The sequence below is a fragment of the Rosa chinensis genome, chromosome 3, assembly GCF_002994745.2.
Source record: "Rosa chinensis cultivar Old Blush chromosome 3, RchiOBHm-V2, whole genome shotgun sequence".
NCBI classification, from domain to species: domain Eukaryota; kingdom Viridiplantae; phylum Streptophyta; class Magnoliopsida; order Rosales; family Rosaceae; genus Rosa; species Rosa chinensis.
Window position 1 is genome coordinate 43,196,366 of NC_037090.1, and position 144,179 is coordinate 43,340,544.

General features: G+C 38.2%; 7 protein-coding genes across 28 annotated transcripts; 1 reads left to right on the top strand and 6 right to left on the bottom strand.

Moving 5' to 3' along the window:
* Positions 1–3,744: 3,744 nt before the first annotated feature.
* Positions 3,745–15,021, bottom strand: LOC112192249 (copper-transporting ATPase PAA2, chloroplastic). 18 transcript variants are annotated; one of them, XR_005808137.1, is made up of 14 exons: positions 14,705–15,021; positions 14,139–14,377; positions 13,491–13,582; positions 12,327–12,373; positions 8,590–11,998; positions 8,351–8,481; positions 8,062–8,128; positions 6,269–6,314; positions 5,902–6,141; positions 5,653–5,763; positions 5,220–5,288; positions 4,879–4,988; positions 4,369–4,679; positions 3,745–4,042 (listed from the first exon to the last, which is right to left on the bottom strand). XR_005808137.1 is itself a non-coding variant. In XM_024331898.2 (7 exons), exons 2-6 carry the CDS (start codon positions 5,902–5,904, stop codon positions 4,553–4,555), a joined length of 447 nt encoding a protein of 148 aa, XP_024187666.1. In that variant the 5' UTR covers positions 5,905–6,141; positions 6,269–6,301; the 3' UTR covers positions 3,745–4,042; positions 4,369–4,552. The 18 variants fall into 18 exon arrangements, 2 of the variants coding, with proteins under 2 accessions (XP_024187666.1, XP_024187667.1); XR_005808139.1 differs by having other exon boundaries at positions 5,902–6,178; XR_005808140.1 differs by lacking the exon at positions 8,351–8,481 and having other exon boundaries at positions 11,907–11,998.
* A 2,841-nt stretch (positions 15,022–17,862) lies between these two features.
* Positions 17,863–23,072, bottom strand: LOC112192455 (histone-lysine N-methyltransferase, H3 lysine-9 specific SUVH1). 3 transcript variants are annotated; one of them, XM_024332209.2, is made up of 4 exons: positions 22,922–23,050; positions 22,665–22,751; positions 20,083–22,457; positions 17,863–18,209 (listed from the first exon to the last, which is right to left on the bottom strand). In XM_024332209.2, exon 3 carries the CDS (start codon positions 22,347–22,349, stop codon positions 20,145–20,147), a length of 2,205 nt encoding a protein of 734 aa, XP_024187977.1. In that variant the 5' UTR covers positions 22,350–22,457; positions 22,665–22,751; positions 22,922–23,050; the 3' UTR covers positions 17,863–18,209; positions 20,083–20,144. The 3 variants fall into 3 exon arrangements, with proteins under 3 accessions (XP_024187977.1, XP_024187978.1, XP_024187976.1); XM_024332210.2 differs by having other exon boundaries at positions 22,665–22,757; positions 22,922–23,040; XM_024332208.2 differs by lacking the exon at positions 22,665–22,751 and having other exon boundaries at positions 22,922–23,072.
* A 2,043-nt stretch (positions 23,073–25,115) lies between these two features.
* On the bottom strand, positions 25,116–30,132 carry LOC112193266 (RNA polymerase sigma factor sigB). The gene is made up of 7 exons (XM_024333340.2): positions 29,772–30,132; positions 29,342–29,535; positions 28,071–28,676; positions 26,875–27,105; positions 26,284–26,424; positions 25,779–25,979; positions 25,116–25,670 (listed from the first exon to the last, which is right to left on the bottom strand). The coding sequence occupies exons 1-7, from the start codon at positions 29,986–29,988 to the stop codon at positions 25,389–25,391; spliced, it is 1,872 nt and encodes a 623-aa protein (XP_024189108.1). The 5' UTR covers positions 29,989–30,132; the 3' UTR covers positions 25,116–25,388.
* A 9,029-nt stretch (positions 30,133–39,161) lies between these two features.
* LOC121052326 lies at positions 39,162–40,800 on the top strand. Its single transcript, XM_040517063.1, has 4 exons — positions 39,162–39,270; positions 39,352–40,154; positions 40,259–40,336; positions 40,425–40,800. Exons 1-4 carry the CDS (start codon positions 39,162–39,164, stop codon positions 40,659–40,661), a joined length of 1,227 nt encoding a protein of 408 aa, XP_040372997.1. The 3' UTR covers positions 40,662–40,800.
* A 19,761-nt stretch (positions 40,801–60,561) lies between these two features.
* LOC112191725 (putative receptor-like protein kinase At4g00960) lies at positions 60,562–65,060 on the bottom strand. Of its 3 annotated transcripts, XR_005808003.1 has the most exons (8): positions 63,610–65,060; positions 63,248–63,379; positions 62,941–63,059; positions 62,632–62,842; positions 62,279–62,516; positions 61,976–62,126; positions 61,164–61,567; positions 60,562–61,026 (listed from the first exon to the last, which is right to left on the bottom strand). XR_005808003.1 is itself a non-coding variant. In XM_024331126.2 (7 exons), exons 1-7 carry the CDS (start codon positions 64,427–64,429, stop codon positions 61,223–61,225), a joined length of 2,016 nt encoding a protein of 671 aa, XP_024186894.1. In that variant the 5' UTR covers positions 64,430–65,060; the 3' UTR covers positions 61,154–61,222. The 3 variants fall into 3 exon arrangements, 2 of the variants coding, with proteins under 2 accessions (XP_024186894.1, XP_024186895.1); XM_024331126.2 differs by lacking the exon at positions 60,562–61,026 and having other exon boundaries at positions 61,154–61,567; XM_024331127.2 differs by lacking the exon at positions 60,562–61,026 and having other exon boundaries at positions 61,154–61,567; positions 62,941–63,053; positions 63,610–65,058.
* A 9,967-nt stretch (positions 65,061–75,027) lies between these two features.
* Positions 75,028–84,557, bottom strand: LOC112192485 (ubiquitin carboxyl-terminal hydrolase 5). The gene is made up of 12 exons (XM_024332241.2): positions 84,235–84,557; positions 83,923–84,138; positions 83,641–83,845; positions 83,433–83,528; positions 81,933–82,349; positions 79,491–79,631; positions 79,247–79,417; positions 77,466–77,723; positions 77,225–77,373; positions 76,350–76,925; positions 75,447–75,720; positions 75,028–75,356 (listed from the first exon to the last, which is right to left on the bottom strand). Exons 1-12 carry the CDS (start codon positions 84,363–84,365, stop codon positions 75,174–75,176), a joined length of 2,817 nt encoding a protein of 938 aa, XP_024188009.1. The 5' UTR covers positions 84,366–84,557; the 3' UTR covers positions 75,028–75,173.
* Positions 84,558–116,996: 32,439 nt separating this feature from the next.
* On the bottom strand, positions 116,997–124,211 carry LOC112195188 (probable protein S-acyltransferase 1). The gene is made up of 6 exons (XM_024335559.2): positions 123,786–124,211; positions 123,513–123,692; positions 123,118–123,426; positions 120,735–120,956; positions 118,872–119,374; positions 116,997–117,447 (listed from the first exon to the last, which is right to left on the bottom strand). Exons 1-5 carry the CDS (start codon positions 123,894–123,896, stop codon positions 118,913–118,915), a joined length of 1,284 nt encoding a protein of 427 aa, XP_024191327.1. The 5' UTR covers positions 123,897–124,211; the 3' UTR covers positions 116,997–117,447; positions 118,872–118,912.
* Between the last annotated feature and the right edge of the window lie 19,968 nt (positions 124,212–144,179).

The window sequence follows — 144,179 nt, forward strand, 5'->3', positions numbered from 1 at the left end:
ACAACACCTTGGCTGCTTGCCCCACTTTAACAGTTTTATCTTTCTTTAACTTCCAACGAGACACACCACACTTGGGACAAGTGGTTTCATCAGAGAACTCTTTCCTATACAATATGCAGTCGTTCGGACATGCATGTATTTTCTCATATTGCATGTTGGAACAGCTATGGCTTAGCTGTTATTCTGAACGTTCGAGTTTGTTTTAGTTATTGCAGTAAATAAACCCAATTTATTTGGGCAGTACGTTAACCCTACTTATGAGGGCAGTACGTTAGATATTAAATCCTACTTATTGATGACAGTACGTTAGGTTTGAATGTTTCCTCTCCATGATCTACGTTGCTAGTGCTATTTGTTTCTATCTATTTCTTTGTAAGGCTATATAAGCCAACATTCAGTATTGGAATAAAAAGAGGAAGTCTCCCACTTATTGTATTGTGTGTGCTAGGTTTATACAACAAGTGGTATCAGAGCCCCTCACAGGGCCTGATCGGGAGTCTGAGAGTTTGAGAGCTAAGAAACCGCAGTTTTCTTAGAAGGATAAGGGGTTGAGTGTGAGAGAAACACAGAGAATTAAAGTGTGAGGAAAACACTTGGAGTTAGAGGGTGAGTTTGAGATGGCGACAGAGAACAATTATGTTCAGCCTGCCATACCTAGATTCGATGGTCATTATGACCATTGGTCTATGCTTATGGAAAACTTCTTGCGATCAAAGGAGTATTGGGGCTTGGTAGAAAATGGGATTCCGGTAGTAGCAGATGGAATTGAACCCACTGAGGCACAGCGCAAGGCCATTGAAGACGCAAGATTGAAAGACCTAAAGGTGAAAAATTACCTTTTCCAAGCCATTGATAGAACAATTATGGAGACGATTCTCATCAAAGAGACAGCCAAAAACATTTGGGACTCAATGAGGCAGAAGTACCAAGGTTCTACAAAGGTAAAGAGAGCTCAGCTGCAGGCACTTCGAAGGGAGTTTGAGGTGCTCCAAATGAAAGATGGAGAGACGGTAGATGAATACTTTGCTCGGACATTAACCATTGTCAACAAGATGAAAGCTCATGGTGAAAGAATGGAGCAGCTTGTGATTGTGGAGAAAATTCTAAGGTCGATGCCTGTCAAATTTAATTACGTGGTGTGCTCCATAGAAGAATCCAACAATCTCACCACAATGTCTATTGATGAACTACAAAGCAGTCTGCTTGTTCATGAGCAAAGAATGCGTATCCATACCGGAGAGGAGCAAGCCTTGAAGGTGTCCTATGAAGACGGAGTTGGAGAAAGAGGACGAGGCTTTAGAGGAGGCTTTAGAGGCAGAGGTAGAGGAAGGGGCAGGCAACAGTTCAACAAGGCACTGGTGGAGTGCTATAAATGCCACAAATTAGGGCATTTCCAATACGAATGCCCTGATTGGGAGAAAGGTGCACATTATGTAGAGTTAGATGAAGGTGAAGAGATGCTGTTGATGGCACATGTTGAGCTCAACAATGCCACAAGGGAAGAAGTTTGGTTTATGGACTCAGGGTGTAGCAATCACATGAGTGGTGACAAGCGGTGGTTCACAAGTATGGATGAGCAGTTTTGACAACATGTGAAGCTTGGTAACAACTCCAAGATGGTAGTGATGGGGAAGGGAAATGTTAGACTACACATCAATGGAATCACACATGTGATCACTGATGTCTATTATATACCGGAGTTGAAGAACAATTTGCTTAGCATCGGTCAGCTACAAGAAAAAGGGGTTGCAATCTTGATTCAAGATGGGAAGTGCCGTGTTTATCATCCGAAGAAAGGTTTGATTATGGAAACCAATATGACCGCCAATAGAATGTTTGTGCTCCTTGCAGTCATGTCTAAGACCTTAACCTGCTTCCAAACTACGTCTGAAGATAGTACTCTATTATGGCATTGTCGTTACGGCCACCTTGGCTATAAGGGATTAAGAACTCTGCAATATAAGAAGCTTGTGAAGGGTTTGTAGGAAATAAAGACACCAACCAAGTTGTGCACACACTGTATGATAGGCAAGCAGCACAGGGAGTCCATACCAAAGAAAAGCTTATGGAGAGCATCACACAAACTTCAGCTAGTGCACTCGGATATTTTTGGACCGATCACACCTCTGTCAAGTAGTGGAAAAGGGTACTTGATCACTTTTATAGATGATTATAGTTGAAAAATTTAGGTGTCTTTCTTATTTGAAAAGTCTCAAGCTTTTGCTTCATTTAAGAACTTCAAGAGTTTAGTTGAGAAAGAATCAGGGGCTTCAATTAAATGTCTTCGAACAGATAGGGGAGGAGAATTTACTTCTCAGGAGTTTAATGCTTTCTGTAGTTCACATGGTATAAGCAGGCAATTGACAACTGCCTTCACCCCTCAACAAAACGGGGTTGCTAAAAGAAAGAATCGAACCATTATGAATATGGTTCGAAGCATGTGTTGTCAGAAAAACAAGTTCCAAAGTTTTTTTGGCCTGAAGCAGTCAACTGGACTGTATACATTCTCAATTGAAGCCCCACCTTGGTAGTGAAGGAATTGACTCCAGAAGAAGCTTGGAGTGGCATCAAACCATCGGTTCACCACTTCAGGGTCTTTGGTTGCATTGCACATGTCCATGTTCCAGAAGCTAGAAGGAAGAAATTGGATGATAAAAGCTTCAAGTGTGTGATGTTGGGGATTAGTGAAGAAAGCAAAGCCTACAGGCTCTATGATCCTACCTCTAAGCGCATTGTGATTAGCAGAGATGTCATTTCTGAAGAAGATGCAAGTTGGGACTGGAAAAGAAGTGCTGAAGAAGTGAAGCTTGATGTGTTAGACTGGAATAATAGTGAAGAAGAGAGAAATGAGTCTGGGGAACACTACTAGAATTGTGGCCCCAGACATCGGCCAAAAACCGATGAGAAACAAAAACCCAACCGATGTCTTTGTGGGTGATGAGAAAGATCCGGAAAATGCAGACATCGGTTTTTAGCCGATGTCTAGTATTCGTGTAGACAGCGGTTTCTTATTATAAACCGATGTAAATAGGTTTAAATGATAACAAACTTGCATGCTTTACTATTGTTAAACCCACATTTTATTGTATTTAAAGCTTAAAGAAATATAGATTATAAAACGCAAGTTTGCATTTTAACATCGTTATTGATTTAAGAACCGATGAGTAATACTGTTACAGACATCGGTTCCCATAAACATTTCTTGTTCTTCATGATTTTGAAGCGTAATCTACCACATATACCGATATATTTACTTATATTAACCTCAGTGTGTAACGAAAAAACGATGTTAATAGTTTCTATTTAAAAATCGATGTCTGCATAGTTTAGTAACATCGATTTTCATTTTGGAACTGATGTCTGGCACTCGGTAGTATATCGTTTTTGACAAAAAATCGATGTCTAGATATTTTAGTAACATCGATTTTCATTTCGGAACTGATGTCTGGCACTCGGTAGTATATCGTTTTTGACAAAAAATCGATGTCTGGATATTTTAGAGTAGTATATCATTTTTGACAATGAACCGATGTCTGGATATTTTAGTAACATCGATTTTCATTTTGGAACTGATGTTTGGCACTCGGTAGTATATCATTTTTGACAAAAAATCGATGTCTGAATATTTTAGTTACATCGATTTTCATTTTGGAACTGATGTATCTGTATTACTGGACATCAGTTTTTATGGCTAAAACTGATTTCAACTTTATATCTAGACATCACATTCTATAAAGAGGATGATGTCCACAAAATAGAACTGTGATTATAAATTGCAAATTGGGGTATTATATCCGACATTCATCATCCTTAATAGTTTACAAAATGGGCAAAATAAAACCCCAATTCATGCACCTATATACTACAAGGCTAGCCTAGCAATTAGTATTCATGTTTGTTCATAATTGCTTCAAAAAAGTTAATTAAAAGCTAGCCTAACTCAAAATCAAGAAATTGGTCAGAACCTATAGCAGAGTCTGTAAGTAGTCGGCTACTTCAATGCGGACCTCGTCAAGTTGTTGTTGGGTATGCCATCACCAACCTGCGAAAAAAAACAATTGTCACAGAAGAGGTATAGCAAAACTTACGATTTATATGATCATGTCATGAGAATGAATTAATGAACAACCACCTTGATGCAAAGAGGAACTCTAAAAGAGCTGTTTGATTGCATGCATGGTCATATGGTTTAAACTATTGGCTATTTACCAAAACCACCAGTTAATCCCATTGCTGAAATGTAGAGTATAAAATAGATACAGTGGAGTGAGGCAGCCACTACACTTGGATTTCAATGTTACAACAGCTTTGGCATAGCTAAAAACATATGAAAAAGCAAAATTCACAGAACAAATTGGAGATGGTTACCATTGCAACATGATGCCCTGCAGCTTTAAGACTAGAAATAGCTCCAGATTTTCCCTGTGGAGTCAATGATGACTTGATAAATTCCTTTTCTATTCCAACTGATTTTGCTATAGTTGCAACTTCCTCTTCCCTGTCCTTAGAAAACAGGACAGTTCTGATACCCTTCTGGACAGTATCTTTATATTCATTTGTTCACCATACACACCAAGACATCCACAGCTAGTTTCAAGCTCAATAGCAATGAATCTCCATCTGGCCCAGCAATATCATTGAGCAAAACATCAGGAAAAATATGAGTTCCAATGTAGTACCTGAAATGAATTCAAAGCATAAGCATGCCTAGTTGAAAAGAACCACAAAGCATTTTCTTAAGTAAAAAGAAAGCACACATTGCCCTTTAAGTTGATTAGATTTATAACCAATTACAACTATCTAAAACTTCAGGTTCATTTCAGTCTATAATGACATTTTCATAAACATGTATTATGTGAAAGAAAAATCACCACCTACCAAAAAGCAAATGTTGTAGCTGAGAGAGTCATTATAGTGTATACAAAAGGTCCAGCTATTGAATCAGCAAGCCTTTGAATTGGTGCTTCATGGCCTTGAGCATCCTCAACCTCACAAATATGAAATGCATGCACTGTCTAATGAGTAAAAGGTGCTAACTGATTAAGATATCAAACAGAAAACTTCCCTGCATTGCAACCCCCTTCCCATGGAAAATAAACAAAAGAAAGAGATATTCCTTGAACAAGTATATAAATATCCTTAATGAATTAGTGTTTCTGCACAAACGCAAGGTTGCTCAAAACAATTGTCTATGTCATGAGTAAAAGTAGTTCACTAACCATGCGAACAATCTTGGAAATCATTGAATTGGAGCCAGTTGAAGTTGCTTCAATTCTCAGAGGACCATCCTGAAATATATAAACAATTCCCTTCTGTTTTAACTATGCAAAAACTATATATCAAATGAAATTGTCTTCTTCTTTTCATAATAAAGTCTTCTTTTCTTTTCTTTTCTCTTCTTTTTTTAAGTAAAGAAAAAAAAAAAAAAATATATATATATATATATATATATCTACTGAAGGTAACTATATGAAGGAAGTAATAGCTGGAGCTCTTAATCTCATCACTATATTCCCTGTTGATCATGATAATATGGGAACTTTGTCCAACATTAAATGTAATAAATGACTGAGAAAGCTCTCAAACTTGAGAAACTGCCAAAAATAAGTGATACATGTGACAACATATCACTCTCCAGTTTAACAATCATACCCAATTTATTGTTCCAGCTGAGACGGTAAGTTCTTTTTCCTTAAATACAGGAAGCGATTCTCCTGTGAGCATGGACTCATCCACAACACTTCTTCCAGTCAAAACTCTTCCCTGTGGAAGCAGTTTATATTCAGCAAACATTCATGAAAAAATAAAAGTATAACAGTTATATATCTAAGACACCAATACGAGCCTTTGGTCTAAAACAAAGACAACAACAAACTAATTAAGACATCCAAGGATTCACACCATTTCAGCAGAAACTTTCTAGTTTTTGCTCAAATCTTAATGGGCCATGTCAATCTGATTGAGCAGTGCTCAAATCTTAATACTCAACTCCAATGATTTGGCTTTATTTAAGATAGCATCAGCAATTGGATGTGATGCTGTACTCTCTACAGCAGCAGCTATTTGAAGAATTTCCAAGTCTTTATACTTGAAAGAAGCAATGCTAGAAACGGCAGGTTTTCCTTTAGTGAGGGTTCCTGTCTGAAGGTTGAAGCTTCGAGTGAGATTGCAGAGATAACTTCACATATGAGCAAGAGTAAAATGATTCATCTCTTCAGAGCCAGTACAATGTGTATGAGTGAGAATGATTGTGTAAATGCAAATCTACCTTGTCTAAAGCAAAATGATCTATACTGGCCAACCTAGCCTTGCTCCTGCTCATTTTCCAGTGCAACAAAAGTAATATTAGAACTCTCCAGAAATACCTTGGTGTTATAACTAGAAAGAATATTAAGATGCTTGAATATAGGCCTGGCAACGTGCGGGTATAGTGCGGGTATGGGCCGGGTTTTTAACGGGCCGACCCGGTAAAAACCCGTTAAGTTAACGGGTTTCGCGGGCTAAACCCGACGGGTTTGCGGGTTTTCCGTTGGAACCCGTTAACAAATTTTTTTTTTTTTAATTTAAAAAAATTTTTAATCTAAATTTTTTTTTTTGTAATCTAAAAACTGATGATAGACAATGAAAGAAGTGTTTTTGGAGCACTAAATTATGTGATCTGGCAACTCCCAGTAGAAAAACAAACCAAAATAGCAAACAGCAACACTAAAAAGAATCTAAAGTTGCAGACCAAATAGCAATCCCTAAAAACTGATGATCATCCAGTAACATTCAAGACAGAGACCCATAATAACTTGCAAGATATCGATCAAACCCACTTGTCAAACCCCATCATAATCGGCCAAAAAGGAAAATAACTTTCCAGGTAGCCGGAGTTAATTGAATAGAAACGCAGAGCCTGGTGAGCAGCTTGAGGGAGATATGGTACCCAGACTAGTTGAGAAGGCAACATCTGTCCCAACTTGGAACAACAGTAGTATTCCATCGGCATCATACTTTTATTTATTTATTAATTTTTTTTAAAGATCTTTTCCATACACAGATAAATTCCTGTCCTAAGATTTTCATAAAGCAATCCAAAAATAACCAAACCCAGCACTCTGAAACAAGTTTCTTCAGACCAGCCTCCCTCTAAAGCAATATATGGTATAAGGAAGAAACCCACAAAATATAAATCAAAGAAAAGGTCCAAAACAAAACAAGACAGAAAAATGGCATTTTGCAATTTGCAATCTGGAGTCCACACAAACCCACACATTCAGGTCAACTTGGAGTCCACACAAACCAAAATCAATACTCTAAATCCAAGATAAACGAAGCAAAATCTCAAGCTAGGCCAGTATACAAAAATCACACAGAAAATGCATTATCAACAGCAACCCATAAAACCCAACATTCGATCAAGAACAACAAAGCTTCAGAACACTCAGATCTTTAAAGAACTAGTACAACCCCACAACCAAACAAACACCATATTACAGAATGGAAGAAACAGAAGAAGGGTGAGAGTAGTGCAGCAGAGTAGTGTAGCTGAACCAAGGGCTTCTGGGGGTCTCTGGGTTTCAGATCTGGAAGAGAGAGAGAGAGAGAGAGAGAGAGAGAGAGGGAGGGAGTGGCGTGAGTGTGCGTCTACCTCAGTGCAGCAAACCCAGATTGGGTTGAGTTCCAGAGAGAGAGAGTTGCGTTTTGGTGAATGACGGAAAGGGTCGAAGACTCGAAGTGGGTTTGTTTAGAAGTAAACGGGTTCCATGGGTTCCAGTGGGTTTAGCACGCAAGACCCGTTAATTTGCGGGCTTTTTGTGTGCGGGCTTTTTTAGCACGAATTTAATAAATGGACGGGTTCGTGCGGGCTTTTACCGTGCGGGTTTCGGGCGGGTTTGCGGGTCACGGGCTCAGATGCCAGGCCTACTTGAATATATGATTGAACCTCTCAAACACCAAATTAACAATATTAAGTAAGGTTGATAGAAGTATGACAATTATATATCCAATACCCAGCACGAGTTTCTCACAGATATACAAAATCAAAGTGAATATAAATGAAGATGGTAGATGGTGTACCAAGAGAAGTGCCAACTAGGATTGCTGTGGGTGTTGCAAAACCCAGTGCACAAGGGCAAGAAACTACCTGCAATAGAACACGAATACTTCATGTTTTGACATGTATGCCTTATATGAGATTTCAATACAAGATCTAATTTTATTATACTTTTCCTTTTGTAATAGTTTGACATGTATGCCTTATAATGAAGAACTATTTATGGTATTTACATCATTACATAAAAATAATTCATCCCTAAATTAAAACTCTTGCGAATAATTAATGTTTAACTATCATAACAAGACTCACAGAGCTTGCAGAAACAGAGAATCCAAAACCCAAAAATCGAGCTTGAAGAATCACCACTTGAACCCAGAAATCGAGCGTGAAGAATGAAGAATCACCAAGCTTCGAGGTTGAAGAATCACCAAGCTTGAAGCCTTGAACCCAGAAATCCAACCCAAAATCAAACCCAGAAAACCCTGAAAAGTGTGAACCCAGAAATTCGATTGAGAGTAAAACCCAGAAAGATTGAGAATAGAGTTTACCTGCGAGCTGGAGAGCTAGAGAGCTGGCCGGAGAGAGACTGAGAATCGAGTCAATCGACTGATCGAGAGAGAGCCTGTCAGATAGAGAGAGAGTGACTGGCCGACGGCCGACGGAGCGTGCAGAAAAGAGAGAGAGAGAGAGAGCGACGGAGCGTTTTAGAACCCTGGATAAGGGTAAGCTGCTGCTCAGAGGCGGAGGAGGAAGACAAGGAGGTTGGGTGAAAATGAGTTAGGGTTAGGGAATGACTCAAAGTCAATGCAAGTGGTGTGGGAAAAAAAACTAAGTATGGGGGGAATGAAATTTTTAGTCCCCGCGTTTCTCAAATTTTTCAACTTAGTCCCTCCGCGTTTTTGTAAATTTTTCGTACGAAACTTTTCTCATCGGTTTCTTTGGTGACTGATGTCCATAATAACAATAGAAATCGGTTTCTTCACAAACTGATGTTAACATGATTTTTAACATCAGGTGCAATCCTGACCGATTTAATAGTGGTGATGTCTAATGACATTGTTCTAGTAGTGGAAAGTGACCAAGAAGAAGGAGCTGAAGGAGAAGGAGCAACTAGCTCTTCCTCAAATCAGTCGGAAGAAGAAGCTCAAGAAGAAGGGAGGACAAGGAGATTACCGGTGTGGATGCAAGACTATGAAAGTGGAGAAGGGCTGTCAGAAGAAGAAGAATTGCACAATCTTGTGATGTTCGCCTCTACGTCCGATCCAACTACGTTTGAAGAGGCGCACAAAAGTGAAAAATGGCAGGCCGCAATGGTTCAAGAAATAGAGGCAATCGAGAAAAATGGTACTTGGGAATTGACCAAGTTGCCAAAAGGAGCAAAAACTATCGGAGTAAAATGGATATTCAAAACTAAGTTGAATGAAAGTGGAGAAGTGGATAAATGCAAAGCACGGCTTGTTGTTAAGGGGTATGCTCAATAGTATGGGATCGATTATACTGAGGTGTTTGCACCTGTGGCTAGGTGGGACACCATACGCATGATAATTGCTCTTGCTGCTAAAAAGGGATGGTGTATGTATCAAATGGACGTAAAGAGTGCATTTCTGCATGGTGAGTTAAATGAAACCGTTTTCGTTGATCAGCCACAAGGGTTTGTGAAGAAGGGTGATGAGTTGAAAGTGTATAAATTGAAGAAAGCCTTGTATGGCCTCAAACAAGCTCCACGTGCGTGGTACAGTCGTATCGAAGCCTACTTCATCAGGGAAGGATTTGAACGGTGCCCACATGAGCATACCTTGTTCGTGAAGTTAGGAGAAAAAGGTACCATTCTCATTGTTAGTATTTACATTGATGACCTTAAATTTACTGGCAATGATGAATACATGTTTGAGGAGTTTAAGAAGTCTATGAAACAAGAGTTTGACATGACGGATCTCGGTAAGATGCGTTATTTCCTTGGAGTCGAGGTTGTTCAGAATGAGGATGGGATTTACATTTGCCAAAGAAAGTATGCAAAGGAGGTGTTGGAGAGATTAAGAATGGAGAAGAGCAACTCGTCTAGGAACCCTATTGTCCCTAGATTCAAGTTGATGAAAGATGAAAGTGGTGTGAAGGTGGACGCCACTATGTATAAGCAGGTTGTTGGCTGTTTGATGTACTTGGCAGCTACTAGGCCAGATCTCATGTATGTGATAAGTTTAATCAGCAGGTTTATGGGAAGTCCGACTGAGCTACACATGCAAGCAGTTAAAAGAGTCCTCAGGTATCTCAAAGGCACTGTTGATTTGGGGATTCTGTACAAACGAAATGGGAACGAGAAGCTTGAGGCATACAAGGATAGTGACCACGCAGGTGATCTAGATGACCGGAGGAGCACATCCGGATACGTGTTTCTACTTAGCACCGGTGCAGTTTCATGGTCTTCTAAAAAGCAACCTGTAGTTACCTTATCTACCACCGAAGCTGAGTTTATAGCTGCAGCCTCCTGTGCTTGTCAAGGAATTTGGATGCGCAGAGTTCTTGAAAAGCTTGGCCATGCTCAGCATGGAAGCACAACCGTGTATTGTGATAACAGCTCCACTATAAAACTTTCGAAGAACCCGGTGCTGCATGGAAGAAGCAAACATATTGATGTACGTTTCCATTTCCTTCGTGACCTTACCAAAGATGGAACAGTGGAGCTGGTCCATTGCAACTCACAGAATCAAATAGCAGACATCATGACGAAGCCACTGAAGCTTGAAGTGTTTGAGAAGCTTCGTGAGCTACTTGGGATGTGCACGGTACCAGGTATAAACTGATTGCACAAGTGCAAACAGTTTAAGGGGGGATATGTTGGAACAGCTATGGCTTAACTGTTATTCTGAACGTTCGAGTTTGTTTTAGTTATTGCAGTAAATAAACCCAATTTATTTGGGCAATACGTTAACCCTACTTATGAGGGCAGTACGTTAGATATTAAATCCTACTTATTGATGACAGTACGTTAGGTTTGAATGTTTCCTCCCCATGATCTACGTTGCTAGTGCTATTTGTTTCTATCTATTTCTTTGTAAGGCTATATAAGCCAACATTCAGTATTGGAATAAAAAGAGGAAGTCTCCCACTTATTGTATTGTGTGTGATAGGTTTATACAACATTGCAGCCCCAAATTGGTGAGGGTTTTTTTGCCTCATATAAGGTTTGAGGTAGTACATTATCTTTTGGAAGCAAAGACCCAACAGTGGCAAGTAACTCAGAAAAACAAGTATCACTCGTACCAAACCTAGCTTTCAAATTGTGAAGTTGCACCAATGCATCTAACTTGGTGTGTTCACTATCCTCAAATAATGGTTTTTCTGCTTCCTCAACAAACTTATTGAACTCATAGGACTCCTCATCATAATCACCTTCATTAAAGGCTGCTTGACACATATCAATGGTTTCAGAACCAAAATGAGGGTTTTGAGGTACACCTAAAGGACTAGGTGCACTAGCATAGGAGGACAAAGTAGGTTCTCCATGCCAAATCCAGTTTGTGTAGCTCAAACTAAAGCCATAAGCATACAAATGTCCCCTTATGACTTTAATCGACTTCTCTTTGAAGTTTACACATTTTGAGCAAGGACATCGAATTTTATTAGGGTTACTAGCATTCTCTTCAGCAAAAAGCAAGAAGTTTTCAACACCCAATTCATACTTTAAAGTATCCCTATCTTCGTTAATCCAAGATTTATCCATTGCTGAAATTTAAAAAAAAATGAGAATTGTTGAAGACAAGACATCAAACAACAAACAACATACTGGAAATCAAGAATTCATCATAATTCATGAAAACCATGCAAAAGCAAATGAGAAAGTAGGGAGAGATAAATGATAACTAACCTGACTTAGAGTTGCATCAACAAGGAATGGCCCCTTACTTCTACTTTGTACAAATAATCCTTTGATGCCTTTTTTCTTGACCAAACCCGCACCTGAATCACATTGATGATGCAAGGTAAAGAAAGGTGTTTAAAGTTTGATCTATGAGTACAATGAAAAAAAAAATCAGATTTACTCTTTAAGAAGCTTTCTTTGCTGATTTAGAATAACAGACAACTATTAAGACATAAATAAACATTATCAACAGAGCTCAAACAAAAACAAAAATTGGAAAAAAAAAAAAGGTTCCCTGCTAGTATTAATACTACAATTCTAAGCAATTGAACAAGTTGTCACATTACTATGTACAAGCATAATCATTTGGGGCCATCAAACAAAAGGCTTTTTTTGCCTTTGCCTGGTTTGATAAAAGATACACACCTCTTTGCTCTAGCCTTTGTCTTTAACTCCTCTGACTGTTTGCAACTCTGCCACAAGATCAACCAATATGTTCAGAAACAAAGATAGAAAAGAAAGTAACATCAAGTCAAATCCTCATGAAATTTCAAATAAACTATTCATCCTTAGCCCACTGCCAATATCAACCATGCCATTCCAAACACAAAATGCATAAAAAAATTTAAGACCTAAATGCTAAATAATCAGCCTTTTGCTATCACGAGTCCTCATCATACAGTGAGACTTCATACCGATTCAAAATAGTTTACATAAAGAATCTCAAGAACATGGAAATCCACAATTAGTTCAAAATAGAAGCATAATTGTAAACATATGTAACTATTTGCAACCATTAACAAAATCACAATCTGAGATTACTATTATTCACATGGCTTATGCTTATTTCTATGAATTAACCTACCTCCAATTCCACCTAATAACCTCCTTTCTAACCAGAGGGATATCAAACATTAACCCAAAGATATTGAAAACAATTGAAAGCAAATGTTGAAAGATGATCTAGACATGACAGAAGCTAACCATAATAATTGTAATGCTACTTCCTCATGAGATAACAAATTTTGAAATAACAAAGTTGCTAGCATTCCACTTGTTTGGTTGGTTGGAATGTCTGTAGGATTGTATCATCTCAAATAAATTGAAATTTGCTTGGGCAATCCGATTATTTATATGATCATTTTGTTGCATATATACATGGCTGGGAATCAGAACTTGGAAACTCATGCAAAAAGAAAATGTTGAGGCTCCCATACAACTAAGATTTAGACATGACAAAAGCTAACCATAATAACAAGGTTCCAGAATGACCAGTTCACCACTAACCACCGCATTCTTAATGTGAAGCCACAATCTTTCTACCAAATGATAGTTTCACAATGAGTAACTGCTGCTACTAAAACCCAATAATTAAACACCACTCTTCTAATGAATTTTTTTTTTTGGTAACGTCTCTAGTTTTTATATAATTATTTTTCTTCTTTTGATAGAGTTGTTACATGATCTAATGACCGAGCTCCATCTACCCATATTAAAAGTTTAGATCTTGGATCCCGCCTTGATTTCATTTCCCTTTAAGAAAGGCTCAAGAAATTAAATAAACACAATCCTACCAAAAGTGCGTGTTACCTGGCTGTGGTTGATTAATGGTGTTGGTGTTGCCTGAAGCCAAAAGGACTACTCTGAAGAGGTTGAGATGTCTGGAAAGTAGGAAAAGCAGGCTATAAAAAAAATAACAGAAAGAGTTAATCCAATAGCATGGCATGCAACTAAATACACAAGATTATGACCAAGCATTAATATCATCTAAATGAAAGATAGAAATTGCAAAGACACATTGCTCAAAGTATAGAAGATATCTCGTTTAAAAAAAGAAGGGTATACAACCAGTAAGATCCCTTGGTCATGAAGTGTCTTAAATAAAATTTAATATTGCTTTCACTACGAATTTCAAAAACACATAAATAAACTTCTTCTTCTTCTTCTTTTTTTTTATAATATATTTATTTATTTATATATATATATATATATATATATATATATATTCTTTTTTGCAAAATCGACTTCTTCAGGTAGCAAATGGCTCGGCAGGTTGACCCCCCATAACAGAACAAGGATATATATGAACCTAGCAACCCTATCAATCCGAGCTTAGGGAAATACAATTGAGCATCTCATGTAAGCAATATTAACAAATCTAAGCATCTTCGACACAACCTTATGTTTTACTCTGGTAACAAACAAATGGTAGAGAGAGAGAGAGAGAGAGAGACTTACAAATGGTTGAGTAATACCCAGTTGGTTGCATGTAGTACCCAATGAACTGCTCTGCATACTGGGAGTATGCAAAGGATGAGGGTTTTTGGGCAAATAAACCAGATGAGATTGAGGTATTAAAAGGACTTGAAAATGTTTGAGAAAATGATTTTTCTGTACAGTTGCAGGATTAGGATTCAAAGGATTTTTCTGTACAGTTGATATGCTAAAGCTACCTACACCAGCAGGAGACAGTTCACCTGAAAGTTCAATTTTAAGTTAAATTATAATCTACACAACCGTAAAAGAGGATTGCAGAAAACAATAAGAAGATAACATACACAAAACTAAAATACACAGACTATGCAAGTACCAGGAGATCAATAATTGGTTCCATGTTCATAGGTTTGTGTCAATAACTGAACCCATGTTCGTCAGACATGATTCATTGCAATGAAACCAAGTAATACTCCTAAATATCGCATATCGTAAAAGACATTTAGTAAAAGAGATTCTTGACCAAGTGTTTTCTAGTATCCCATATCGATGTCCCAAAACCAAAATCGAATTAACCCAAACCAAAATACCTGAATCGAATGCGTCTTGACCTTTACGGTCTCGTCTTCCTTGGCTCGACGAGGGAACAAGGCGAGCCCTGGCGTTGTTGGCGGATTCGGTGAATCTGAGAAAAGAGATGAGAGAAGAGATGCGCCGAAATCAAAATGGATGAGAGAAGTGGTGCTTCGACATTGGGTGGAGAACGATCGGAGGTGGAGAAGGAGGAGGAGAGCCGTCAAGTGCTGGTCGGAGGCGAGGATGAGGAAGAGGAGGTCGGCTATCTTAGTGGTTAGGGTTTGACTCTAAAAATGTCGTGCTAGTCAATATGAGTTGTGTGAGAAACTGACTAAGTGTTGGAGGGAATAGAAATTTTGTTCTCCCGCACTACAAATTTTTAACTTAGTCGTTTTCCGCGTTTTTCAAAATTTTGGTGAAAAAGTTTGGACATCGGTCAAATATAGTAAACGATGTGAATTGTACAAATAGAAATCAGATTTTCAAGAATCGATGTTAGAAATTTTTTTTTACATCGCGCGAAATCCTAACCGATTTCTATGATATGATGTCTATTAGCATTATTCTAGTAGTGAATTTAGGTGCTTTCACTTAGATTAAATATTCAAGGAAAGTAAAATATGGGAAATCATTTGCTTACTAACGTCTCACATGGTCAACTTCTTTCTCATGACATAGAAAATCAACTGTAGGAATTGTAATTGGATTTCATTCATATGATTGTGGTTTTGATCTTTGTTCCTTGCATTTCACTCTTGTATATGTGTTTTTACATTTTATTTATTTTATAATCCTAAAACCCCCTTATTTGTGTTAACTTGTATATATTTCTATTCTTTGTTTTATTTTTGTAAATAATACTTTATATTTATATTAATTCTTTATTTATTAATGCAATTATAGATGTACCCTCAATCCCCGGCTTGAACAATCCCTACTTATTCTACACTAACAACTACATTTTGCAGGGTTAAATTACGCGCTTACTTTCAGCACGTCATTAGGATGCGTGACTTGTTTTATAAACTCACAAACGTACGAATCGTGTCAAGTAAGGAAAGTATTTACACCTTAATCATTATACCTTGGGATTAGGTCCAACACCTAACCAAGGTAATCGGCTATAGGACAACTATAAATACACAATAAAAATACAAAATAAAATAAAAACTATATACAATCAAGGCACTAAGTTTTGGCAATGCTCGGCTTAGCTCACACCAAACATATTCAAAGCCACTAATTTGTAGCCTCAAGGTGGAGACAGAAATGAGTCAAAGATATTAATTTGTTGGGAGTTGATTACTGCTCCGAATTTTAGAGGTAAAGTCACTTCAGTCCCTACTCTTATAATTTCATCAGAAACATCCCTGCATTTCCAATTTTGATCCAATAGGTCCAATCCGTTAGCAAAGCTTTTGAAACTTTGGATTTGAATTTTCTGTTAAAAGTCCTTCAATCTTTCAGTTTCAACTACCTTTTATTGCTTGGATTCATGTGGTACTCAAATCAACAAGGCTTTCTATCTTGGTAACGGGGCAATCTGTGGCTTCTTTGAATGTTCACATAGCGTCAGGCAAGGAGATTCTATATCACCATTATTATTTTGTTTGGCTAAGGAGGTGTTAATTAGTCGATGATTGAATTGCCTACTTGTTTCAAAAAAAAAAAAATAAATAAATAAATAAATCTCTTGCGGTGCACCTAAAATATTTCATTCTCTCCGTCGCTTGTTTTATTTCTTGATGATGTAATGGTGTTTATGCAAAGTAGTTCTCGTGATCAATGTTTATGCAAAGTAGTTCTCGTGATCAAGAGATTCATGGATGAATATTCTTGCAACTCAGAGCAAGTAGACAATAAGCTCAGATCCTCTATTTTTCTTGTAAGGTATGTTGTTCAGATGCGGAGTATTATTAATGGCACACTCAGCATTCATCAAGGATCACTTCCCTTCACATACATGGGAGCACCCATATTCCAAGGCTGCCCCAAACCGAAATATTTTCAAGCCCTAGCTGACAAGGTAGGGTGCAAGCTATCATCTTGGAAATGTCTACAGTAATCTCAAGCCTCTAGATTACAGTTTTTTTGTTTTTTATTGAAAAGAGGATCAAAGGGTTTCACTCCTGCTCCCATGGTGACTCGAACTCATGACTTCGTACATAGGTAGTGGGTGCTCTAACCACTGAGCTAACACCACTTCGCCAACCTCTAGATTATAGTTAATATCTTCTATGGTTCAAAACTTCCTCATCTATAACTTCCAAGTTTATGAATGGTCTTCGTCCTCTCTTAAAACTAGTTCAAACTTGGACTATAATTTTTTTTTTGGTCTGGCGATCTCTGAGGAAAGGTAGCCATAGGACTGGGCACGGGGCGGGCAGTCTGTGAAATTTGAAGGGCCGGAACCTGGATCAAAATATTGTGTTTCAATGTCTAGGCAGTTTTTTCTGTTCTTTTTTTCAAGCCGGGTTTTGATGCCCAAACAGGCTCAAAAAAAAAAAAAAAAAAACTGAAAGACTGTCATCGATTTTTGGCCATGGATTTGTGGGGGCCGCGGACGCAAAGGCAAAGGTTGTCTTTGTGCTGGGATGGTTGAAATTTGCCCACAATTCCAAGATCGCCGCCATAATTTGAAGATCGACCTTCTCTGCCGCCCTTCCTCGCCAGAAACCTACACATTCATGGTCGGCTATCACGAAGTGATCGGGATGAAACTTGGACTGCCACCAGAACATTTCCGTTAAATGACGAGTTGCAAACGAACAACCCAGAATGAAAAAGAAGAATTGCTAGAGACGAAGACGAAATCTGGGATTGAGAAATTGCAATTGAAGACGAAGATCTGGAAGCGCGACGGCAATCAGTGTGCCAACACATCATGGACCAGGTTCAACAGCCTGAAGATCTAGTGTGCCGATTAGAGCTTCCTCTTCCTCGGCAATGGCAACTAGACTCACGACCAAGTTAAAACAAGTTATTGTAAATCTTGTTGAGAACATGGCTAGCACTCAAGTACTGGTGCCCCCAATCGGTGCAAAGGTAGAATTGTTGAGAACATGGTAGTCCGCAAGGCATTTTAGAATTTAGAGTAAGAATTTAACTCAATCCAAAGCAGGACATGGCTAATATTTGCATGAATTTGAATACCTAAAGCAGAACACCATACTTTCTGCCAAAACAGCTACCCAATTAAAGGACAAGTTAATCCTTCCAAGCCGGAGAGTCAATTCGCCAGGATGAGAAATGTACTTTTTGCAAACACATACAAGCAAGTAAAACAACTCCATAAGAAATCTCCTAATAACATCTATGTTACAGCATAGATTGACAATGACGAAAGAGGATCTTGCATGTGCCCAATACTAAAGTCATTAATGGGGAACGCGTGATTTTCTGGAATACCTTGAATATTTGTGAAACCTGATGCTTCCAAGGTAAGGAAACTCTAAAAATAGATGCTCTCCTAGGCAGACATACTACATGAGTTCTTTCCCACAGTCGACAGCATACCAACTGCAAAAGGCACATGGTAATATGGAATGAGTAAGAAGTTGAGTTGAATAAAAAAAAAATTCATTATCATTCTGATAAGCGATAGAAGTGTTTATAAGTAATAAAACTATAGTAAACTACATGGAAAGTAAAAAATCTATGGTAAACAGATAGCAATAAACTTGTATTAACACACAAACTTTGATACAAGCTTTCCAAATCTGATACATATAAGTAGGGAAATAGCAACTGTCATGAGTCATGACATTCACTATTGGGGTTCATTTTGTTATTGTATTTCTGTTTCCAGATAAAACTGTTTTTATAGCTCAAGGCCGTTGCAGCCTTTGTGTAGTACTTCACACTCGCTTTCAGATACGACTGATTAATCCAAAAATAGAAAACAGTATCACTTTTCAAAAGTTTCTCGCTGATAACATCTCTTAATTTCATAGAAATAACCGACATCAGAAAAAGGTTTAAAACTTCAAGTTAAAGAGGCAAAAAAACTATTGAGTTAACATTTCAATTGTTGGAAACTCGAGGACCAGATCAAAACACTTTATGAGACCTTAGGGTACAAAAAATAGATTTCAATTTCATATATAAGCATCAAAGGCGGAGATCAGGGGGAAAAACACCATGCAGTATGAGTAAATAGGCTGAAATACCACATTATTATAGAAATCCTATCTTGGAATATTATTATATTACAACAGCTAATTGAAATATAAGATGGTACCAAACTTCAACCTTAGATGTTAGAAAATGTTGGTTTACAGGGCATGGAAACTCGAGCACTAATAGACACTTCATTAACTTAGGGTATGTAAATACCCAACATTATATAATCAAAGCACTAGAGGCACCTGATTCAAATGGAAGAAATTGCCAAAAAAAAAAGGAAAAACGAGGAAATATTACAAGGACGATATGACATGCCGCACAGGTCAGTCAGATAAAACACAATGATGATAGAAATCATTTCTAAGAATATAGTACATATAACCCATATATATTAAGCCAAAACCAATTGTGGTTAGAATTTTAGATTACCCAATACCCATTGTTAACTGACAATTTGACACGCCGCACGTGTCAGTCAGATAAAACACAAAATCATGATAGAAATCATTTCTAGGAATATAGTACATATAACCCATATATATCAAGCCAAAACCAATTGTGGTTAGAATTTTAGAATAGCCAATACCCTTTGTTAACTGATACCCTATAATTGTCTACTAAAGTTTAATATAGGGTCCTCATTGGTCACAACTTAATACAATCAGAAGCTACTCAACCTTAGACATGCTATAGGTGATGCTTCTGAAATCTCTATGAAAAATCGACATGACTATCTTTACGGTCCTTGTTTTTTTTCCCCTCCTCCTATAAGGCTGTCTGCACAACCAGCATTAGCTGTTTATGAAATTTGCTCTTCATGACCTTGCGATAAACAGGACCCAAGTAAGCCAAATACTCTATTGGTCTTTATGACAAAATTTTAATGTAAAATTTTCAACCAAAACTCACCACATTCAATGCATTATCTTAATAAAATTTCAAGGAACTTATCCGTTTCTCCTATAATATAATGTCTTACAAGTTCAAACAGGTGAAGCATCTAGACAAAATCAACAGATCTCATGCTAATACATTACAGGTTTTATAATAGAAGGGAAGACATAACCTTCTGAGTCCTGGACATAAACTATCAGATACTTATGAACACTGTGATACATGCTTTTTTCCCAGAATTTATTTATGCTTTTCAGCCAATCTGTCCACTTACGTTAGCAAGAATTTTGCAAGAATAAACAAGAAAAAGCATAGTGAACATAAGGAGTTTCAGTCAGTAACAAACTCAATTAGGAAATCAAAGACCTCTAACCTTTTTCAGCCAGTTGAAATTATCAACATCCTTCATCATCAGATAAACCCATTAACAAGCCATTAGTAAAAGAAGCTTCTACACTTTATTGACCGACAAAGGCATATTTTCTTCCTCTGGTATCCTTTCTCATAAGGGATCATCCCATAATCATAAGTCAACTCTGTCATAGGAGGAATGTGTCCAACCGCATAAAATGCAACATGTAAATCAGATTCATTTTTATTTTCACGTAAAATTGGTTGCCAGAACACATTTGGAGAACAGCTGTGATTCATAAAGCGAGCAACATTTCCGGCAGTATTTGCACTTATAAGTAGAGGAAAAGGGACATGTGGAGTCTCATTAGAATCACCAGGCAGAACTCCCAGTGGCTGACAAGTACGATTAGCATCAAAACTGTAATCATCTGCACGGTCATCCCCAAGCTTTTCTATACCAGAAACATTTAGAGCTTCCCCTGCATACTCGCATAAGAAAGCACCAGCACGGATGGGATCCCAGGACCTCAAACCCCAACCTTTATCCTTAGTCTTAAACACTTCCAAACGAATTTTCAAGCCACCTTGGGACACACGATTACGACAATTAGGAGGGCATTTGCAGGAAGGACCACATTCATGTAATAAGGATTTTTGGTTCACAAGAAGCCCATTTGCAGTATATGGGAGATAACCTCCATTTTTCTGAATGCAAGTGCAGTTGGAATTACCAGGGAGACATCCACCGGTACAATTACACCCAGCAGTAGGTTCTGTAAGATTAACAGGTTTTGAATACTTAAGACTAGGAATATATGTGAAGTGTGCAGGGCCTTTCTCTCCATCTACATCATTTACAAGAGAAACGGGAAAAGTTTCTGCCCCTGAAGTAAGATCTGGCAATATCAATCCAACCCTTGTAGTATTTGTTTCTTTCCATTGCTCAATTGATTTCCATACTGTAAACGCTTCAGGCTGTCCAGGTAATCTTACCAATCTGTACTTGAATACATTGGCACCACTCTTTCCTTTATCTACCCATGATTCATGGATTTTGTATAGACCGTCATAGACATATACCTTCCCAGTTGGATTAGAAACATCCTTAACACCCCGAATTACTCTTACATCATTACCCCGATGCAAACTTTTCTCCAAAGCTAGATTACCCCTTTCAAGCTTCTGATCCTTTGTTTCCTTATCTTTCCTGTTATCGTTGCCGGCATTGCCACCTTGGCCACTATATATCAACTCATTCCCATCCTGTATATGATCCTCATACCCTCCAGAAGAAACAATGCTTAATGCTAAGGGCTCTTCCTCTGAACTGTTCTTGACTCCCATATAATCAATCCCACCCATAGTTGGAGCGTGTAATCCAACCAAGCACAATTCCATTCGGAAAAAGAAAATATCCCCAACTTCAACACCAGGCACTGTACCAATCCTCTTTTGGGCATTTGTCCTAATTCCCTTATTCATGAAGAGAGTTCCAGCCCTTAGATCAGAGCGTCCTGTTCTCGACACTCCAGGTATCCCTTCCTTCATCTCTTCAATTTGTGAAATCTTTCTTCGTAGCAGATCATAACACATGAGTAAATATCCAACTGATTCCTTGTTGGCATCAGTTTGTCTCAATGTATTGGTATATGTGGTGAGAACATTATCAACTATTGCATCAATGTCGACATCAGGCAAGGCAACATTAATGTCCTGGCCACCCCGTGTCCTCTTTTGAGACTGGAATTTACCCTTTGGCCTCCCGACCCTCCTTTTATTTTCTGCATCAACAACACTCTCGCTCAAACCATCTTCCTCCGCAGCCCCACGTTGCGGTTGTGGTTGGACACGACTTCTAGTAATCCTTCTCGAAGGTGTAGAATCTCCTCCATTCGAAGTTCCTGTACTCTGGTTGGGGGTTACCCCAGCTGTTGAGGGTGGAGGAGGATTCCTAAAGGAATTGATTGGAACTGCATTAGATATTGGATTAGTGAAGCCAAACGGTTGATTCTCATTGGGTATACCACTTGGTGTTTGTAGATTTTGTTCGAACGGCCTTTGAGACTCTGATGAAATGAAAAAGGGGAAAAATGGGGAAACCCCAGGTGGGAAAGGACCAGCGGGGGAAGCACAAACAAAAGGAGCAGCACCTTGGGGTGGTGTCGAAAATGAAGAAGCTGAGGGGAATACAGGAACAAGGCGCCTCAAAGGCCTTACATCCAAAACCCTAGACTTATCAAATGACCCAAACCCAGGGACAGAGTCTTGACCTAAACTGTGTTCCATTGAAAAGTACCCAAATATATCAATATCTAAAGGAAAACCGTAACTGTTTCAACAGCAGAATACTTGAAAGTGCAAATTTGCAGGCACTGAGAAGACATACAAAGTTTCCTGCAGAATTAGACATACAAATAGAAACTACACATCAAGCCAAGGTTATGAATTTGTTGCTGGAAAATATAGTATCTAAACCAGAAACAAAACAAAAGGGTATATCAGCCAAAGTTGTCGAAGCGAGGTTAAGAATGATATTCCAAAGTGGGAATTATTTTCACATAACGTGTAAAATAATGAAAATGAAATTTCGGCTAAACTCACTTGAGCTAAGAATTCATAACGATGGAGGAAAAAAAAAAAATCTCAACTGCGCAAGCTGGTATCTTTTAACAGATCTGAAACCCAAAACTGTTCCTTGTTCACACAAAAACCCAAGATTGTTACGATTAAAAACTGATCATAATCATATTCTCAAAAAAAGAAACTGATCCCAGTACGATTTTATAACCACATCTGATTTGTTCAAAACAATTTAAGATCGGTTAAGAAGAAGAGAAAAACGAGGAGCGGCATCATACCTGGAAATATTGTTTCTTTTGGAAAGACAACTGCTTTTCTTCTGCTGACTGAACCAACTCAACTGAGAGCGGGTTTTCATTTCTTTGTTTTCTCTTACTTTCCTCCTTTTTTCCCTTTATAATTCCCAAAAAAAAAAAAATTAAACATCTCGTTCCCCACCAATGTGACAATCACAATTCCAATTTTATTTTAATTCTTGTCGATATACTCGGTGAAATAGGCCCAAAAAAAACCAAGGTTTTGAACAAAACTAGCAATAATGATTTATGTTTTTTTGGGCAAATGAATAGTCTTGTTTACCAAATGGACAGTTTTAAAAGACAAATGAATGCTCGATGCACCTTAACTATATGCATTAAATTTAAAATCTGAATTTGTAACAACTTAAAATTGTAAATTTTTTTCAACCTGTTAGATTCACTTGTCTTTCACTTTCTCTTAAAAATTATCCCTCAGCTGAGCATGCATCTTTAAATGAAAACCAACTAATAAAAAAAACCGGGATATGTCCAATCATATTGAAGTTTGAAAAAAAAAATAATAATCTTTTCGAATTTAGTGACAAGTCGAAGTCCCTCAATCCAATAACATACACAATTGACGTGCAAATATGAATCAATACTTGCAATTAAAAAGTAGGAATCCCCGACTTGGACATACACATATATGAATGTATAATATCTCATATGCATTCATATTACGTTTAATATCGATCGATCATACGTTGAATTTAAGTGCCTCTTTAATTTTGTTTGGAAAAAAAGTGCCTCTTTAACTAGAGTTTTAAAATAGAGGATAAAAATTTAACACCTAGTGCTCCAAATTATGCTAGCTAATTATAAAAAATCTTAAGCACCGTTTAGCGAACCCAAACCCTAGAGTCCCAACCCCGACCGTTTTGCGTCACCGAATCACCTCATTCTCGGCTTAGTGTGTCTCCGATCACTCATCCTGTCAACTTGTTTTTTAATGTAACTTGTTTTTGAGTTTATTTTAACTTTTACTAAATCATTTTCTTATTTATCTAGGAATATTGCAAGAGTGAAGGAAACATCCATTTTGGATTTTGAAGTGGAGAATCGGAGCTCAGAAGAATGAGGGTCAAATGTGGAACAAAAATTTAAATTCCAAATTCCGGCGAACCACCTCAAGTGGCAGCACAAGTGGCGATGCACCACCACTCACGGTGATGCTATGTATTTTCTAGCCATATTCATGACATAGCATCTATTCTATTGCATCTATTCACCATCATTCTATCTTAACTAAATTCTAAATTTTTTGGTTTCAAATCAACCATATCTTTCTTCCATCTTTCCCATACCATCTCTACTCCCTATTACCCAAAAGTACACCACCACCATCACTTCAAAATTTATTAAGTTTTAGGTTTAACCATCATCTCTCACTCATCATTACCTATTCTAACCTACACCATCACTCCCATACTATTTTCCCTTGATTTTAGGATCTATTACCACTCTCATACTCCACCTCCATGCTTCTTATAATGCTTGAGTTGCTCCATTTTGCTTCCATTCATCATTTCACACATCTAAATTACGGTTTGGAACATCGCTAGCTCAGTCATGGTGAGCTGCTATGGAGGATTGTCGATCTCAATCTTGACGATGTCATTAATTGTTGGTACCAATTTTAGGCATCAACAATTTGGCACTGTTTGTATGAACGATAATGAAGCTTGTGTTCTGTCTGAAGAATACACAACAAACAAAAGTTTTCAGCAAATCGACTTGGGCAATCGCTAGAGAAGAGAAGTTTGTTGAATGAATTCCTATATATTAGATACACCTACTATAATGCCCCGACTTACACCTCACCAAACCATAGTTATTCCATTGCTTCGAAAACTTAGAACGTAAGTCAAGATTTTCTTAACCCAAGTTTTAGGAACCGGCAAGGAAAAGAATTCATGAAATAAATTACGAAATTCAAATGCGTAAACATTTATTTAAATGAGGAGAAATCCTTCTAGTATATTTGAAAGTCTTTTAAACAAAAAAAAATAGTGGCACGGTATTGATATTTGATAGTGGCTTACCGGCTGCTCCAGTATAGGTTCCGCTCGACGTTTATTTGAACTTACGATCATGAAGTGCCAAAATGGCAAAATCATATCTTGAATGTCCAAATATAATTTAACAAAAGAACATGTACATATCCAAAAAAATATTCAGTAAAAACAGTAGCTGACATTGTATAGAACAAAATTTAAGATTGTCCATATGAGTGTTTTATCAAGTACATTGGTATATCAAAAGAATGATAAATGCTTGATCCAAAAGATTCTGTTTGTATGCACAAATACTCTCGTATTACAAAAAGGATAAGAGTACAATTTCCACTGAGATTAAAAAAGAAGCCATAATATAAATGAATATTAACACCGGCTCTACATGGCTCATAAGAACTACCTGCTAGTTATGCACTTTAATCTCCATCAGCCTATGAAAGCACATACTGCTGCAAATGTTTAGTTCTTTTCTTGTTCTTCAGCTTTCGGAACGCACATGACTCAATTTGTCTAATTCTCTCTCTACTAACACCCATCAGCTCCCCTATCTCTTGCAATGTCTTCATCCTCCCATCCTCCATTCCAAACCTCCATCTGATCACCTGCTTCTCTCTTGGATTGAGACTATCCAGTACCTTCTCCAAATCCTGTCTCATGAACTTTTTCATCAACAGGTCTTCAGCTGTTTCTGCATCAGGATCTGCAATTACATCCTGTCAAGAAAGTCATCAACTCATCAGAAAAATAAACACTTAAACACAACCAGGTGACAACATGTAAGGATGAAAATTGCCAATTATTGGAAGTAGAATAGGACAGACCGAAGGTTTAAGATTCTGGTTGATTCCAATTTTCTGCTCCAGCGATCTAGGAGCTTTTGGAGTCAGTAAGACAGCAGCAAGCCTCTTCATCGATAGCCCTGTTGCCTCTGCAACTTCTTCATCATTAGGATGTCTTCCGTTTACACTATACAATTGCTTTTTAGCCTCTCTCACTCTGTAAGTTGCCTCCACCATGTGAAACTGTTTTACCAAAAATATTAAAAACAAGAGTACTAAAACTCATGCAATACAATATACAACTCCAGCTGGAATATGAATCATGACAATGACAATCCCCTACTGAAAATCAATGACTTCTACCCTATGTTGGTCCCACAACAATTGGGTCCAACGGGAAAACTTTCTGACCTAAGCTTACGCAGTTTTGCTTAATGCAGCCACTTTCAACTATTGAATATGCAAATTGTGCTTAGCAGCCCAAGAGGTTATGATTGCTACAAATAGGATCCACAGGAATTATGAACAAGATGACAGTAAGACTCACTGGTAAACGAATTGTCCTCGATTGATCAGAAAGAGACTTTCGAACAGCCTGTTTAATCCACCAGTGAGCATAGGTTGAGAACTTAAAACCCTTTGAAGCATCAAATTTTTCTGCACCTCTTACAAGGCCACGACATCCTTCCTGAAATTCAATAAACAAGATGAAGTTATAATTCAAAAGAACAACTTTAGGAATTTCTTCCATCATTTCTGGAAGAAGTTAAATCTTAAAGAAAGATATAAAGTTATAGGATTGTGCATATTTTAAAATTTGTGAACCTCCACAATTTTCAGCAACCATGTAATTTAAAAGATCAATGACCTAACTATCATTCTTACATCCCTATGCAAGGATCTTCCCTCCAAAAATCAGCTAATGTGTTAACTCTTTGGTCATCCAAACTGGGCAAACAAATTCATTCGGATAAAATTGGAATGAGAGTGATGGTAATCAAATGGCAACACGTATTTGGCTTAACTATTTGCAAAAATAATGCTAGTAGAGAACTAAAGAATGAATTGTCCACATTATTGAATTACATATCGGAAAGGGGTGACTATATGTAATTAAACAATAAGATAAAAATAATACCTGCACGAGATCTTGAAGATTCATCCCAGCTCCCTGATAATTTTTTGCAATTGATATAACAAGCCGTATGTTGCTCTTAATCATTTTGTCTTTGCACATGATACCATAGTTTACCCGCTTCCTTAATGTCTTCTGATCAACTCCTGCTGCTGCAGCCCATTGTGCAAAGGTGGGCTGAGTGCCGCATCTTTGTGCAAGATCCTCCTGGAGCTTTTCCAGTTTTAGAAGTTCCTGAAATATACAATGATAATTGAAGCATCGGAAATCAGAAAATAATCAAACTAAGTCAAAATATCACAGTAACATTTTCCAGAATGCTTATATACTTCTTGAACTGACTTCAATAGTTTCCTAGTTTACTTCTAATTGTACAATATTGCAATGACTATTCTATTTGCTCTTTAATTGCAAGAAGAGTAATTAGTCCTCTAAGGTTGACAATAATTTCCTTGACATTTTCCCTATTTCAACGACAACAATATCTATCAGATCAATCAAAAGCCAAATAGTCATTTGTATCCAAAGCTTCCTATCAAAAGCCCTTACATTCTATAAATTTAAACCATGGCTATATAAAGCATTCATGCACAAAGGAAGAGAGGTGTGGTTTGCAAACAAGAGGGTGCCAGTTTCACTTCCCATTAAATGAATCCTAAAACAGCTTCTTACAATAGTGAGGCTTTCTTTAAAAAAAGTCGTTATGTGTAGGAGATGCTTGGTTTAAAGACTGCCGTTTTTGTGCATGTTCTCATGTACATGTAATTTATTTTTTTCAACTATTGCAGAAACTAGAAGTTTACTCTTGGTTCAGAGGAACGTCCGCCTTAAATTACTGATTTCTAATAGTTTCATGGATTCTCTCAGCTATGAGAAGGTAAATTGAGGGTATCCTTATTAACAGTCTCCAATAGTCATATACACTCTTTTATTTAAGCTGCCCATAATAACATCAGAAAATGAGAGGGTATTATGGACAATTAAAATGATAAATTTACATAATAAAGTAAATGAATACAAGATGAGTACGGAATGACTAGTGAGAATTGTTAAAACAGTATCCTAAAAATTTATTATGCACATATCTAATTTGCAAAGGCGGAGGTTGCAGTATGAATGAATATTTCAAGGTTTATATTGTTATAAACAGGGTGGTTTCAAAACTTGCCCAAGATCACAATCGATTATATAAGTAATACCTGTATTCCTTCTGATAGTTCAATTTCTTCAGTTGCAGTAAGAAGTCTAGAAGTATGGGTGGTTGTTCTCAAGTAACGCAATGGATCAGAATGGTCTACGTCTTGTAAAGAAGCACGCTTTTTTCGGCTGGTTGAACCAGACTTCACGGACACAACACTAGCAGCAGCCTTTTCTGCTGCTCTGGCTCTTCTTGCCTTCCTTTCCGTTTGGCGCCTTGATCTCGCAGCTATACCGTTGGAAAGTTGCTCCTGCAGAAGTTCAAATTCTTCATTTGCTGGCTCCACATCTTCAGACTCTTTTATGGCAATTTGAATGAAATGATCCTCCATCAGTGCAGTTTCAGATGCCATGGAATCTCCAATTCTAAGAGTTTGTTCAGTTTCCAGATGCTGAGCCCAGCTGATATGAAAGGCATCGGTCCCACGAGAAACTGGAGATAAACTTTCTGCTTTAGTGTAGTGATTATTGGTAACCAGCAAAGCCACATCCTTTGCAACCTTCAGAGCCGCTTTTGCAAGAGTAACAGCTTCAGCGGCAGCAGCTGCTATTACAGCCTCTTCACTTGTAAGAAGTGTTTCAGTGGCTAAAGCTGCCCCATAGTTTGCCTGAAGATATACATCAAAGCTAATTACAGTTTTGAGCTCAACATTTCTCAGGCATCAAAAAACTCAACAGAGTGACAACATAACTGGGGTATTTTGATATCAGGAAGTTGCTTGACAACTAGACCATCAATAAGATGAAAATTTGTAATTCAAGTAAAAACAAATCAAGGCACAGCCAGCATCTCTCTTTTCTTTTATTTTCATTCTTTGTTTTATTGTTTTTTTCATTCATTCATTGAAAACCATTCAAATATACAGCAGTTATTCAACTGAAGTCAGCTGAACAGAGATAACTGCTCCAACATTTGCTAGTCTATTTTTCCTATAGAATATCAAAGTTGCCACTTAGCCACACTTACATGGCTGACTTTTACTTTTATCAAAAAATACAGAAGGAATAGTGAAATAAGAGTTGATAGATGTGAGGATCTCTAATGTATATGGAATGATTGATGAAATATAAAACCATAAATCATTTTATATAGTTTGCTTCCTAATTTTAGGTTTCTGCATTCTCCCTCATTTCTTACTCAAGAATGTCATATCTCACCCCCCTTTATCCCACATCCATCTCATTAGCCAAGAGGGAAAAAGAAAAACTACAAGATAAGATTACCAAATGTGCCTTAAATGAATGAATACATTGTGCAGAGAACTATTGTCACCTCAGTGGGAGGGCCGATTGCCCCCGTGTATGTCCATGGTCGATTTGCAATCAAAGAATCAGAATTAACTTCTAAAGAAGGTAATCTGAGCTCCTCCATATCAAGCAAGTTAGCTGTTCCTGTTGATGTTGAATGTGCTGTAGTAGAAGATAACATATATTGTGCGCGGAAGCTGATAGGATACCTAGCTTTTGCTGCATATTTGAATGAACCAATAATTGAATGATCAGAAAATAAGCTTACTATGCTAAAATTCATCACAAAAGGAAAACACAGGGAGCATGATTCCATAGTATGTTATCATCAACTTTATTGTCCAAAATAAATAAGAAAACAAAATTTCAGAGCTGAATAGTGAAAAGAACCAAACTGGACATTTCAACAGAAGAGTATTGTTGTCAAATATTAGAATAACGACATGAAACAAAACCTTGGAAGCCCATGGCAATGTCATCAAAGAGGTTGTTAGCTCCGGAGGCCTTCTTCTTGTTCTTGTTTTTGGGGTGCGGAAGAGATAGTGGGGTGAGAAATGAACAACATATTAAAGACGAGGAGGAGGAAGAGGAAGAGGAAGAGACATTATTGGCGTGTTTCTGGGCATCGCAGTACCCAACTGACAATGATGATGAGGATGATAAGATTGACATCTCTGCCTCTATATGTACAGATTCAGAAGCATAGCAAAACCAATACCATACATTAGTCGCTCGCTCACTCGCTGCAATCAGCAGTAGTAGTAGAGAGATTCTACAAGAAGAAGTTGAGCTGCTGCAATCAGCCGTTTTCTTATCCTCTAGGATTTGTAATTTTGGACCACCCAAACTATTATGGGTCTTAACTCTCGACGAACGCCCCGGCCCAGCCCGGTCACTATTGTAAACTAGTTCTATTCTCTTTTTAATCTTACAACCGTCGTGAGTCAAACTTAGAAACTCTCACTTTTTAATTAGAGTAAAACCTATCATTAGAGTCAAAACTTTTCTCCACGGGACAAAATAATGGGATCGTCTACAGAACATTAATGTACCGATACATCAAGTAGACTACGTTCAATACAGAGGTAGACTAGCTCAGTACATGGATAGACATGCATGGAGTTAGTCTACATCTGTATTGAACCTAGTCTACTTGATGTATCAGTACATTAATGTACTGAAGTATTTTCCCAAAATAATACCCAACTTTCAAAAGTGATCAAAATGATACCTAAATTTTTAAAAACAAATCAATTTGATACCCAACTTTCAAAAGTGATCAAAATGATACCTAAAGTTTAAAAAAAAATCAATTTGATACATCGGTTTAATTTTTTGTAACTTTTTGTTAAAATTGATCATGTGTGATGCAGTATTTTATGGGGTTATAATAATATTTTACACTATTTTTCAATTATTTTTTATTTTACTTTGTTAATTCTCTTCTTCTTATTCTATCTCTGCCTCTCTCTCTCTTCCCATTTTTCTTTGTTTCTTTAGAAGTTGGGAAACATCCGAACTTTATTTATTTCTACGATCAATGGTAGAATTGAAATTGAATGGAAGATTTTTTTTTTAATTCTATAGAAGAAGAAGATTGGGTTATAGATGATTGATGACGCCCTCTGACCACAAATCACTTCAATTTTTGTAGTTGATTTTGCATTTGATTTAACAAAGAAGTTAAAAAATAAAGGGCTAAATACTAACTATTACGTAGTTTGGGTCCAAAATCAATTTAGTCCTTAAACTTCTAATTTCATCAAGACCAGCCCTACACTTTCAATTTTGATCTAATAGGTCCAATTTGTTAGTCTTCCGACAATTGAGTCATTTAACTTGTTGACGTGGCTCATATATGGCCTATGTTTTATGATGTGGTGTTGAGGTGGCCTGCATATATAACTTGAACCCATAATAGAATATTAATGAATTTGACCTATTAGATCCAAATTAAAAGTACAGGGGTGTTTTTGATGAAATTAGAAGTTCAGGGACTGAATTGATTTTGGACCTAAACCACAAACCAGTATTTAGCCCTAAACAAAATAAACTGAGGTATCAAATTGATTTGTTTTTAAAACTTTAGGTATCATTTTAATCACTTTTGAAAGTTGGGTATCAAGTTGATTTGTTTTTAAAAATTTAGGTATCATTTTGATCACTTTTAAAAATTTAGGTATCATTTTAATCACTTTTGAAAGTTGGGTGTCATTTTGTCCGGTGAAGAAATTTTTTGACCCTAGTGGTGGGTTTTACTCTTTTAATTATAGTGGTGGGTTTTGACCTTGCACATCAAGATCATTACCCCTACAATTCCAAGTTATGATCTCCATGGATCTCAACTCGATCAGACGGTGCTAAAAACACAGCCCTATGATAACGTCATTTATTATTAATTAGAAGCTCTCACTTTTTAAAAGTTGAGTTGAGTTTGTTGTTAGTGGCAATTTGCTATTTAAGATATGTTACTATACCATATAGTTGCAGTCTACAATTTATCAAGATGAGAGGACATTTTGAATTCAGACTACAACTTTCTTTTATGTACATTATTTCACTACGAAACCTCTCTGTCTCTCTCTCTCACTTTATTATAATGAGGTTTCATTGTTCAGTGTGAATTCTCATGCATCATAGTTAAGTTATACATTCTAGTATCAAAGAAAGGCATATGCAAAGTGTAAAACCCCGAAACTTTTGAAATAAATGAATACTTAGATATATTTTGTATGCTTGGAATTAACTGTTGTAAAAATGGCTCTCTACACACAAGCACTACTGTATTAACCTCTCTCTCTCTCTCTCTCTCTCTCTATGGTCACCGAGAGTAGATTAGTTACCGAGTCCCACTACTTGTCAAAAGAAACAAAGGTCAGGGGGAGATCGGGTTTACCAACCTATAACTCTCTGATGCTTAAGTCAGATACTGAGATAGAGTAATGGTACGTACAGAGTAAAAATAGTAACTTAAGAAGAATGGAAGCAGATATGTCTGTATATACAATTGAGCAAGAGCTGAAATTTGCACCTTGTTTGTTTCCGATGTGGGAAAGCATAGACTTCCCAAAAGGGGCAAGGCAAAGTCTGCAACAGTGTTGGGCCATTCTTCGGAGGTGGTTTTGGCCGATAAGGATGTCGGTCCTTTCGACTCATGGATTTGATTAACTGATTAAGCAATTGTGAACTAAAAAAAAAATATATGAATTAAAAAATGAAGATGTGCAAAAGATCATATAACCAAGAGGAATAGAGGATGAGCTTTTACCTGAAGAGTGAAGAGGTCAAGCGGGAGAACGGTGGTTGACAGATTGGACAGAATACGGCAAGTTTTTCGTCTGACGTCTGGGAGACTGGGACTTATTGATTTTGGAGAAACAGTGAGAGAAAAAAGAGAAAAAAATTGACCTAATTTACTTAAATAAAAAAGAGCTTTTTATGGGACTATGTCTTTTAAAGCAGACTAGAAAATAAAATAAAATCAAATACTTCAAGAAAAGAAATAATATATAGTGACTAAAAAAAGAAAAAAGAAAATATATGGACCAAGTTTAATAATATATGGGCTAAGTATAAAAATTTGTGTAGCTGTTAAGGAGTTTAATAATATATGGACCAAGTTTAAAAATTGATACGTGCAAAAGCAATTGCCAAACATTGATACGTGAAAAATATAGTTGTCAGTATAGAATAAGCAAGGATCGTTCAAGCTGGGGATTGAGGGTACAAACATGTGAAACGAAATCAAATAATTAATAATATACATTCACACGAAAATTTACATGAACACAAAGTTTACATTTACAACATGCATAGAATTTCGAACAACAAAGAATTAGAGATAACACATACATGTATCACACGAAATTAGAGAGCAAAGAATGAAGAAACAACGAAATATACAAGTATATATACACACAATTCGAAAGAAAGAAAGAATTCAAGTTAGAAAAGGTTTTGGAAATCCTACTCCTATTTATATACATTTTACAAGTCATAGTTATATTAGAAATCCACATACAACAAGGATTACTAGTTCTACACTAATGAGGAATACTTAATCTACAAGAAAACAAATTCTAAACCAAGTCAAACAAGGAATACAAGTTTAAAACTAGGATTAAATACTGTTTAGTCCTTGACCTTTTGTCCAAAAAACACTTCAGTCCCTGACCTTCTAATTTCACACGTTTAGTCCCTGTACTTCAAAATTTCGGACCAATAGGTCCACTCCGTCCAATCTATCGGTTAAGTGGTGACCTGGTACACATGTGAACGCCAATTACGTGTTGAGTAAGTGATTGGGCTGGCGAATTCTCCATTATGCCCCTGGTGTCTTTACCCTCGATTAGGACTCGATCCCTAACCCATTTCCCCCAAAACAGCCCTAAATTTCAAATTCAGTTATCGAGCTCTCCTAATTGTGCCTAACCCACAAAATCGAAAACCCTAGAACTAAAGAAGAGGGGAAAATCTTCTGAATCGGGGAACTGAACCTCAATCCCAGTTGTTTCGAAGCAATCTGAGAAGCTGGATATAGAGGTGGCGACATGGCTGGGAACGACGGAGATGTTTGGGTTCCGAGAGCTGAAGACGTTGAGAAAGTGGAGATCCCTGAATATGGTGAGTTATATTTCTGTTTTGAACCACATGATGATGAATCGAACATATTGGCGGACTATTTTGGATGGTTTCGAGTTTTAGGGTTTTCAACAAAAATTGGGGGTTTCTTTACGGGTGGTTTGTGGGTTGTTTTAAGGGTGGGTACTGTGTTGTTTCCGATGTTTTGGTAAAGAGTTTTGTATTCGAACGGAATTTCGAGTTCTAGGGTTTGAAAATCGAAATTGGGTGTTATGGGTTTCTGGGTTTCGAGTTTAGGGATTTTCAAACTATTTTGGATTTGCAGATTTTGTGCACTTGCTTATTTCAGGTTCAGTGTGTATTGTATTTTAGTGCTTCAAATAGCTCGAGTGGTTGTTTAGAAGGTTGGGTATGGCTTTTAATATTGTCCGAGTTGTGGGTGAGCTTTCTGCTTTTGCTTTTATTATGGTACTGAAAGTGCTGAAAGTGGTCCATTACAGGCAGTAAAGAATGTATTTTTTGTCTTTGTCTCCCATGTGGGAAGAATGGCATTGCTGGTCTTAAACAATGTTTTAAAGTGGGTTTGTTTGTCTTTTACCTCTTTATGGAGGCATATATTTGTACATTTCTGTTTTGGTTCTTGCGTGCACAGTGGCTAGGTAGTTAATTTGCAAGTTTATTTGTGTTTTGTTGCTTTAGGATTTAGGTACTAATGTTTTTATAATTCTTATGCAGCCCACCCCAATTATTTCACCGTCAAAGTGTACCATGGTGGCTGCTTACAGGGGGAGTCCTATGTTGGAGGGAAAGTTGACTACTATGATAATGTAGATAAAGATAGGATGTCATTGGTGGAGGTTGATAACATGGTGATGCAACTTAATCCGGCTTATGCATCGCAAAGAATCGATTATTGGTATAGGATAGGTGATGAGAAAGATTCACTTATGAAGCTGGAAACAGATCAGGATGTGGTATTCATGTGTAGTGCAATACCTACTTGGAGGCTTATCATATTGTACTTGGACCATGTAGAGCTTCATGAAGTGTTTGGGGATTCAGATGATGATGTTTTCATGTACGAATATTTGTTCTTCAGTGAAGGTGGTAAGAGCGGTGTTGTTATTGAAGAGCTTCCTGACTCGCCAAGAAAGAAGCCAAGTGTTGTTATAACAGAGCTATTGGATGAGCCTATAACACAGCCAAGCAAAGGAGTTGTGATTAGAGATGTGGAGAACCATTTACCAACTCAAGCAAGCCAAGCTGGAGGTTTGGATCCAAAAGATCAGGGAAAGCAAAAGCTTATAGAGTACCACTCTAGTGGGAAAAAAACTTCCAAAGGTGACCAACAAGCATCAAGTGGTTGGGGGCAGTCAAGTATAGGACAAGGAAGTAGTGGTATTGGTTCAACAAGTGGTGTGCAAGGGTCAGGTGTGGTGCAGGGGACAATTGGTGTAGAATGTGAGCGTTCCGGTCTACATGATATAGATGTGCTGGACTATCTTTAGTCCTTTGGTGGTGGTGAGGCTAATGGGGGATTTTATGAAGGAGGCAGCGAGGAGGCAGGTTCAAGTGAGGATGAGGATTATGATTATGATCCTCAATTTGATGATGAGGATTATGACCACTATGGAACTGATGATGATGATTGGCTGGAAGAAGCAGTGATGGAGGCAGCTGCAAAAGGCAAAACTGCAAGGCTGGGATCAAAGGGTCAAGAGTCAAATGTAGAGGAGGAAGTAGGGCACTTTTCTGATGATGAGGATATGTTTAGGGAGGATGGTTCAGATGATGAGAGGCTGCAATATGCCATTAATTCTGATGGAGAATTAGAGGATGTGGGGATTGAATTCAACCCCATTACTGATATGAAAAAACCCAAGTTTTACTTGGGAATGAAGTTTGCTGATGTGAAGGTATTGAGGGATGCCTTAAGAGAGATGGCAATTCAGGGTGGATGGGAATATGTCTATATCAAGAATGATAAGACAAGGTTAAGGGTGGTGTGCAAGGAGGATAACTGCCCACTTTTTTTTGCCTCGAAGATGCAACATGAAAGCACTATTCAAATGAAGGAGTATGTTCCTGAACACAAGTGCACAAGGAAGTTTAACAATAGCATGGTAAGGATGAGGTACCTCACTGCAAGGTTCAAGGACCAGATTGCTCTGAACCAAGAGATAACTCCAGGTCTAAGTGTTCTGATTTGTTTCTAACTGCTTATGGCATTAATTCTGATGTGTTTTGAAACTTAATGAATTTGTTTGTTTTTGCAGATTCTCTAGCGAAGATCATGTCAGCTAGCATTAGAGCTAGGGTTTCAAGGTCAATGGCTTATAGAGCTAAAAGAACTGCCCTATTGGAGGTTGAGGGATCCATTAGAGAGCAGTATGCTAGGTTGAGGGATTATGGGATGGAACTGCAGAGAGTTGATCCAGCAACATCCATCGACATAAAGTGTGACTTCAACAACAAAAAGAAGCTACCCATTTTCAAAAGAATGTACATTTGCTTAGGAGCCTTAAAGAATGGGTTCAAGGCTGGGTGTAGAGCAGTGATTGGGATGGATAGAGCACATCTTAAGAGCTGCTTTGGGGGTCAGCTTCTAACAGCTGTGGGGATTGATGCCAACAACACTTCTTGGGTTGTGGCATATGAAATGGTGGAGCTGGAGACAAAGGATAGCTGGATTTGGTTTCTTGAACTGTTGGTGAAGGATTTGAGTATTGAGAATGATGGTGACAAGACCCACCCTGGATTTCACCCTGAAATCCGAGGTGGCCCTGCGGGGACCACCTTAGAGATAACTCTACCAAGAATTGGCCGAATCACCCCTAAAGTGGACTACCCAAAACATTAACTCACAATATATCTGAGCCAAACGAAGAAGTGCGGAAGCTATTCATCAACTATGCCTCGAACCATGTATGCCCGACCTCAACTAATAACGCCTGCACACTGGGCATTAGAAACCGAAAGGCCCAGGGGAAAGTAGATGAAAAACGTTAGCGTGAGTGGACAAAATAAACAATTTAAAAGAAAAAAGATTTCATACTTTCCCACATTTATTCATTTAAAAAAAAAAACTCGATGCATGCACAAATGGTAAAACACATTTAGCTTTAACTCCAAGGATTTCAAAACGGTAAACCGACTAGCCTCACTAGTCACAACATTTGAAAAATATATCGTAAAACCGAAATCTCGTTTCAAAGAAGATAAGACCAGCCCCGCTGGCTACAGTGAAAATCGGACTAGCCCCGTTAGTCAAGCAACGATAAGATATGGGGAAGAAATATCACCATACGAAAGAAGGGAGCCTCCCAGGCTCGGGTCGGAGTGTCCCACACTCTGGAGCATCCCATGCTCTGCTCTTACTCACCCACGAACACATAGTAAGCAGGAAGGAGTACTAATAGGCTAGCTAGCAATAAAATATAGCGACCCAGGTATGGCGGGTAAAAACCATTCAAAATCCAGTAAATCTAAAAGGCTTCCCCATAAGTCCCGCGAATAAAGAAAACACGGGTACGATTCCCAACCGTACTCGGAAATTCTCGTAGTAAGTCACAAAAATCAACAGCGTGTCCCACACGCTAAAAGAATAATTAAATCAATCGTTTCCTCGACAAAAATTTCCATTTAAAAAATCCAAAAACAATTCATTCCCGAAATCACTTTATAATATTTCATAAATCTCAAAACCCAATCAAATCCGAAATCACTTTATAATCCGAAACCAAAATCCCTATCGATAGCAAATCATACTTATTTCGAAATTTGCAATATCCTTTTAAAACTTAGAGCCAAAATCATTCTGAAATTATAACCGAGATAAATCAATTTATATTCTCAAATAATAAACGTAATAATTATTTACGAAATAATATTGCATGCATCACTTCAAATCAAAAGTCTACTCACAGTACTATTGGGCGACCACGCAAATGAGTTCCTTCATCTAGCCGTAGCTCGCGACATTGCCCTGTACATAATTATATTTCCGTAAACGGCAATCCGATAAAATAAATACGAACCTAAACGAAACCTCGAAAATCCCTATCTCCATTACTTCTCAAATTCAACTCAAATCACACCCACAACACCAATTCCTCAATCTACATATTCCACAATAAAAACAAGGGAAATCTTCCCACAATTCAATCACAATACTCCGAACTTTGGAAATTCACAATCAATTCCAACCTCCTCCAAAATTCACCAAACTTCACATACAAACTCTACAACATTTATAGGATTTAATGGACTAAAAACTAGAATCAAAACGCTGCCCTACACGCTGCAGCTGCCGCCCACAGCCGCCACCGCCACCAGCTCCAATGGCCACCAAATTTTGGCAGCACCATCATCTCATTAGACCCAACAACTTTCTCAACTGAGACAAAGTCAGAAAATGAGTAGAAGTACCTCAACAATTAAGGAGAAGTTGAACCCGATCGGTGAATAGTAACCCAGAAATTCATCTCTTCGATTCTTCCTCCACTCTGCAAATCGTGGCTCAAGGCTAGGGGCAAAACGATCATTGGCGAAAACCGAACCTTCGACGCTGGTTTGGTGGCCGGAGACGGCCGGAATCGAAAAATATCGGCATTGACCACTTCTACTACAGTGAAACTTCAAGGACCCGATGCGTCGTTTTCCGGCCAAGCCGCCGTGAGTTACCGCCATGGGGAGGTTGGGTAGGAGTAGAGGAGTCCAACGGTGCCACTCGTTCGTCCCCAGGTGGTCGGAATCGTGAGGTGGCCGGAGTTGCAGAGAAGAGGGAGAGAGACGCGGGGAGGAGGAGAGAAAGAGAGAAATGAAAAGTTACCGGCTGCCACAGTAAAAATTCAAATATATACTACTTACCATGAACAGTAATTTTCACATTTTCGCTTATAACTTTCTTATACGAACTCCGATTTTTACGTACCACATATGCACGCGCTCGGTTTAACGTCCTCTACAACTTTCATGAAGAACATTTTCTCAAATTTTGACCCGAATAAAAAGTCAACTTTTAGGGCCACTAAAAGTACTAAAACGACAATAAAAGTGAAAGTAAAGATCGTTTATCGTCCAAATGACTAGTAAACCGGTGAATTCAGGTTCGGGACGTTACAGATGGTGCAGGCTGGACTTTTATTAGTGATAAACAGAAAGGGTTGAAACCTGCCTTTGAGGATGTTGTTCCATCTGCTAGCATCAGATTTTGTGCAAGACATTTATGGACAAACTTCACTAAGTTGTTTCCGGGAAAGGTCATGAAGGACCAGATGTGGAAAGCAGTAAAGTCAACAACCTTGCCTTACTTTCTCAAGGAAATGGAGGAGATGAAGTCCCTTGATGTTGATGCTTATAATTGGTTGACAGGTACTTAGTCTCCATTTAAGTTTCTGTTTGAAGTTTATGGACTATTGCTAATATTTACTTATGGAGTTTCTTTATTTGCAGCACCCGAGAGGCCACCCAAACATTGGTCCAGGGCATATTTCAGAACAGGCAACAATTGTGACATCCTCATTAACAACATGTGTGAGAGCTTTAATGCCCTTATTCTAGAGGCAAGGGGTAAGCCTCCTATCACTATGTTTGAAGAGATAAGGATGAAGTTAATGAGGAGGATTCAAATTAGGAAGGACAAGATGGCAGCATATCATGGAAATATCTGCCCAAAGGCCAGAAATGTGATTGAGAAGAATAAGGTAAAGGCTGCTGAAGATTGCATTTCAACATTCAATGGTGGGAACCAAGCAGAAGTGGAGAACATTGAGGGTTCCAAGAATGTTGTTGACCTTGCTGCAAGGACATGCAGCTGCCGGAGGTGGAATTTGACTGGAATCCCATGCAAGCACGCCATTTCTGCAATATTTGGGAAGAGGGAGGATGTTGATCACTATGTGGCAGATTGCTACCTCAAGAGCACATATATGACTATCTACTCAAACTTGATCATGCCTGTTAATAGTATGGATATGTGGTCAACAAGTGAAGAACCAGCAATCTTACCTCCTCAATACTCAAGGCAACCAGGTAGGCCAAAGACTAAGAGAATCAAGGATCCTTCTGAAAAGCTTCAAGATAGTGTTAGTAAACTTGGAAGGGTGCAAAGGTCACTCAAGTGTGGCAACTGCAACCAAGTAGGACATAATGTCAAAACTTGTCAGAGGCATTTGCCTCCAAAAGAGAAGAAGACTTCAGCTGTTTCTAAGAAAAGGAAGGAAAATAATGAAGCTGGTCAAGGTTCTGGAAATCAGGTATACAACATATTAGGTGCACTTTTTTTTGTAGTTTCAATTGCATAGTTTATAAGTTAATTGTGTGACAAGCTATTATTTCATTTGGCTATTGTTTGCTGCAGTCCAAGAGAGGAAAAAAGGGTCCTATGACTGCCAATGAGTTGAGGCAGAAAGTGAAGGAAAGAGCTGAGTATCAAAGGGTATGTTCCCTGCCATTTTTACTCTCTACTTGACTCAAAAGTGTCATTTTCAACTTAAATTAACTCTCACTTGTTCATGTGTATCCAGAAAAAGTGGGCTGCACAGAAGGCAGCAAGCTTGGCAGAAAACAGGTGTGCCCCAACAAGAGGGAGGCCTAGACAAGCCACATCTGCCCCAACTGCCTCAAGGCATGTTCAAGCTACCTCAACCACCATTACCTCAAGGCCTCCACAAGCTCCTAGGGCATCAACCAAGCAAGTTGCAACACCAACAAGATCATCCCAAAGGATCAGAGAAAATTCTGGTAAGGGAGAGGGAAAATAGGTCTGCAAATTTATCAAGTATTAGGCTGCCAACCAAGTGAAGTTTAGACATCCTTTTTTTGTGCAACCTTGTGTTGTTGCACTTGGTTGCTAGCTCTAATCTTTTGATAAGATGATTAGAGCTAAACTACTAGCTTATAGAACAGTTCTTGAGGATGTAATGCTCTAGTTTTTGTTTTTTTTTTTGTAAATTAGAGCTTCTTCATTGGCAACCTGCAGATTCTATGGATTGATTTGAATGAAATGGCAGATTATTGTACTTGTTCATTGGCTTGCTGCAGATTCTGATTCTTTTTTTAGGATTCTTTTTGTGATATTGTGGCAGATTACTATATTTCTTCAAAATTTGGAGTAGGTAATTTTGAGGGAATATATGAATGAATTTGGAGTGAATTTAAGCTGCAGCTGGGGGATAATGAAGGCAAGGGTTACTTTGGGCATATTACCAGTGACTTGGATGCCAAAAGTTGAGTTGGCATGGATAGAAACGCCATGTCAGCCAGTTAATGGCAACTTTTAACGGATGGTTAACAGAAAGGACCTATTGGTCCTAAATTTTGAAGTACAGGGACTAAACGTGTGAAATTAGAAGGCCAGGGACTGAAGTGTTTTTTGGACAAAAGGTCAAGGACTAAATAGTATTTAATCCTTAAAACTAACTCTGACTACTTTTCCTAAAAAACACCAAAAGAATCCCTATTTTTTAGCAATCCCTAAAAAACACAAAACAAATTCCTAAAAACCACCAAACTAATTCCTACAAAACACTAACACTTATTTTCGGCCAAACTTAATTCCTAAGCTATTATTTTCGAATTAACTAAGTTATTTTCAGATTATTTACTAACTATTATTTACATTAACATGCTACCTAAAATCCTAAATCGATTTACCCAGATGCACAAACAAGAAAAAAAAAAGAAAGATAGGGGGGTTTTGAAGATCAAAATATAAATTTTCAGAAAACAATAAAGAACAAAAATATTTTATATACATAGGTAGGAAAAGAAGAATTTATGGAAAACAATTCATCAAGAACTAATCAAGATCAATTCATTCATGCATCTTATCTTAACCTTTATTAATCACCATAGAACGCCATCAACCAAGACACAAAGATCAAAGCAACCAATGTCCCTTTTAACTTTCTTTCTTTAATCAATTGAATTAGCAAAGCACCAAGACAATCTATTTTGAAAACCCGACATCACACAATCAAAGCAACTGCGTTAAAAATTTATTTTCAAATCATTAGGTTTAAGAAAGAGTTGACAAACATGCAAATCCAAGCACTCAAAGCAAGTCAAAACTTATCATCACATGCATAATCTGATTTCGACTCAAAGCAAGCCTTTACTACTTCATTGAATTAGGGTTTACAAAGCATAAAACCTAATTACTAGCTATCGTGCATGCAAGTATTCCTATGTTTTGAACCAAGACAATAGTCACATGCGAATTCACACAAAATCATATTATCATTCTATCAATTCAGAAATTAAGCAAGATCAAGAACACATGAACACATCAAACATTGAAAAGAACCATCTAAATTGAATCCCAAAAATCAGTTTGTCACACCATAGTTTCGGTTTACACAACAGAAATTCCAAAGCAGAAATTCTAACTACAAGAAAGACTAAACAGTGAAAATACATGGAAAACGTGGTATGAACAACCCTTGATCACATCCCAAAGATCTAAAGCAGCTCCAAGGTGGTGCACAAATGATGATCACGGCAAGGAAGGTGGATGGTCATGGAAAAGCTCCTTGAAGATTGCGAAAAACCCGAAAACTAGAGAGAACAAGTGAGAAATCGAAATTGTGGAGAAAATTGTTAACCTTGAGACGTCAATGATAGGAGCATAAAATGCGACATTTATAATGTTTAAACCCTATATTTTGCTAAGTTATTTCCTTTATCTTAATCAATTTAACTTAGTTAGTGTTTTACAGGTGTAATGGAGTCTCAAAGTCCAAAAATGACTAAGGAAGGCACAAGTGGCGCAGAAATGGAAAGAAATGAAGAAATGGAAGTTTGCCCAGTTTGACTAGGAAAAGGAATCCCAGTTGGAGTAGGAATCAGAAGCTGACTTAGACTCAAACTCTTAAGTCGGGGAAATTAGGAGTTCTACTTGAACAAGGAAACCCAATTCTACTCTAGATAAGGAATACTAGTTTGACAAGGAGTCCCTGTTGAATAAGGATTACTCAAGAAGGTTCTGGAAGAGTGTAGAAGCATCTTGGAAAAGGAAGCAGTATTCAACTAGGAAACCTACTTACATATGGAGTTCTACTTGCACTAGGAGAGCCTTGGAACGTTCATGAAGCATCTAGAAGTCTCAAGAAGATCATATGCCGTGCACATGAGGAGGAAGTCTCAAGGAATTCGGATTTCCAAGTAATGTGGAGTTTGGATTTCTAGTTGAGTTTGGATTGGAATTGCCGTGATATTCTTGAAGGTTCTAGGGGGGTCTTGACGTTTCTGTAAAATATTATTTGGACCTAATATTATCTACATTAAGTAAATAACAAACTGATTAAACTTATTACAATAAATGGAAAATATATGAATTATCTACCTAGACACCTAATGAGCTTTGGTATGTCACTCATATGGTTAGCAATCCATTTTGATAAAGATAAATATCTAATTAGTTGATATGATAAATTATAACATCTGTCAAATAACTCATTGGCTAGAATCAAGGATTCTTTTATGGGAAGACCTATCTAGCTTGTATATATAGGTGCTTGAAGTCCCTATTCACTGTGTGACAAAACATTCAGTCATGCCCCATAAATAGGAGTTAAACACATAGTTGAGTAGAAGATTTCTTGCGTGTGGCTACTTGAAGTTTTGGAGCTCAGATTATTTGTGTTGAATAGCTGTGTTGCTGCTACTGCTTTTGAAGGAATGACTGTTGTGCATGAAGCAGGTGATGCATCTCCTCTTGTTGTATTCTAGCTCATATTGTATTGATCATCTGGTTGTGTTTATGCATTTTGTGAAACGATCTTGGTTTGCTCATTAAGTTAACAAATGGTATCAAAGCAAAATTTCACAATTCATAAATCATTTTTAGAAGATCAATTCATTGTATTTTGAACTAGAGTTTTGTGTTATGTTGAATTGCAAAACGTTTTGGGAAATTAAGGTTTTGGTTAACAGGCCAAGAAAAAAAAAAAAATTTCAGATTAAGATCGCTTTTGGGAATTATTGCTTCCGCTAAAATTGTTGTAGAATTGCAGTCGCAAAGGTTAGGCCTTCTGAGAACCATGTTTCGATTCAAAGCTTTAATTCGTTTTCTATTGAATTACAAGAACACTAGAAGCATTCCCGGCGTGCACCTAGGCTAGAGTAGATGGTGACCGGATGAAATTTAAGTTTTGGTGTGCTTGTGTCTCTGAATTGAATTGAGTTGAATTGAAACGATTTTGTGCTTTCTCTATGATTGCTTATGGATGGTTGTGCTTAATATTTTGGATTCTGCTAACACATATCTGTGATTGAACAATGATTATATGATAAATTGATGAATGTTTGAGTTAAGAAGTTCACTGTCTCCTTGTAAAAGTTGTCATATTTTCATTGAGAAAATTGCAGATTGAGTAAAGTTTCTTTTCAAGTGCCTTGATGTCTTGAATTGAATTTAGTTAAACTTTATTTCGGTCACAGGTTGTTGCAAATAAAAATAGGCATGTTGCACAAAGCAATTTCTGTTATTATTTGCATTTGATCATTAAGATAAAAATAACCTGGAAACTTGTGTTAATTGTTTTCAAACTGTGCTTACTCGTGTCTTCCAAAGAAGTGTTAATATAGCATAGTTTGGTGACAAACAGCTTCACACATGATTTTGAATTCATATTTTGATACTTAAAGACTCTTCTACTGTCATAAGATGTTGATTGTCTTTTTGGATAACTTGAGTTCTCTAATTATGGGGTGAAGATTCAGAAACTTAAGTACATTATTTCTACTGCTACAAAAGTGTTGCCTAATGTGAAATTCAGATTTGGGGTATTTTCATTGACATAGTATCTTGTGGTACTTGTTGCCATTATGGTTGATATTTTGTTTTGGTGTTTTATGTGTTTTTGAACTGCTTTTGGAACTAACACATAAATCTGCAGAAATATTGTTAAATTGAAACTTTGTATTTTTTGAGTTTTGAAACTGAAACTTACAGAATTTTTCTTTTTGACTTTACTCATTAGGAAGTATTTACATGAACCTCAACAATGTTTTGATGCTCACTGGAACAAACTTTAGAGCCTGGAGAGATTCGATAGAGCGTTATATGATGATGCATGAGAATATAGACCTAGTCTTTCATGAGGATGAACCTGAGGCATTAACTAAAGATAGTTCAGCTGAGGAGATTAAGGCATTTAAAGCCTGGCACAGGTAAAATAGAATGGCCAAGAACACCATTAGGAACACTATGTCTGACATTGTAAGAGGTAGTGTAGAAGAACCTTACTTGGCTACTGACTATATGGAGGCCATTGAGAGAAAATTTAAAGAGAGTGAGAAAACAGAGGTTGCAAGATTATCTAAGGTTTTCCATGAGCTGAAGTATGAAGGATCTGGGGGAGTTAGAGAGCACATAATGAAGCTGATCCACATTAATGCTAGGCTCAGGGAGTTACTGATGGGAGTGAATGATAGCCAAGTGGTGCATGTTGCACTGCATTCTTTGCCAAATACCTTTAGTGGGCTTAGAACTAGCTACAATGCTCTAAAGGGTACCTGGACCATAGATGAGCTCATATCTATCTGTGCTGATGAAGAAGATAGAATTAAGAAAGAGAGAGAGCCTGCAACCTCTGTGAACTTGGTGGAAAAGCCAAAGAAAAAGAAGAACAAGCTTAAGGTCACCAAAACCATCACTAAGCTATCTGGAAACACTGCAGCACCTAACACCACCAAAGCTTTTAAGTTCAAGTGCTACTTTGGCAAAAAAGTAGGACATATGAAGAAAGACTGCTCAGGTTTTAAAGCTTGGTTGGTGAAGAAGGGTAAGAATTTCTGAAGTACTACATAAACTTTTTCTTTAGAAATTAATTTTGTCAATATTGAACCTCACACTTATTGGTTAGATTCTGGCTCACCCTTGCATATTACGAATTCTTTACAGGGATTCACAAAGAAGAGGGCACTAAGAAGTGAGGAAATCAATGTCTGTGTGGGGAATGACATGAGGGTTGCAGTGAAGGATATAGGAACCTTAAGACTAGATCTAGGTTTTGGAAATTTTTTAGTTTTGGATGATGTTTATTACATTCCCTCGATTAAGAGGAATTTGCTTTCTATGTCTCTTTTGGTTAAGGCTGGTTGTTGTTTTTACATTGATTTGGATGGAATAAAAATTTCTAAAGGTTCCTTGTTATATGATTCTGGTGTTATTTTGGATAATTATATGAAATTGAATTGTTCAATACCTCAACAAGTAATCTCACTTGTTGAAGACATAAATAACACATTAAGTAACAACACCATCACATGTGTTAAAAGGACCTTGTTCAATGATAAATCAGCTTACTTGTGGCATCGGAGAATAGGCCACATTTCAAAAGAAAGACTGCAAATATTTGTAAAGAACAAAACACTTCCAGAACTAGACTTTTCAGACCTAGCAGACTGCATTGAATGTTTTAAGGGTAAAAAACTTAAGAAAAAAGACTGCTAGCAGAAGTGAAAAACTGCTAGAGTTAATTCATACAGATATAGGGGGTCCCTTCAGGCATAGAACAATAAGTGGAAATGTTTATTTCATTACATTCATAGATGACTATTCAAGGTACTGTTACATCTACCTATTGTCAGAAAAATCACAGTCACTTGAGGCATTTAAAATTTTCAAAACTGAAGTTGAAAATCAACTAGAAATGAAAATTAAGACTGTGAGGTCTGATAGGGGGGGGTGAATTTTATGGTAAATATACTGAGCAAGGACAACAAAAGAGGCCATTTGCTTTATATCTGCAGGATGTATGTATAAAAGCTCAATATACAACACCATACAATCCCCAACAGAATGGTGTGCAGAGAGAAAGAATAGAACTCTGTTGAATACAGTAAGAAGTATGATGTGTACTTCTGGGTTGCCAAAATGTTTTGGGGAGAAGCTTTCAGAACTGCAAACTATCTTTGCAATAGGTCCCCAAGCAAGTCTGTGGATGAAACACCATTTGAGTCTTGGTGTGGTAGGCAATCTAGTCTGCATCATTGCCATGTATGGGGTTGTAAAGCTGAGGAAAGAATTTACAATCCCAATTTAGGAAACTTGACCTTAAATCTGTAACTTGTCATTGCAAATTATCTTTGCAATAGGTCCCCAAGCAAGTCTGTGGATAAAACACCATTTGAGTCTTGGTGTGGTAGGCAACCTAGTTTGCATCATTGCCATGTATGGGGTTGTAAAGCTGACAATCCCAATTTAGGAAAACTTGACCATAAATCTGTAACATGTCATTTTATAGGCTATTGTGAAAAATTTAAAGGTTATAAACTCTATGCACCTCACTATTCACCTAGAATTTTTGAAACTCATCAGGTTAAATTTCTGGGGGAGAGTATTTGCAATACAAAATTTAAAGATTTAACTGATGATTTTAAGGAAATTGCAGAAAGTGAGGATACAGAAATAGAAATGCCAAACTTTAAAAATAATGCAGAAACTGAAAGTGAAGTTCACAATGAAGCAGATGGTGACTTAGAACTTGAAATCTAAAATGTTGAAGTGGCTGTATACCAGATCAAAATGTTCCTGAACCTCAACAAAATGTAGCTGAACCTAGAAGATCACAAAGAACTAGGAAGCCAACTTTTGGTGGTCAAAATGATATTTATGAGGTTTATCTGCAAGAAATTGAGAGCACTTTAGCAGATGATAATGACCCTGTAAATTTTAAGCAAGCTGCAGAAGGTAATGAGTCAAAACGATGGAAGAAAGCCATGGATGCAGAGCTTGAATCCATGTATAATAATGAAGTGTGGGAGCTTGTGAAGCCAGATCCAAATCACAAGCCTATAAGTAGCAAGTAGGTGTTCAAAACTAAGAGAGATGCCAAGGGAAATAATGAGAGACATAAAGCAAGGCTTGTAGCTAAAGGGTTCACACAAAAGGAGGGTATAGATTTTACAGAAACATTTTCACCAGTTTCAACTAAGGACTCTTTTAGAATCATAATGGCTCTTGTAGCTCACTATGATATGGAGTTACACCAAATGGATGTAAAAACAACCTTCTTAAATGGTGAACTGGAGGAAGTGATATACATGTCACAACCAGAAGGCTATATTGAAACTGGAAAAGAAAACTTAGCCTGTAAGCTTAAGAAATCTATATATGGACTTAAACAGGCATCTAGACAATGATATAGAAAATTTGATTTTGTGGTTGCATCTTTTGGTTTTACAGAAAATCTAGTAGATGAATGTGTTTATCTTAAAGTTGTTGGAAACCAGTTTTTTTTTCTTATCCTATATGTAGATGACATTCTCCTTGCTAGCAGTAACATTAAGTTACTGAAAGATACCAAAATATTTATGTCGAATGATAGGAGCAAAAAGTGTGACGATATTATTGAATATGTGCCCCATTTTAGCCTTGTTTCTCCCTTAGTTTAGTGTTTTGAGTCATTAAGTCATTTTGAGAGTCTTGTTGAGTGTTTTGAATGAAATAGGCAGAAAAAGTAAAATTCATGAAAAATCCTAGCTGGATCAGGATTCCTCACTGTCGACTGTTTTTGCGGTCTTTACATTTTAATTCCCTTTATTTTCTCTATAAAATTCTGATATTCTCCTGCTTGTTGTAGGAAACCTTGCCTGGTGGAACTCTTGGAAACAGCAATGATGGAATCATAAAATAAAGCATTTAAGACATTTGACCAAGCAATGAAGAAGGGAAATAAAGGAGAAAGACATTTTCAGTTGGAGAATAAAGGAGAAAGACGTTTTTCAGTTGGGGAATAAAGGAGAAATATGTTTCAACTGGAAAATAAATAAGAGAAAGACGTTTCAGCTTGTTAAAAGACCCCATTATATGAGGAATTAAGTCCATAAAGGAGACGTTTCAGTTGGGAAATTAAAGGAATTATGATGCAATCCCATCCATCCAATGATGAAGGGTATGATCGACAAAAGCCAACCAATGCTCCCCTATAAATAGGCAACGTCCATAATAGAATTTGCATTACTTCCCAGCCAAGATCACTTCCTGGCCTATCACTTCCTTGCCTATCACTGCCTGGCCAAAAACCATTCCAAGACTGCCCAATTCACTCCTCAAACCTCCATCTCCTACAAGAGCGTGACCACCATCCATCCATCAATCTACGAAGCTCTTAGGCGCTGAGTCAAGGACGCTCCACCACCATAGTAGAGACGAGTTCATCACCTTGTTGCTAAGCCGCTGAAGAAAGCTTCAACGTGTAACTATGACTCTACTTACAATTTTTGTTTCGGTTTTGTGTGTTTGGATTTGCGAGTTGTGTAATTGGAGACATGAAATTTTCAGAATATTTTTATTAATATTTTTGAGATTTTCAGTTTATTATTGAGTTAATTTCGAGAATTATTTTATGATGCATGTTACAATCTTGTGCCCTTTTACTTGTTTAGGTAATTTTCAGAGGTAGGTTCATAAGTTTGCACGCTAGAATAACGATGAGAGTTCTTATGTGTTTTCTTAATTTGCCAAGAGTAATTGTTATTTGTTAAGGCGCTGAGTTAAACAAGTAGCAATTAGTTCTAAAAAGTGGTAAAAACTATGTTCAATGGTTAAACGATTCTGGAAATTACGTGTTAAATTCTATGTCTAATGGTTAATTTGCACGTGTGAGTTGATTCGAGGGATAGATAATACTACTAGTTAAGAGAATTTTGCTTAGTGTTTTCGAAAATTAGTAGTATTAGGCTTGGTAAGGACTTTTCCGATTCAAGCCTACATTAGAACGAATCAGATAAATGGATTGATCCGCTGAGGCTTTTCATTTTGGCTCTTAGCTAGGCATTTAAAATGGGCATGTTTTTGTAGCATGTTGAAATGGATTTTCTGTTTTTACACTTAGTAATTTTCCGAGTGGTATTGGTCTAGGTTAGGGAAGTCGACCATTGTATATAGTTTTATTTGTTTCGTTTTTATTTTAAGTAGATTAGGAACCAAATTCCAAAACCCCCATTTTATTTTTTTATTTTTTTAATTGACCTTTTTGTGTAGGTGTACCCTACAATCCCCGGACTGAACGATCCCTACTTATCCTATACTGACAACTACATTTTGCAGGGTTAAATTGTGAGGTTATTTTAGCCGCATCATCGAAAATTTTTGATATGAAGGATCTGGGAGAGGCTTCTTATGTATTAGGAATTGAGATAAAGAGAGACAGAGCACAAGGTTTATTGGGATTATCTCAACAAGCCTACATTTCAAAAATACTTCAGAGATTTGATATGGCAACTTGTGCTCATGGGGAGGTTCCAATATCTAAGGGAGATAAATTAAATAAGGATCAATGCCCTAAAACAAGTGTTGAGAAATGGGAAATGGAGTCTGTACCATATGCTAGATTAGTTGGCAGTCTCATGTATGCACAAGTGTGCACTAGGCCAGATTTATCCTTTGCAGTTGGCATGTTGTCTAGATTTCAATCTGATCCTGGACACAAGCATTGGACTGCTGGCAAAAAGGTATTGAGATACCTACAGAGGACTAAGAGTCACATGCTTGTGTATGAGCGTGTGAAGAAACTTGAACTTGTATGCTTCACAGACTCAGATTTTGCAGGCAATTATCCTGCATCAACGAAGTCAGAAACTAACCGTAAATGGTCGAAAACTACCTCGCAAACAGTGAATTACTGTTCAATCCGAGTTGAACCAAGTTTCACGTTAATCGATCCAAACAACCACCACAGATCGATCCAGGAGCCTACTGCGAGCTCCCCAAGCCTAGTTTGAAGCTTTGCCGATGTCGGAGATCGGAGAACTGATCGGGTCCGAATACACAAATTTTCGCCGCCTTGTTGTGCCGTCACCACTGCGAATAGCTGCTCTATGCCAGAGGGAGGATCGCACGGCGGGGACGAGCTGATCTGGAAAGTTTCACTGCCGGAGACCGCCGGAGCTCGCCATAAAAGTCGGGTCGGGTCAAACGGATATCTTCGATACTGAAGGTGCAGCGGAGAGAGAAGAGAGGGGAAGAAAACGTTCCGGAAATGGTAAATGGAAATTATGAAAGAATTTTCGGATTTTCTCTATTTATACTAAAATGGAAACTTTTTCTGAAAGCCATAACTTCCTCATACGAACTCCGATTGATGCATTCCGCATGTCCACGAACTTGTATCGATGCACTCTACAACTTTTGTGAAGGAAGTTTTAGGAGAATCTCAACGTATCAAAAGTCAACCTTGAACCCCCCCCCCCCTAAATCCACACTTTTCGAATATTTATTCGCCCGAAACACTACCGCTCCATCCACGAGCCACAAAACCGACCAATAACCACAAATTAGATTCCGAAAAATTCTCGGAAAATAAATACGAATTTCCGGGGCATCACATTCCACCCTCCTTAAACAAATTTCGTCCCAAAATTTAAACGTACAAAACCAACAAGTACGAATAAACTCATCCAAAAAAATCCAATTCTGATTCCCCTGCAAGAAAAGCACTCATTCCGAAGCCTCCATAGGATATGGAACTAGTCAATTATCCCCGATCAAAGTTTCTCTGTAATCCATACAGAAAGCAATCCAAACACTAACAATGATCGCCACATCTTCTATTTCAACAACACTACGATCTACCACACTGGATCCATTGTAGGCTTCATCATCGGAATAGACATAATAAAATATGCCGCACCACATAAAATCTTGGAGATAAGGCTGACCTAAACATCGAATCTCCACACCTCAAGGTACAACATGTGTCTAGCTCAACAATCGATATAGGTACCTTACCTAATATCGCAATTCTAATGCACCCTACCATTCCACTTGGAGGTAATCTAAACATCTCACCTGTTTCAATCACGTACCAATGCAACAACAATTCTGCAAAATTACAGCACTATGCCCAACTACCTAAGAGCCCAGAGTCCTGTCCTCACAGTATCTGCATCGATATACCAATTATTGCAACACTTTTATGCAAAATTTAAAATTACATTTCATTTCAAATCAATCGATAAACTCAAGGTTTTGCCACAGTCAACTATTTGCAAAATCACAACAAGCATTCCAACTATCTCCGAACACAACAAGATGTGATTCAGCCTCATACGAACTACCCATCAATTGTCACATGGTATACATACAAACAAAGTTGTAAAAGACTCCTCTGTTACAACAATGAAAAATGCATCATGCAACATATCACATATAACAGTATTTTACAAAAGGAAGTCACACGCAAAAGTCTAACTATAGACATCAGGCAAAGCCTGTCACAGCACATAAAGGAATTAGGTTCTCCACTATCACACTTCGCCTTAGTAAGAAAAGTCTTAAGGCTGATAAGACACCTCCATTCCCTACACTTTGTTGAAATTAGCATCCACTCAGACATGCCCCAAAGACTACTGTCCCTGCTGATTCCCTTGTCCCCTATCCTGCTGCTGGGTACAATCCCTTGAGAAATGCCTTGTCTGGCCACATGTGAAGCATGCCAAGTTCTTCGGTTTGGAGCATGCCTTAGCGGTATGGCCAATCTCCTTATAGTTGTAACATCTCAGAGGTGCTCCCTGCCCAACAGGTGCAACCCTAGCAGGTGCAGTCACTTCCCTATCTGGTGCATGCTGATGAGTCATGCGCCTCTTCCAGAACCCACCCTGATCGTTTGTCCCTTCACTGTTGTCAACAGTTGCCTTTCCCTTCCTTCCGAACTCCCTCTCAGCCAACTCCTGCTCCTGGAAAGTCTGGTTCTCCTGCTCAATGGCCATAGCCTTAGCGAAAATAAGCTCCATCACCTTCAGTTCCAGAACAGCGGCATCTCGTCGGACCGAAGCATTCAGCCCTCGCTGAAACTTCATGGCTAAACTCTCAGCATCCATTTGTCTCACAAACCGATACAACCTTAAGAACTCAGCCTCATACTCCCTCACACTCTTAGTCCCTTGGACTAACGAGATGAATTCCCTTTCCAACTGCTCCCTCACCGAAGGCGGAAAGTATTTCTTCCTGAACAGTTCCACAAAACCATCCCAGGTCATGGTGGACACATCCATAACTCTTTGTGTGCCGCTCCACCATACCCGTGCATCGCCTTGGAGCATAAATGTCGCAATCTTTCTCTTCTCAATGTCGTCACAGACGACCATCTCGAAGTTGGTCTTCATGTTCTCGATCCATTGATCTGCCAACATGTGATCCGTACCTCCTTGGAATGGAACTCCTCCCAGCCTCGAAATCTCCTTTGCCAACCTCGACAAACGAATGGGATCTACAACATTCACAACCTCCACAGCAAGTGGAACAAGCAACTCAACATTCGATGCCTTGACCTCATTCTCGAATATCTCTTCAACAGGAAGAGGAATCCTGCCCCTACCTTGGGCTCTACCCCTGCCTCTGGGTCTACCTCGACCCCTAGCTCGGCCTCCTTGTGAATCCATAACCTAAGGAGCATAACAACCTGTGATTAATACTTGTACAACTCCCAACCACAAGTATAAGTCAATGTTAGGACTAAATTTACCACAACACTACGTCAGAAGATACAATTCTATCCCCTACGTAAACAAGAGTTAAATCTAAAGGTCCTCATTCCTCAAAGGATTACAACTCCTAGAAGCTAATTTAAGCTCCTACACTTTGTTCACTGAGCCAACACTACCCTGAAGACTCACATTCCAACGCTCATTGCATACCCAATGACTACATCAATACCGAAGAGTATACGATGGGGATCTGCTGCAGACGGGCCATCACTTGAGGAGTATTGATTATCACCAAATATGCACCTTACGCTCTGATACCAAACTGTCACGCCCCTGACTTTTAGCACAAATAAAAATTGATATATAATACCATAATTATACATGCGTAATCGTTCAATCATCAATACAAAATACTTGGAAATCTTTTTCCCCCTTAAATCAAGTATATGCTCCCTGAACCCACTATGTCAATATACATTGGCTCCAAAAAGTTATATATTACACAAGCTTACGAATTAAATTGTCAACACAAAATAAAATGTAAATGCTCCTCAGAGTTTACTACACAACGGAAACCCTTATCAACGGTAAAGTCAGAAAAATGGCTTCCTACCGTAAAGCTGCAAAGGCGCTACCTCAACTTCAACCACGATTATCTTGACCTGCAGAATTAACTCCTACACCGTTTGAATAGTGCATCGGGTTGTCACACAACAAACCCGGTAAGCTTTTGCAAGCCCGTATGAGTAACTCAAAACTACCACTAAATAACTTACCCAAAACTAAGGAAATAACTCACACCTTGATTTTCCTTACACCAACTAAAGAAAGCAACTCACACCTTGTTTTCTTTAAATTCACGAAATAAGGAAACCAACTCACACCTTGATTTCCTATTCAAATCACAAAATAAGGAAAACAACTCACACATTGATTCCTTAAAAGCACGTAACATAGAAAGCAACTCACTCCTTGGTTTCTATCAAAATGTAACATAGAAAGCAACTCACACCTTGATTTCTATCAATCGTACCATAGAAAGCAACTCACACATTGATTTCTATCCATCGTTAATAAGGAAAACAACTTACACCTTGTCCCTTTAAAAACCGTTAATAAGGAAGCAACTCACACCTTGTTCCCTAAAAACACGTAATCTCATGAGTTAGATATAACCTTGCACCGTTACCCCATGAATCACAAATGACAGATAGACTAGAGCTCTAATTGAATTTGTAACCACTCGTCCAGCCAAATACGTGATTACCTGATATTCTGCCCAAGGTCATAGACCTTCATTCCTCGGACTTCTCAGTACCTCAGAATAAAACATTAAAGAAGTCACACATGACTCAAAATGTTACACAAATCTCAACGCTTTTCAAAACAAATCGAAATCAACATTTCCACAATCATTTGTTTTCCGAAAAGCCACAACACAAAACAATAAAAAGCATCATTCATGCATATTGTTTTCATAAATCAACAAAATCCAACAAATACATATATATTTCACGTAAATATATATATATATATATATATACGTAGTCATCTGCTCAGGAATGCCTACTAATACCAACTATAGTTTGCAGTTAAATCAATAACTCTCAAAACGATAAAGGTAATTCTGTTCTTAAATGAACCTTGTGAGATTACTCATCTCAAAATTCCCTCTGCATCTTCACACCACTAGACTACTCACAGAATGCACTCTGTCAAGCACCTAAGGAAAGTACAGCCTTGATTCAGTCAATGGAACACAAGGAGTAACGTTCAAAACCCTAAATTGAACTAAAATTCCCAAAGTGACACCAATTGAGGCGAAACCACATCCGAGACAACCAAATGTCTCCGGAATACTTCTACGATCGATATATCCAAACCACAAGTCGATTGGACGCTCGGATCCTCACGGATCAAATAAATCGAACGGTCTGAAACTGTGAAAATCAAAACAAATTCATATGAACTCAAAAAATTGCGTATTATATATCGAAACGCTCGTATCAACGAGTAGAAGATATATAATACCAGAAACAGTCCCTTACATGGCCGGAACGCTGCAAGAACGCCACCATAGGCGGTGGAGCACCGTCGCCGGCCAAAACTCAATATTTCACAAAACTTCCAACATCAAAGATGTTCATCTCAGCATGCTTATCAATTTTCATAACTAGCACGAAGTTAGAAACTAAGCGTAAATGGTTGAAAACTACCTCGCAAACAGTGAATTACTGTTCAATCTAAGTTCAACCAAGTTTCACGTTAATCGATCCAAATAACCACCACAGATCAATTCAGGAGTCTGCTGCGAGCTCCCGAAGCCTGGTTTGAAGCTTCCCCGACGTCGGAGATTGGAGAACCGATCGGGTCTGAATACACATATTTTCATCGCCTTGCTGCGCCGTCACCACTGCGAATCGCCGCTAGAGGATGCCAGAGGGAGGATCACACGGCGGAGACGAGCTGATCTGGAAAGTTTCACCGTCGGAGCTCGCCGTAAAAGCCAAGTGGGGTCAGACGGATATCTTCGATACTGAAGGTGCAGTGGAGAGAGAAGAGAGAGGAAGAAAACTATTCGGAAATGGTAAATGGAAATTATGAAAGAATTTTCAGATTTTCTCTATTTATACTAAAACAGAAATTTTTTTCGAAAGCCATAACTTCCTCATATGAATTCCGATTGACACGTTCCGCATGTCCATAAACTCGTATCGACGTGATCTACAACTTTCATTAAGGAAGTTTTGGGAGAATCTCAACGTATCAAAAGTCAACCTTGAACGCCCCCCCCCCCCGAAATCCACACTTTTCAAATATTTATTCGCCCGAAACACTTCTACTCCATCCACGAGCCATGAAACCGTCCAATAACCGCAAATTAGATTCCAGAAAATCCTCAGAAAATAAATACGAATTTTCGGGGCATCACAATATAAGACATTATGGAGCTCTAATGTAGGTGTAAGTCTAACCGAACCAGTTCCTAACACAAGGAAGGCTTCACCATTTGCATTGGTAACTTTAGACACAGGTGGTGGTGACAAGTGGGTAAAATAGGATTTATCATAAGTCATATGGTCCGATGCCCCAGAATCAATGATCCAGGTATCTTCCCCAACAAAATCATAAATATGTAAAGCAACACCAATCTTACCACGTCCAATCATGGATACAGAAGGATTACCAGCAGTAGTTGTGTGATCTCGTCCCTCCAAACCATAATAATCAGGATTTTGGACTAAATGAGCTGTAGCATGTGCTTGTTGATTAGGTGCTGGTTTTCCCCAAGATGCATGATATCCATTCAGCTTGTGACATTTAGCTTTAATGTGCCCTAGCTGTTTGTAGTAGTTGCAGAAAGGACGATTTCTAGTAGGTGATGTAGAGCTAGACTGAGGACGCAACTGTTGAGTATGTGGTGGCACATATTTAGGTGGTGTAGGATTAGACTGAACTGTGAGACTAGACAATTCAGAGTGAATTGCCTTAGCACTCTCTAGTTGAGCCTCATCCTTGCGAATATGATACGCTTTGAGCAAGCATATAATTTAACCATATAAATATCATTAGTAGTATAAGCAAGTAGGGATCGTTCTATTCCGAGGATTGAGGGTACACCTGTTATTGTAAGACAAATAAACAATTAAAATAAAAACAAAGTATAATACTTACACATATATACATTATTTACGAAATTAAAGGGGGGTTTAGGTTTTTGGTTTTCTAAATTTAAAAGAAAGAGATAAAACTAAGTATAAACAAAAACACAAATACAAGAATGAAACATAAGAAACAAAGATCAAAACCAAGTTCATAATTGAATTCGAATCAACCCTACAATTGTTCTTCCAAGTCATGAGAAAGAAGTTGATCATGTGAAACATTTGAAGCAAACGATTTCCCATATTTTACTTCCCTTAGTGAATTAATCTAAATGAAAGCACCTAGATTAATCCTATCAAACATGCAATCAAAGTCTAGAAAGCTAGCAAATCATAACATGTTCAACGCAATAAACATAGAGGAAGGCTATCAACTCAAGTGCACAACTTAGTATGAATAAGTTCATCTAATTGCAATCCTCTTCAATTAAATTCGACCTTTGTCCAAAGCCTTTACTACTTTTGATTTAGGTTCACAAAACTATTAGGTGAATCGTTTACCTAAATCTAGCACCAATTACATGCAAATCCTATAATTGTCGACCCAAATAAGATAAACATATAAAAGTTTTCTGTAAAGAAAATTTAATTCAACAAACTCACATAAGCAACTTTAGAATCACAATCATAGGAATCGAAAATTTATTTAATCATAAAATTTCAGAATTAAACTTTGTTGAAACATTATTGTCAACTAGAAACAATTCCAACGAAAATCAAACAAGGTTACAAAGAAAGAGGTTGAATTACACCGTGGATGGAGATGAGGATGGAGGATGAAACGGTTGGATTCTTGAATCTCGAAAGCAAGATTCAAGGTGGAGAATGGATGGTGATGCTCACGGCTCCTTCTTCTTCTTCTTCTTCCTTGCTTGAAACGTTGAATGCACTAGAGGATGGAGAGAGGAAGACTTGACGTTATGAGTAATTTTCTGAATTGTGGGATGTGTGAGACGTCTAGAGGAGGGGAGTATATATAGGGGACGGCAAAAATTGGTCTCCAAGCCGTGATTCTTCTTTTATTTTCCTCGGAATTAATTTAATAATTCCACATAGCTTCCACCAATGATAATTTGCCAAGTAAGCCCTAGTGTGTCATCCAACCAATCATAAAACTCCAAAATGATTCCCTAATATATTGTTGCCTAAATTGCATGAATATATTCTGATTTTTCTCTTTTATTTTGGCCAAAATACCTTTAGGGAATATAGGAATGAATCTAGACGCATTATGAGCTTTTTCTTGATGTCCACACTTCTTTCCTTAAACTCCTCCCTAGAAAATCTCTTGACGTAATCTTTTATTTTCCCTTTGATTTTCATGCCAACATTCTCTCTTCCTCTTGGTATTTCACTGCAAAACCCTCCAACATTGTTTCATTGCGTCACAAACCCTAATTCCATGGGCTTTTATGGGCTTTTATCCATTTTGCCGAAAATCCAAGTTAATTCATAGAGTTCTTGGGCCTTGTTGCGTCACCTTCAAGCCTTATCATCTTCCAACGCCATTTCTTCATTATTTCGGTCAAGTTTCTTGGTTAACTTCGGAATCTTGCTTGATACACTTTCCTCTTTTGCACAGGGTCTCCTGGTTGGAGTAGGAAAGCTTATTTCTTCATTTCTGCTCATTTGTGTAGCCCTTTGTGTCTCATCTTCACACCTCTTAACGTTTGCTAGCTCATCATTCCATTCGTGAGTTCATTTCCACTTTTGAGCTCCATGGACCTGAAAATAGAAACTATTACTAAAAATAGAAATTTTCCTAAAACGAAAAATAGAAACTTTCTAAAAGTGAGAAATGGAACTTTCCAGAAATGAAAAGTAGAAACTTTCCAGAAATGAAAAATAGAAACTTTCCGGAAATGAAAAATGGAAACTTTCTAAAAACCGGAAAAAGAAACTTTCTAAAACTAAAGGGATTCATTTAAGGAGATAACTAAGTAAATATGAGGAAATAACCGTTAAAACGTCGCATTAAAATGCTCCTATCAGAATATAGGCAAAGGCTCCATCAAGGGAAGGAGGAGTAGCAAGCCTTAACAACTCACCTTTTGCACTAGCATGCTTGGAATCAAGTCCATTCAGAAATATGTGCACTCGCAACAAATCTTTCTCCTCATTGTGCAGCTTGATATCATCAGCATTCTTCATCTTATTAGGGCGCCTCTGATCAATTTCCAACCAGATGTTCTTCAAAGCAGCAAAATAAAAGGACACACGTTGTCCATTCTGAGTCATCTTGAATGCCTTGGTGTGGAGTTCATGAATCTGAGCAAAGTCAGAATCATTGAGATTCAACTCTTTCAAAGTCTTCCATATCTCAGCAGCTGTCTTGCATCCAATGATCAATTGAACTACCTCATCGGTCATTAATTTGTAGAGGATGGACATCACAGACCCATTTGAGTTCTCCTACTTTTCGAACCCTAGGTCCTTCTCATCTGGTGCTTCAATTGTGCCATTCACATATCCCATCTTGTCAAGCCCACACAGATGGGCAGTCATCATCTTCCTCCAAGTATGGTAATTGGTGCCATTCAACTTAGCACCACCAAAACCTCCAGAGGAGTCTTGATTCAGAGATACCTCCACCTTTTGAACATTAACATCATCATCCTTGCCTGACCCTTGTCCTCCCATTGCAGTAATAGAGCACAGCGGAATAAAAAGATGAAATTGAGTAGGCCGAAAAAATGATCAGTAGAGGCTTGAAGAAAAAACCCTAAAACCCAAATTCTAGGTTTAAAGGTGTGAATACTCTCAATCACAAGAACACAGACAAACAAATCCCAATTACTAGGTAGAAGAAATTTAAGAGAAATTAAATTGAGAGAATTGAGAGCAATGAGAGAACAAAGAGACAAAGTCCAATACGAATCTTTGCTCTGATACCAACTTGAGAATAAGAACATATTTGAGAGAATAATGAGATAATTTTATTCTTCTCATAAGGAGGTATTTATAAACCTAGGTTACATATACTAACTAGGTAAGTGCTAATTACAATTAAAGAGATAATTACATTCCTAATTGCATACAATAAGTACACTCCTAATAGAATAAGAATATTCTAAATAGAATACGTTGACTCACGCTAACAGTACACAACTGATATTGCTGTGATGAGCTCGTTTCTTCAACCCCAAATATATCCCTAGGATCAACAAAGAAAGTCCAGCATTTATGATAACGAAATTCATATGGAATCTTAGTTGTCTATTGTCTTCTTATTGTGATTCAGGTTGATTAATTTTTTTTTTTTATTGTTTTTCTTCTCCTCTGTTCTTGTCTATTTCCAATTGAGAACATTGTGAATTGAGTTCATGATTTAGGAATTATTTTGTTCTACTGGTATGATTATGACGTTCTATGACTATAATAGTATACTCTGATTACTCTGTTTTTCTGTTTTTGTGTTTTGTGCTGGGAAATAGCTCGAGTCTTTTTTTATAATGGGAATCATTTTTGTGTAGTATATGCACTGATTGCAAATGCAAGAGATGTATTGAATTGGAATATTGTCAATAGTTAGAAACTGAAATGTTGTGTACATTCATCAGAAGTGTTTGGTTAATTTTTTAGCCCCCATACATATATATTTCTCCCTCCGCCACTGCTCCCCGCCATGGTTGATCACATTCCTTTACTATATAGAGCTGTGCTTAGTTTTGGTCCTCCCAATGGGTCTTTCCTCTGAGCTGGGGCTGCCTTTGCCTTGTGGCTGATCAATGTTTCTATCTAATCTGACCAAAGTGAGCGGCCATGTGATTTGTATCTTCTAACTGAGATAGGCTAGAACAGTTTATGGCTCCTAGTTAATGGATTAACTTCAAGAGTGGAAACTTTCCATTGTCACAGTAATGATGATGTTTCGAGATGAATCACTCTTCTTCTTCCCTGTAAAAGTAAAGGTCTTCTCCACTTAACATGAAAGCATTATGTGGCTGAATTTTCAATTAAGGTTGTCTATATATCCACGGGGCGGAAGAAATTTATATCCAAGTAGCAGGCTAGCAGGTAGGAATCCCTGTTTCAAAACAGAGTGGCCGAATAGATGATAGTCGCAAATAAAACAAGGGATGTAATTAATCAATTAAGCTAATCACCTAAAGCTAATAACTAATTCTTTAAAGAAGACAAAAGGAAAATTGATAGGAAACTTACATATCAATACTAAATAATAAAAAAAGAAGAAAAATAATCCAAAACATCTCTCTGAAATTCTAACGGGTAGTTGAATTTTCAGGTATAGGTTTGTGGGCAGAGTTGCTTTTGGATTGATCAGACCCTGTTAATCCTGAGTTACTCTCAAATCCCAACGACATGTCGGATGAGGATCCAATGCCATGATTATACATAAAAAATGCTGGTTGTGAGGGTACTGGGAGATCAACAGAGTTGCTGGTAAGCATTTGAATAACTAGAGCCATAGTTGGCCTATCAGCTATACTTTGCTGCACACACAACAGTCCGATGTGAATGCATCTCATTATTTCCAGCCTTGAACCAGTTCTCAACATGGGATCTATCAAGTTTGAAGATATCCCTTCCTTCCAACTATTCCACCCCTGCATAATTTTGAATTTGTATGAACAAAATCAAATTAAATTAATTTAATGTGTTGTAAATGATAATGGCTATTCATGCAATAAGTATTGCTTTATGTGTGCGATCGCTAATGATTGGCGATTGACAGACTCGTAATTGTATGAGTAATTGGTGTAACTATTAAATTTTACCTTTTGTACACAAGATATAGCCATATATAAACTTCATAGTGATGTATCTATTTCTCTAGATATCCCATTCTCTACGTCATTTCTCTCCTCTTAAACTCTCACTTTATGTTTTACAACATAATGCGTCTTTTTTTTGTTTTTGTTTTTGTTTTTTTTTTTTGTTTCTATCAATTGCAATTATGTATATGCTCCCATGCTTCAAAGACATGTACTCAAAGGAGAAATAATTATACTTACAAAGCCCAAAAGATCCTCCAATTTTCCTTCGTGACGAAATGAACTATTTTTCTGTCCGCTTATTATCTCCAAGACCAACACACCAAAGCTATAGACATCAGACTTCACAGAAAAGTGTCCACGCATAACATACTCCGGTGCCATGTATCCGCTGCACATCAAGAACAATATTGTTGACTTTAATTAACGACGACGTTAGGACGAACATGGTTATACTGGATTAGATTATTTCCTTGCTTGTTCTTTACTTGTCAAATTACAAAAACTTAGCATAAACTCAATTTTAATCGCTGTAGTACTTACTAGGTTCCCACAACTCGACTGGTTTCAGCTTGTGTTTGATCGATATTAAACAATCTTGCCATGCCAAAATCAGCGATCTTGGGATTCAATTCTGCATCTAATAGAATATTACTGGCTTTGAGATCACGGTGGATAATTCTAAGACGAGAATCTTCATGAAGGTATACGAGCCCTCGCCCAATGCCTACAATGATTTTGTAACGAGTTTCCCAACCCAAATCTGCACGCTTGACTGGTTCTGCACATTCAATTATGCAAGAAAAAATTATTTTAATGAGCAGTAATGATGTTTGGTTATACTACTCCTAGGCATAACATTTTGTATACAGATCCATCAAAGCATTCAACCATACCAAATATGAAATGATCGAGACTTGCGTTTGGTACAAACTCATAGACAAGAAGTCTTTCATTTCTTTCCAGGCAAAAACCAAAGAGCCTAACCAAGTTCCGGTGTTGAAGCTTGGCCACTAAGATCACCTCATTTTTAAATTCTATGTCTCCTTGTGCAGAATCTTTAGAAAGTCTTTTCACTGCTATATCTTCTTCGTTCCAAAGCCTACCCTGCAGTGATCAATAAGAGTCTAAAAATTAAATTATTGCTCACTTAGCGGGGGCACATGTATACTTGACATTCTTGCTCATGTTTGAAGTGTCACTACCTTGTAAACAGCACCAAATCCGCCTCGCCCAAGTGTATTTGCTTCAGAAAAGTTATTTGTAGCAACTCTAATGGAGTCAAAGTCAAATTGCAAGGCTTCTATGCTCATGTCATCTGCTTCTTGGTATGATGAACAGTTCAACAAAAGTCAAATACTGCAAGTTCATTACCTTCTTTGAAGGACATTAAGGTTCTAGTTGTTTGCACATTTGAATATAGGTAGTTTTATCAGTAGAGAGCTGATCATCGTACTCATTTAGTTTAAGGAGAGCAATTACTGGAGAAGTAATTAAACACAAACTAATTACCTTCAAACTTTCCCTTTGTCTTCCTAACTAATCTCAAATAAATCCATACGAATATAATCAGTACCACCAGAGGAACAACAATTGACACAGTGATGATAACTTTTCTTTGAGATGCATTACTTTTCTTCTTTCCTGCAAAAATCAGGAATTTTCTATACTCAACTCAAAGCTTTTGCGGCGATTAAAGGGATCCACAGGGTTTAAGGAAATAAATTTTAGAGCATATAAGAGCAAACGGAAAATAATAACATCCTGTCCCAATTATAAAGAAAAGGAAAGTAAACAATATATACCTGTTAAAACTTAAAACAGAGTAGCCACATCGTTGGTGACGAAATAAACGGTATATGAATGGAATATACCTGACGGTGGAGGAGGAGGAGAGGTCGGTGTTGCTTTTGGTGGCAAAGGTGGGGATGCCGGAGCTGCAACAATTGGTCTAATTTCATACCATACGACACAGCTGGGTACAACAACTCTCCCACCAATCTTCCCGGCACAACATAGTGGGATTTGTGCTATAGTTGAACTTAAGCATTCAGTGCATTCTTGGGCTGACAAATCTGGAGTACACTGTGTGAGTCCATATATTGTTACGCTGGCGTCGCTTGTGTTTTGCGTGCCTGTGGCGTACTTAAGATCATTTTCTGCTGCAGCTTGACTAGACAGTCTTTCAAACAAGGCCTTGAGCTTTTGGTTGAACTCATTCAGTAGTGTTGACGACACGTCTTGTGTGTTCACCAAAGCGAAAGAAGGAGATGATGTCAGGATCCCATATAAGGGTTGATTCGAGTAGCGTAGCATGCAACCGTCGTACCACCCAAAGGCCGCCTTCTGAACAGGACATTCCTTAGTGAGAGCATGTATGGCATCGCCGCTGAGGCAACGGATGCAGTTGTCGGTCGGTTGATCTCCTCTACAGAGCCCGAGTGCATAAACTTTGTCGGAGTTTTCTCCGACGGAGGAGTTATAAAAGCCGTGGCCATTACGGTTGCTGGAAGAGGAAAGAGAGAAGAGAAGATTGCTGAGGTTTTCATCATAAGGGCTACCAGTGGTGTAGTTACCTGAGCTGTTTATACAGTATCTGAACAGAGGAGGGGATTGAATAAGGGCTTGAGCTACAAGCAACACAAGTTGTATCAATGAAAGAAACAATCCAAAGCTTGATGATGAGGAAACCATATTTTGCTTGCCGCCGCCTCGGATGAACTAAGAAAGAAACACTATTATATTCTGAATTTGAAGAACATCTTAATCAAATTAATTCACATACTCCTGGCAACTTCTGAGGTCTCGCCGCCACGGCTGACCACATTATACGGGAACAAAAGCCATAAAATTTTTCAACTTTCCACCGAGACCACGTAGTAGGTAGGGCGTTTAAGCCCGAAAACCCGCAAACCCGGACCGGCATGTCAAAGCCCGATCCGTTCGGGCCGGCCCCTACTTTTTTTGTCAGCAAAACGGGTCAGGCCCGGCACGCCGAGTCCCCCCGAGTCCAGGGTGCTTCTTGGTGGGTCCAGGCCCATCTCAGGTTAGCCTGACGGCCGTGTATTCCTGGTGTTTTCTGCTCGTTATGCATCTGGTATAGACACACACTCTCTCTCTCTCTCTCTCTCTGGATCAACGATGACCAATGTCCTCACCCACCCAATTTACCCCACATCGGAGGTTCCTGCTGGCGTGTTGGACCAACGACGAGGCCCAAGCCCTGATCTCCGTCTTCAACGTACTGTTCTGAGAAGCATTAAGCACAACGTTGAATGCCTACATGTCTCGGCGAACCTCTGGACGCAGCGCGTGACTGAAACAACAGCTTTGGTGCTTTGAAATGGTCGCTGTCACTGGAAGCAGCAAGGTGGATCACAATGGCTCTCCATGCCTTGACATGGGGGGTGTAACAACCCGTACCTGAAAATACTATTTCTTAATGTAATTGCATTGTATTTAGATAATATAATTCATCGTATCGTTAAAATTAGCCCTTCCTATTAGAAAATTATTGTTTTATAGAATTTCAAAAAAAAAATTATTTTCTAAGCATAGGAAAATAGAGCACGACGACATGAGAGCGCTCCTATTTGTTAAAAGGAGTTATAACGAGAAAGTTAGGACGATTTTCGGATTGGGGGTACTTTAGTCATTTTGTTCTAACTTGATGAAAAGGGGGATTGGGTCAGGCGGTCAGCCATCTCCCCTACCCATTTTCACTTTGGAAAATAGAAAGAGGAAGAGAGGAGACGCGACCTCCTTGAGCCACCACCAAATTTCCGTCGCTTGCGCCGATTCCGGCAGTTTCTGGTGCCAAAACTTACATCAATCTCTTCCTCTTCTCATGGGCTTTCTATTGATACTAGTTCCATAATTTATTTTCACTTGTGTGCAACAAATCGAAAGAGAGAAGATTTGATAATTTTTGGCTTATTTTCCGATTTTCGGCCAAACCATCGAGAATTTGGAGAAACCCCAAGGTAATCAAGTTAAGCAAGCTTTCGAGGACATTCCCGAGATGGAACTCACCTAGTCACCCTTCATTGTTAGCATTGCCAAGGTCGGATCAATATCCACGTCAAAGGCATACATCCACTTGATATTCTGGCATCAATCTTATGATTACTTAGTGGTATTTATTTATGTTAATTAGAGGAGTTGTGAGATGCCATAAGTGAATTAAGATTTGATTGAAATTGTATGTAAATGTTGGATGAGAGACACTTTGTTTTATCTAATCATTGATGGTTATTGGAAATCAATTTTGTGAGGGAAAGGAGGTCTTAATAGGAAGCTTATTGGAGATTTGTGATATGAGAAGTGTATTGATTGATTTACAGGATTTTTGGGCAGCCAATTTTTGGGGAGGTTATGTCAAATTTTCAATAGAATCACTCTCTAATTTGGTCTGCACATGTCCACTTCTGATTCCAAGGTGGAATCCGGGGGCGGTCTCAGGGGGAGAACCCAGATCGGAGCATGGACTTAATGATGGAGGTGGTGTAGCAGGTCTAGTCGTCCTTGGCGGCGGCGACGACAAGGAGGCCGAGGATATAAACTGGAATATTTGAATGAATTAAACAAGAATTGAAAAGAGTTTCATAGCTTCAATGTTTTTCTTTCTCTATTATTTCGTAAGTTTCCTTTCATTATAAGAAGTCCACTTCCAAAGAAAAGTAACGACTCTTTATTCCCATTAAAAGTTCTGTCTCCTAGGAGTTTTGGACAAGTAATATCAGACCACCAGATCCGAAAAGAATAAAGTTCGTTTATAGTCCTAACTTGCAACTGATGCAAAACTTCAAAAGAACTTATAGGTCCTTTTCTTGTTCAACTAAAGCGAGGATAAACAAAGGAGCAATGACAGAGTAGAAGTTTCACAGCCAAGTGGTGACAGTGAACAAATCACCAAGTTAGAACAACATGTGAAAATGTTATTAGCATCTACTTCTGAATTGGTAGAAAGTTTAAAAGCTTCAAAAAATTCATATGCATCCCCTTCAAAGAGGAAGGTTGATGATGATAGTAATGATGAAAACACCAGTGTGGGATATCATTGAGAAAGCGGGTAACCGTAAAAATCCTGTAAGTCCCTGAAGGATCGATTTTAAGGTCGAAGTACCTTATTATAATGGTATCATTGACGCTTAAAATTAGATAATTGGATAGATACATTAGAAATTTATTTCACTGTATATAAGCATTCTAATGCTGAAATTATTCAATTTGCAAGCTTGAAACTCTCAAGCCATGCTGTTTCGTGGTGGAAGTTATAGCGAGAACAGTTCAATGTTTCATAATTGAGTTGGAGTAAATTCAAAAAGTTGCTAAGAAAACAATTTTATCATGTTGGTTATGAGGAAGAAAGATGGTATAGATGACAACACTTTAATCAAAAGTTCAGTCAATCGGTACAAGATTATACCTCTGAATTCCATGCCATGACCAAGTTTGGTATTGGATATAGATGTTAAGGATTATGATGTTGTCATAAAATATAACAAAGGTCTTGCCGATTACATTTAAAAAGAACTGAAATTGTTCACCATAGAATCTCTTCAAGAAGCTACTGTCAAGGCCATCGTCATCGAGGCTTAATACTAAAGACTTGACAAGAAGGGTGACAAATAAACAACTACAAGCAAATCTGATTGGAAGAGTAAAGGTAAGTAGATCAAGGATGGCCCAAAACAGAAGAATTACTATGGTTACTGTCGTATACTAGCGGTCATGAAAAAGACTAGTGCTGGACAACCAGGGTAGGAATGATAGAAATACCACATTGATGGTGAAACAAGCAGAAGAGCTTGCTGAGTTAAAGCAACCTGACAATACACTTGCTCTAATGACAACACCAATAGATGTTGTAGATGCTTACTATCACGCCCCGATTTTCAAGCACAAATAATAAATAAGTTAAACAATTACAATTACTCTGAGAGTGATGGTTTAGACATCAACAGAAAATACGTGAGATTTTTTTTTCCTTTAAAACAAGTATCAATGATGCTCTGAACCCACAATGTCAATACAGACTCATTTTCTAGAGTCATATATTACATTATACCAAGTTTACAAATTAAACTAAAACAACAATTCAATAAATAAACACACCCACAACGCTCACTACACAGCGGAAGTATAACAAGTGTGAAACAAATAATTAAGTTCATAAACCTACGACTGCATGGTACGTCCCATAGCTCAATTTACCGCTTTACTGATCAATCGGACAGTAAAATATAATTCTCTACACTTTTAACTTGATTTCTATACTCTTAGGGGGTCCAAAAATTGACTTTTTATTTCGTTTGTCATTTGAGAAAATTTTTCTTTACGAAAGTTGTAGAGGATGTGTCCTCTGAGTCTATGGACATGTAGCACGCGCAGATCAGAGTTCGTATGTGAAGTTATGGTTAGAAAACTAAAGTTACCGTTTCAGAAAATTAACTATAAACATAAATTTCTACTTTAGTAAGTTTCTAATTCCAGAAAGTCACCTAAAAACCTCATTCACATTATCTCTCTAGCTGAACTGATTTTTTGACCCAACTTGAACCGGAGACCCGTCCGGTCGTCAGGCCGTTCCAAACGCTCCACCTGCGCACCTCATTTCGTCCTATGAGATTCCGACCTCCTTTTTCATGAATTCTTGCCCAGACAGACGAATCGAAGCCTAGAAGCTGGCGATCGACCCGTTTTGCATTTCTGGTTCCGGCCACCTCAGGCTGCGCGGCACCAAATAGGTTTTGAAGCTGCCATCATCCTCTTCCCAACCATACAAGTTTCTTGCATCAAATCAAAGTTTGGAGGTGGAATCGAAGAATTTGGGATGTTGGGTTTCCGATTTGCTTCGAGGTAAATTCTGGCCTACACCTTCGTTTTTTGTTCTAATACACCCTGAGCTCGTGGTAGGCTGGTGATCCACCACTGTCTACTTTGTCGATTCAGTCAACTATAACGAAAAACAAGAGATAATTTTGACTGAATAACTCAGATATCTCATTCACCTTACAAGAAGGAATTATATAAAAATTACAATTGTGCCTAATAAGACAAGTACTACTCCTAAGGCAAGTAGTAAACCTAATAATACTACAGATATTACAGATCATGGAATATTACAGAATATCTACATAAATAAGATAAGTATGACTCAGGCCAACACTCCCCCTCAAGTTGGCGCATACAGATCACGAATGCCCAACTTATCAAGTGAGTCATGAAATGCCTTACTCGATACTGCCTTTGTGAGAACATCAGCTAACTGTTCTTCTGAGTGGACAAAAGGAAAAGAGATAAGCTTAGCATCGAGCTTCTCTTTAATGAAATGTATGTCAACCTCAACATGGTTAGTTCTGTCATGTTGAACTGGGTTGTGAGCAATATCCACCGCTGCCTTATTATCACAATACAAATCCATGGCTCGTTTGGGTTTAAATCCCAAATCACAAAGTAAATTTCTCAACCAAAGTAATTCACAAACTCTATGAGCCATACCTCTATACTCTGCTTCAGCACTTGACCTGGCCACAACCTGTTGTTTCTTACTTCTCCAAGTAATAAGATTACCACCTACAAATGTGAAGTAACCAGAAGTGGATTTTCTATCTGTAACACAACCTGCCCAGTCTGCATCAGTATAACCACTAATATCTAGATGATTATGCTTTGAAAACATCAAGCCTTTTCCAGGTGCAGACTTTAAATACCTCAGAATACGGATCGCATCTTCCATATGAGTTTCACTTGGATTATGCATGAATTGATTAACAACACTAACTGCATATGCAATGTCTGGCCGAGTATGTGAGAGATAGATTAATCTGCCAACTAACCTCTGATAGCAAGCCTTCTCTATAAGAGTTTGATTAGGGTACTCAGCCAGTTTATGATTCTGCTCAATAGGAGTATCCGCAGGTCTACACCCTTGCATTCCTGTCTCTGTCAACAAATCAAGCACATATTTTCTCTGGCACAAAAAAATTCCTGAACTCCCCTTGGCGACCTCAATCCCCAAAAAATATTTAAGAGAACCAAGATCTTTCATCTCAAACTCTGATGCAAGCAGATCTTTTAATCTTTCAACCTCCTCTGAATTATCACCAGTAATTATCATATCATCAACATAAATAATCAAGGCAGTTAATTTACCTTCACAGTGTTTCAGAAACAATGTATGGTCAGAGTTGCTCTGCTTGTACCCAAAACGACGCATAGCTTGAGAGAATCTTCCAAACCAAGCTCATGGTGATTGTTTGAGTCCATACAAGGACTTATTTAACTTACACACAAATCTACCTCCTGTGCTTGCCTCATATCCTGGTGGTAGATCCATATAGACTTCTTCAGATAGTCTCCATGTAAAAAGGCATTCTTCACATCAAACTGTTACAAGGGCCAATCTAGATTAGCTGCTAGAGACATCAACACTCGAACAGTATTAATTTTTGCTAATGGAGCAAAGGTCTCCTCATAATCCACGCCATATGTTTGAGTATATCCCTTTGCAACAAGTCTTGCTTTATACCTGTTCACTGAACCATCTGCATTGTGTTTGATAGTGTACACCCATCTACATCCAACAACTCTCTTTCCTTGTGGAGGTGGCACCAACTCCCAAATATTATTCTTCTCCAATGCCTCCATCTCTTCATTCATCGATTGAGACCATTTGGGGTCCTTGAGAGCATCCTGCACTTTACTGGGAACACATACAGAGGATATTTGATTCAAAAAAGAAGCATGGGATTTGGATAACCGGCGGGTGGATACAAAGTTAGCTATGGCATACTTAGACTTAACATCTAAACTCTGTTCATATTGACGAGGTGGTTTACAACGGATGGACCTAGGAGGCAAAACATACACACTATCACCAATATCAAAATTAGAAGAAACACCACTAACCTCAAGATTGGGACGTTCCTCAGGGATTGGTTGACAAGGGTTATCTCTATCAAAGAGGGGTGGAGGAGCTTGGCCTTCTTGGAGGGTAGACGATTCGGCAATTGTCTTTTCTGTTTTGGAACTCGCAATGCTCTGTTCGGCAGTTTCATGGCGAAGGGTAGACGATTCAACAATTGTCTTTTCTGTTTCTGAACTCGCAATGCTCTGTTCGGCAATTGCCTTTTATGTTTCTGCAGGAGTGTCATTGCTTCAATGGGTTGAATTTTAATCCCACAAGACTTCTCTTCCAAAAAAAGTGTGTTTCTCCCCCTGAAGTGAAGGATTAATGGGAGAAAAATAACATGCATCCTCATAAAAGGTGACATCCATGGTAACAAAAACTTTCTGTGTAAGAGAATAAAAACACTTGTAGCCCTTCTGATTAACACCATAGCCTACAAAAACGCACTTTAATGCCCTGGCATCGAGTTTGGACTATTGATTCTTAGGAACATGGACGAACACAACACACCCAAAGACACGAGCAGGGAGATTAGAAAACGAAGGGACAGACACATGGAATTGTTATGATTTTTGCAGTTTCATACCGATCGATTTATTCTATCCGTGAGGATTTGAGCGCCCGATCGACTTGTGGTTTGGTCACATCGATCATGGACGTATTCTGGAGACATTGGGTGGTCTCGGATGTGGTTTCGCCTCGATTGGCGTCACTTTGGGAATTTTGGTTCGACTTAGGGTTTCGAACATTATTCCTTGTGTTTCATTGACTGAATCAAGGCTGTACTTTTCTTAGGTGCTTGACAGAGTGCATTCTGTAAGTAGTTTAGTCGTGTGAAGACGCAACGGGAATTTCGAGGTGAGTAATCTCACGAAGTTCATTCACGAACGGGCTTACCTTTATCTTTTAAGAGTTATTTAGTTAACTGCAAACTATGGTTGGTATTAGTAGGCATTACTGAGCGGATGACTACGTATATATATATTTACGTGAAATATATGTGTTTTGGTGGTTTGTGGATTTTGAAACAATATGCATGAAATGATGCTTTTTATTGTTTTGGGTTGTGGCTTTTGGAAAACAAATGATTGTGGAAATGTTAATTTCGATTTGTTTTGAAAAGCGTTGAGATTTGTGTATTTAAGAAACATTTTAGTTCGCGGGTGGTTTATTTAAATATGGGTTTTTACCAGGAGTAATTGATAGGGATCAATTACGGGGAATCTTTCATTTTAGATTCGTGTAACATTTTGGGTCCACTATGACTTCTTTAATGTTTTGGTATTTATACCGCGGGTCCAAAGACTTCCGAGTTGATGATCGTGGGTGGGAAAATCAGGACTTCACACCTTTGGCCGGGTTAGTGAATACGATCATTTAGAGCTCTAATCTGTCCGCCGCGTTTGTTTATTGATTTAAAGTGTGAGTTTATCTCGTGATTTGAGTGAGTTTATCTCGTGCTTTGTTTATTAATTTAAACGTGATTCGTGTGAGTTTATCTCGTGATTTGAGTGAGTTTATCTCGTGCTTTGTTTATTGATTTAAACGTGTGAGTTTATCTCGTGATTTGAGTGAGTTTATCTCGTGCTTTGTTTATTGATTTAAACGTGTGAGTTTATCTCGTGATTTGAGTGAGTTTATCTCATGCTTTGTTTATTAATTTAAACGTGATTCGTGTGAGTTATTCTCGTGATTCGTGTGAATTATTCTCGTGATTGGTGTGAGTTGTGTGTGGTTTGAGTTACTCATATGGGCTTGCAAAAGCTTACCAGGTTTGTTGTGTGGCAACCCGGTGCACCATTCAAACGGTGTAGGGGTTAATCCTGTAGGTCAGGATAATCGGGGCTGAAGTTGGGGTTGCATACTTACAGCTAGACGGTAGGAAGCAAATTTTGTGACTTTACCGTTATTTGGACTTCCGTTGTAGTGAGCTCTGAGGAGCATTTACGTTTTATCTTGTTGTTGACAATTTAATTCATATGCTTGTGTAATATATAACTCTATGGAGCGAGTGTATATTAACTTTGAGGGTTCAGGGCATCAATATAGGTGTAAGTCAAAGGGAAAAAGATTTTAGGTATTTTGTATTGATGACTGAACGTTCACGCATGTATAATTATGGGATTATATATATATATCGATTTTCATGTGTGTAAAATCAGGGGCGTGACAATATGGTCAGATGCTCTAGAATCAATTATCCAAGTATTGCCACCAGTAAAGCTAGAAATTTTTAAAGCAACTCCAATCTTACCATTACCACCGCGACTTACGGATGTGGTATCCTTACCAGCAAAGTTGGTGTGATCTGGTTCTGTCACCGCATAGTAATCTTGGTCTTGAACAAGATGAACAGCAACCTTTCCCTTAGGTTTGTTGTCCTGAGGTCGGGGCCTATCAAAGTAGCCTGCTGGAAAACCAACCAACCTGTAACAATTTGCTTTGATGTGGCCTAGATTCTTGCAGTAGTTATAAGTCAGACTTGAGGAGAACTCGGGAGGAGGACCTTGAGAAGAGGGACGCAGAGAAGAAGGAGGCCGATTGCCTGAGAGTGACCGATTACTTAAGGGAATGGATGGCTTTGATTGTATTGCAAGGCCTACAACTTCTGAAGTAACTGCTCTAGTTCCAACCCTCTGGGTCTCATCTTTGCGAATATAAGCAAAGGCTTGCTGCAAGGTTGGTGTGGTAGTCCGGCGAAGCAATTCGCTCCTTGCATTCTCAAATATTGGATCTAGGCCGGCCAAAAAAACATGAACTCTCATGAGATCTTGCTCCTCCCTATAAATCTTGACATCATCTGGGCACTTCATGCGACATGGACGCATCTGATCAATTTCTTGCCAAATCCCCTTCATTTTTGCAAAATACATGGCAATTGTTTTTCCATCTTGTGTCATACCGGAGGCTTGAGTGCTCAACTCATAAACCTCGGCAAAATCCGTTCCGTTAAAGTAGATCTCCTTGAGGCTTTCCCAGATTTTTTCAGCTGTATTACATCCCATAATCATCTGTGAAACATCTTCAGTCATGGATTTGTAAGGAATAGAGGTTATCGAGCCATTTGCAGTCTTCCATTTTGAATAATTGTTGGCTTCAATTGGTGGTTCAGTAATTGAACCATCAACATAGCCCACCTTATCGATTCCATAGAGGTGTGCCTCCATCATCTTCTTCCAAGTTCGATAATTAGAGCCATTGAGCTTGACACCTCCATAACTACCAGTTGAATCATCTTTAATGGAGACAGAAATTTGGTTGGAACCATGGTGAGACTCACCATCTCCATCTTGCTTGATCACGGTCGAAACGTCTTGATCTTTCACCATGGTGAATACGCAGCGGAAGGAAAAACAACAAAGTACTTGGAAATATAAGAAGACAACGGTGATGAAAGGATCAAAGGATAAGGAACAAATCCAAGCACAAAGAACAAGGGTCAAGGATCAAAGAACAATGAGTCAAAGTCCAAGATCGGATCTCTGCTCTGATACCAAGTCAACTATAACGAAAAACAAGAGATAATTTTGACTGAATAACTCAGATATCTCATTCACCGTACAAGGAGGAATTATATACAAATTACAATTGCGCCTAATAAGACAAGTACTACTCCTAAGGCAAGTAGTAAACCTAATAACACTACAAATATTACAGAATATTACAGATCACGGAATATTACAGAATATCTACATAAATAAGGTAAGTATGACTCACGCCAACAGATTCTGCTCTCCGTTTTGGTTTCTAGACCAAAGAGGCGGTGGCGTTACTGGCAGAGGTAATGCTGACGGCGAAGGTACTGCTGAAGCTCGATTATTCTCATTGTGGCTAGGGTTAGGTTATTGGGCTTGGAGCCCATTAGGTCTTTAATTTTATTTCTACTTCGAATAAAGAAAACAGTCCACTACAATGAATTTAATTTTATTTGACAACTTCTCCATCTCTTATTCCTTATATTGAGGTGATGATGTAGTTAGTACAATATATTATGTATGAGGAACTTATTTTCTCTGAACCACACTGAAAGATTCCTTTATAATATTGTCAGTCTGAGTTAATGAAGTGTTCAAATAGGCAACCTTCAATCTAATATCGAAAATAAAGAGAAGAAAGAAGAGAAAGGACTCAAAAGGAGGGAGAGGCGCTGCTCACTTCAGGGGCTGCTGTTGGGAGTTTGGTGGTTGCAGTGTCATTATTTAGAATAAAAAATAGGTAATAAGAGTGAACAGCTGCTAGTTTGGTGTGCAGATAACTCACCCACTAAGCATACTCACATAAAGTACTACCAACGCACCATTACAAGCTCCGCCATTTAAAGATCTAGTCGGAAAAAAAACACCACCATTTAAAGAAGATAATGATATTTACTCAAAAAAAAAAAAAAAAACCTAAACATTTGATACTAACATTAACACTCAAGTTAGATAACCTAGCAGTTATAGGCCCAACAGGCGCATAATGATTAGAAAACAAGACAATAAAATACTTAAAATTACAAATAAATCACTGCTTCGTTCAGTACTACTTGTGTGAGGCAACTTTGTTGTCACCTCCACAGGATAGGACTCCATTGCTAACAAAGGAATCTTCACTCTTTACCCGGCGATAAAACAGTACATATGCTGCAGCTGACTTCACATCTTCTTCATTTATGGGTGATATATGACTATCATCAAAACTGTACCATCTGTTCTCATCAAGAAGCTGTACAACAATGAATTAGATCTCTGAATATTATTCTATGAACATGAACCAACTGTGGCTGATATTTGAACAAAATTATTTCCTGCTCACCTTGATATGTGCAGTGTAATGCCCACTACCCATGCTACCATAATGATTGGTCAAAGCATAGAGTTCGTAAAGCTGATGTCCAGAGTTGCTTTTGTGAGCAATGTAATTGGTTAGATCAAAGTCATGAATGGGAAAGTTGACAAATGTTTCCAGTTTATGCTTCATTGACCTGCTGTACGAGAACCTCTTTAGATGGATGACTAACACTTCGGGAAGCCTCCAAAGATCTAGCTTTTTACTTGCTTGACGCCGCTCCTTGCACTGGGGACAGTACCTTCACCAGATATATTAATAGAATTATCTTTAGTGATTATATAACAAATGAATCTTTCACGATTATATAACAAATGAACTCTTTTAGAAAGAGATAAATCAGAGTTTCACAGAATACGCATAATTTAGCACTAGTATAGCAAGTGTTGAACGAGCAACTGATATTTCACAATCGTTTCAAATGCCTCACTGAGAGGTGCTTCACAAAGAAGAAAATATTGATTCCTGATGAATAAGATGGAATCTGTGGACTAACAAACTTATTCATCTGTAAAGTAACAGTACAAACTTGAAAGGCAAATTGCAAGCATGCAGATTTTGCCCTTAAGATTGTCCGCCAGTTCGCATAATCTTCTGTAGCCCAGTAAAGCAATAGTAAGAGGTGGAATTGTCACAGAAATTCAATTCAGCGACCTTTAATTGGCACTGATTTCGTATTAACCAGATATACACATATACATATGTATATGTATATGTGTGGGACTGTGGGTATGCATGTGAGTGTGGGCGTGATTGCATGTTGTGTGTATAGTTCATACAGGATTGACACTGCAAAAAATAATTCTATCGTAAACTATTATTGACCCATTATGTTAAATCACCACAAATAAGAACCCACTAGAGACTTACCACATATCTTCAGGCACCAATGGTTCTTCACGTAGAAATGCTTCAAGGCAAGTGTACAAGGAGAGAGGTTCAGTGCGGGCTTTCTTTGTTACAGGTCCATACTTAAAAACTTCTGGCAAGTTTTCCAGATAATGGGTCTGATATTTATCTAAAAGCTTCTGTGACCAATCAGCATATACTAGTATTGATGTTGATGCCGATGGCAATGTGATAGCTTTCTCTTCCCCCACTGAGAGATCAATGCATGCGTTACTTTCATCCACCAACTGAAGAGACAACTTTAGTGATTTCACTGGCTTAGAACCGGTGATATCATTATTCATTGAATTGGATATAGCGGAATCAGTACATGCTTCACCACGCAAGTTTCCAGAGGGGTTTGATGCCGCTATTGCAGATCTTGCACCAGATATATCAGTATGATCCAAACTCTCAGTTCTTAGCATTGGAGAAAGCATTGTATGAACCATATTCTGTATGTTGCCTCTTGTGATTTCATCATCACATGAGATAGCCGACAGAAGAGGTGTTCCATAAGGTAGCCATCCTGATGTGATCTGGCCATCACTAGTTCCTCTGGAGACAATTGAAAGTTAGTTGGAGCGCAGAAAATTATCAATATGCCTGATAACACAAAGTTTAAGGGGCAGAAAACAGATGAACTTTTCCACCAATATTATTAATTAAGCAACCAGCCTTTATTCTGGATGCTTAACCTAGGTAAGGAATAATTGGTTAAGAGTAGGAATAGTCACTCCAAGTAGATTACTTTGGGATGTGCAGAAAACAAACTTATTCCCAGTAAGCTTTCTGTGTAGATGGTTTTAAGTAAGCACAAAGAGTACTACAAGGACAAAACCAAAGTATATACATACTGGTCCTTACGACGGTGTATCAACTGAAGATATTTTGTGTTCTTCGCCGCCTTTTGAACCTTGTAAGCAGCAAGATGATCATCATCTTTGATGGTAGATAATAATATTAATGGGTCTTCCAGAAATCGCTGAATCATGTGGTTTTGTATCTGTCAATCATAGCTTAAACAAGTTAAACTGGTAGCATGCATTCATTGAGAAGTTCAAAAGCATAAGACTTGAAATGCAGTATGCAACAAACCTCAACAAGCAAAAGCCTCTCACTGTGCTTCACAGAGCTAGCATTGCTAAGTGCCTGGATCAAGTCCCGGCAACGTCCCTGTTTTGGAACTGTAACAGTGTAAGCAGATGGCAACGCACTTCCATTGCATGTAAAGACTGTTACTGTCATTGTTCTAGTTGTGGTGGACTGCAGGGGCAATGATAGGTACATGAAGGGATCAAATGTGACAGAGACTTTGTTACAAATGGGGCAAACCAAAGTTGATTTGTATTGGCCCTGTTAACCAGAAACAGAAAAATGCATCAAAACTGCATGTCCATATCAAGGATAAATAATGACAATCTATCAGCATTCAACAATATCTCTAATCCTTGGAGATAATGATCCGAAGCAATAAACCTAAATAAGTAAAATATTTGAATATATAGGGAAAGACATCTGGAAACTTATACATAATTATATACGCATAATATAAGATCATAAGAAAATGCCAAGAGAAGTCGAAAAATATCATTTGTATATTCCATTAATGAGAAAAATTGACAAATAGAAAAAGCATTCATTGAAACAGCACACATGGAGCAGATCATAATGACGGATACAAAAATACATAGAAGTCACAAAGAGATGTATAATCCACCACATTTGAACTCAGGCACCAGTTCAGCCAAATGAATCGTAACTTGTCTTAGACCGGTTTGCGGTTTCTTCAAAATAGACTTTGATGTTCTTCATAGAAACAAACCGAGAATCTCAAGCAGAAAACGTAGTATTGCATATCATTAGTGGAAGCGTCACCACATTAGCCAAGCTAAGTGTTACATGTAAAGAAAATCAACACAAAACAGCAAAAATGAACAAAAAAGAGCACGAAGAAAAACTTACAAACAGAAGACTACCCTTTTCTGCTGTAATTTAATCCTCCACTACAAAGTCAATAAAGGTACCACCAGCCATCATATGTGCACTCCACTACTAGTTATTCTGAAATTTATACCATATCTCTGGCTTTTTTGTCTATTTATGTTTCCATCTTAAGCCACCCTACAACTCATCCTCAAGCTAAACCACATGACACATTCTAATGAAAATTCTAAACAGATCAAGGACAAGGTTTTAGAACACATTAATGAGGGGCACTTATGAGAGCAAGGAGTACAGAAACGCCTGAGGCATCCCTTGAAAAAGTGTGTCTCTCAAGGCATTAGTTTTTCTCAGGAAACGGTGCACTTTGGTCCAAAAAGTGTGCTTCTTGCACTCTTTTCTTGGAGGCATGTACCTCTGGGATCTAAAACAACAATGACTGAAACCCTTAATCCCCTTTCAGATCTCAGCTAGAAGCAAAAATTGCTCACCTACTAGCTTGGAGGCATTTCGGTAAACCCCAAAAGTGGTTCTTTAGTGTTGTTGGCAGTCAGAAGCAACTTGGCTATCATAAGAAGTAGAATTCAAAAGATACTAGCATCAATTCAACTGGTAATGCGAACTACCCTATAAGCACGCCCGGATTAATAGTTCAACCGGAAAAGAACTCAGCATACTCAAAGGCATAGCTCTCTCTTTACAATTATACCACATAATGTTAAACAGTGACACCATCATTTAAAGATGTCTTGCAGACCATATCAAGTAAAACATAACCGCAAAAAGAGAATAATGAACAGTCACCTTCAGCTTTAAACAACTAGAATAACACAGCAATAACTAAGTTGTAGTAGCACTGACATGTGTATGCATGAAAGTAAAACAGTTGCTAAACCAGTAATTTATTGACATCCAATGTTTTCAAAAATACTCACTTGGCATACATCGACGATTATGGAATCATTACGAGCAATGTGGTTTGCCCAATATTCATCAGCAACTTCTTCATCAGGCCGACCATCAGCATCTTTAGATTTTATATAAGGTTTCTGTTTCACACGATTCAGATCTTCATGAAGACCATCTAGCAAAAAAGCCAAAAGTTCCTGAAACAAATAGCATCTGGTTAATGAAAATTTCATGCATACGCTGGTGAAAATAAAATGTCAAGTACCAAACCTGAGAATCATGTTGATTGTAACCACTGAATTGGGGGGCAAAACGAGCAAGTTTTGTTTTAAAAGGTCGAGGAGCAACTGGTGTTCGTCCGGGTGCCCAAAGCTTCCGCAGTAATTCGCCGAATGCTAGAGCTAGCTCACCCTACAGTATGACGAATTCACGTCAGTAAAATTCTGATGTGAAGAAGAAAATATCAATACAATTTTGCGTAGACAGAAAAATTAATACCAACTAAATACATCATAATAATTGCTTGGTTGCAAGCATCAGCAGACTAATTTCAACAATATAACTACAGAAAACCCCACAAGTCAAGTGATGGTCAAAGTACTCTTTGAAAACATAATGGAGATCAGAGGCAGACTTATGAATGTGTCATCATTGGATGAAATGATAGAGCAATAAAAACTACACGAGTAATCATTTTGATCTGCTGGAGTCTTCTGTTGCTAGTTGTTTCATTAGGATGTATGGTATTGGGTAATGATTTGGTTTCACCAAGACATAGTCTGTCAGTCATTAATATTTAGACTTTTAGGATTCCTAGAGTCATTAGCCTCAGTTTTTTAATGCTGGTCTGTTGATGGTATCTTCTGTAGCTCTATATAAGGGGCACTAGTTGCACTACGAATATCTGAAAATTAGTGAATTGGATTGCTTCTTTAAGGAAGGTGTTTGACTGGAGGACAAGTAACCAGAAGGAATTTTTTCTTTCTTTACTTTGGTTTTTTTTTTTTTTTTTTTAAAGGAAACAGCTTTTTATTAAAGAAACAAAACAGCATAATACAAAGGAGCGAACAAGAATTCCACACGAAATACTAAGGAAGACAGGTAGAGCATTAGATCAGAAGCTCAACTGACTTTAAAACAGCACAGACTATGAAATAGACCACAATGCTTGACAATTTAAGATAATAGAGGAAAAGTGTACAATCTTTAAATTCCCCAGATATAGATGCCCAGAACCTTACTCTCTCCCACTGATCTTCCATCTCTGCTCCACCATATGCTTCAAAAATCCTTTTATTTCTTTCCATCCAAACCACCCAAACTACAGCTAACAGCCCGCAGCCCCAAAGGATTTTGGCCTTTTTTCTTATCTCATCAACTACCTCATTTGCCACTAAAACTGCGTCTAAAATCTGTCTCCCTATTATGAAAGCACCTGAGCATAAGAGATATTATCACCTAACACCTCCCTTGATCTCCACGCCAACACCTTTTGCACTAATCTTGTACAAGCTTGTTATCAAGCTAATAGGCCTTCTGTCCCTAAACTCACTTCCTCTTTACTTGAATAAAGGTTTTGAAACGATTATGATTTCTTCCTCTATCAACGCTTCATCATCAACAACTATGCCACTGTTTAATTCTATTTTTTTTCAATAAAATTTCTCTCCTGCCATTAACTGACTTATGGAGGAAGCTTGTATTGCTATCCCCTTCTTTGGCCCATTTTGGTTTAGCTTTTTGCCTCCAAAATATCTCTTCTCTGAAGACTCGCTCCTCCAACCACCCTCTTAACTGTTCTCTCTCCCTTCTTTTGATCAAGCACAGACCTAATCTCCTTTCTTTGCCATCCAGCTCGTTTATTCTTGCCTCCACCTCTTTCTTTTCCTTCCCAACATCTCTGAAGGTCTCTCTGCTCAAATTTTTAGTTTTTCCTTTAAACTCTTCAGTTTTCTCATGAATCTAAACACTCCCAGCCATGACAATTTACTTCAACCCACCATGTTCTAAAATTTTCTTTGGAGGGGATGCTCAATCCACATATTCTCAATCTGAAAGGAGTACGTCCCCACATACTGATTGCACGAATTGGAGCACTTGGTTAGAGAAGAAGCAATAAATTGTCCAGATTGCCCTTAGATGACAAGTAGCCACAACACCACTTCCCAATGCAACAGCAAACTTCACCTTGACCTTAAACACACTGCCCTTAGGTTGTCCAACATTACACATATTTAAGGACAGGATAGAGAATAGGGATAAATTACATTAAGCTGAATATCAATCACCACAACCATTTCCCGATGACTACGTCAACTAGTTTTTGTTTTGAACAAATACACGAATAAAAGAAACAACAGTTGACAAGCTACCACATAATATACAAAAATAACGTTATAGCTAGTTGACTAGAGAATAACAGGAAATATAAGAATTGATGCTCCCTAATACAAATGTGAGCATATATCAAAACAGAGTCTAGGCAACCATGTGGCCATTCCAATAGCCACTCATACTCTTCTGCTTACTGAATTTTCCTCAATAAACAAAGTCCAACTGAATAAAAGTAATTTAAGTAGTCTGATCTAATCATTTCAGTTTTTTTTTCTTTTTTCTTTTTGGGGGGTGGTGATAAAACCTACGAAACTGATTGTGCTTTAAGATTAGACAAAAAGTAACCATTTCAAATTAAATAGAGTATTAGAAACTTACGCGCATACCCAGAGTGTTTTCCCAGTTTATCTCTTGATGATAATCTTCCCGAAAATATCTAGCGAACTCTGGTGTATGAACAAGGCATTGTATAGCACTGTTCATAAAACAAGTATTCCCTAGGTTCTGCAACCCAGTCAAACCACCAGACGAACCTCTTGTACTAACACCGATTGTCCCATAAGTAGTATCCAATTCTCTAACTGAAGTCAGGCTTTGACTTTGTGCAAGCTCTGTGTTATAGCTTCTTGATGCACCCTTGCTTGCAGATAAACCTCCAGCAATCGACAAGCTTGACTTAGAAGGCTCTACAAGAACTGAGGCAGCTTCCTTTTCTAAAGATCCATCGTAACGAACAGAACTTGTGTATCCACTCGGTCTCGTACCATTGTCAGGACTAAGGACCTCCACCAGAATCTGTTTTTGTTGACCAAAAGAAACTCATTTACCAGAACATATAAATAATGATATTTTGTGCATCAACACTGAATTAACTAACGAGTCCCCATGAAAAAGGATGATACTATCTTGTCCTTATGGTGATTGTTCAAAGAAATGCGTACAACATTATGAGGAATTTCAAAGAAATCACACCTGTCTTTAGAACGGTAATGAAGGGCACTACATGCATAAAATGTTTATAGGCTTAATGTGGAATGGAGAAGAGACTTGGCTGTCAGCTGCGACAATTGTGAGTTTACTGCTTGCTTATTTAACGTACATATTACTGTATAAGTACTATTATTTGATTTTTTTTTTAAACTACACTTCCCAAGGGTTATAGCACAAGGAAAAGAAAATTGAATATATATATATATATATATATATATATGTAAAGAACAGATATATAACTACCTCCATTCCATAGAGTTGTTTTTGTTCATTTATTCCGAAGGACTATGAATTTGCATATGAAGTACAAAAAGAAGATGCTTATGAGGACTAAAAATAGATCCACCATATAATACATGAGACCCATCTCAGAGAGAAAGCGATCTATAAACTATATCATACATAAGACCCATCCAGATAAAAACTCTTAAAACATAGTATTTACTGTAATACAAAACTTTTACAAGCAGACATGCAAAAGACAATAACTAAACAGTTCTATTACTGGTGATAGCTGAAGTAATGTAACTACACTTGACCCTGTATAAAACAAACTTCAATTGAAACTTTAAGATCCCATGATACATTTGCAAACATAGGAACTTCAGATGTCGTAAATCATATCCAATGCAAAACAAATGCTCTTACAAGCTGAAACAGTTCTATTAACTAAGAAAGCATTATAACAATTTGACCTTGTTAAAAGCAAACATTGATTCAAACTTTAAGAGGGCATAACACATTTGTGAACCAGATAACAACTTTAGTCAGTGTCTGCTCTAGCAAAATGTGCCATCATATGCAAAATATGAAATCCTATGCTGAAGCAGAATCTCACATAGTGGTTAACAAAAAACACAACAAGTCCTGGAAAATAATGTTACCCACATCCTGGTCCATTTGTATATTCGCATCATCAAGTGTTTTATCAATGTCGGTCATCAGGGCATGTTGCTTGCGTCCATAGAAATCCCAAATGCATACCTGCAGGGAAGAAATTCCTAAGTAGCCAATACTGGGAGTAGTAAAGGAGCTGCTGAAGCAAAGAATAAAATTAAGAACTAAACCAGATAGTAACATAAGAACTTATTTGTACTTGTTCCGGGCTAAGATCAAAGATTTCACAAGCTCTTCTGTGAAGCTCTCCAATTGTTTCTTTCTTGCTTATTCTTATAGTCGAGCGGCCGCCTTTTGGCACCACAAGCAATTGGAGACGCAGAGGGTAGACTTCAACAGCCATCTCTGTGTGAGAAGGACCTGAACTAATGACTCTCCTGGGTAACGTTGGCCCACCTCCATACCTACAGCCAGAGAACATCGCATAAACTCATCAGAAAAGAAAGGCAGAATATGTAAACACAAAGTCACACACACCCACCATGTATGCAACTGGTTCCAAACTTGTTGGGGGAGCAACACATAGTCACGGCCTTCTAATAAAGTATCCTGTATCTCAATGGCGTCGTCGGATATCAAATCGGAATTATCAATACCAGCAGGCCTCTTGAAGCTACTTGAATCAGCCAAATCACAAAGCTCTGAGACATCGGGCTGTTGTTCTTGGTTCACATAATCAATCCAATGTTGCCACCATCTGTATTGATAAAGAAAAACAACACATGGATTACAACATGAGTGAGTAACCTAACCTGTGCCAATCCAAAACATCAATATAAATATGCAACCTAACCTTTGGGTAATCAAGAAGAAGGTATCGCCCTCTTTGGATTTGGCTTCGGCAGCCAAAGCAATGTCTTTTATCAAAATCCTCTCTTCATCCGGACTAAGGCTGCTCCTCCTACACATCGACACCTCCGCCATCACTCGCCGCCGCTGCTCTCTGGCTCGATATCTCTCAGTCCGTCACACCGCCTCTCTCTGGCTTTCGGCTAACCGGCCCGCAACCAGCCCAGCTAAACTATAGTTTTCTCAATTTCAACCAATTTCATGATTCAATCCGGTCCTCCAAAATTAAGAAAATTTCAAATTTTTTTGGAAAAATCGTCCGAACAGTGTCTGAACTTTTTTAAACTATTAATTTTCATACCTATACTTTGAAAAACATCAAAATAGTACTTGACGATTTAAGCCCGACCCAATTTATGTACCTAGCAACAATAAAGCCATCAACTCCATTAAATTTTGGGGGGTTAAATTTTGAGAGGTAAAAGCGATACTTCATGTATTTTGATACAGTAAATCAATTTTAAAACAATGAGAATATAAAATAAACCCCCAGACTTTAAAATTGGGGAGACTCAAACCCATCCCAATGCAGATGGAAATTAAAGCCCCAACCACCAGAATACTTGCCTGGTATAAGTATGTGGCAAACAAAAATTATATATCTCCTCCTTCATTCCAGATTCCAAGCCACAAAATTTCTTACCATTAATTGGAGAAGAAACACATGTTACATGTACATCTAGTTCAACTCTTCAATCTAAAACAAGTTCTTTTCAACACCAAAAACCAACAACAACAACAAATCCTTGACAATTGGATTCTCCAACAAAAATCCAAAACTCTTCATTGATCTAACCATACCCAAAAAGTTTACAAAATTCAAGTTGTACCCAGAAGCATCAGAATCTTCCTCCTTTTTTTTTTTGGTTACAAGGGAGCCTAAAAAGGCCCGGTAAAAGAGCAAAGCAAAACAAACTAATCAATTAGCCTACCATTAGGCCTAGCAGAAGATCTTCTAATTCTAAAAGTTTCCTCAAGGTCTTCAAGAAAAGCACTAGCAGCATGAATAGGAGGAAGGTCAAAAACTACCAAACCATAATCATGATTGATGCTATTTTTGGCCAAAGAGTCAGCAACCATATTAGATTCCCTGTAGATATGCTTCAAAGTGAGAGATTGGAATTTTTCCATAAGGGCTTTGCAGCAATTAAGTAAAGAGCCAAGAGGATGATAATCAAGGTTGTAATCCTGCATCAGCTTTACCAGAATGGCATAATCAGTTTCAATTTTCACATTATTTATCTAACAATCAGCAGCAAGTTTGAGACCATAGAACAATCCCCAGGCTTCTGCATTTAAGATGCCTCCAATGCCAAGATTAATTTGGAATCCTTTGATCCAATCACCTGTAAAATTTCTTATAATACCGCCAGCACCAATCTTCCCATAAATACTACTTCTTGTGCTGTCAACATTTAACTTGTAAACACCATGAGGAGGTTTACTCCAATTGAGCATGTTAAGACAGTAATCTCTGTTCTTCAAATTATTTATCTGGACTCTACCCCACTCCTTCACAGCAGACCAAATAATCACCTGAGGCATACTAGGATAATTGAAATTTGGTTCAAAGATGTGTTTGTTTCTCCATTTCCAGATGAACCAGCAAATAAAAGTAAAAAGGGTAGCCCACTGAGTACTGGATTCCACATAACTAGAACAATGGAGGTGAGCAAAGAGCCACTCCTTCCAGTTCATAGCAAAGGTATTAGCAACGGAAACAGGAATAGAGAAAGCATTCCAAATATATTTCACACTAGGACAATCTCGAAAGAGATGAGTTAAAGATTCCCTACCTTGCTGGCAGTGATACGCTAAAAGCAAGCGCATAATTTAACCCTGAAAATATCGTTAGTAGTATAAGCAAATAGGGATCGTTCTATTCCGGGGATTGAGGGTACACCTGTAATTGCAAAAACAATTAATTAATTAGTAAAAGTAAAAAGTATTATTTACAAAAAGAATATATACAAATAACGAAATAAAAGGGGGGTTTAAGAATTATAAAATCAAAAGTTAAAGTAAATCAAATAAAGAAAACGTAAAAACATATATACAAGGGTGGAACGCAAGGAACAAAGATCAAAATCAATTCCATGTAATCAAATTCGATTCAAACCCTATAATTGTTCATCTAAGTCATGAGAAAAGAGTTGATCATGTGAAACATTCGAAAGCAAATGATTTCCCATATTTTACTTTTCAATGCTAATTAACCTAAGCGAAAGCACCTAGATCAATCCTATCAAACATGCATTCAAGCACTAGAAAGCTAGTTAATCATAACATGTTTAACGCATTACACATAGAGAAAGGCCATCAACTCAAGTGTACAACTTAGTTATGGAAAAGTCCACCTAATTGCAATCCTCTTCAATTAAATTCGATTCTTGTCCAGAACCTTTACTACTTTTGATTCAAGTTACACAAAGCAAAAAGTTGATTCATGTTCTTAAACCTAGCCCCAATTACATGCAAATCCTATAAGTGTCGACCCAAATAAGATAAACATATAAAAGTTTTCTGTAAAGCAAATTTAATCAAACAAACTCACATAAGCAACTTAGAATCTCAATTATAGAATTCGAAAACTTTATTTAAACATAGAAATTGGGCTTAAACTTTGCCCTAAACGTTATTGTTAACTAGAAACAAGTTCATACGAAATCAAACAAGGAAACCAAAAAGGTTACAAGGAAAAGGAACGAATTACACCGTGAGTGGAGATGGAGATGGAGAGCTAGATGGTTGGATCTTGAATCTTGGAAGCAAGCCTTCAAGGTGGATGATGGAGGATATGATCTTCACGGCTCATTCTTCTTCTTCCTCTCCTTGCTTGAAAACACAGAGCTTTGCAACTAGAGAATGGAGAGAATTTTTCTGAATGAAGAGGTGTTGTGGTGTTGTTCTTCTGTTTGATGGTGTGTGTAAAACATCTAGAGAGGAGGGTATATATAGGGGAAGGCAAGGCTTCATGAATTTAATTTCCAAGAAATTTTCTAGTTGCACCACACAGCTCCAACCAATGAATTAATGTCACGTCAGCTCTGCCATGTCATTCAACCAATCAGGAAGCTCCAAAATCAATCCCTAATATATTGTTGCTGATTTTCCCAAGATTATTTCTGATTTTTCTCTTAATTTTCGGCCAAATATCTAGGCATGAACCTAGACAATGTATCTGGATGCATTTTGGACCTTTCTTCCCTTAAATCTCTCCATGGCTTTATCCTTAATGTCCTCCCCTTGATTTTCTCTTGATTCCCACATTAAAATTGCAGATTTTATTCTCTAATTTCAGCCAACATATCTTGAGGGAATTAAGGAACGAATCTAGACTTGTTTTGAGCCTTTTCTTGTTGCACAATCCCTTGAAACTCTCCCTTGATTTTCTCAACGTAATCTCCTTGATTTCCACATTATCTCCATCATTTCCCATGCAAAAATCAGATTTAATCTCCCATAATATCTTCAAGTCATGTAGTCTCCTAATGCCTTCAGGTTTCCTAGCCTCATCAGGATTCCTGCGTTGAGTAGGATTCCTAGTTGGACCAGGAAAACTCCATTTCTTCATTTCAGCTCATTTCCTTGTCATTTATTCCAATGTACCTAGAAAATAGAAACTTTTATTAAAATTACTAAAAATAGAAACTTTCTAAAGATGGAATTCCTAATCAAGACGGATTTATTTAAGGAAATAACTAAGTAAATATGAGGAAATAACAGTTAAAACGTCGCATTAAAATGCTCCTATCAGGCAGATTGGACATGAATCATCTTGTGTGATGCCCCTACGCATCCGGTGAACATTAGTTAGCAGTTTTCCATGACTGAGCACCCAAAGGAAAGTTTTCAATTTAAGAGGGATTTGAAGCTTCCAAATATGCCTCCAGGGAGAATTATTTGTACAGTAAGAGTCAAAAAAGATGCTATAAGCAGATTTAACAGTGAACAATCCATTAGAAGTGTGCCTCCAAATTTGAATATCATTATCACAACCATCAAAGCCAGGGGGAACATTCAGAATTTGGTCAATAATATTTTGGGGCAACCAAGTAAGTAATAGATCAACATTCCAACCATGAGTATCCCATAAAGTACATACCAAAGCATTAGTGTCAACAACAACATCAGAAGTAACATGCGTAATAAGGGGAACAGGAGGCAATTAACCACATATCAGTCCAAAATTTGATTGTTCTCCCATTACCAACTCTCCATATCAGACCTTGTTTTAGCAGATTCGCTCCATGAACAACACTTCTCCAGGTACTCGAACAATCTTTAGGGGTTTGATACTCCAAATTAGTCAAATTTTCATGTCGTAGATATTTCTCCCTATAAATTGGAGCCCAAAGACCACGACGGTTATGGTACAGTCTCCAACCAGCTTTAGCCAACATGGCTTGATTCATATCACATGTTTTCTTTATCCCCAGACCTCTAAGGGCTTTAGGAAGACACACGGTCTCCCAATTCACAAGATGGACTTTTTTTCCCTCAGTAGTATCACCCCATAAAAAATTCCTATTGAGTCGATCAAGGTCATCACAGATACTCATAGGGAGCTTAGCAGTTTGCATAGCATAGGTAGGTATGGCAGCAATGACGGAATGAATCAAGGTTAATCTTCCAGCTAAGCTTAGGTTTTTACATTTCCAGCTGGAAAGCCTGCTTTGAACTTTATCAAAAAGATTAGCATAAGTGTACATGTTCACTCTAGAATCAATAAGAGGCATACCCAAGTATTTTCCCAAATCATTGGTGAGAGGAGAGCCACAAGTATTGCTGATGTCAATAGCCAATTCATGATCAGTATTCGGAGAACAAAAAATAAGAGATTTTTCATAACTTACCGCCTGGCCAGAAAGGGAACAAAAAATATCTAAGCATTGCTTGAGAACATCAGCTTGGCGCTGGGAAGCCTCAAAGAATAACATCAAGTCATCAGCAAAGAAAAGATGGGAGATTCTAGGCCCAGAGACGCTTTTACAGCTTTCCACTCACCAATCTCAACAGCAGAATGAATTAAGTGCGACAACTTTTCCATATATAAGACGAAAATATATGGTGAGAGAGGGTCGCCTTGTCTAACACCTCGTTGCACATTGAAAGATTCAGTAAGTTCCCCATTGAAGCAAATCTGGAAACTAGTGGATGAGATGCAGCTCATGATCAATTTAATTATCAAGGGAGGAGAGAGAGCTTCATATAACACAGATTCAATAAAATGCCAACTAAGCCTGTCATATGCCTTCGAGAGATCCACTTTCCAAGCAAAAAAACCTTTAAGTCCATGAGATTTTCTGAATTTAAAAAGCAATTCCTGAGCAATCATGATGTTATCAGAAATATGCCTCCCAGGTACATAGCTGACTTGATTAGGACTAATGAGCTTCTGCATTAGAGGTCTGATTCGATCCACAATTATTTTTGAAATGACTTTATAAATGGTAGTGCAAAGACTGATCGGTCTGAATTGAGCCATAGATTGAGGTCCAGGAACCTTAGGGATGAGAGAAATGATAGTGTGATTCAACCCAGCAGGGATAACTCCATAACTGAAAGCATTTTGGATAGTAGAAAAGACTTCAGGAGCATAAATGTGCCAAAAAAATTGGTAGAAAATAGCAGGAAATCCATCATATCCAGGGCTTTAAGTCCTCCAATGGAAAACATAGCTTGTTTAACTTCACACATGGAAATAGGCCTGCAAAGATTATCGAATTGATTAGCAGGAATATGAGGAAATAGCCTAGGAATGACAAACCTCACATCAGTTTCCCTAGATGCAGAAAAAAGATCTCTGAAGAAGGTGACAACAATATTCATCATAGAACTTTTATCAGTGTGCCACTGCTGTTGATTATCAAAGAGCCCTTCAATCTTATTTCTTCTTCTTCTAACAACAGTAGTAAGATGAAAGAATTTAGTATTTTTATCACCATTTTGCAACCATCTGTCCCTCAATTTTTGCTTCCAAAATAAGTTCTCTTGGTCTCTCAACATTTCATACTCTTTTATTAGCTCAGCTTCAAGATTGACTAGGAAAGGATTAACAGATTTATCCCTTGATTTTTGTATGCCACCAATTCTGGCAAGAAGACGTCGCTTTCTTTGGAACAGATTGCCAAAAGTGTGAATGTTACATTGATGCATTGCTTGAGATAAAGAGGCAGTTTTTTCCATCAAGGAGCCACTAGCAGTGTTCCAAGTATTGAGCACGAAGTTAGAAAACTCACTATGGGTAAGCCACATAGCTTGAAATTTGAAGGGAAGCATGCTTTTGTTCACAACATTATTCGAGTGAAGTTGGAGAAGAATGGGACAGTGATCAGATTTCATTCGAGGCAAATGTCTGATAAAAGCCTCAGGAAAGCAGGTTCTCCAGTCACAATTACAGAACGCCCTATCAAGTCTCTCCTTAATCCTATTGTTAGTCCAAGTATAGCATGATCCCTGAAATCCCAAATCAATTAAGGCATTCTTGTTCACCCAATCAATCAGACCACCAAAACGACCAACAAGGGAGCCAAAATTCTTATCAGAACTAGAGAAAAGTTCATTAAAGTCCCCGATTAAATCCAAGGCAACTGATGAATTTGATAGAGATTTTCAAAATACGACCATAAGGATTTTCGAACAGAAGGAGTAGGACTTGCATAGAGAGCAGAGAGAATCCAAGAGCAATCTCTATATATGGTAATTTTGATAGAAATGGACTGCCTATTAGAATCAATGACATTAACAGAGAATTTGCTGTCCTTCCAAAACAGCCATATGCCACCAGAAAAACCAGAAGCCTCCACAATTTTGTGATCAGTGAACCCAAGATTTAAAAGAGTATCACTAGCTTTTTGAAATTGAACTCTAGGCTCACAAATAGCTAAAATATCAATAGAATAAAGTTTAACAAGATCAGTAATAGCAGATTGAAATTTCTCACTACTTGCACCTCTAGAATTCCAAAAAATGATTTTAATCATTGCAAGAGGTAGGAGAGAGGGTGGAGTACCCAAATTAGTTTTCAGGCATACCCTCAGAACTAGACGGTATGCAGGTGCTACCAACAATAGCCATATTATCATTATCGATCATTGCATTATCTTCATGCTCATAAACTAAATTCTCAGAAATCTTCCTCCTTTCTTATCTTCTTCTTCCTCTCTTCATGCTCATAAATTAAAGATCACAACAACCAAATGTTTCCACATCATTCAAAATTCCAAACCCAGAAAAGTGATAATAATAAAAAAATAAAAATAAAAAGCAATGGTCTGAGCAGATTGTATGAATTTGTGGAACAAATTTGTAGGATGTTTATAAGTTACTAGAGCTAGGAGGTTTAAAAGTTCGATTTGATTTTGCTAATTGGGTTCCATAAAATCTAGGTTTGTGTTGAGTTTGACCATGATCATGTTTCGTCATCTCTCTCACTTAATCACTAGCTTCTTCAATCTCTATCTCTCTCTCTCTCTCTGCTCGCCGCTTCAGCAATCTGGAAAGGGAAATCAAGACAACTAAACTCAGACAATTAATTCAGCACAAAATATGAAATTCCTGGACCACAATTCTTAAATTTTTAGAAGCTTCAGTTCATGGTCTAAAGAACAATGCCCCTTGCTCAGTACCCATTTACAGTAGTGCCAAGCTCAATAGAACTTGTAATTTTGCTTCAATGCATCCACCACCTACACAACCAAAGCCGGAGCTGAAGGAGTAAATGCCAAACTCTTCCAATTCTTCCGCCCATCAGTGGCCCCATCCAAACCTAGCTCCGAAACCAAGCTGCAGAATCCCAGTCAACACCCAGAAAAACACCATCAAAGATAAGGCCACCCCTCTCATTCCTTGGATGAAATTCGCACTATGACTCAATGCATTAAACCCCTAACGCGGTTCAACAACAGCGACTACACCGGCCAGAGTCCAATTAACTTGAAGATACAACAAAACCAGCAACAGAGAAATCGCAACCACAACACACAGCCCAACAAAATAAGGAGAAGAGTACTCCATTTCGAGGCCAATCATCTCAAAACCTCTAACCACCAAGAACAAGAATATCCCAGCAACAAGAACAACCAATAAAAACACGATCTGGAAAGCAAGAGCGGTACCCAATACTGGCCAGAATGAAACCTTGATGGATTGGACAGTTGCTATGAACTTGACCGGGTGGCCATAGAAGCTGTGGAAGACGCTGTAGGTGATTCAGCCGAGAGTGAAGAGAGAGAGGACGAAGATGAAAAAGTTGAAAGCGAGAGCAAGGATGTGATGCCCCGGAAATTCGTATTTATTTTCCGAGGATTTTCCGGAATCTAAATTATGGTTATTGGACGGTTTTGCGGCTCGTGGATGGAGCGGAAGTGTTTCGGACGAATTTTCATTCAGAAAATGTGACTTTAGGGGTGGCGCAAAGGTTGACTTTTTATTCGTTGGGATTCTCCAAAAACTTCCTTCACGAAAGTTGTAGAGCGCGTTGATACGAGTTCGTGGACATGTGGAACGTGAGAATCGGAGTTCGTAGGAGAAAGTTATGGCCATTGGAAGGAATTTCCATTTTGGTATAAATAGAAGTTTCCTAAAGGAGAAACTTACTATTTTCATTATTTCCTTTTCCGGAAACCATCTCCTTTCTCTCTCTTCTTTCTCGGCTGCACCTTCAGAATCGAAAATATCCGGCTAACCCGACCCGAACCCGGAGGATCCGACCCGACTTTTCCGGTGAACTGCGGCGGTCTCCAGCGACGAAACTTTCCAGATTGGATCGTCTCCTCCGTCTGGTTGTCCCTGTGGTGTCCTCTAACACCGATTCTCGATGGTGGCTGCGGTAGAAGGCGGCGCAGTTGGGCGATTTCGGACCCGGTCGGAAATCCTTGTTCCAACGTCGGCGAGACTTCAAGTCTTCTTGGTTGAGCTCAGAGCAGCCTCCTTGATCGATCCTTGGTGGTTGTTTGGATCGATTCACGTGAAACTTGGTTCAACTCAGTCCGGATTACTGTTCACGGCTTGTGAGGTAGTTTTCGACCCTTTATGCTTGTTTTCTGACTTCGAGCTAGTTAGGAAAGTTCACAAGCATGCTTAGATGAAGAACTTTGATGTTGGGAGTTTTGTGAAATATTGAGTTTTGGTATTATATATGTTCTACTCTTTGATACTAGCGTTTCGATATATAATATGCAAATTTTGGAGTTCGTATGGAATTGTTATGATTTTTGCCGTTTCATATCGGTGAAATTATTCGTTCCGTGAGGATTCGAGCGTCCGATCGACTTGTGGTTTGGTCACATCAGTCGTAGATGTATTCTGGAGACATTGGGTGGTCTCGGACGTGGTTTTGCCTCGATTGGCGTCACTTTGGGAATTTTGATTCGATTTAGGGTTTCGAACGTTATTCCTTGTGTTTCATTGACTGAATCAAAGCTGTACTTTTCTTAGGTGCTTGATAGAGTGCTTTCTGTAAGTAGTCTAGTGGTGTGAAGACGCAGCGGGAATTTCGAGGTGAGTAATCTCACGAAGTTCATTCACGAACGGGCTTACCTTTATTGTTTTGAGAGTTATTTAGTTAACTGCAAACTATAGTTGGTATTAGTAGGCATTCCTGAGCGGATGACTACGTATATATATATATATTTACGTGAAATATATATGTTTTGGTGGTTTGTGGATTTTGACACAATATGCATGAAATGATGCTTTTTATTGTTTGGGTTGTGGCTTTTGGAAAACAAATGATTGTGGAAATGTTGATTTTGATTTGTTTTGAAAAGCGTTGAGATTTGTGTATTTGAGGAACATTTTAGTTCGCGGGTGGTTTATTTAAATATGGGTTTTTACCGGGAGTAATTGATAGGGTTCAATTACGGGGAATCTTTCATTTTAGATTCGTGTAACATTTTGGGTCCACTATGACTCCTTTAATGTTTTGGTATTTATACCGCAGGTCCAAAGACTTACAAGTTGAGGATCGTGGGTGGGAAAATCGGGACTTCACGCCTTTGGCCGGGTTAGTGAATACGATCAGTTAGAGCTCTAGTCTGTCCGCCGTGCTTGTTTCTTGATTGAAACGCGCTTTGTTTATTGATTTAAATGTGATACGTGTGAGTTTATCTCGTGATTTGTGTGGGTTTATCCCGTGATTTGTTTATTGATTTAAACGTGATTCGTGTGAGTGAAACGCGCTTTGTTTATTGATTTAAACGTGATACGTGTGAGTTTATCTCGTGATTTGTGTGAGTTTATCCCGTGATTTGTTTATTGATTTAAACGTGATTCGTGTGAGTTATTCTCGTGATTGGTGTGAGTTGTGTGTGGTTTGAGTTACTCATACGGGCTTGCAAAAGCTTACCGAGTTGTTGTGTGGCAACCCGGTGCACCATTCAAACGGTGTAGGGGTTAATCCTGCAGGTCAGGATAATCGTGGTTGAAGTTGGGGTTACATACTTGCAGCTAAACGGTAGGAAGCAAATTTTGTGACTTTACCGTTATTTGGACTTCCGTTGTAGTGAGCTCTAAGGAGCATTTACGTTTTATCTTGTTGTTGACAATTTAATTCGTATGCTTGTGTAATATATAACTCTATGGAGCGAGTGTATATTAACTTGAGGGTTCAGGGCATCAATATGTGTGTAAGTTAAGGGAAAAAGATTCCAGGTATTTTGTATTGGTGACTGAACGTTCACGCGTGTATAATTATGGGATTATATATATCGATTTTCATGTGTGTAAAATCAGGGACGTGACAAAGGAGGTTGTTCTTTAACACCAAGACCCGTCTTCACATCTAGAATTGAAGGGGGAGATGGAGAAAAGAGCACTATTGTGAAGCGAATCAATCAATCAGAGAAAGAGAGAGAAAAGAATTCGAAAGCAACTAGAAGAAGGGGGGTCAACTCCAAAAAAAAAATATATATATATATATTCGGAAGTACCAATTTTATCCCTCAAAATTTAACGGAGTTGTTGGCTTTACTGTTGCTAGGTACATAAATTGGGTTGGGCTTAAATTGTTAGGTACCATTTTGATGTTTTTCAAAGTATAGGTATGAAAATTAATAGTCTGAAAAAGTTCAAACACTGTTTGGACGATTTTTCCAATTTTTTTACAAATGTACATACCAAATGACATGGCAACTGTCATATCATCACTTTGTAATTTCCACTTGTCTCCAATAATTACTTTTAGTTTGTATTCTTATTTTTTTCTTAACTAATAAAACATATTGTTTTGAAACCCTAAGCCGCCATTACTGGTACATTCCCAGGTAATTAATCCACTTGATTTAGAAGGAGACTAAAATTTCCTTGAAGTGAGTGAAAACCATCAAAGAAATCTAAAGAATAAAATCTCTCGCCCAATCTCTCTTTCTAAAGAATTCATAGACCTAGGTGTCACCATTGCATACCCAGTGAGATCAGTCTCCTTTTAAATCTAATTATTCCAAATGTGATTTTCACGTTATCTCTTCTTATTGGAGGCAATCCAAATTGAGGAGTACGTGTATCAAAGACGGATGATGATGGCTTGTGATTGTAGGGTTGAGTATTGGGATTGTCGGGAATCTGTTTATTTGATTGCAAAGCATATTTAGTTCTTCATCTTCTTCGTTTGGCCAATTAGAGATTTAATTCACAATATTATTTCTAATAATTTTTTCCTTGAAGACTTAATTTTCATAAATACACATAGGAAATTATCTAATGACAAGTGATTACATGGCAGTTGCCATGTCATTTGGGATACAGTTTTGGTATAATAATTTGGCATCCCTAGCACTGCTCGAAAATTAAACATAAGACGAGATTTTTTTTTTCTTTTTTTCTTTTGGGGTACAAACATCGTTGCATTCGAACGACAACAAAAGAAAAAAGGAAGAAAAAAATAATCATCCTTAGACATCAACTTACTTTTACAAATAACCAAAGGAAAAATTCACCAACGGTGTCTAGACACTTAGGGGACTTTCAGAATGATACATGAACTTACAAAGTTATCAATGTGATACCTAAACTCATTATTTCATATCAACATCGTACCTACGACTAATTTCCGTCACGGAGCCGTTAAATTTTGCACGTGCCACGCATGTGACTTGATTTTTAAGGGCAAAATAGTCTTATTACACTATTTATTGGGGAAAAAAAAATGAAGAAATTTCTTATTTCTTCTCTCCTCTCAGAGTTGTACAAGGAAAAGTAATCATACATTGATTGGATATCTCTAAGATTCTCCGAGATTATCTCAAATTCTAACCCTATTTCAACTAGGGCAAGTAACCTCGAGTTTGGGCCAAACACAAAATCTAGATTTACTTGAACACTCCCCCTTGTGTTGCCCAAATGTGGTGCTCCTCTCATTGCCTCATTAAAAACCTTGTTGAGTAACAAAAACCCTGTGGGACAAAAATAACCTCGATCAAAGGGAAATATGAGCACAACACACCTTTCACGTTTCGATCCTCATGTACACATCTCCCCCTGATGTCTGTGTCTCCCCCAGACGACTACGATCATGGGAGTTCGGATAACTTCCGCAAGCCAATGCTTGCAACATGTTTCTCAAACGTGGATTTGGGCAATGACTTAGTAAACAAGTCTACAACATTGTGCTCAGATTGAACCTGGTTCACTTTGATCTTAAGGAGGTTCTGTTGTTGCTGATTGTAGAAGAACTTGGGCGATATGTGCTTGGTATTGTTGCTTTTAATGTAGCCTTGCTTCATTTGTTCAATTCAAGCAGCATTATCCACATAAATGTTGGTAGGCTCATCTGTGGTAGACTTCAGATCACAATCGCTTTAAACATGTGTAACTATGGATCTAAGCCATATGCATTCACGAACTGCTTCGTGAAGAGCAATAATCTCTGCATGGTTCTAAGAAGTAGTGACTAGGGTCTGTTTATTAGACCTCCAAGATATTGCAGTCTTACCCATGGTGAATACATAACCAATTTGGGAACGACCTTTGTGTGGGTCAGAGAGGTACCCAGCATTAGCAAAACTTTCCAAAACACTTATGTCGTTTTGGGATGGGGAAAGAGAACGCAGACCATTGTTAGTGGCGTTCCTAGCATAGGATGGGTCTGAATTCATCGTCTCTCTGTAGGGATAGAACAAGCTCATATCAATCGTACCACTTAGGTGTCGAAAGATATCTTTAACACTAGTCTAATGGTGTCGTATTAGCGTAGAGCTATATCTAGCTAACAAGTTCACAGCGAAAGAGATGTCAAGTCTTGTGCATTGAGAAGAGTACAATAATGCGCCTATTGCACTTAGGTAGGGCACTTCTGCCTCTAACACATCTTCGTCGTCATCTTTTGGACTAAATGGATCCTTCTTTGGATCAAGACTACGGACGACCATTGGGGTGCTTGAAGGCTTAACTTTATCAGTATTGAAACGCCTAAGCATTTTTTGGGTATAAGCTGATTGGTGAATCAGAATACTATCTTCACGGTGCTCAAGTTCCAAATTGAGGCAAAACTGTGTTTTCCCAATATCTTTCATCTTAACTCGGATTTCAAGTGCTCAACGATTTCCCTTAACTCTTTAAGGGTACCAATTATGTTCATGTCATTGACATACACCACTACTATTGCGAATCCGGAACTTGTTCTTTTTTTTAACACACATGGGCATAGTTCATTGTTAACATATCCCTTTCCAATTAAGTAGTAATTTAGACGGTTATACCACATCCGTCTGGATTGCTTCAATCCATATAGTGAGCGTTTCAATCTTATTGCAAACGCACTCCGTGGTTTAGAGCCACTTAATTTGGGTAATTGAAGTCCATCTAGGACCTTCATGTATATCTCTATATGTAGATCCCCATATAGATACGCAGTAACTACATCCATAAGTTGCATGTTTAGTTTTTCAGAAACTACCAAACTGACAAGGTAGCGGAACGTAATAACGTCCATTACGAGAGAATGGGTCTCCTCGTAGTCAATTCTAGGGCATTGTGAGAAGCCTTATGCCACAAGGCGAGCTTTGTACCTTACAATCTCATTTCTCTCATTACGCTTTCTAACTAATACTCATTTATGACCAACTGGTTTGGTGTTGGGCAGTATTGGCACAACTTGCCCAAATACCTATCTTCGCTAGAGAATCAAGTTCTGCCTGGATTGCATCTTTCCATTTTGGCCAATCAGCTCAACGTTGGCATTCATCAACGGAGCGTGGTTCGATGTCATTAGTCTCAATAATCTCACACGCTACAGAGTACGCAAATACATCATTAATGACGATGGACTTTCGCTCCCATGTCCCATGTACACTAGTGTAATTTACAGAGATCTCTAAGTTCTCAGGGATAGGCTCTGACATTGAGGCGTCCCCCAAAGATGTCTCTTGGACATAACTATAATCCGGAACATTCTCATGGGACGAATTCTGAGTATCGATGATCAAAGGATTTGTTTGTGCCTCATTCGCCCTCTTTTTAGGGTGAGTATCCTTTGAACCAATCGACCTACCGTACTTTCTCGCGGGACCTGTGGCCATAGACGCCACATCACTACCAATATGGGCAGTTGCACCATCTCCTATTACCTCAGGAGCTGCGTTACATCCAGTATTTGGGACGTCAATCCTTGTAGGCACGTTTGCAGCAAGTATATGTGATCTCGTCACTTTGGCAACATCAGAAAATGCATCAGGCAGAGTGTTTGCTACATTCTGGAGCTCGATAGTCACACTTCAAGTTCTGATTGTGTGGTACGGGGATCGAGATGAGACATAGTGGGGACAGACCACGACAATTCCTGTCATTCCTGTTGAACATCTCTGTTCTTATCTCCCACTAACGACGGGAAGACTGTCTCATCAAAGTGACAATCCTCAAATCTAGCGGTAAAGAGATCGCATGTCAAGGGTTCAAGGTAGCAGACGATAGTTGGAGATTCATATCCAACATATATGCCCATTCGTCTCTGTGGACCTATCTTAGTACACTATGGTGTCGTAATAGGAACATAAATGGCACACCCAAAAATGCGTAAGTGCAAGATATCAGGCTCGTACCCATTCACTAGCTGTCACGCAAAATAAGGTTGGGTGGCAGTGCGTCATAGACAAATTAGCATTGCTGCGTGCAATATTACATATCCCCAAGCAGAAACAGGGAGATTGGTGCGCATAACCAATGTTCGTGCTATCATTTGTAGTCGTTTGATAGCAGCTTCCACGAGACCATTTTGGGTATGAACATGAGGAACTGGATGCTCTACATCAATCCCCAGTGACATGCAATAGTCATCGAACATTTTCGATGTAAACTCCCCAGCATTATCAAGTCGAATTGACTTAATCGTATTGTCCGGGTAGTGAGCCCGTAGACAGATAATCTGGGCTACGAGTTTAGCATATGTAGCATTTCAAGTGGACAATAGCGCCACATATGACCAGCATGTCAACGCATCAACCAATACCATAAATTATTTAAAAGGTCCGCAAGATGGTTGAATTAGTCCACAGATATCCCCTTGCATTCTCTGTAAGAATGAAATGATTATTTTTGGATCATTTACATAGAACGGTCTCGATCCTAATTTCCCTAAGAAATAGGCTTTGCAAAATTAGCAAGGGGCCTTAGAAGCAACCAATGTGAATTTGGGTTGGGCCTGAGCATCTGAAGCGCTATTCGAAGCAAAATTTGTGACTACATCACCCATCATGGCATTGGAACCATGGGAAGTGGCATCCATGGCACCATGGCCATGGAGGACACCATTTATGGTGTTGTCAAGGGGGACAGAGGCGGCCCTAGGGCTATGGTGGCTCCAGAGGTGGCTGCAGCGGCGGTCACACTAAGTCCGAGAATCAATCTTTGATTCTTGCTTCGTTTCGCTCGAAAGAATGGATGTCCGTGTGAAATTTTTAATATACGGATCATCATATCACAACCAGGATGTCCTAGTCGGTCATGCCAAAGCCAATATCTGTCAGAATCCAAGAGATCTTCTCTTATCACATTATTGGATTTAATAGGTCAAATTGTAGTGACATGAAGTCTACTAGATTGACACATAAGCTTCTCTATGATGTGCTTTTGTCCTCAATCATTAGAGGTAATGCAAAGGAACTCTTTTCCATAGTCAGTATGCATTTCCGCATAGAATCCGTTGGGTCTGATATCTTTAAAGCTCAATAAGGTTTGATTTGCCTTAGGAACGTAGAGAGCTTCTGTGACATTAATCAAGGTGCCATTTGGCGAAAGGAATTGGGTCATTCCATGTCCTTAAACTAAACCTGATGGCCCAGCCATCGTAGTCACAGAGGAATATGTAGGCAATATCTCCAAGAATAATTGCTTATGGTGGAGAATGGTGTGTATAGTCGCACTATCCGCAAGACATTGTTGTTCTCCAGAATATATTCCTAAAAGAAAAGGCTCGTAATTAAAAAGGAGTCATAATGTAAAGAACTCAACTTTTACTAATAAACCAAACAGAATTACATCATTGTCTCTTTAGCCAAAGAAAATCTAATCCAATAAACTAGCTAATGCAAAACAATGGCATTTGTCTAACTTCTTTCTGTAACTCCAAAGCAAATGTGACTAGGTGAGTAGAGAGATGTCGGTGGAGCAAGGCTCGCTTAAGTACCACTAATCTCAAAACCTTCCTAGACATCACACTTACTTTGAATGAGCCTACTTTGAAGAAAGACTAAACCATTGGCATTTACTACAAAGATAATATGGCAATTTCCTACATCTCTTGGAAAATAAAAAGACTTAATCAAAATCGCCAGTCTCCTGGCCCTTGAAATCTTCCACCCTAAGAGCGAGATGTCATCTTGATCTTCTTGCTCCATGTAATGTGCTTCCCTTGCTTCACGATAAGCCTTGTATGCATCTACAACATTCTGGGACACTCTACATGCGTTGGCCTAATGTCCAGATGCTCCACACGAAGACAAGCATCATTATGGTCAGGCTCCTTTGATCGAGGCTCTTTAGGGGCGCGTTGAGGACAGCTTCTTTCCTTAGTGGCGTCACCACCATAGCCAGAGGATTGGCCTCTCTCTCTCTCTCTCTTTTCAGTCTTCACACGTTGACCTCCATGGTTCCGTGTACGCCTATCTTGGCATTCCTTCCTCTTTGGGGTGAGAGTATTGACCAGAACATCCAGAATTATCCCAACTCTTAGGGTTTCGTCCCTTGCGTCCTCCATTGGGGGCGCGATTATAATTAGACTCCAGAATAGACTTGGTTCCCACAAGTCTAGAGTTATAGTTCTTCACAAGGATATTGTTATGCTTCTCAGCTACGTTCATGGCGCTAATAAGCTCATGAAACCTTGTGATGCGTCCTGCATTTAAATTGATCCGATAATTCTTTGCAATCATCAGTGCAGAGACGGGGAATGAAGAGAGAGTCTTCTCGATCAACATCATATCAATGATGGTCTTGCCACAAAACTCCTTCAAAGACTTGATACGAAGAGCTTCTGAATTATAGTCAAGTACAGACTTGAAGTCATAGAAGCGGAGGCTATGCTATCTCACTTCTAAATCTGGAAGCAGGGAGTCACGAATGTTGCCAAACCACTGCTCTCGAGTTCTACCCATAGCTTTCTAGGGTCCTTCTCATTGAGGTACTCATTCTGGAGCGAGTCATTCATGTGCCTTGTCATGAGAATTATGGCTTTAGCTTCTTTGGCCTCTCTCGTAGCTCTATTCGCTTCATAAGCGGCAGCTTGTTGAGGAGTAAGCACGTTCTGACTTGCCTCTTAGATCGTATCTTGGATCTCATCAGCCTTAAGATGCTGGTGAACATCACAGACCCACTTGTGGTATCTTGCGCCTGTTGTCTCTAGTGGAACAAAATTCAACTTGTTCAAGTTACTCATCCAAAAAAACAACAAAAGATTAGGGTTAGTTTCTGATCAAAAAAGGCTACCACGAAAACAATAAAAAATTTTGAGCGTAGTGGCTTCCAAGAAATTATAGATTTTTTAGCGTAGTCACTTCTAAGAAATCTGATTCCAAGAGAGATTAGATTAGATAGAAATAATGATGTGTTTGTGGTCGATCATAACTTCTCAACAAACTCTAAGTTTGGAAGACTCTACAAGCTCCAAGCTGTGAGTGAGCACAAACCCCCACAGTTTGGCTTTTTGGTCTCCCCTATGAAAAAGAAAGGGGGGTAGAAGAAGGGAGGTTGCAAGTCCCAGAGAAAAAGAATAAAAACTTCAAAAACGGGAACTTTTAGTAAAAAAATTACCTCGAAATAGGTCGCTGGAAAATTTGGACTAAAAAAGTCGTCAGAGGTGGCCGGAAAGTCGCCGAAGGTGACCAGTCGCCAGAGTTGACGTGTCAGTGGGCTGCGTCAATAGGCCTGCTACCTCTTTTTTTTTCTTTCTGCCAACTGGGCTTCTGGGCTGTGGGCCTCCTTCTCTCTTGGGCTAGGCGGGCTGGAACGAAAGGGTGGAGGCAGAGATAGAGGACATGCAGCAGTTCAGAGGGTGCAGCTCGTTCTTGTGGCAGGTTCCAGGACTATACAGCAGGTTCCGGAAAAAAAAAATTTCAGTTCCAGGAATCTGGAATCAAGGCGCTGATGGTGGCAAAATATGGCGGTCGGAGGCAGATTGGAAGAATGCAAACCGGGCAGGGGAGGTTGTGCTTCTTCTGAGGGCAGGTTCGGTATTTTTCCGGCTGGTTCTAGGGGTGCCGCCACCGATTCTGGACTCTTGGGATTGGGGGCTTCAATATATGTGGCAGTGGTTACTAGGGTTTGAAGGCTACGATTTTAGAGTTTCAAGGTTAGGGCTTCGTGCTGATAATGTGTTTTAGGGAATCGAGATTTGAGAGAGAAATTGTTATGCTTTCATTGATAATTGGGGCCTCTTTATATAGAGGATTACAAGGTATAGAATCAGAGTTATACAAGGAAAGGTAATCATACATTGATTAGATATCTCTAAGATTCTCTGAGATTATCTCTAATTCTAACCGTATTTCAACTGGAGCAAGTAACCTCGAGTTTGGGTCAGACACAAAATCTGGATTTACTTGAACATTATATTTATTTTCGCTATATTTTCCAATTCAATAATATTATTGCATTCTTATATATTTTCCTTATCCAGTTTCATTTTCCAATTTCACTACATACTCATTAAAGCATTTATATATATGGGCTAAATACTAGTTACTACCCTGTGGTTTAGGTCCAAAACCAATTCAGTCCCTAGACTTCTAATTTCATCAAAAACACTCCTGTACTTTCAGTTTTGATCTAATAGGTCAAATTCGTTAATATTCTGTTATGAGTTCAAGTTATAGTTGGATTATATGTTAAAAAAAACTATTTATTTTATAGTAGGACTCACTCCTAAATTGACTATGCAGGCCACCTCGACACCACATCATAAAACATAGGCCATATCTGAGCCACGTTAACAAGTTAAATAACTTCAATTATTGGAAAACTAACAAATTGGACCTATATTATATCTAAATTGAAAGTGCAAGGGTGTTTTTGATGAAATTAGAAGTTCAGGAACTGAATTGATTTGGGACCCAAACTACAGGATAGTAATAAGTATTTAGCCATATATATATATATATTTAGTAAGAATTAAAACTATGCTTAAGATCATGTGACATAAAAATTTATACTCATACATGTTGAATGCATATTGATGAGGGAGAACAAAAGAAAAGAAAAGCTAGAAATTAAAAAACTATTGAATAATTAATCATGAGGTATAGAAAATAGAGATAAAAAATAAACATTAAGAAAAAGAAAAGCTAAAAACATGATATTTCTTTTTATTGGAAAAGAGATTTATGTTGTCTGATTAAGGAATGGACATGTAAATAAATAATTGAAATGGCTAAAGTTTTTTATTTATTTTAAAGATAATAGTTTGTTTGAAAATTATATATATGAGTGAGGTTTAGTATTTGAAAAGTTTAATAGGAGGTGTAAAAAGCATAGGAAGTCAAGTGAATAAAGTTTGAGGTCCCAATAGAAAAACTCTTCTTTGTAAAAGTAAAATTGAGATTGAATTGGTCTACTCATTTCATTTCATGGTCCCTTTATATAGGGATAGAATTACAACGGAAATATCAATTACATTAATGATACTAAATGCTGATTGAGCTGTGATTGTAATTCATTGATTCCCTCCTCGTCAGTTGCTTTGACGAAGGCATATAATGTGTTTTTCCTTTAACACTCCCCCTTGTGCCAAGTCAAAGACGAAATGGTGCATGAGTTGTTGTCTCACTAAAAACCTTGCCAAGTAACAATAAAAACCATGTGGGACAAAAAATACACCTTGGTCGAAGGAAAAGAGCACAATGCACCTTCTACATTTGAGGATGACATGTGTGTGTTAGACTCCCTCTGACAGACACCTCCCCCTGATACTTGCATTAATCAAGGGAGTTTGGAAAGACTTCGCATTCCTATGTTTTTCACATGTTTCTCAAATGTGGCCTTGGGCAATGATTTGGTGAACAAATCTGCCACATTCTCCTCAGACCTTACTTGATTCACTTGAATCTTGAGGAGAGCCTGTTGTTGCTGATTGTAGAACAACTTTGGCGATATGTGTTTTGTGTTATCACCCTTAATATAAGATAACCTAGCTTCATCTGTTCGATGCAAGCTGCATTGTCTTCATAAATGCAAGTAGGCTCTTCAGTGGTAGAACTCAAACAACTAGTCCCTCGAATATGTGTAATGATAGTTCTTAACCATACACACTCACGAACCTTCTCATGTAGAGCAATGATCTCTGAGTGGTTCGAGGAGGTAGCCACAAGGGTTTGCTTGGTTGATCTCTGAGATATCGCCGTGTTCCCATTGGTAAATACATAACCAGTTTGGGAACGATCTTTATGTGGGTCAGAGGCGTATCCAACATCAGCAAAACCGACCACAACGTCATTTGGCGTTTTAGTGTAGTGAGCGACGTTTTCGCCATCAACATTTCCTTTAGGGATTGCAGTTCCATCTGTGGTCCCTCTTGCCTCCCTGTATGGAAAGAACAGTCCCAAGTCAGTGGTTTCTTTTAGGTATTGGAAATTGTTCTTGATACAATTCTAGTGACGCTGCGTTAGCGCTGAGCTAAATCTAGCTAACAAGTTCACTGAGAATGCAATGTCTGGTCGAGTACATTGGGCTAAGTACAATAATGCGCCTATTGCACTTAGATAGGGAATTTCAGCTCCCAACACCTCTTCGTCATCTTCCTTTGGGCAAAATGGATCTTTCTTTGCATCCAAGCTTCGGCCGATCATGGGAGTGCAAGCAGGATGCGCTTTTTCCATGTTAAATTGCTTGACTTTTAGAAATACGCAGACTGGTGGAATAGTATTCCACAAACTCGGTGTTCTAGTTCAAGGCTTAGACAGAATCGAGTTTCCCAAGATCCTTCATCTCAAATTCGGATTTCAAATAACTCGCGGTTTCTCTTATTTCATCAAGAGTACCTATTATGTTCATATCATCGACATATACTGCTACAATTGCAAATCGGGAACTTGTTTTCTTTATGAATACACAGGGGCAGAATTCATTATTCTTATATCCCTTTCCAATCAAATAGTCACTTAAACGGGTATACCACATCCGCCCGGATTGTTTTAATCCGTAAAGTGAGCATTTCAACCTAATTGCAAACGCACTCCGTGGTTTAGAGTCACTTGACTTGGGTGATGTAGGGCCATCAGGCACTTTCATATATATCTCTGAATCTAGATCCCCATAAATATATGCAGTAACCACATCCATGAGCTGCATTTCCATTCCTTCGGAAACTATTAAGCTAACTAAGTAGCGGAACGTTATAACGTCCATTACGGGAGAGTATATCTCCTCGTAGTCAATTCTAAGGCGTTGTGAGAAACCTTGCGCCACAAGGTAAGCCTTGTACCTCAGGACTTCATTCTTCTCGTTACGCTTTTTGACAAAGACTCATTTATGTCCTACATGTTTACACTTGGTGGGGTTAGCACTACCTGACCAAATACCTGTCTCTTTGTCAGAGAATCTAATTTTGCTTGGATTGCTTCTTTCCATTAGGCCGATCTACTCTTTGTTGACATTCTACAACAGAGCATGGTTCGATATTATCGTGCTCTATGATTTCTTGAGCAACAGTGTATGCAAATTCATCATCAATGTGTATGGAAGATCTTTCTATCAACTCATACGCACTCTAATAATCTATTGAGATTTCTTTGTTCTCTGGAATCATTTCAAACATTGGAGCGTCCTCCAGTATTGATTCATGGACATAACTGTAATCAAAGACAATCTCATGAGAGGGATTCTCTACATTGATGATTAATAGATCGGTTTGTGCCTTACTCACCCTCTTCTTCCTTGGGTGAGTGTCAATCGAACCAAGTGGCCTCCCTCTCTTCCTTTGGGGATCCACGGCCTCAACCACACCTTCACTAAGTGTGGTTGCAGTGCCTCTATCTGCGGCACCATGCCCCTTCTTGGGGATTTCTAACCTTGCAGGCATATTTGCAGCTGGTATATGTGATCTCGTCACTTTTGCGATATTAGCATACGCATCAGGCATCGAATCTGCTACGTTATGAAGATTGATTATTCTTTTCACTTCACTTTCACATTGTGAAGTGTAGGGATCAAAATGAGACAGAGTGGGGACAAACCATGACAATTCTTGTCGTTCCCTTGGAAAATCATTTTTCCTATCTCCCCTTAACGACGGGAAGACTGTCTCATCAAAGTGACAATCCTCAAATCTAGCGGTAAAGAGATCGCCTGTCAAGGGTTCCAAATAGCGAATAATTGTTAGGGATTCGTATCCAACATAAATACTTAATCGTCTCTGAGGACCCATTTTGGTGCGCTGTGAGGGCGCAATAGGCACATATACTGCGCAACCAAATATGCGTAAGTGTGAAATGTCAGGCTCATATCTAGTTACCAACTGGTACGCAGAAAATGGTTGGCTAGCAGTGGGTCTGAAACAAATAAGTAAAGTTGCGTGCAATATTGCATAACCCCAGGCAGATATAGGCAGGTTGGTGCACATAACCAATGCCCTAGCCACCATCTGTAGCTTTTTTATGGTGGCTTCTGCGAGACCATTTTGTGTATGCACATGGGATACAGGATGCTCTACATCGATCCCGATAGACATGCAATAATCATCAAATGCTTTTTATGTAAACTCTCTAGCATTATCAAGCTTTATAGACTTGATAGGGTGATTAGGGTGGTAAGCCCTTAAACGTATAATCTGTGCTAGGAGTTTTGCAAATGCAGCATTTCTTGTGGACAATAAAGCGACATGTGACTAGATTGTCAAAGCATCCACCAGAACCATAAAGTACTTGAATGGTCCGCATTCTGGATGGATAGATCCACATATATCTCCTTGTATCCTTTTGTTTTGTATCTTTAGCATAGGAAGGTCTCAATCCTGTTTTTGCTAAAGAGCAGGCTTTGCAAAACGAGTGATGTGCCTTTGAAATAGTCAATGAGGCATAATGGGAGGGAGGTAGTGCTTCTGGTACTTCAGAAGGCAATGACTGCATTTAAGCAGTACTAAGACCGACACCTTGCAGTGTGGCGGATTTTTGTCCCATTTTATTTTTCACTCGAAAAAAGAGATGTCCGTGTGAGTTCTTTTAAATACAGATTATCATGTCATGACCGGGGTGCCCTAGGCGGTCATGCCAAAGCCTGTATGAGTTAGTGTCCCACATTTCATTGTTGGTGACAGTATAGGATTCAATGATCCGAATCATAGTGAGGTACAGTCCACTAGATTGACTCATAAGTTTCTCTAAAATGCGTTTCCTTCCACATTCATTAGAGTGTATTCAGTTCCATTCTCACAGTGTGTTTCTACTGGATAACCGTTGGCACAAATAGCTTTGAAACTTAACAATGTTCGATTAGCTCTTGGTGCATATAGAACGTCTGTGACTTGAAATGTTGTGCCATTAGGCAGCAAGAATTTGGCAGTTCCTCGCCCTTTTATTACTTGTGATGATCTAATCATCGTAGTCACAGAGGAATTATAGGCTATTAATTCAATGAATAATTGCCTATTTCTTAATATTGTGTGGGTAGTCCCACTATCAACTAAGCACTCAAGTTCTCCTCCATTCATTCCTACAAATAAATGGGAGGTATTTAGAAAATATAACTCATATTCTTTAGAGTATTTCTATTTGCATAGAATGATATTCGTTTCATTCCAATAATTTCTCTCTAGATGTATTGCTTTACATCTTTATAGTGCTATTTCGAACCATGCATGTAGTAAATAAAATCAAATAAATTCAATGCTACAGAATAAAATCCAAAATTTATTAGTAAGCCAACGATAATCCAATCAAGGTCTTGTTCAGAAATCTAATTTATCAAACCATTATTGAAATAAACTTTAAGACCAAGTAGTAGTTTAATTAAAAATGAGGCATTATGCCTTCACAATTGTCTTTGGAAAATAAAATGAATAAAGCGGATCAGTCAAGATTGAGAACATCCATTGACTTAGCAAGTTCCTCTTTGCCATTGAAGTCTACAATTGTAAGGTTGACGTCTAGGTCATGACCTCCTTCTTCCATATAGTGAGCCTCTTGTTCTTTAGACTCTCTATACCTCTTGTAATTGGCTGCTACTCTGTTGTTTGCTTGGCCGTTCTTGTACCAATGCCCAATGAATCCACACCTCTAGCATGGTTCATTGTTAACTCTTTCCTTTTGCATCTTTTTTCCACGATCCCCATGTCCCTTTCCACGTGGTGCATTGTTGCCACGTGGGTAGGGATCAGCACGTCTAAACCCCCTTGCATTGGAGTTTTTTTCACCTTTCATTTTTCCATAATTAGCCTCGAGAATTTTCTTTGTCCCAATAGGCTTGGCATTGTTGTTCAAGAGAACCTCAATATGTCTCTCAGCCACTTGCAGTAGGCTGATCAACTTATTGAAGGTTATGATTCTTTTGTTGTCATACTCCAGCCTATACTGGTCCGCTAGTATAAGCGCTGAAGTAGGAAAGGTGGAAAGAGTCTTATAGATCATATCATCTTCTGTGATTTTCCTTCCACAGAAATTGAGACGTGCCTTTAGGCGCAACATGTCCTTGTTGAAGTCATTGACCCTTTTGTAGTCAAGCAAGCGGATTCCATTCCACTGAACGGCCAGTTCTGGGAGCAAAATGTCATGAATGTTCCCAAAACGTCCCTTAAGGGCATCCCACAGTTATTTGGGTGTCTTCAACTGAAGATACTCCCAGCGTAGGCTAGGATCAATATGTTGCCTCAGAAACATTAAGGCATTTGCCTTCACCTTATTAGATAGTTCATCATCTTTGGGGTCGATAATGGTGGCAGTGTAGTCTTTTGCCACAAAGGCAGTTTCCACATCGGAAACCCAACGATGGTACTCAAGTCCTTCTGAGTCCAAGATGTCAAATTCAGGTCGAGTTGGATAAGCCATCTACATAAACAAGAGAGAATATATAAATTACGCAGTCATAAAGACATCCATGTAAATTATTTTCCAAAAATGTGAATTAGATTTTAAGACCAAGATTCGTAATGGTCACATTTTTTCTTTTGATGCTATGTAAAAATGCTTTATCACAGTAAGTGTGTATGGATAATGTACATGAATTTTCATTATCATGGCAAAACAAATTGTATATGTTGCATTATAAAAATAACCATAGCACATTTAAACATAGCATATATAAAAATAAACTACATGGCATGCTCAAATTTCACAAATATACAACAAATTATATACTACACATAATAATTAGCAATAATATATCATGAGTAAAATAAAAATCACGAAACATGCTTAAGATTTCATAATAAAAACATAAGCAAGAAAATATAAAGCATGCTTAAACATAATTATAAATCATGCTTAAAGATAATCATATAAAACATAAATAACAAAGCATGCTTAAAATGATCAAAATTATCTAACTAAACATGCTCAAAAGTTCTAATGATAAACAATTTAATATACCGGAGTATGAAAATAAATAAATAAATAAAAGAGAACATACTTGGTATCGAGTAAATAAAACAATCCTAGTGCACACGCGTGTTGATGCAGGCGTGCGTAGCGATATTTTTAGACTTGAGAACTGGGTCGTTTCCTCTCTTTTTTTCAGCAGTGGGCCAGGTCTTTTCTTTTTCTCTTCTTTTATTTCTCTTTTTTTTCTTTTCTGGGCCTGAGGGGCCTGTTTCTATATATTTTTTCTTTTCTGTTTTTTTTTTTGGGCCGCAGAGGCCTGTTTTTCTTTTTGGGCCGGGTCTTTACTTTGGCCCGGGTCAAGTCTCTTTTTTTTTTTCTCTCTCTCCCTCCCTTCTTTTGCGTCTTCTTCTTCCTTTGGGTTTTTTTTCCTCATCTTCTGACTGTCTTGCTAGAGATCTGGCCGCCGGCGTTCAAGTGTCTGGGCTATGGTGGTGGGCAGGCGGACCTGTTGGGCTGCGCAGGCGGGCCGGGTGGGCTGTTGCAGCAGCGATGGATGGGGGGCGCTGTGTGCGTTAGGCGAGTGGGCTGCACAGCTATTGCAGGCGAGTGGACCGCGTGGGGCTGAGGCGGGGATGAGGAGCAACAGCGATGGGATATGCGCAGCGCTGGGCCGAATCGAAGGGCTGATGGAGGCTAGAGCGCGCGCAGGTGTGCTTGCTGTTACTATGGTGCTGCAGCGAGGAGCTGCTGCACGGGGATGGGCAGGCTGCAGGCGGGTGCAGGTGGTTTGGCAACAGAAGGAAGAGGCCGGGAAGAGGTAAGCCCGGTCTGGTTGAGGCCGGTCTTGGACGTGGTCGATCTGCTGCTGGGAAGAGTGATACGATCCCCGGGATCATAGCCATGGTATGCCATAGTAGTGAAAGCAAAGAGAAATTCTAGATGAAACTAAGAAAATAGAAATACAGATTTTCATTCATCCTTCTCACCAACATTACAAATGGATATATAAAGCAGTAGCAAGACACGTGCAGTGCACAATAACCTACCAACAAAACGACGTCACTTGACTAATTAAAACGGTGCGCATCCATTCTAACAATAGAACTCCAACTCAACCCTGGGACCAATACTTGGATTCATAACAATCCATCCCCCTCAATAAAACTTGACCTCAAGTTTCAAATGAGAGAAATTGATAATTCCATACCAAGCAGTTAGCAGCAAGAGGATGTAAATATTCAGCACTGCAATTTTGCAGAGAGAGTCACTCTTTAGCTTTGATGTCCAGACGGTGTCAATGCACTTTGGCTCACCATGAGTTAATAAGCAGAGAATAAGATGAAGCCAACTAACAACACGTGTGTTCAACATCTCAACAACAGTGGTGACAATGCAATTGTAACCAAGATCATAGGCAAAGGTGTCAAGATTATCATCTAAATAAGTAGAGAAATCAAGGACCTGAAAAATGACATTGAGAAACAAATGCTGTTCAATTTCTTCTGATACCAAGTCTGTATTGCCCATTGGAATAATTGCAAGTGCAACACATTTTTCATTGATCTCTTGCTCAAGTCTTTTCATCTGCGCATGACCATAATTACCCAAAGCTGTACATGCATTAGCTTGATTGAGCTGAGAGGAAAATTCAATGACCTTGTCATGTAGCATGTGGCCTTGAGTGGTAGCTCCCGAGGTAACCATGTTCTTAGCAACCATGTACATTTTCATGCTCAATACTTTTTTGAACTTCATCTTTGCAAACAGCAGCTCCAACCCAAGTGTTGGACTCTGAGAATCTAATGAAAAATCATGGAGTCCAATATCTGTATACAACCCCATATTCAAGTCCATCATAGCTTTCCCATTTGCTGTGGATCTAATTGCTTTCACAAACTGATCTGGAGCATTAATATTTCTCATGCAGGAAAAATGACTTGCATGAACATCTTTGATACCAGAAGTTGTAAACATTAAAACCCTTGAGACAATGACAGAAATCCTAGGGTCAAGTGCTGTTGAGCATTCCACCAAGATAACCTCCAAAGTCTCAAACTCATATGCACTCCTTGTCATCATATTCAACTTCTTATATATCTGAGCAGCTTCCTTTGAATACGATTGAACAATTGTAATTGCAATAACAGCTTTGACATCTATCGGATCAATATGATACTCAATTTGCAGCAATGCCAAAATCGTAAATTCAACTTTTACACCAATTGTTGGGTCTCCATTTAAAGTAAGCACATAGGATGTACTAGGTACAAGGAATATATATCATGCAGGTCAATCTTTGGTGCTGCATAGACTTCCACCATAATTGGTTGGCTCAGACTTTCATGCCCAAATTGCTGCAAAGCACTGACAGAGAAAGTTGTGATCCCAAGATGTGAAGCAAAAATCTTGAATTTTGGGACATTTATATCTCCACCACCTGTGTTTGACATCTCAATAATTTGATCCACAACATGTTGAACACTAATGCAGGCAAACTGGTAAGCGTAAAAAGTTCTCCCATCACTATGCGCCTTAACACCAAACTTGCCACCTCCTTTGGCACAAACACCCAATATACTTGACAAAGAATGCACACCGCACACAATGAATGGCGCCATATTTTGTGTAATCCGTTTGTTGGCTGCATCATCAACACGTTGTGTCTTCAGTTGGCGGCAGAGATAGACAGAAAATGCTTCCCATATATTCTTGAGATCCCTATCAACACAAAAATCATGGAATTGATTCAGATTTTTTTCAAGCATAACCAATGAATTAAATACCTCTTTCCAGGAAGGAATGTCAATTTCATGAGGAGAATCATGAGTGACAGCATCGATGGCAGACTGCAAGATGCTTTTAGTTACTTGTAATACGCTGTTGATATGCTTGTGGAATCATGTCTTAAAAGTCATACAGCTATAGAAAGTAATGCTCAGCAATATCAAAACATTCATGGCAAGGCTCTCAATGTACAAAGGTAAGCATGAAGAAGCTTTATCAAGAGCAGTTGTGTTTTTTCCAATGTTTCTGCAGTCATACCACACTAAACATATTGCAGAACTGAGTAGATTGTCCACTAGTAGCTCTGGATCACATTCTATGACTTGTGCCCCTTTTTTCTCCATTGCAAGAATTTTTTGATAAGTACTTCTTCTGAAGACCATCCTTTCCTTATCTAAATGGTCAAGTTTCATTGCAAATGGCATAAAAGGAATAAGTGGGGGAATACTGCTAGCTTCAACTTCATCTAAATCTTCATCTAAATCTCATATCATACTCTTCTTGACAAGGAAAACTGTTCAAAAGTTCCTTTGACTCCTGCTCATTTATATTCTCAACTTGAGCACATATAAAATGAGATCGTCTTCCCTTGGTATAAGGAACAATCTTATCAACTGCCACAACTTCACAATCCCTATTTCCATCCGATGGATTCAGAGAAAGTCAATATCATTGAATTGTGACATAGACTTGAAAAGCACATGCACATCACGCCCCAAAACACCTCCCAGAGCATTCACTTCATCAAGAATGTTGTGTTCTTTATCTGAAAATTCAATACCAACACAAGCAATAACAATACCGCAACAACATGATCTATCAACCACAATTGTGGAAGACTCTAGCTTCTGAGCGTTAATAATCAAAGGTGCCAACTCTTTCACATTTATGTTATCAAGAAATCCTCTAACAACTCGATAATAGGTTTCACCATCCAAATCCAACCATTCCCCATCATCAGGAGGCCAAATTTCTGCTCCAACTTTACAGGTCAAGGAACTAAGATTATAGAGCTTAATCACATTGGACAAAAAACTCTCAAAAGATCTTCTAACATCTTGAAAGTTTAAATTCAGAGTAGTGGATACCTGAGACAAAGAGCTTTGACTCAGATTGGTAGTCATTTCCACCAAAAATTGGCTCTTCACTTTCCCCAATTGGGACTCGGACTTCACCATTTCTGCATAGTAGTCCTCAAGTCTCAGAAATGGAAGCCCCATTAACTCAAGCTTCCTAAAGGCCATCCTCATTCGAGTTAGAGCCTGTGTATAAAATGCAAGCTCCCTTGTCAGGCCATCATGCACATCCACCGGCACATCCATCGGTTGCTCTTGCTCAATATCCGACGTAAGGTTGTCCACCCATTTAGCATTCTCAAGCCAACTCATATCTCTGAGCTTCTCTAACAGACCTTCTTTGTTGTTTCTCATCAAATCATCATTTCCCTCAACCGTTACAATCTGCCCATCAACTCTTTGAGAATCCTCATTATAACTAAAAGAATGGTCACCATAACTCTCTGCACCCAAGTAAGAACTAGTATTCGACTCTCGTTGCAACTCTTTCAAGAACTTTTTAGAAGCTGCAGAGCTCCCAAATATCATATACTCATTTCCCCCTTCATCATCCTTATCCTCATTATCATCTTCACCATCAGCAATATCAGAAAATTTTAACTCCATTAACACCTCCAGCAATATTTTTATCAACATTTAACACAAGTTCTTCAGTCACCACCACTGTAGTGGTGTTCTCACTATGATTTCCAGTAATTAAAGCAGTAGCAAAATCCTTATTCAAGCCCAAAATAACTTCATGGGGACTAAGATTGAAGTTAGGTTTTTCAGAAATCCGTATACCTCTCGATGACACCGACAACATTGATGACGAACCATTAGCCGCTGTGAGAGCGACGGAACCCGCAGGTAGTGACCCAATCTTCAATGGACTCGAGGTCGGCTCCGGCTCAGTAATCGGAGTTGTTTGACCCATAAGTAGCTGATGAAGCTCCTCCATAATCGCAACTGTCGCCTTGGCGTTGTGGCGTGGGAATATATCGCCGTTTTTGGCCTCGATGACCCAGAGACCGCGCCTGTGGTACCTCTTGGACCTCGAGTACTTACCCACATCACGGAGCAGATCTTGGTTTCTGGTCTTTTTGGAAACTCTCGCTTTTGCACCCATGACGACTCGACATCTGCAACCCCGAAACTGCTTGCTATGGAGAGAAAGAGGTTTTGGATCAGTAAATTGGTGTTGGGGCACAAAAGTGGAGAATGAGGGTGACTGAAAAGTTGGAATTGAAGGAGCAGAATGGTAAACAGGTGATGTAGGCATGGTTTTGGTGGAGACGAAGTGTGAATTGACACTGGTAACCGATGGGTCATAGGAATGGCTTTGTGAAATAGAAGGATAGATCCAGGGATTTGGGTTAGAATCAGGTGAATGGTGAGTATGGGTTGATGGAAATTGATGAGGGAAAACAAACCCATTGATGATTGTGTGGGAAGGTGGTGGTGGTGGGGAGTAACTCGGTTGGAATGGAAATTGAGAAGGAAGTGGTAGGTAGCTTGGGTGCGATGGGAACTGGGTAACGTGAGGATGAGAAGAAGGAAGGCAGTAGTACCCATCGTTGTAACCCGTCGGACTCGTCGGAAATAGGCCCAGTTGCGGGCTCTGATACCAATTGATACGATCCCCGGGATCATAGCCATGGTATGCCATAGTAGTGAAATGAAGCAAAGAGAAATTCTAGATAAAACTAAGAAAATAGAAATACAGATTTTCATTCATCCTTCTCACCAACATTACAAATGGATATATAAAGCAGTAGCAAGACACGTGCAGTGCACAATAACCTACCAACAAAACGACGTCACTTGACTAATTAAAACGGTGCGTATCCATTCTAACAATAGAACTCCAACTCAAACCTGGGACCAATACTTGGATTCATAACAAAGAGAGATTTTTTTTTTTTTGAATTGGCGGCAGAGAAGAAGACTTTTTCTTCTTAGGGTTTTTTCTTGGTTTTTTTTCGACAGAAAGAAGAAAGAGACTAGAAAATTATGGTTTTTTTCTTTTGGCTATTGGCTCTGAGCGTGCTGATAACGTGTAAAAGTAAAATTGAGATTGAATTGGTCTACTTATTTCATTTCATGGTCTCTTTATATATGGATAGAATTACAACGGAAATATCGATTACATTAATGATACTAAATGCTGATTGAGCTGTGATTGTAATTCCTTGATTCCCCCCTCGTCAGTTGTTTTGACGAAGGCATATAATGTGCTTTTCCTTTAACATTCTTCAATATAAAGAAGGGAGAATGAAATTCACACTTCCGAATTTGCAATCCACACTCCTTTTATTTTTTTATTAAAATTTTTACAAGAATAAATAATATAAGTATAAATTTCACTCCCATAAATAATTGAATCAAACTGCTGAGGTTTGGGAACGGAAAGCTTATTGTTTCTTTGGATTTGGATTTGAGTTCATTTCTCTCCTCTCCATATTCTCAGCTTTGGCTGCAACAATGGCCAAAGGCCCAACACAACTGCAATTTTTTTTTTTTTTGGTTGGATTGGAAGGGAAATTTTAATTATAACTTGCAGTAATACAATGGGGTTGAATGTGTCTCATTTCTTGAATATAGGTATGGAGAAAGATAGTAGCCCCCCTGAATTTAACATTCAATAATGCATCATTCCATAAAATATTATCCAGCTAAGAAGTGCCAGATTCTATCCAATAGGCAGGTTGTTTCAATGGTAGTGCAGCAGTAAGAGCTATAGAATGAGCATAGAAATGCAAATTCCAGGAGTTTTAGGTAATTGGAAAGAAAGAAACTATTCTTATTTCCAACAGAAGCATCAAAAACACACACACAAAAAAAAAAAAAAGGAATAGCAGCTGTGTGTATGTATATGCATCTATTTCTGTTAGAATGTCAAAGACTGCGTGTAACGAGAAATTTAAATTGAATTATTACCTTAAGAATGCTAGTCTACATTCCCCAACTCCAAAAGAAAAAAGAATGACAACTTAAAACAGGTCCTAAACACTAAGAAATAAATTAACTCACTCCATCACATAAAAAAGATGAAGTTACTACATTGTAACATAAGCATTTCACAATGTAGCACCTTCATTCTTTTATATGTGCCAAATTACAGCTAGTTTTCCAGCTTCAGTAATGAAGTAGGATAAAGATAGGTGTTTGGGCGAGTTTGAACAGAACATGAGCACTAGAATGAATTACTCTCATTTTCTTGATTCCATTATAATTACATCACTGACCTTCACATTTCACCTCTAATCTCAGTAAATGAGCATTTTAGGATCATTGACTAAACTTGTTCAGTCAATCTGTCATATGACAAGCATTTACTGAGAAAAATTTATCCAGCAAAACCTGAGAAGTAAACATTGAGACATGGTAAGGTGAACCAGTTATCGTACAAAGATCAGATTAATTTTGGTTTAACCCATATCATATCCATACTCAACTATGCATTGAGTTGAAATGTACTACTTAAACTGTGTTTATCTTGCGTTTCAAATTCATAGCACTTAGATAAATGTATAATGAAACAATTAATCAACATATGATCTTTACCCAAAAAATAGAAGAAAAAATCAGCGCAGAATATCTCTATTTTATAACTGATATGTTTGACCCTTCTATGTTTCTATCACTTGTAAGACTTGCCAAATTTGGAAAATCTGAACTCAAACTTGTGCTAACATATGTGCATTCTAAGCCGTAAACAACAAAAGTCCATTTATTACTAACCAAAATACAGAATAAAATGCCAGGCACACAAATCGTGCCCTATACTGGAGCTAGTCACATTCTCATTTCTACATTTTCCACAAGTTACAATATCCCACACTAGTGTCACCGTTTAAAACTATATTGTTGCTGTCTACCAGTAAGTTGGTATTTCATCTCAATGTACAGCCATGAATCAACAAATATTAAATAAATAGGCCAGCTGCATGTAACGAAGCATTTTAGTAAATAACTCATATCCAATAATGTACTATGATGCCTTTTCTAAGCATGTAAAAAGAGAGAGCACAAGGCTACCTTCCATATATCCATTTTGGTTGTTCAAATTACTATTGAACTTATCATGTTAATATAAGAACATAACATACAAACTAAAATCCTGAAACAGAGGAAGCATTTGTGTATACATTTGACTGAAAAATGTCTCCACAACCCAAGCAAAAGGGGGGTGGGGGCAAAGAAAAACGTCATATCTGATATTTGCTGATATTCACTGTTTCCACAAGTCTACACTACAATGTGTTGAACCATTTTTACAGGTACTGATAATGATGGTTTGATGCAAATGAAATATCAACGGTTTTGTTTAAAAGAAGAGTGTTTCTCAACTTTTACCAAAAGTTCCCATAATACCGTTTTGAGTTATATACAATTAAATATGAACATTATCATAATCAACAACTAACCACAAAATAAAATAAAATAATGTTTCCTATTTTCTCTCTCTGCAGATAATCCTTTTCAACTGCCTGCTCTTATATTTAAAACATAATATTCATTTTAACAGTATCACAGATAGTGTGTGGCTTTGATCAAGTGTCATTTAATTTCTACTTGCATATATCTACACTGAATGCAACTCACATCTAACCACATTCTCCCTAAAATGTGTTATAAGAAAAATGAAATATTCACAGGAAACAAATGCAACTAGAACAAAGGTTAACAATGAACAAATAAAACACTCTACTTTCCTCATACAAGATAACTTCATAATAATCAAAAAATTTAAAAGCTTGTATATAGATTAAGAGGAATACTACCTTTCACTCGAAAACAAGCAGTTATGCAAGATGATTTGGAACTACTGTGTCCTCTTGTCACTAACAGAATTAACTCGAGTTGCAGAACCCCCCTTTGAATTTTTTATTTCTTGACCAATAGGAAAGAGAAACGGTTGATCTGATGCCTTCCTTTTTAAATCATCATTGAAACCACTAGTATCCAAATTCTTCTTCTTCATGTTATCATCAATGCCAGTGTAGTCCAATTTCTGCAATATACTTGGAACCATCATATTACCGTCCTTGGTAAACTTGTTCCCCATTTCTATGTCGAATTTCTCCTTGGAACTGATGAAGCCTCTTTCACTCTCTGAAGCGATGGATCCCATTGCAGTATCATCATCTTTTAGAACCCACGCTCGAAAATTTACCATTGATGGTGGAATCCTGGAGCAGAACACTTCTCTTAAGTTTCCCAGTATCCCCTTAGTGTACGGGTTTTCATTCTTATCATAGCGGTAACGAAAGTTCTCATATGTTGTCTGTGAAAAAGTAGTGGTCAAAATTAAAAAAGAATCTATACCCAAATTCGATGGTTGGCTAGATATTCAACATTAGTCTGTTAGGCAATGTAAAAAAGTAGGTGTAAAAGCTACACCCGGAGTTGAATATTCCATATGAGCTATATTATCAAGTAGGCATAAAATGTAAAATGAAATTTTAACTACAAAAGTACAACTAGAAATGGACAATACACTAAACTAGGAGGATGTAATTTGTTTCATTGGTTTACCACTACTCACAACTCATGAGAACATAAGTTTTTTAGTTACGGCAGTGCACAAAGGTTTAGTGAAAAAATTATTTTGAGTTTAATTGCAGTGATTAGAAAATCAAGCTTGCTTCATTCTACTTAGAAGGCCTCAGCCCTCACTGGCTCAAGTGGGCAAAGACAATGGTAGAGCCATTAACATGGGAGGAATGTGTGCACGCATTAATGGCAAGGGTGTTACAATCTACCCCCTTAGACCTTGGCATCCTCGCAAAGAATGGAGTCACATGGTTTGTTTTTCTCAAGCTGGACAACCTATCTCATCAATCAATGCTTCAAACAAAACCATCTTCCAGAGTATGGGTCTATTTATTTCCCTAAATCTATATTATAATTAAAAAGGTGGAACTGTTAAGTGGAAGGAAGACAGTTGTTCACAAGGGGACTAGTGGTAATATGAACAAGGAGGATATGATATATCACACACACACATACACATATGTGGCATTCATATGAAAACAGCAGTACATTTTCACTTTACTCAAGAAATAACCAGAATTCATTAGATTGGTTAATTAGTAGATTCCCCATACCATGATGGCATACTATAAAATGATGTATCATTATCAGTACTATGTCTAATGTCTAGGTTAGACCAAGCTTATCTTATGAAACTTATCTGTAGCTTCTAAGTCTAATCCTAAGGCTGTATCTTTTAAATCTCCTTTCGTATTTGTAATGGAATCTTATTTCAGTCCTGCAGTTTTTAAGCTATCTACTTAGACCTATGATAAATCATACTATTCCCTTTTCACACGGCTCAATTATTTAAAGCTAGTTAAATGCATTAGACATATAGTTTTTGCAAAATAATGCAAAACTGATCTTCCAATCAAAAAGGAGAAAAAGAAACTCAAAACATGCCCCATATTCTGGTGGACAACATTTTATATGTATGGAACACAATATTGAAACAACCAACCCAAATGCACATACAAGTAAATTATATGTCATCTTAGATTTATACATGAGAAGGAAAGAGATCACACTCAGTTTATACACCAAAAGAAAATTCCATTATCGACATATGAATACTAAGAACACAAATATGAACAAGAGCAAAAGGGTACCTGGTTGGTGCAGATTAGATAGACATGGAAAACTGTAAGCCCCCCAACAAACCAGACAGCTATGAAGCAATATACTATCAGAATAACTGATACGACATCATGTGACATGGCCCTCCATAGATTGCCCCCTTTTTGAAGAAGGTTGATCCAGGAAAACACAAAGACATATATGCAGAGCAAGGTTGATGATGAAATAAATAAGATGAAAAATGGATAGTTACGCTGCAAGCACAAGAATACGAAAAAAGTAATTTAGTTTGGTGATAATAAACTAAGATAATTCTTCTAATTAAAATGGTTAACCAACTGATTCGCCATGTCAGACACCCAAAGACATCCAAATTTACTTTATGCACATATATGCTCCCTTAAATTTAGATGTTTATATAAGCTCACTTAATTATGGACTCTTGATGAATTTTCAGTCAATTATATCCAAGTGCGCCTATATTGATGATCCTAGACCTACGTGAACCTCTATTGATTTATAAGTGAGCCTATATAGATGTCTATATTATATGATCACTTGGATACAAATGTCTATATAAATTAACAGAAGCAGCTAAAAATTCAGTATAAATCCAAAATTAACTGACAAATAAACTTTTAGGAGGTTCTGGTTCAATAAAATATATATATATATACACACACACACACACACATACATACATATATAACATAGTAAAGTCCTTTTGGATCACAAATTTCAGCTGTCAACCACATAACTATAATTGGTTCACAGATATCAGAGATACTTTAAAAGTAGTTTACATGTAGTAAAACTCCATATTAGTAATCAGAAGCATTCTCAAGACTTCATCCTTTCACTTCTGTTTGTAGGTTTGGGGACGCAAATGAGCAAAATGTAATATTTTGGGAAGAGTATCGGGTGGAGGAATAGCAATCTGTAACCTTTTTCTTCAGTTCAAAAGACTTTCGCATTTTCACAATATTTCTGTTGTAGAAAATATAGTTTTGGTTCCATCCAGGCTGGATGAATCGTATAGGGTAGAAGCTGGAGCTCACAGGTATCTTCTCTTGTGACAATTAAACTCTTATCTTCCCTTTTCTAGCCCTTCTTGCAAATATGCAAAGATAAAGTACCTCCTAAGTCTCAAGGAGCCGGTTCTAGCTTGGATAAGTATTGCTTATGAATCGTATAGGGTAGAAGCTGGAGCTCACAGGTATCTTCTCTTTTGACAATTAAAGAGTAACTCTTATCTTCCCTTTTCTAGCCCTTCTTGCAAATATGCAAAGATAAAGTACCTCCTAAGTCTCAAGGAGCCGGTACTAGCTTGGATAAGTATTGCTTATGGAGAGATGAATACTTGTGAATTGTGATTCTGTTCAGAGGAGAAGGTCGTTGAAATGCCCATGCCCACATTGGTGTTTGATGTGTAAAGAGGTTGCAGATGTGCTCTTCCTTATGGAAGAAATTAGTTATAGGGCTAATGTCAAATGGGATGTTTAAGCTTCTTGAAGAACCTCGTTGTATGAGATATAAGTTCTATTGGAAGAAGGATAATAAATAAATAATAGATTTGGGAAATTCTGCTATGATGGAAAGCAATAACAGAACCTTTGAGGGAGCTAGGGATGATGGTATAGACCACTCGTGGGATAGCATTCGGTACTTGGCCTCGCTTTTAGGCATTAGACTCCGATAGTTCTTTGTAGGCTATATTTGTGTATTAAGCTGTTGTGCTTTAGTTTTTGCGTCCTCTGTTTCATTGTATTAAATTAATGATCATATGGGTTTTTAGATCTTTTCTTTAGATGTTAGGATTTTTTTTAGGCATTTTGTTGAATCTAAATTATATATAGTAAGGGTTTTTGTTGGTTAAAGGCAGTAACTTTCTGCAAAGAGCATAGGGATTTGTTCTCATACGTGACTTTTGAAACCTTCCAGGTTTATTTATATTCTTTTAGAACTCAATAGTATTCTTTACCATAAAAGATGTATAAGTTTGGTCCAGGAAGTGTTTCGATACATTTAAATAACCCATTATGCCATCATATTACTTCTGGATGTCAAGCCCTGAAACACAATTGTCTTCTCCCTACCTGGTGTTTTATTCACTCTCCTATTAACCTGAAATACACTATCATCATGTTGACTTTTTATATTCAAAACTTAATACCTTTTTGCTAGGCTAGGTAGTGCTTGTAATGGAAATGCAAGAAATATAATTGGTTTCTACACAAGGGATTCATAAAATAGTAATTCTAGCAACTGAAAAAGGCAAATGAGGAGTGCCAGAATTTGGAAATGTAATGAAATGCACATGAAATAGGGGAGTATTAAGTGAAGTGTAAGCAAGTTGCAGGTTTATATGTATGTATGTATTATGTATATATAGTTGGTAGTGGTGAAGTGACTTACTAATCCAATACACTGACCAACCCATGGACAGTGGTGATCAAACTTCTGAACACAGTTGTTGCATATGGAACAATGAGAGGCGCGTGGTGGACGATATAACAAACAGGTATCACAAAACTTGACCTTCACTGTATGGCCATTGACCGGGACATCTTTAATTCGGGGAATTTTCATACTAGAGCCTTTGTTATTGACCCACTCCATTGATGGGGTAAAGGTATCGGAAGCCTCATCTGATTCAAGTGATGTTGAATTCCTCGGAATTATACCAGGATCTCTACCAGACGTGAGGAAGAGAAAAGTAAAATCCTGTATAGTAATTGGTAAGAATATATTTGAACTAGGGAAGCAAGAAAAGAAAGAAAGAAAGAACGAATTCGATTCAATTTACCAACCAAAACAGTGAGAATCAGGCCTGCAGTGAATACGGGATAACTATAACATGCGTCATCTCCTTTGATGGTAATAAGCATTCTTATGCAGAATGTGAGTGCAGGACATCCGATCAAAAAGCTAGTTAGATACAGTGAAGCGCCATCGTGACCAAACACTAATCTTCCACCACATAAGAATTTCTACCATCCACCATAGTCAAATTCATTTAATCAAAAATAATTGCATTCAATCAATGAAATAAACATATAAATAAATAAAAGATTGATCCTTACATTGTTACCCTTCCAGACTCGGTAGAGCCTTTCTTGGTTGGACTTGGGAGGGTCGTCAATGGAGGAGGAAGAATCACAGACTTGGCTCTTTTTCCTGCCCAACATGGTCATCGTAATAATAAAAATTTATTATTTTTGATATGAAGAATTTGGATTCCAAACACCGCCACATGAATCAACCAATCATTTTGGTTTTGGTGGGTGGTGTGGGGGGGAGAGGCGAAGTGAATGATATGAGATCGATAACGCGCAGAGAAGAGATGGATGCTCAATTCACATCTCCATCATCCTCCTCCCCTCTCTCTCTCTCTCGCGCTCGGCGTCTCTCTCTGTTTTGGAGGTTTTTTTTTCTTTTTTGGTTTTTTTTTTTTTGTTACAATCTGTCTAATGTGATATGTTTGGGAGGGATCGAAACACAGCTGCCCTGCCCGCAAACCCGTTAATTCCCTTGGGGGATGGATTCTGAACAATCGTTCACAATCCAACTTTCCAAATTCTACCGCCTTTTTCGCTACCAAACCAATATATTGTTTACAATTACACCCTTCCTACCATAAATCTATTAGAAAATTACATAGTAGCACATGACCAAATATATAAACACAGAAAACTCACTGTAAAATTTTTTTATACAAATAAGGACATGGGTCCAGGCCCAAAAGCCAAATGATGAAGTCTGACTCTCAATCTTAATTGAAAATGACCAAAATACTAGAGTTTCATCACAATTTACGGTCATTGCCACTAACCCAATATTCAATATCCAAAAACGGAAAAGGACCAAAACGCTAGAGTTTCAAAAAAAAAAAAAAACAGAGAAGTACGGGACCGTTTAAAGGACAGTCTCTAGCCAAGGTTATGGCTCAGTTGGACAGCCTCGACCTCATTACCAAGATCAAGTCTCTGATCTTTGCTCTCAACCTCGGCTCTCGCGACCTCCTCTCCCTCCTCACCTCTTCGACCTCGTTTCCTCGATCTACCACACCCCCTAGGTTCTCAATCCCGACCCTGCTGACGGTTTGGTATGATTTTCCTTTCAATTTCTGCGTTTTAGGTTGTGGGTTTTGGTTTGGAGGTTGGTTTTTGGGTTTTGGTTTGTGGGTTCTTGTCAATTTCTGATCTGGGGTCGGTTTTGTCGATGAATTTGGTGGTCTGGGTCGTTTTCGGTTTTGGTGTTTAGTGAAGATTTGAAATTTTAGAGTTAAGATGTGTGCTTTAATTTTATGGGTTTTTATCTGTTTTGAGTTGTGTTTATTGGTGTCGTGTTGTTTTGTTTGGTTTTGAGAATGTTGATTTTGAGATGTGTGTTGTTGCAAGATGAAGGTGACAATTGTGGAGGGGATGATTTGTTGGCAGACCTTGAAGATGCTTTTTTGAACCAACGTCACAACTGCACTTCAGGTGTTGGATTAATTGAATCTAGGGAGAAGAGTTTCCAAAGCCACCTTCAGCACAGATTGGCCAGCTTGAAGGTCACTAGATATTAGTATTTTATGAGTTATTCACACTAGTGTTTCGTAATTGTTTGCGCGTTATGCCAAATGTTAATATTTGGTAGAGCAGTTAGATTGATTGGCTACTGTCAATATATGATCTGCTACTGTTCAAATTAAATTGATCTAATTGATACTGTTCCTGCTACTGCTATTGCTCATGTTCCTGCTCCTGCTACTGTTCCTGCTCATGTTCATGCTCCTGCTCTTGGTACTGCTATTGCTATTCTCGTGCTACTATTACTGCTACTGCTCATGTTCCTGCTCTTGCTCTTGCTCCTACTACTCTCCTGCTCGTGCTACTATTACTGATACTGTTACTGAAGCTGCTACTGAACCAAGGACACATTTAGCAGTTAGTGATTTGGCTTTGTGCTTGTTTGAGATTTTTCAATTCGTGATTTCATAGCAGTAATTTGTCCTAGTATTAGTAACTATGGTGGATTTATTTCCGTTGCGAAAATCGTAGCTGGATATTACATAAGATCAACGACTAGCTATTGTTTGGTGAACCGAGTTTTATCTGTTTTTATGTATCATTGTGCGTGTCTGCTCTCATTGCTACTTCATTTGGCAAACTAAAAACTATTATTAAGCTCTTGGATACCACATGCAAAATTGTTATTAAGAAAAAGAAAATGTAGCAGAACATGAGTACAAGTACAGTAGCAGAACTAGATGAGTAGGAGTGCAGTAGCAGGATTAGGTGATGACAAGTGCAGTAGCAGGATTAGGGGATGACGAGTGCAGTAGCAACACGAGTACAAATGCATTAGCAGAACTGGACGAGTATAACTGTAGCGAGTGCAGTAGCAGGATTGGATGAGTGCAGTTACAGGATTAGGCGAGTCCAAGTGCAGTAACAGAACTGGACGAGTATGAGTGCAGTAGCAGAACACGAGTAGCAAAACTGGACGAGTATGAGTGCAGTAGCAGGATTGGACGAGTGTAGTAGCAGGATTAGGCGATCACGAGTGCAGTAGCAAAACACGAGTCCAAGTGCAGTAGCAGAACTGGACGAGTATGAGTGCAGTAGCAGAATACGAGTACAAGTGCAGTAGCAGAACTTGACGAGTATGAGTGCAGTAGCAGGATTGGACGAGTGCAGAGTAGTAGGAGAGTGAGGTTTTGTGAAGTAACATAAAGGGATTATTCTCAAGAAAAAAAGAGTAACATAAACCGATTGTTCTCAGAAAAAAAAACAAAAAAAAAGGATTATTCTCAGAAGAAAAAAAATAACATAAATTGATTTCTCAGAAAAAAGAAAAGTAACATAAAGGGATTAAAAGTCAAAAGACGTAGTTAAAGATAAAAAAATAAATTAAATCATGACATGTGGCAAGTGGAGAGCAAATTGTCCTTATTTGTAAGATTTAATCCTTGTAATTAAAGAGATTAGAAGTCAAAAGAAGTAGTTAAGGATAAAAGAGTAAATTAACTTATGACATGTGACAAGTGGAGAGTACATTGTCCTTATTTGTAAGATTTAGTCCTTATATGTTTAATTCAATCTTTAATGGATTTATTTGTTAAGTCATCTTTTATCAATAACTTATATGTAATTTGTTATAAATCTATACATTCTCTTCTTTTGTTTTCTTGCTTCAAAATAACAACCCTACATCCTCAACACACACTCTACTCTTTCGTAAACTTGACAGTCTCCTTTTAAAGGAAAAAAAGAAACACAATAACCAACTGTAAATGAGGATTAGGCCCGAGGCCAATTCTCGAGTGGCATCGATGGTGCAACCTCATCAGCCCTTAAGTTATCTTAAGATTTTGAAAATGACTTTGACAAAAACATATATATATATATATATATATATATATATATATATATACAGATCCTATCCAGAGCGGAGCTCCGCTTTGAAAATTAATGTGTGAAGTTCGAGTTTTGGGTCACTTTTCGGTCGCATATCCACATCTCGACCGTTCAGTTTTTAGGTACTAGTGTATAGATCCTCTCTACAAATTTTTAGCCAAAATGATGATAGTTAAGACATTGATAACTGCCTTAAAGCTAGTACGGTTCAGGTTGACAGATTCAGTCCGTCCATTGGTTTAAGTGAGTTAGATACCTTAACAATCATTAATTTGGTTGAAAATTTGCATATATGATCTATACACTAGTACCTAAAAACTGAACGGTCGAGATGTGGATATGCGACCAAAAAGTGACTGAAAACTCGAACTTCACACGTTAATTTCAAAGCGGAGCTCCGCTCTGGATAGGATCTGTATATATATATATATATATATATATATATATATATATTTATATATATATATATACACACTATCTTTCCACATGCATAATTGTTGTATCATGTTAGTCTAACAGTTAGTACATACGTATTGCATTTTAAGTATTGCCCTTCAACGGTTCAACTTTCGCTTTGGAGAAAATTTTTTGAATTTGAGGTTTTCTTTTGTTGCTTCTGTAAATTATTTTTATTTTTTTAAAGCAAGGTCAAGACCAGCTCTTTGTCCTACCTTGAAAGTTTATTAGATGAAAAAAACATTACAAAAAAGGCTTGAGGACCAAACCAATCCAAGCCTTTGAGAAGAACAATGAGAACAAAACTTATAGAAGATTCTAGAAGCTCCCCAGAAACATTATATTTCTGGAACATTCCAGAAAGTACCACACCAAAGACCATAAAACCATAGAGCTATCAAGTGGTAGAAGCTAGTGAACCCGTCACCTACAGCAAAAAGTTGGCTGTGCTTCAAGGTCTCGACCAAAAGTTGGAGCTAGGAACTGAGGAAGAACATTTCATGTGTGTTTCCCATCATTCGAAGCGTCGTAATGGGCCAAAACATCCGTCCGGGCATTTACCTTGACGGAAAATATGGGTGACCCGAAGACTCAAATGTCGCGCCAAAACCAAACCATTTAGCCACGTGGTACGCAATCTCCAAGGCACCAGTGCAGGAGACTGAACAAACCGCAATCTCCACAAGAAGTGTCATTCTCTTAACTTTGCCACATGAATAGCTAGCCTCCAAGAAAGCTAAAACTTCTGCATCTAGGGTGCTGGGGACCTGAACTCGGGCTGCAAAGGCATGCACAAAAGCCCCGTCATGATCACGAACAATGCCTCTGTACCCTGCATGCTCCAAGTCACGGAACGAGCCATCCGTGTTGACTTTAATCCAAGGGAGCTACGGAGGCCTCCAAACAACCAAGTGAAACTTGGGAGCAGTTGGTCTAAGTTGGGAGAGCCCTAAGAATCCAAACATAAGGACACTGGAAGGGGATGTAAAAGAGACAAACACAAGCCCGACAGACTCTTTCAAAGACACCACAAACAAAAGCTGTGAGTCTAGAAACAACCTCCATGGAGAAGAGCACATGCAATGTAGACTGAGGAGGAATTATCAACCTGAACATTTGAAAACACCAACCTCGAAGATTCAAAGTAACCCTGCAATCCCAAAAAAGATCAGGTCTCACAACCATGACCACAAAGAAGGCACTGAGAGCATAAGGAAACCCCTCTCCGCTACAACCTATCATTTGTTAAAATTCTCCGCTTCAACAAGAAGAAATCTGTCATGAAGGAACCTAGATGAAGGAGAAGCCTTGGAAACCATTTCCCAAGCCCTTTTAAGAAGCAAAGCCTGATTCAAGACAAATAAATTCTTTAGATTCAGACCCCCACTCTCCTTAGGCACACAAACACTATCCCATGAAACCAAAGCAGCTATACTTTTCAACGGATCCCCACTCCAAAAAAAGTTCTGAATCCAACCTTGCACTTTCTTGAGTAGAGAACAAGGCCACGGGTAGACTTGAAAACTATAGATTAAAAGATTCTGAACAGCCGATTCAATAAGTTGTAACCTTCTCGCTTGCGAGAGAAGCCGTCCCTTCCAAGAACTTAACTTGTTGCACACCTTGTCTGCAATTGGCCTTAAAGGCACTCTTTGTAGCCCCAATAAAAATTAGAACCCCCAAATAGTTAAACGGCAAAGAGCCTATCTTAACCCCAAGAAAGTTAGTGATAATAATGGATTGTCTTGGAAATGCATAGTTACCAAGGAACAACAGAGACTTGGCTTTGTTAACTTTCTGCCTTGAATTTGTCGCATATTCCTCCATGAAATCGCTTAGGGCACAGAGGCCTCTTGATGTAGCCCGCATAAAAATTATTACATCATCTGCAAACAGTATATGCGAGGGGGGGGAGCAACAACCAGGAGATGCAATGCAGTCAATCAGATTTTGATCAACTAGCATAGACAAACCCCTACTTAACACTTCCTCCGCAGGACAAGAGAGAATTGGTGACAGAGGATCCCCTTGATGGACTCCCCTTAAATAGGTGAAAAATCCACATGACTGACCCACTACTACAATTATGGGGAAAGGCCACACACAGCTTGCGTGACAAAAAGACCTCAAAGGACACACATGTGTGTGTCTAGCAGCCATAGCCACACTACAACCACTTTTAATAGGGTCAGTGCTCTATAGAGGGATTGCTTTCCCCTTAATAGTCTCGATTTACTTGGTGTGTGGCTTCTCTGAAGAAGCTCTGACATACTGGGACCACCAACAACAATGGTGGGTAAGATTCATTATTATAATTTTTTTTTATTAATTATTTCTGGTCCAATATCGAGTATTCCTGGGGATGGATGGCTGATATCCTGATCTTATTCATTTTATTTCATATTTCTGGGGATGAATGGGTTCATCGATGATCAGCTTGGATTCAGTCACTGCCATGGTTTCAGCCTCTACTCCAATGATGAAATTTGAGATCTTGGATTAGAGGTGATAGGCGTAGATCCATACTTTATTGAAACACTGAAACCAGATCCAGATTCTGATGAGGTCAATCTGGTTTAGGTTCTTCCCGTTTAACTTGGCGTGCATCGTGACGGCCATCCTTGCATACATAAAAACAAAGAGCGAGTTAACTCAGAGCAGCGCCATGGAGATTGGTTTTGACTTGAAAACTCAATGTCTACTTTGACCAAATAAACAATTGTTCAGATCTAAAAGAAATTATAAATGAAACGAACTTTAATAGTAGCAAATTGCTAGCAGTTGAAAACAAGGTCAGAAAACTCATCAGCCAACCGAGCAAGGCCTTCAATCGTAGTACTGATCATATGAGGAGTTCCACAAGCTAGGCCTTTAGCAACCTGTGACGTTCAAAATCAAAAGAGGTTGTATTAACATCAAAGCAAACTGATGAAATTGGGGAATCTCTTTCTAAAAGAGTAAAGAAAAGAAATTACCACTACGAATTCCAATTTCACATTGATGAAATTGGGGATCTTGATTAGAGTTGATAGGCATAAACCCATAAAAAACTAGGTCATTGAAACTAGATTCTGATGAGGTCGATCTAGTTGAGCTTCTTCTGATCTAGTTTAACTTGGCGTGCATCGTGGCGGCCATCCTTGCATACATAAAAACAGAGCGAGTTAACTCGGAGCAGAGAAGTACTATGAATCTATGAAGAAATTGGAACAAAGACCCCTTGCATATCTGAATAAGCAGAGTGAAACAATAAAAGCAAGTTTGAGCAAAATTTCTGCAGTTAGAAGATACAGATCTATAAAGAATGAAAAATGTATAAACAATGGAAAAAAGGCCGGCGGCACCTTCTTCCTTAGATCCGGCTTTTCCTTCTTCACGGTGGCCATCACCATGTCGCCGATGCAAGCCGACGGAAGATGATTGAGACGCCCCTTGATCCCCTTCACGGACAATTCATTGGATGATGGGGATTGATAGTTTGGGTGAGTTCAAGGACAAGGGAATTAGAATGAAGATTCAAGTGTGGGAGCACAGAAGAGAGAGGAGAGCTTCTCGAAGAAAAGAGAAGAGAGAGAATGAAAGAGAGGGGAGATAGGAGATCGAGAACAAGAAAGAATATAATATAAGTTTTCATTTTTCAATGCCCATTATCAGATTCTAGTACATAAGGAATATATAAAAAATTAACTCATCCACAATTATAAGCAATCGTAGGAAAATATCATGACTACAGTACCTGATACCATCTCACATCACCCAAATAGTGGAAGTTCCCACCCTTGTTTTAAGGTGTGGCAAAACACATGTGGCCTTTGCCCGTTATTGTAGTAGTGACCATTGATTAAAATAGATAGGTGCGCAGACTTAAGAATGCAGAGTATCCATTGCACAAAGGTGTCATCAAATCCAAAAGAAGTAAGTAGCCAGAGCAGAAAACCCAAATCAATGGTATCAAAAGCCTTAGCAATATCAAACTTGATAGTAATGTTGCCCGTCTTGCATTTATGATCTAGAAGATTCATGCACTCAAAAGTCAGAAAAATAGGGTCTACAATAGATCGACCTACCTTTTACAAAAGCACTCTAATTTGAAGAAATAATCCTCGAAGATATTGGACCCAACCGAGTAACCCACAACTTTGTAATGACTTTAAACACAAAGTTAGCTAAAGCAATTGGACGATAATCTGCAATCCCTTCAACTTCAAGGACTTTTAGAATTAGAATGAGTAGATTGGAATTGAAATGATCGAGGAGCTATGAAACCTGATTCGAAGAAGCTCCGTACCGCAAGAATTACATCCAAAGCCACCACAGACCAACAGAACTTAAAGAAGGCACCTCCAAAATCATCTGGACCCAGTGAGCTATTACTAGCCATGGACTGAACAACAACAATCTCCTCATCACTCGGGACAGAGACAAGAGCAACATTTTCCTCCGCCGTAACTAAGCAAGGAATGGTTCTTTCCACCAACCCCGTATTGACAATAATATTAGAAAGGATATCTACCTTAATTGAATATCAAACAGGATATCTACCTTAATTGAATATCAAACACATTTGATTTGTATAGGATTTTGCTTTGATTGTAATAGGTTGTATAGGGTGTCTTTCCTTACTTTGTCTCCTAAACTGTTGGAGACTTCGTGCTGTGCAAGTATACCATTCTGTATATAATATCTATGATCAATAGAAAGAGAACTATTCAGCCAAATATCATTTTCTTTCATGGTATCAGAGCGGAACAAGTCCTAGCTCTTTATTCTCTTTTCAACTCATCAATTGTGTCTTTGATTTTTTCATTCCTTCATCAACATCATGACTAAGAACGATGTTGAATATTCAAGTTCTGCCCTTGATCCATCCAATCCTCTATTTCTTCATCATTCGGATCATCCGGGTCTATTGCTTGTTTCAAAGCGATTGAATGGTGACAATTATTATTCCTGGTGCCATGCTATGTGGATTTCATTGAGTGCTAAGAATAAGATTGGTTTTATTACCGGAAAGATATCGGAGCCTGATGAAGCCAATGATCCAGATAAACACGCTCTTTGGCAACGATGTAACGATAGGGTGCTTTCATGGATACTTAATTCCATAGAACCAGACCTGGCAGATTCAGTTCTCTCCTGCAATACTCCTCGTGCTATTTGGGAGGACCTTCGTGAGAGATTTTCCCTTGGTAATGCTCCTCACATTTTCCAGATCCAACAAGACATATATAGGATTGAGCAGGGCCAAATGTCTGTTGCTGCGTATTATACAAAGTTGAAGGGGTTATTAATACGCTCAAAGCAAGCATATAATTTAACCCTATAAATATCGTTAGTAGTATAAGCAAGTAGGGATCGTTCTATTCCGGGGATTGAGGGTACACTTGTCATTGTAAGACAATTAAACAATTAAAATAAAAACAAAGTATAACATTTACACACACACACATATATATATATATATATATATTATTTACTAATTTAGGGGGATTTTAGGTTTTTGGTTTTCGAAAATTAAAATAAAGAAATAAAACTAAGTATAAACAAAAACACAAATACAAGAATGAAACATAAGAAACAAAGATCAAAACCAAGTTCATAATTGAATTCGAATCAACCCTACAATTGTTCTTCCAAGTCATGAGAAAGAAGTTGATCATGTGAAACATTTGAAGCAAACGATTTCCCATATTTTACTTCCCTTAGTTAATTAATCTAAATGAAAGCACCTAGATTAATCCTATCAAACATGCAATCAAAGTCTAGAAAGCTAGCAAATCATAACATGTTCAACGCATTAGACATAAAGGAAGACTATCAACCAAAGTGCACAACTTAGTATGAAAAAGTTCATCTAATTGCAATCCTCTTCAATTAAATTCGATTCTTGTCCAAAACTTTTACTACTTTTGATTCAAGTTCACAAAACTATTAGGTGAATCATAAACTTAAATCTAGCACCAATTACATACAAACCCTAAAAGTTTCGAACCCTTTAAGATAAACACATAAAAGATATCAATCAAGCAAATTTAATTGAACAAACTCACAAAAGCAACGTTGGAATCACAACATAAGAATCAAAATCTTCATTCAATCATAAAATTTCAGATTTAAACTTTGTTCAAACATCAATGTTAACTAGAACAACTTTATATAAATCAAACAAGGGAAATCAAAAGTGATTACAAGAAAGAAGGTTGAATTACACCGTGAATGGAGATGGTGATGAAGAACTCGAATGATGAACTAATGAATCTCGAAACCAAGCTTCAAAACTTCACGGCTTCAAGGTGGATTAGGGGAGGTGCTCACGGCTTCTTCTTACTTCTTCCTCCCTTGCTTGAAATCGCAGAAGATGAACTAGAGAATGGAGAGAGCTTTCACGTTATGAAGAGAGTAAATTTCTGAATTGTGGGATGTTTGAGACGTCTAGAGGAGAGGAGTATATATAGGGAACGGCCAAACTTGGTCTCCAAGCCGTGATATTCCTTTTATTTTCCCTGGAATTAAATTAATAATTCCACATAGCTTCCACCAATGATAATTTGCCAAGTAAGCCCAAGTGTGTCATCCAACCAATCACAAAACTCCAAGATGATTCCCTAATATATTGTTGCCGAAATTGCATGAATATGTTCTGATTTTTTCTCTTTTATTTCGGCCAAAATACCTTTAGGGAATATATGAATGAATCTAGATGCCTTTTGAGCCGTTTCTTGATGTCCACACTTCTTCTTTCCTTAAACTCCACCCTAGAAAATCTCTTGGCGTAATCTTTTATTTTCTCTTTGATTTTCACGCCAACTTTCTCTCTTCCCCTTGGTATTTCACGGCAAAACATCTCTAGGGTTTTTCTTTGCGTCACAAACCCTAATTCCATGGGCTTTTATGGGCCTTGATCCATTTTGCCGAAAATCCAAGTCAATTCATAGAGTTCTTGGGCCTTGCTGCGTCAACTTCAAGCCTTTTCATCCTCCAACATCATAACACTTCATTTTTCCATTTTCATTTCATAGTTGCGTTGGAAACTTGCTTGGTATGCTTTCCTCCTTTGCGCATGGTTTCCTGGTCGGAACAGGAAAGCTTATTTCTTCATTTCTGCTCATTTGTGTGGCCCTTTGTGTCTCATTTTTGCTTGATAGGAGCATAAAATGCGACGTTTATAATGTTTAAACCCTATATTTTGCTAAGTTATTTCCTTTATCTTGATCAATTTAACTTAGTTAGTGTTTTGCAGGTGTAAATGGAGTCTTAAAGTTCAAAAATGGCTAAGGAAGGCACAAGTGACGCAGAGATGGAAAGAAATGAAGAAATGGAAGTTCTCCCAGTTTGACTAGGAAAAGGAATCCTAGTTGGAGTAGGAATCAGAAGCAGACTTGGATTCAAACTCTTAAGTCGCGGAAATTAGAAGTTCTACTTGAACAGGGAAACCCAATTCTACTCAAATAAGGAATTCTAGTGTGACAAGGAGTCCCTGTTGGATAAGGATTACTCAAGAAGGTTCCGGAAGAGTGTAGAAGAATCGCAGAAAAGAAGTTTGTATTCAACTAGGAAACCTACTTGCATATGGAGTTCTACTCATACTAGGAGAGCTTTGGAACGTTCATGAAGTATCTAGAAGTCTCAAGAAGGTCATATGCCGTGCACATGGAAGAGGAAGTCACAAGAGATTCGAATTACAAAGCAATGTGGAATTTGGACTTCTTGTTGAGTAAGGATTGGAGTTGCCGTGAGATTCTTGAAGGTTCTAGGGAGTTCTTGACGTTTCTACTTCAGAATAGGCGTGGAAGACATGTGAGAGGCATGTGATGCAAAGGAAAACCGAATGGGACTCAACTTGTGCCTCAAAAGTCAAATCCATTACAGATTCGGAAATCTGCCTGTGCAGATCAGTCAACTTCAACGGAGTGTCATAAATCGATCAGAGCTCAGAAAATTATGATCTTTATATGTTTGGAAAGCTACGGATGTCTAGTTTTCAGAGCTTTTTACGGTTCGTCAATAGCTATTTTCTAGAGGAAGTTATGGACGTTTTAGTGGACTGAGGTCAATCCTGCCGGAAATCTGTTTTGTGAGAAAGGAGTCCTAAATCAACACGAACTAAGAGAAACCAAGTAGAAACGAATTGGGAGTGCCTTGAGACGTTCTACTATATATACCTTGTGTATTAGACGTTCAGGGTTGACACTTTATTCTCCACAATTTCGTTTCTCACCGGTTTGCTCTTGAGTTTCAGGTTTTTGCATCTACAAGTTCCTAGCCGTGCCATCCTCCATCCTAGCCGTGAATTCTACCTTGTGTTGCTGCCTTGGATCTGCTTTGGACCTTGGGACGTAGTCAAGGGTTGTTCATACCATCTTCCCTATGTTTGCTTTACGGTTTAGTGTTTTTGTAGTTGTATTTTCTGTTTTGTTTTCCTTATGTGTAAAACCGAAACTATGAGTTAACCATCTGATTTTTGAATGCGATTTTGATGTTCTTTTCAATGATTGATTGGTTTATGTATGTTTGATCTTTGTTGGTTGCCGAAATATGGAATGATAATCTGGTTTTGTTTTATGGAGAACTTTTATGTGTTCTTGTTCTTTGGGTGCGCAACTTAGAATGATTGCATGTAATTGGAGCTAGTAATTAGGTGAACGCTTGTTGATCCTAGTTCAATATGGTAGTAAAGGCTTTGTACAAAGGTCGAGATCAGATTATGCATGTAATGAAAAGACTTGCTTTGAGTACTTGAATTTGCATGTTTATTGACTAAACTTTCACTTGTGCTTAATGATTCGAATGCATGAGATCATGAGTTGCTTTGATTGTGTGATACCTGCATTTGAAGTATATTGTTTAGGCGCTTGTTCTACTCAATTGTGTAAAGGGAAGTCATATAAGGGACATTGGGCGCTTGTAACTTTGTTTCTTGGTTGATATCGTTCCATGGTAACTAAAAGATTAAAGATTGCATGAATGAATTGTTCTTGATTAGTTCTTGATAAATTGTTCTTCGAAAATTCTTCTTTTCCCACCTATGTAAATAAAATGTTTTCTTGTTTTTAATCTTTTAATGTTTTCGAAATTTTATGTTTTTCAATCTTCAAAAAACCCCCTATCTTTATGTTTTCTTGTTTGTGTAAATAATTAAAATTAACTTAGATTTTTAGGTAGCATGTTAACCTAGTTAAATAAAAATAAAATAAATAAAAAAAAATTTGCTCCCCTTAACGTTCGCAAGCTCCTCTTTCCTTTCATGAGTTCATTTCCACTTTTTAGCTCCGAGGTCCTGAAAATAGAAACTATCACTAAAAATAGAAACTTTCCTGAAACGAAAAATAGAAACTTTCCAAAAATGAAAAATAGAAACTTACTAAAAGTGAAAAATAGAAACTTTCCTAAACTAAAATGGAAACTTGCTAAAAATGAGAAATGGAAATCACAAAAATGGAAACTTTCTACAATAAGGAACTTTCCCAATCAAAGAATGGAAACTTTCCTTAGCAGGGATTTTTCAAGGAAATAACGCAAGAAATGTAGGGAAATAGCAGTTAAAACGTCGCATTAAAATGCTCCTATCAGTTATGGGATGAGCTTTCTTCTTACACTCAATGACATGTACTTGTGGTGCTCAACATGATCGCACCAAATTGATGCAGTTCCTCATGGGACTCAATGAAACATATTCAGATGCGCGTGGTCAGATATTATTAATGAATCCTTTGCCTTCAGTTCGTCAAGCCTATGTGGCCATTGCACAACAAGAGAAACAGCGTGAATTGGCTTCATCTATTCCTGTGCCTTCAAACATGGCAGCGATGATGGTTCATACCAACAACAACAACATGAAACCAAAGGGAAACTATCAAGTGAATCGTAGCAATGAGCCTTTTGAGTGCACTTACTGTGGAGGAGAATATCACAGAGAAGCAACATGTTGGAAGAAAAATGGCTATCCACCTGGGCATCCAAAGCACAAGCCTGAAGAAGGGACCACCAGCAATAAGAGTCGCAATTCATATCAAGGAAATAATAGCTACAAATCTGGTAACAACAGGAACAAGTCTAAGTCGACTCCTTTTGCCAATTTTGTTGATTCAAATACATCTGTTCCTACTTTTCAAGAGTTGCAAAAGACCTTACCAAACCTCACAGAAGAACAATATGTTCAAGTTATTGCTGCTTTGGATCCCACTCAAGCCAACGCTGCATCGGCCTCAGTTTCAGAATTCTCTAGAGGTTTGTTTCCCGTTGCACCTAACCGCTGGATTATTGATAGCGGAGCAACCCATCACATTACTTCATCTCCTAAATCATTAACAGATATCAATGATTCTTCTTTTACACCACAAGCCCTTCTGCCAAGTGGGGATAAAGCTAGTATCACCATGACTGGATCAATTCGATTTACATGACTCCTCCTCCTGGACTTCGGCGACAGGGGGAGAACCTTGTGTGCCGCCTCAACAAGTCCCTCTATGGCTTAAAACAAGCCTCAAGGTAGTGGTTTTCGAATTTACAGAAGCAGTAGTTCGTGCTGGTTTTTCCCAATCCAAAGCAAATTATTCCTTATTTGTTCGCAAAGATGGTAATTCTCTTACTGCTTTGTTAATATACGTGGATGATATTCTCATTACAGGCAATTGCAAGAAGTCCATACATGCTCTCAAACAGTTTCTTCATGCTCAGTTTCGTATTAAAGACCTTGGTGATTTAAAGTATTTTTTGGGCATTGAGATAGCAAGTTCAAAGAAGGGAATTTACTTGTCCCGGATACGCTCAAAGCAAGCATATAATTTAACCCTATAAATATCATTAGTAGTATAAGCAAGTAGGGATCGTTCTATTCCGGGGATTGAGGGTACACCTGTCATTGTAAGACAATTAAACAATTAAAATAAAAAACAAAGTATAACATTCACACATATATATACACTATTTACGAATTCAGGGGGGTTTTGGGTTTTTGGTTTTCGAAAATTAAAAGCAAGAATTAAAACTAAGTATAAACAAAAACACAAATACAAGGATCAAAACCAAGTTCATAATTGAATTCGACTCAACCCTACAATTCTTCCTCCAAGTCATGAGAAAGGAGTTGATCATGTGAAACATTTGAAGCAAACGATTTCCCATATTTTACTTTTCAATGCTAATTAATCTAAGTGAAAGCACAAAGACTAATCCTATCAAACATGCATTCAAGCTCTAGAAAGCTAGACAATCCTAACATGTTTAACGTATGAAACACATAGAAAGGCTATCAACTCAAGTGTGCAACTTAGTATGAAGAAGTCCACCTAATTGCAATCCTTTTCAATTGAATTCTATTTTTGTCTAAAACCTTTACCACTTTCTATTCAAGTTCACAAAACAATAAGGTGAATCATGTTCTTAAATCTAGCACCACTCATACATAAACCCTAAAAGTTTCGAACCAATTAGAATCAACATATAAGAGATATCAATTAAGCAAATCCAATTGAACAATCACACAAAAGCAACCTTGGAATCACAACATAAGAATCAAAATCTTCATTCAATCATAAAATTTCAGAATTAAACTTTGTTCAAACATCAATGTCAACTAGAATAATTCTAACAAAATCAAACAAGGTTACAAAGAAAGAGGCTGAATTACACCGTGAGATGGAGATGGGGATGAAGGATGAAACGTATGGATTCTTGAATCTCGAAAGCAAGCTTCAAGGTGGAGAATGGATGGTGATGCTTACGGCTTCTTCTTCTTCTTCTTCCTTGCTTGAAACGTTGAATGCACTAGAGGGTGGAGAGAGCTTTCGCGTATAAAGCAATTTCTGAATTATGGGATGTGTGAGACGTCTAAAGGAGAGGAGTATATATAGGGAACGGCCAAACTTGGTCTCCAAGCCGTGATATTCTTTTTATTTTCCATGGAATTAATTTAATAATTCCACATAGCTTCCACCAATGATAATTTGCCAAGTAAGCCCTAGTCTGTCATCCAACCAATCACAAAATTCCAAGATGATTCCCTAATATATTGTTGCCGAAATTGCATGAATATATTCTGATTTTTCTCTTTTATTTCTGCTAAAATATCTTTAGGGAATATAGGAATGAACCTAGACGCCTTTTTATCCGTTTCTTGATGTCCACACTTCTTCTTTCCTTAAACTCCACCCTAGAAAATCTCTTGGCGTAATCTTTTATTTTCTTCTTCCAACTTTCTCTCTTCCCCTTGGTATTTCACGGCAAACATCCCTAGGGTTTATCCTTGCGTCACAAAACCCTAATTCCATGGGCTTTTATGGGCCTTGATCCATTTTGCCGAAAATCCAAGTCAATTCATAGAGTTCTTAGGCCTTGTTGCGTCAACTTCAAGCCTTGTCATCCTCCAACGTCATGACACTTCATTTTTCCATTTCCTTTTCATGGTTGCGTTGGAAACTTGCTAGGTATGCTTTCCTCCTTTGCGCAGGGTTTCCTGGTTGGAACAGGAAAGCTTATTACTTCATTTCTGCTCATTTGTGTGGCCCTTTGTGTCTCATTTTTGCTCCCCTTAACGTTCGCAAGCTCCTCTTTCCTTTCATGAGTTCATTTCCACTTTTTAGCTCCGAGGTCCTGAAAATAGAAACTATCACTAAAAATAGAAACTTTCCTGAAACGAAAAATAGAAACTTTCTGAAAATGAAAAATAGAAACTTACTAAAAGTGAGAAATAGAAACTTTCCTAAACTAAAATGGAAACTTGCTAAAAATGGGAAATAGAAACTACAAAAATGGAAACTTTCTACAATAAGGAACTTTCCCAATCAAAGAATGGAAACTTTCCTAAACCGAGATTTTAAGGAAATAACGCAAGAAATGTAAGGAAATAGCAGTTAAAACATCGCATTAAAATGCTCCTATCAAATTCCCCCACACTTAGCTTTTGCTAGTCCCTTAGCAAAATCACAACACAGACACAACTAAGAGATAACGAAAATTTGAAGACTCTACACACAAAAGACTCTATTGCCCTTCAACTTTTTGTCTCAGCAATCTCTTACTTTTACAACACCAAGATTAGCACTTCACCAAGAATCAATGTTCAGTCATTCGAGAGTTAATTAAAACACATAATTTACATATACACAAGTAGGACTTGGTTGAAACAATGGTGATGGTTTCTGTTAAGCATGTTTCAGACAAGTATGATTCATATCCTCACAAGGTATATCCACTCTTTCTTCTTTCAGATCAAGGCAATGCTTAAAAGTTTATACACTCAAGTATATGTAAAAGATAGCAAGTATATCACATATCATATGAAACGAAAGCACATGTATATATTTTTTCTTTTAAAGATCTCATGAAAGATATCAACTATTTGCACAGATGGACCCAAGCCATAGGTTCAACTCTTGTAACTCATCTCCACATCAAGGGCTATCCCATTTTAAGGATCAAGAAGGTCTTATCAAGGGTTGTAATGGGGCCATGACTCAAGGTTTTAAAGAAACGAAAGGTAAGGAATTTTAAAAGTGTCCTAAAAACCTAGCAAAGCTCATGCTGGTGTAGAGAGACTTCTAGAAATCCACCAAGTATGCAAAAACGTCATAATCCCATGGAGGCTTTATAAAAGGGCCTAATGTCTTCATGTTGGGCCCAAACTTTACTCTAAACTTCCTTTGATCTCTAGTGAGTTGGACAAAGGCCAAATTTTTCTGTAGTGGGCCTTCAATTCAAAGAAAACTCCAAACTCACCAAGTATGGGGGACTAAAATCCATTGACATTTCTTTCTTTCTTTTTCTTTTTAGCCATGCAAATTTTTTTTTTCTTTTTCACTTTCTTTTTTTTTTCGGCTTTTTTCTTTTTTCATACATTTTTCTTTCATGGACAAGTCTAGCCCCACACTTGAACTTTCACCTCTTCTCATCCTTCATTCTTGATGCAAAATCCTTAAGCAAAGTCTCATATTAGCTCCACTAAGTTCTTAGAACAAAGGGTAGGGTTATAACTATATTAAGGTTCAGGTTAAAGATTTTAAGGGTGATGAAAGAAAAGGCTTAATGTAGCCTCAAAGGGGTTTATCTAAGGGAGTCCCACGACGGGCACAATTAGGGACACAAGCTTATATGGCAATGGTGGTAAATCCTAGGGTGCCTCTATCCCTTCCAGAATCAGGGCCATGTATTGATAAAACGTCTCAACAAGCAGAAGAGCGAATTCTAGCATTCTCTAGTCCATCAAACTTAATCTATGGCAAGCAGTCAATCAAGGTGAAAGAATAATGAGATCATCAAAACATCGCCAAGAAAATATGAATATATTTTTCATTTCACTCCAAGAAAAAAGGGACATGGGCTCAAATATCTCACATGGGCTTTTATGAGTCAAAACTCCTCCTAACATGCTCATATTCTGTACCAAAGTCACGAAATCCCTATCCACTACAAGGCACATATTTTTCATATATCTCAATTAACCAAAGAATACCATTTTAAAATCATCTCAATATTGCGATCTTCTTTTAGCCATAATTTCAGAGATATAGAATCATCCTAGACAGTTGGAAGGGCATCTTAAGACTCAAAACAAAATGACAAAAGACTATGACTCAATGGACGCCAACTTTGGACTAGGGTTATTTCCTTTATCCTTTCGGTAACTCCTTTGGGATGTGACCAGGTAAGGAAGGGAACGATTTTGGCAGAGCTCAGCTCACTTGTTTAGCAAGGGACGAGACCCTTTGCTAGCACTTCTCGTATCCAAACCAGACCTATACATCACACCTTAATAGATGCGTCTATGATGAAGAAATTATTTCACCCAAAACATGACTCAATGACTCAATAAAGCAACGAAATTTTTGTTATTTTTGACATTTTTTTATTTTTTGTATTTTTCAACATATATGACTCAAGATAGAAGTATAAATCCCTTCCCCCACACTTAAATATTGCATTGTCCTCAATGTAATCAATCATAAGCATGCAATGAAACATGTAAGCATAAAGGGTAGAAATTTACGAAAATAACTACTAAATTCAAAAAGAAAACATGAAGAGAAAGAGAAGTAGGGAAGGAGAAATCAAATCTGCGTGTGTAGACTCTTTCATAGCTACTTCTGAATTGAGTTGCCTCCCAAGCAGCGCTTAATGTTTATAGTCTTTCAGCCTAGACTTGTACCTCCATTTCATCCTCAGGTTGTGGGTCGTTTTTGGAGGGGTATATCCTCCACTTCTTGCTCCACAAACGCCTCATAGTAAGGCTTTAGGCGATGGCCATTCACTTTGAACTCATTACCTGTTTGTTCACTCTTTATCTGCACAGCTCTATGAGGAAACACATTAGTAATAATGAACGGTCCAATCCAACGAGAACGAAGCTTACCTGGGAAGAGTTTAAGACGAGAATGGAATAAAAGAACTTTCTGTCCCACAACAAAAGTCTTCCTACGAATCATCTTATCATGGAATGCCTTAGTCTTATCTCTATAAATCTTGGCACTTTCAAAAGCATCATTCCTTATCTCCTCCAACTCTTGCAATTGTAATTTCCTATGTAGCCCAACCTCATCAAGGTCCATGTTAAACTGCTTCACAGCCCACCAAGCTTTGTGCTCCAACTCCACAGGTAAATGGCAAGGTTTCCCATAGACAATTCTGTATGGTGACATACCTATGGGAGTTTTATACGCAGTCCTATAGGCCCACAAAGCATCCTTCAAACGCAAGGACCAATCCTTCCTGTTAGGATTCACAGTCTTCTCCAATATCCCCTTGATCTCACGATTTGAGACTTCAGCTTGCCCACTTGTTTGGGGATGATAAGGTGTAGAAACCTTATGTGTCACATCATATTTCTTCAAGAGAGCCTCAATCGTTCTATTGCAAAAGTGGGAGCCACCATCACTAATAAAAACTCTAGGCATTCCAAACCTGCTAAAGATGTTAGATTTGATAAAATCTGCAACAACCTTAGAGTCATTAGTTCGAGTGGCCTTGGCCTCCACCCATTTCGAAACATAGTCCACAGCAAGCAAGATATAGAGGAATCCAAAAGAGGAAGGAAAAGGGCCCATGAAATCTATACCCCAGACATCAAATATTTCAACAGTTATGATATTAGATAAAGGCATTTGATCTCTAAAACTTAGATTTCCAGTTCTTTGGCATCTATCACAAGTTAAACAATAGGCGTATGCATCCTTAAATAACGATGGCCAATAGAACCCAGACTCTAACACCTTAAACGCAGTCTTCTTAGACCCAAAGTGACCCCCACATGCTTTAGAATGGCAAAAAGAAAGTATGGCGTTATGTTCATGTTCAGGCACACATCTCCTAATCAGTTGATCAGAGCAATATTTCCACAGATAAGGTTTATCCCAAACATATTGCTTAACAGTTTTCTTAAGCCTATCTCTATGAGCACGTGACATGGTATCAGGAATCTTTCTAGAAACAATGTAATTCACAATATCTGCATACCATGGTTCACTTACCTGGATCCCAAAGAGCTGTTCATCTGGAAACGTCTCCACCAGAGGGAGAGGTTCTTCTGCATGCACCAAACGACTCAAGTGATCAGCTACCACGTTTTCACTACCCTTCTTGTCCTTGATTTCCACGTTGAATTCTTGCAAGAGTAGTATCCATCTA

Coding starts and splice junctions, on each gene's coding strand:
- LOC112192249 (XM_024331898.2), bottom strand. Junction 5,289..5,652: donor CAGCTGGAACAATAAATTGG/GTATGATTGTTA, acceptor TATATATTTCAG/GATGGTCCTCTGAGAATTGA. Junction 5,016..5,219: donor TTTCCAAGATTGTTCGCATG/GTTAGTGAACTA, acceptor TTTACTCATTAG/ACAGTGCATGCATTTCATAT.
- LOC112192455 (XM_024332208.2), bottom strand. CDS start 22,349: ATGGAACACAGTTTAGGTCAAGACTCTGTCCCTGGGTTTGGGTCATTT.
- LOC112193266 (XM_024333340.2), bottom strand. CDS start 29,988: ATGTCAATCTTATCATCCTCATCATCATTGTCAGTTGGGTACTGCGAT. Junction 29,536..29,771: donor CATTGCCATGGGCTTCCAAG/GTTTTGTTTCAT, acceptor TCAAATATGCAG/CAAAAGCTAGGTATCCTATC. Junction 25,671..25,778: donor ACCAGAATCTTAAACCTTCG/GTCTGTCCTATT, acceptor CTTTCTTGACAG/GATGTAATTGCAGATCCTGA.
- LOC121052326 (XM_040517063.1), top strand. CDS start 39,162: ATGAAGGACCAGATGTGGAAAGCAGTAAAGTCAACAACCTTGCCTTAC. Junction 39,271..39,351: donor TGCTTATAATTGGTTGACAG/GTACTTAGTCTC, acceptor CTTTATTTGCAG/CACCCGAGAGGCCACCCAAA. Junction 40,337..40,424: donor AAAGAGCTGAGTATCAAAGG/GTATGTTCCCTG, acceptor ATGTGTATCCAG/AAAAAGTGGGCTGCACAGAA.
- LOC112191725 (XM_024331126.2), bottom strand. CDS start 64,429: ATGGTTTCCTCATCATCAAGCTTTGGATTGTTTCTTTCATTGATACAA. Junction 63,380..63,609: donor TCCTCCTCCTCCACCGTCAG/GTATATTCCATT, acceptor TGATTTTTGCAG/GAAAGAAGAAAAGTAATGCA. Junction 62,127..62,278: donor AGTCGAGTTGTGGGAACCTA/GTAAGTACTACA, acceptor CTTGATGTGCAG/CGGATACATGGCACCGGAGT.
- LOC112192485 (XM_024332241.2), bottom strand. CDS start 84,365: ATGGCGGAGGTGTCGATGTGTAGGAGGAGCAGCCTTAGTCCGGATGAA. Junction 79,632..81,932: donor AAAACACTCTGGGTATGCGC/GTAAGTTTCTAA, acceptor GTCATACTGTAG/GGTGAGCTAGCTCTAGCATT. Junction 79,418..79,490: donor ACAATCAACATGATTCTCAG/GTTTGGTACTTG, acceptor TATTTGTTTCAG/GAACTTTTGGCTTTTTTGCT.
- LOC112195188 (XM_024335559.2), bottom strand. CDS start 123,896: ATGACCATGTTGGGCAGGAAAAAGAGCCAAGTCTGTGATTCTTCCTCC. Junction 123,427..123,512: donor GCCTGATTCTCACTGTTTTG/GTTGGTAAATTG, acceptor ATTACTATACAG/GATTTTACTTTTCTCTTCCT. Junction 120,957..123,117: donor TTGGTCAGTGTATTGGATTA/GTAAGTCACTTC, acceptor TTGTGCTTGCAG/CGTAACTATCCATTTTTCAT.